At 34.2% G+C, this 119,666-nt stretch overlaps 5 protein-coding genes, 1 long non-coding RNA gene, 1 other non-coding gene and 2 pseudogenes across 12 annotated transcripts; 3 read left to right on the top strand and 6 right to left on the bottom strand.

Moving 5' to 3' along the window:
* Positions 1-20,536: 20,536 nt before the first annotated feature.
* LOC132300649 (NADH dehydrogenase [ubiquinone] iron-sulfur protein 8, mitochondrial-like) lies at positions 20,537-29,227 on the bottom strand. The gene is made up of 8 exons (XM_059797830.1): positions 29,069-29,227; positions 27,876-27,972; positions 22,665-22,718; positions 22,464-22,555; positions 22,279-22,392; positions 21,137-21,204; positions 20,960-21,071; positions 20,537-20,879 (listed from the first exon to the last, which is right to left on the bottom strand). Exons 1-8 carry the CDS (start codon positions 29,120-29,122, stop codon positions 20,784-20,786), a joined length of 687 nt encoding a protein of 228 aa, XP_059653813.1. The 5' UTR covers positions 29,123-29,227; the 3' UTR covers positions 20,537-20,783.
* Positions 29,228-46,237: 17,010 nt separating this feature from the next.
* LOC132301667 (DNA topoisomerase 2-like) lies at positions 46,238-47,302 on the bottom strand (annotated as a pseudogene).
* On the bottom strand, positions 47,303-57,135 carry LOC132301665 (DNA topoisomerase 2-like; annotated as a pseudogene).
* A 668-nt stretch (positions 57,136-57,803) lies between these two features.
* LOC132298811 (uncharacterized) lies at positions 57,804-59,177 on the top strand. Its single transcript, XR_009479964.1, has 3 exons — positions 57,804-58,102; positions 58,254-58,367; positions 59,081-59,177. It is a non-coding gene; the product is annotated as an uncharacterized LOC132298811 (long non-coding RNA).
* A 13,802-nt stretch (positions 59,178-72,979) lies between these two features.
* LOC132300648 (uncharacterized protein At1g01500-like) lies at positions 72,980-79,210 on the top strand. Of its 5 annotated transcripts, XM_059797828.1 has the most exons (4): positions 73,499-73,726; positions 74,243-75,065; positions 76,731-76,835; positions 77,650-77,770. In XM_059797828.1, exons 2-3 carry the CDS (start codon positions 74,361-74,363, stop codon positions 76,800-76,802), a joined length of 777 nt encoding a protein of 258 aa, XP_059653811.1. In that variant the 5' UTR covers positions 73,499-73,726; positions 74,243-74,360; the 3' UTR covers positions 76,803-76,835; positions 77,650-77,770. The 5 variants fall into 5 exon arrangements, with proteins under 5 accessions (XP_059653808.1, XP_059653811.1, XP_059653812.1 ...); XM_059797825.1 differs by lacking the exons at positions 73,499-73,726; positions 76,731-76,835 and adding an exon at positions 72,980-73,399 and having other exon boundaries at positions 77,650-78,258; XM_059797829.1 differs by lacking the exons at positions 76,731-76,835; positions 77,650-77,770 and adding an exon at positions 78,977-79,210.
* A 594-nt stretch (positions 79,211-79,804) lies between these two features.
* LOC132300646 (protein NLP6-like) lies at positions 79,805-81,779 on the bottom strand. Of its 2 annotated transcripts, none has more exons than XM_059797822.1 (4): positions 81,527-81,779; positions 80,764-81,314; positions 80,581-80,622; positions 79,805-80,477 (listed from the first exon to the last, which is right to left on the bottom strand). In XM_059797822.1, the coding sequence occupies exons 1-4, from the start codon at positions 81,675-81,677 to the stop codon at positions 80,046-80,048; spliced, it is 1,176 nt and encodes a 391-aa protein (XP_059653805.1). In that variant the 5' UTR covers positions 81,678-81,779; the 3' UTR covers positions 79,805-80,045. The 2 variants fall into 2 exon arrangements, with proteins under 2 accessions (XP_059653805.1, XP_059653806.1); XM_059797823.1 differs by having other exon boundaries at positions 80,581-80,616.
* Positions 81,780-89,078: 7,299 nt separating this feature from the next.
* LOC132301967 (small nucleolar RNA R71) lies at positions 89,079-89,185 on the bottom strand. Its single transcript, XR_009480696.1, has one exon. It is a non-coding gene; the product is annotated as a small nucleolar RNA R71 (small nucleolar RNA).
* Positions 89,186-103,822: 14,637 nt separating this feature from the next.
* On the bottom strand, positions 103,823-104,863 carry LOC132301664 (uncharacterized). Its single transcript, XM_059798904.1, has one exon. The coding sequence runs from the start codon at positions 104,861-104,863 to the stop codon at positions 103,823-103,825; it is 1,041 nt and encodes a 346-aa protein (XP_059654887.1).
* A 693-nt stretch (positions 104,864-105,556) lies between these two features.
* Positions 105,557-110,804, top strand: LOC132300645 (probable receptor-like serine/threonine-protein kinase At4g34500). The gene is made up of 7 exons (XM_059797821.1): positions 105,557-106,394; positions 107,929-108,033; positions 108,146-108,268; positions 109,003-109,173; positions 109,302-109,431; positions 109,525-109,734; positions 110,455-110,804. The coding sequence occupies exons 1-7, from the start codon at positions 105,778-105,780 to the stop codon at positions 110,572-110,574; spliced, it is 1,476 nt and encodes a 491-aa protein (XP_059653804.1). The 5' UTR covers positions 105,557-105,777; the 3' UTR covers positions 110,575-110,804.
* The last annotated feature ends 8,862 nt before the right edge of the window (positions 110,805-119,666 follow it).

The following is a 119,666-nucleotide window of genomic DNA, read 5'->3' as shown; positions in this document are numbered from 1 at the left end:
TAAAAAAAATTAAAACAAAACCCACAAGTTTGCAGTTGGAAAGAGAGACAATATCAATCCGTTTTCTTCCATTCATTCCAAGGCAAAGATTCAACAATCCCTTAACCAAAATCGAGGAACTATCCATACGTTGTTGAATAGAAATAAAGAATGCCAATCTTTGATAATTTTGTCATCATCCAATTGTTCTCAAATGGGTCCATTTAAAGAAAGATCGAGAATAGAGATGGAGGCTTTTGGGGGGCTGAAATGATTTGCCCTAAAAAAACAATTAAAACAAAACCCACAAGTTTGCAGTTGCAGAGATTGAGAATAGAGATGGAGGCGTTTGGGAGGCTGAAATGATTTGCCCTAAAAAAACAATTAAAACAAAACCCATAAGTTTGCAATTGCAGAGACAGAGATCGAGAATAGAGATGGAGGCGTTTGGAAGGCTGAAATGATTTGCCCTAAAAAAACAATTAAAACAAAACCCACAAGTTTGCAGTTACAGGGACAGAGATCGAGAATAGAGCTGGAGGCGTTTGGGAGGTTGAAATGATTTGCCCTAAAAAAAATTAAAACAAAACCCATACAGCTTTGCAGTTGCAGAGAGAGAGAGAGGGGGAGAAAGAGAGAGACTAGGGCAAGTTCAGAGTTGAGAACGAGAATAGAAATGGAGGTGGGACTTCTGATCCTTGTAGATTTTGTACTCTGCAGTTGTAGAGAGAGAAAGAGAGAATAGGGCAAGTTCAGAGTTGAGAACGAGAATAAAGATGAAGGCGATTGGGAGGCTGAAATGATTTGTGGAACACTTGGAACAAGTTTTTTTTGTTCCAACATTTGGCCCAAATAGTGCAAAGTGTTCTGATACTGTTCAGACCAGCACAGCCTATTCCAAACATGTTTTGGGCCTCAATAGTGCTACTGTAGCACTATTGGGAGCAAAACAGCACAGCACGGAACATCCACCAAACAGGGCCATATTGTATGCTCAACCCAAATATTACCTAAATCTGATTGGACTTTTAACCGAAGCTCTCCAGCCTAAGCCCAACCTTTTTTTCTCCAAAAAAATTTGAGCACTCCGTAATATTGAGTTGCATAAAGTAGTAGGCAACAAATCAAATTTGGTATAAGAGGAGTGCTAAGGACAGTGGTTTGACCACAGTCGCCACAGTGATTGGTCATATTGTCGCAAAGATCTACACGGTCTAGAGCCGGGGCGTTTCTTACAAGACAAGAGCGAAGTGAAAAACGACGTGATCTCCGACGATCAAGTTAGTACTTGAATTATTATAAGTCAAATAAGACTTTATATTGAATTATTGGCATAACTTTTAAGTTAAATGACTACCATTTTTTTAGGGTGGGTTGTAATATTTAACAACGAAATTAATTTCCCTTTACTTGTCCAATACGGATAAGAGTATTATTCTCTATCCACATTGCCTCATTAATTGTACTTTATCTGACCCCTTAGTTTCCGTGCCTGTTAGACTCCTTGTTGGATTGCAGAGCCCGTATCAGTTGCCCCCCATTCCCGTGTTTGCATGTCAAACTAACGAAATGTAAGTTGTTTTGTATCCCTGTTTCCTTACGGGGGGTCGTGTAATACCCCTAATTTTAAAAGGACAGTCTCGGTATTTTTATTAATTATTTTAATTGTATTTTTAATTCTTTATTTGATTTCTTGGCTATTTGTTTAATTATTTATATGAATTAATTACTTATGTGTTTAATTGAAATACTTGTTTAGCAGATTATGTGTTTATTTGAAATACTTGTTTAGTTGAATTATGTGTTAGATGTTTTGTTGTAATTAATGGTTATGAATTAAATATTTTAAATGGTTGTTTTATTTTATTTTATTTCATTTTATTTTAATGGTTATGGATAGTAGTCATGGGTCAACCAATTGGGTTCCATGGATTATTTGGATAAGAGATTTAATAGGTACGGATAAATACCCATGAATAGGGTGTATGTATATCTATATAATTAAATATACCTATGTTTATTTAAGGAAAGTCCTTTGGTGATAATCTAATATATTTATTTTATGTAAATAAAAATAATATACATAGATCATACGTAACATATATTTTTAGTTACCTTTTTTTGTATTTTTATTTTTATTATTTTTCTTTATTAATTTGAGGTGGATTGGAAAAAGGAGTAGGGTTATTTATTTAACCTTTAAATATACAACTATAGGGTTGAAAAAATGATTAGAAACATATCACATATAATATTTTGGAGAGAGAGAGAGAAAGAAGAAGAAGGAGGCTAGGGTTTTTATCAAATCCCTAAAGGCAAGTTCTTTGTTCTACACTTCTCCTTTGATCTGTGAAATTTATATCTAGAGTATAATCTTAGCGTTATGTATAAAACAATTAAAATTGAAATTTATAATTTAATTGATCTAGAACATAGGTTTTATCAATTATATTCCATGGTTGTTCTTGTTGTATTAATTAATAAATTCGAAGATTTGATTTGATTACTTTATGAATTGTTACGTGTTTTACATGATGTATTTTCATATCTGTATATTGATGGAACCTGAAAACATGCCTTAGAATCCTTAAACAATAAATATTTGGGTTTACAGTAAAATTCTGGGTTGAATTGCGTAAACATGGTTTGAGTCGTTGATACAATGCTCGAGCCTTGAGGACCAAGCTCGAGCCATGGATGAAAAGTTCGAGTCTGAAAGGAAAAGCTTGAGCAATTGGATGTAAAGCTCGAGCCTGAAAGGAAAAACTCAAGTAATTGGGTGAAAAGCTCGAGCATAAAGTAGGATGCTCGAGCCTGAAACAGGTTGCTCGAGCAATTGGGACAAAAGCTCGAGCCTTACCTAGGGAAGTTTCGGAAATAGCGTTGTATTACTTTTTATTGAATTTGAGGAGTCCTAAACATTAAATAAGAACTAGGAATGAGATTAAATGAATTTCAAACAAACTTAAATATATTAACACATGTTATTTGATTCTTTAAGGAATGAATAGATATAGTCTTTAATTTGTTCTAACAATTAAGATAAAATGTATAGCATGAATGGTATATGGAGAATAATTGCATGATTGTATAATAAAATATCAATCTGTTTAAGATTCAGTATGTGTAGGATATGTGATGTAGGAAACTTAAATAATTTTATAAGTCATTCCTACTATGTGATAACATGATATCATATTATTATGTTTATTCTGGATTATTTGATGAACTTCTTTAATTGTTACATCAACTATTGGACTGTGTGGATGTAGTGCACCAGTATGGGATGGTGGCACTTTAGGGATGAATTAACTTATTAGTTAAGTCCTACCTATTTTATAAGGGAACGGATTAACTAAAATGTTAAGTCCTACTTATATTTGTGTCAGGCCAACTGAACAAGTTGGATGATACATAATGGAGGATATATATATAGAGGCATATGCCATGATATGAGCTTGAGTCTCAGGATTGGTGGATATGGTGCGTATATTGCCAGTAATGTGTAGCTAGATATAGTGTGGTTGTGTGCCCTGGTAGGTCTAGGTATTCATGCCCACTATATGTGCGTTTTGCATGTTGCCTACTACTCAGGTTGAGGCAACCCTATAGTCTAGTGAGGTTCCTTTAGTGTGTATATGTAGTATGGACTATATAGTTATTGCATGGGTTAGCTATGGATATATAGTTTATACGGTCTCTATTTGGGTTGTCGCAGAAAGAACTTGTTCGTAGGCCTGACCCACTATTATTATTTTTCAGGTGTTCGTCAGTTTCAGACATGGGGCTTGTTCGTGCTGAGCAAAGATAGTCCACATCACTCTTCTGGTTCTACGTAGGGTTCTCTTTATGTTTTAGTTTCGGATTATGTTTAATTTCAGTTGTTTCAGTTTGGTTATCATTAAGGGTCCACTAGATGGATTCCCGAGTTGTAATGATATTAAAGGTTTTGGATATTTCATTTGGAGAATTAATTATTTACTAATTTAAGGATTTACTATATAGTTTCTTTTCTGCTATTTATTATTCTTAGTTATTTCTTTTGTAATCAAATGCTTGTTTAAATATTAACTGTTTGATATCCCTTATATTCTGTGCTCGGACTTGATCACCCGTGGCTCTAAAATCAAGGGGTATCACAGGTCACTACCCTTTGGCGTGTATTGATCACACACCCACTCCCCTTGTAGGGGCCTGACCCCATTTGACACATGTCTTGGTCCACCAGACCTTCTTGGTCGCAATGCAAGATATAATAAGTAACTGCGGCTATAACAAGGAACTGCAGACTTTTACAAGGAGTTGCAAGCTACTTCAGGCCACAACAAGGAAGCTACAGTCATTTACAAGGAACCCAAGGAGATGTAAGACACTCCCTTTGTAGGGATATGTCGCCATGCAAGCTATATAATAAGGAACACAAGGAGCTACAACACACTCCCTTTGTAGGGGCCATACAAGTTATATAACAAAGAACCCAAGGAGTTGCAGGACACTCCTTATAGGGGCTTGTCACCATGCAAGCTATATAACAAAGAACCCAAGGAGCTACAGAACACTCCTCTTGTAAAGGCTTGTCACCATGCAAGCTATATAACAAAGAACCGAAGGAGCCGCGGGACATTCCCTTTATTGTTATATGGTTGAATGTGGATTTTTCAGTAAAAGATCAAACTTTTATTATAGGTGGTCAGAGCCTTGCCTTTATGTTTTTATAGGCACTAGCTCTACCTGTTTAAATATGGGGCATTCTATTATCATCCCTTATAATACGGGAATGTTGATTACGGGCATCATTCAGCCCAACCCTTATAGTACGAGGCACTTGTGATCATCCCTTATAGCACGGGGATGTTGATTACATGATTCATTCAACTTAAGCCCTTATAGTACGGGGCACTTGTTATTATCCTTTATAGTACATGGACGTTGATTACAGGATTCATATGGCCCCATCACTTATAATACGGGGCACTTGTTATTATCCTTTATAGTATAGGGACATTGATTACGGGATTCATTTATCCCTAGCCCTTATAGTATGGAGCACTTTGATTTCGATCTCTTTTGATACAGGGAGCTAAAACTTACGTGCTTCACTTAGCTCGGGCCCTTATAGTACGAGGTACTTTGTTATCATCCCTTATAGTACGGGGACGTTGATTACATGATTTATTCAGCGCGGGCCCTTATAGTATGGGACACTCTAATTTCGATCCCTTCTAATACAGGGAACAAAACTTACGAGCTTCACTTAGCTCGACCCCTTATAGTACGAGGCAATTTGATTAGGGAGACCTTTTAAGTAAGGGGTAATAATTACCTTGAGCTTGGTACCCTGCAGATGAGGGCATGGTGCTCGATGACTGGATGGTGAGAACTAGGTGCTAACTGATGAGAGCTTACATCTGACGGATAGGGGTGTAGTGGTCAGCGTTCGTGAAACTGATGAAGCTTGGTGCCTGGAGTCCGACGGATAAGGGTTTTACTTAACGAATGGATGCGAGGTGCTCAAAGACCGGTGGATAATGGCTTGGCGCCCTTCGTTGAGTGACTAGTGACCATATCTAGTGGCTGGTGGGTGAGCGCTTTGTACCCATGAGATGAAAGCTTATTGCCCCAGTATTTAGCAGACAAAAGTTGATGCTCGGATGAAGGCTTGGTGCATGTATTTGACGGACAAGGGCCTCATGCTTATGTCCGAATGACGAAGGCCTCATACTTGTAGTGTGAGTTGTACGCAACAGAATATGTATAAAGTTTTGTATTTTTATAAACAGATCTGTATCTTTCTAACTTTACTTATTTTAGCAATTAATCAATTAACCACGTGCAAGATAAAATAAAGAAAAGTAATAGAGTTAGAGATGACACCAGGATTTTTAGCGAAAAAACTACAATTGGTAAAATAGACCAATTGTTTGCGTGGGAAAAACCTCGTGGACTGTGCAGTCCAAAGTAAACCGATCCACTATGTTTGAAATAAAGTATACTAAACTTTGACTCAAGCTCACACCTTATCGTTCTACCAAACAACAATAGCTGACAATCATTTAGCTTTACTACGTCCCATCCAACAGCACTTAACCTTAGGCTTATTCTTGATCTTTGTAGAAGGATTGTAGGTAGATCAAACAATACTCCTCGAATGCTTTGACCCTTTCAAAGTGTGATCGTTTTTACTTTTGTTCTTCAATATCTGAATTCGATGTAGAAGTAGATCTGCTTTTTTCTGATCGTTGTAGATGCAAGACTTTGATCACGATCAAGATTTGAACAATATTCTGAAATCACTCTTGTGTTTATGTGTGTGTTTTAGAAAGAATGACAGAGAAATCAAATAGATTTTCTGCAAAAATAATCTCTCTATTGCTTTTATGAAATATGAAGTTGTAGTGCAAAAGTCATACAAACCTAGATGTAAACCAAGGTTTATATAGAATATTCAAAGACCTAATCCTTCAGAAAATAAAGGAAATTTTGTGTATAGAACTTTTGGTAATATCTAAACCAACTAGGAAATTTGAAATAGAATAGGACAAAGTTACCTTAAACTGTAGCAGCAGTGGTACCGGTAGCCATATGTGGAACCGGTTCCCAAATGACATACTGAATTCTTCGAAGGATAGGTTCTTGAACCAGTTCCCAAATGTTGGTAGCGGTTCCCACTTGACAGATTTCTAATACAACTTAAAAAATCCTATTTTTGGTAACTTTGAAAAATATTCCATATAGGCATAATGTCCTAAGTGCGAAACAACTTCTTAAAAGTGTTATTCTTTCCTGTTTTGATGATCTCAGTTTACCATCTTCGAACAACCTTCCAATTCCGCAGTCGATGTCAATCTTGATATGGTAACTTGAAATTATAACTCGATCAGGATTTATTTTGACATCAAAATTTGCCAATTACAAAATATATATCTCACATATAGATAGAGGCTTGGTGCTGGTGTCCGGCGGACAAGGGCTTAGTGCTTGCGGATGGAGGCTTGGTACTGGTGTCTGACAGACAATGGCTTAGTGCCTGTGGATAAAGGCTAGGTGCCGCGGATGAAGGCTTGGTGCCAGGTCCAGCAAACGAGGGCATCATGCTTGTAAATAGAGGCTTGGTCACTAAGCGCGATGTTGTTCTTCATCTTTAGAAGTTTCAGAGTGTTTGTTGAGTTAAAAATTCAATAAAGCTTTGGTGCTCTGTTCGCCTCTCCATGTCTGTGTCCCAAAAATATGTAGGGTAACCTTGTATTTATAGGCCAAAGAATGGGGCATCTAATTTAGAAACTCCTTATAATTGTGCTATTTTTCATAAACAATGGATTTGTCTCCTTTTATATGGAAATCAATTCAAATTTGAATTTGAATTAATCACACTTCTTTAAAGGTATGAACCCTTAGGATTTTGACACGTTTCCATTGATGGGACCTGCATTAATGGAATTTAATTGTCCAAGAATGTTGACTTCTTAGCTAATTAGACGGTGATTAAACCATCACAAAATATGAGTGTTTACAAATTACCCCTATTTCAGAGCTTAGCGACATGTATGTTTATCATGCATAGGTAGCGAGCTTTGAAGTATTAGCTTGACCAAAGATGTATGGTATATGTTTTTGTTAAGACTTTCAAGAAATGGTGCTTTGGTGAAAGAATTTAAGCCCCCCTACCAGCCGTTTAAAGTAATGGGCTGGACTAAAGCAATGAATTTTTCCCCTAGTAAACACATACCCAACAAACAACCCAATCCCACCAATATTACATAAGATCTTTTTTAGTACAATGAAAGACCTTAAAAGGGATATGAGTGATAATTAAATCATTTTCGAGTTTGCTTCTAGAGAGCTTAACAACCATATTAGCGACATCATTGCCATTTCTACAGACACGACTGAGCTGAAACAAGGGAACTCTCTGAAGTATCAAGCAAATATCATGGATAATAACATCAAACTCCACAGGACATTCAGTCTGGTTTAAAATAGCCTTACAAACTATCAACGAATCAGATTCAAACCAGCAAGACAAGAACTCTAAATTATGCGCCCATTGGAAAGCTTTATAGAGCCAAGTTGCCTCTGCCATAGAAGCACTCCGAGATTTGAAATCACCAAAGACTACTGCATAAATAACGACTCCATGAGAATCACGAAAGATGACTCCACCACCTGTTAGCGAATCATAAGGATAGAATGATGAGTCAACATTACATTTTATCTCTCCCTCCTTAGTAGGAATCCATAAATTTAAGGATGGTGGAATGTTGAGCTTGTCCCTGACATAGGAAATGGAGGAAGATCAGGCCAGGGAAGAAGCATCAAAAAATTCCCAAAAGAGAGAGCAAGATGAAGACACAATACAATTGACAAACCAATGTTCATTATTGAATATATCAGTGTTGCCACCTTTCCAAAGCAGCAAACATAGATTTGCCACAAGTCCTAAACCTTCAAGACCATCCTCCTTAAAACCCCATAAAGTAATCAAATCCCTACACTAATTACGAAATGACCTCGGACGCAAAGAAGTGAAATCAAAACTAAATGGGGAAAGTTTCGATACACAAATGGAAATGAGACACAAAAATAAAAGATTTTCAATGGATTCCTCTTCCTGCCCATATCAGACAAATGGGATCAACATTACATCATCTGTGAGCCAGGTTAATCTACACAGATAATCACTTCCGGCAACATTTCCATATATATTTTTTTTTAAATCTTTTTAACGGTTTTGCATCCCCACACTCTAGACCAAACATTGTTCGGAGGGCTAGATAGATGATTAATGATCAACGAAGAAGAAGATAAATTGACCTTGATAAAGAGATTTAAAAGCAAGATGATAAACTGATTTAACCGTAAACTTACCTCTCGAGTCTGGAATCCAAATTCTTCTATCTTCCATATCAGAGAAACTTAGTGGGTAACCTAAAATGGAATCGGCCACCAAGGAAGGCATCCATTTCCTAACCTCCAATATGTTCTAGTACTTTGATTGCGAGTTAATAAGATTCGAGACCTTTTGAGGGCAGTTATGCAACTCTGGTCTTGTGATCGGGGTGGAAAATTGAGGAATCCAAGTCCAACCAAATATTAATAGACTGACCATTACCAACATTCCATTTAGTTCCTTCTTCAATAAGGTGTTGCGTTGATCGAATACTCATCCATGCCCAAGATGGATTTACACCTAGGGGGCTTGAGTGAAGAAGCAATTTCTGATATACTTAGCCTTAAAAAGCTGATAAGTCAATCCCTGTTTAAGAACATAAAAATCCTGCCCTTGTTTATCTAGCATTGTTTCATTATATGCTTTAAAATTTTGAAATCCTAATCCACCCTCTTTCTTACTAGTGTAGAGCTCATCCCATTTGACCCAACAAATTTTCTTAGAGTTATTCTTAGCTCCCCACCAAAATTGTCTTACAGCAAAGGTTAATGATTGACACAACTTACGGGGAAGTTTAAAACATGACATAACATATGTTAGAAGAGCGCTAAGAATAGCTTTGATTAAAACAGCCCGGCCTGCAGCAGATAAAAGTCAAGACTTCCACCTGACCAATCTACCAACAACACTTTGATGGACAAAGTTGAAAACATCCTATTTAGATCTTCCAATCTGTCGCGCCCGAATTTTTCCCGCCCTCTCTAAGGGTCATGCTAAACACTTATGGGTCAGAAAAGGGATTTAATGCGACAGAGTAGCTACGGCCTATATTTTATTTTATTTGGAGTCGCTACCTAACAAAGGGTTAAGGTGTGTTAGGTCACCCTAGGATGTCTAAGGAATTTAGAAAATAATCAAATATTTTTTATTTATTTGACATCCATTTTAGTTTGCGAAAATCTAGATTAAAGGTTCGGGGGTTTGATTGTGCATATGAAGGTGTTGCGCACCCCACGACACCCGTAAAAACACAGTTACCTTACTTTTTATATTGCATTCCAAAAATAAATAAATAAATAAATATATATATATAAGTATAAAAGTAGTGTTCAATTGTTTCCTGGTGAGCAGGGAGCAATATACTCACTTTTACTCATAGCCTTATGATCTAATCCTACAACCTTAGGATCTAATCCTACAGCTAATTGAAACAATAGTTATTTTAGGTAATTGTCTTTCTTTCAATTAACCATTAATTATGAAATGACTATATTGGATACTTTTTTAAAAATAATAATAAATTTTTTTAAAATCTGATTAAACTTTAACTGTGACCATTTCCACCACTGTCGGTCTGCCACCTCCATCACCACCCACCTCCTTCCCCACTACCACGACCACCTCCCCTAACCACACCACAACACTGCCACCTCCATCACCACCATACTGCCACCCACCACTACCACATACACTAATAATTATAAAGGCGCCAATTAATTTGTAGATTTGGTAATTCTGTGTCAAAAGTAGTCATCAAATCTGTCTGGGTAGAGGTGGTGTGGTGGGGGAGGTGGTGGCAGGGCAGAGGTGACAGTGGCGGTGGGGTGATGGCAGTTCAGGGTTAAATATATTTTTTCTTTAAGAATGTATCCAATATAGTCATTTTATAATCAATGGCTAATTAAAATAACGTTAATTTCCTAAAATAATTATTCTCCCCAGTAACCGTCGGATTAGATCCTAATGCTATGAGTAAAAGTGAGTATATTGCTCTCTGCTCACCAGGGAGCAATGGAACACTACTGATATATAGCATCTAAAGATGCTTAAATATGGCTTTGGAAGCTTCACCTTATCTACAAGAGAAAAGATCAATGCTTTCGTAAGCACGTGTTATTAAAAAAAAAAAAAAACCTTTGATATATATATATATATAGGGTTTGCCTTTGAAAGAGTAAGCTTTAAAGAGATTTTTATTTTTAGCGAATAGGAGTGATTTGCTGAAAAGTTGACTTATAAAAGAAAATGATATTTAGATTTAATTTTAAAAAGATGATTAATAATCAGTGAGAGTTATTTTAAGAAAAACTAAGTTAAATCTCTAATTACATAGTGTATATATTTAGTGGGTCCTTTAATAAGCCAGTCATATTATAGGCATTGTGTTTTGGGTATTACAACTTTAGGAGTTGCACCCTAGTTAATATGAAGATTCAATGTTGACTTAAAAATAATGATATTAATAATTACTAATAATTATAGTAAATAAATAAAAAGAATAAAATACCTAAAATTTAGGAATTTTAGGGTTTCAAAGACTTAGAGAATGAGACCCATTACTAATAAATCCACACTTTAATTTAAATCCCCTGTGCAAACATAATACACCCTACTGCCATTAAACATTGACAACATCTTTATTGCATTCTTTAAAGAAAGATAATAATAATGAAGAATGAGATGAAATAAGGCAACAATATTGTTAAAGGAGATGGAGAAAGAAAACAACAATAATAATGAAATGAATAAAGAAAAATCATGCCTTTCAAAATATCTCAAACAACCCACGCATTATTAAGCCGTCCATGTTAAGGCACAACAGGTTCTTTCCAAGGGAGAATAGCGAGATTCATAATCTGTGAATTTCTTACTGAGGTAGTATATTGCTTGTTCTTTATGCCCAACCTTTTCATGTTGTCCTAAGACACAACCTATTAAAGCATCAAACACTGAGAGATAGAGTAATAGTGGTCTACCTGGTTCTGGAGGTACCAAAACTGGAGGATTGATTAGATAAGCCTAAGCCTTTATCTTATCAAAGGCCTCTTGACAAACATTATCCCAAGATATGGGTTGGTTCTTTCTGAGAAGGCGGAATATTGGCTGACAAATAGTCTTGAGTTGAGCTATAAAACAACTTATGAAGTTCAGTTTTCCTAGAAAAGATCAAACCTCCTTTTGAGTCTTAGGGGGTGGCATATCGAGAATTGTTTTAATTTTGGAAAGTTGAATTTTAATGCCTTTACGGCTAACTATGAAACCCAAAAGTTAGCCTAAGGATACCCCAAAGATGCACTTTGTTGGGTTGAGCTTCAATTGATACTTACGAAGTCGTCTGAACAATTTTCCCAAATTAATGAGGTGGTCTTCTTCGTAAACATATTTGACAATCATTTCATCCACGTATACCTCAATTTCCTTATGCATCACATCATGGAAAAAGGGTTGTCATAGCCCTTTGATACATTGCCCCAACATTCTTGAGGCCAAATGGCACGACCCGATAACAAAAAAAGCCCCATAGTGTGATGAATGAGGTTTTCTCATGATTTTCTTCAACGAGCTAATTTGATTGTATCCCGAAAACCCATCCATAAAGGAGAACATGCAATTCTTTGCTGTGTTATCTACCAGTATATGAATGTGGGGAAGTGGAAAATCATTTTTCGGACTGGCTTTATTCAAATCGCGATAATCAACGCATATTCGAACTTTTCCATCTTTTTTAAGTACTGGGACTACATTAGCTAACCATTCCGGATAATTAGATACTACTACAAATCTGGCTTCGGTTTAATCAACCAAACAAACATCCTTTCAATCTCATGCTCATTAATATCAAGTTAGATTCCAAGCCAATAATCCATGTGGACGATCTCTTCTCACTATACTAACGTATAAGTGTTAAGTGGCTTTTATAAATGTAAAGAGTTTATACCCATTTAACATATCTATATTAACAACTATTTTTGGGTACATTCCAAAGTCGCATCATACACCTTGATATTCTGTGCCATCACTGCTGGCCTTATGTTGTAATGGAGACGGAAAAAAAGCCTACGAGTTTTGTTCAACTCATCTCTCACTGAGTTAGGAGCAAAACAAGAAAGAGAGGTAAACTTTCTCTCATACTCTGTCACAGTCATGCTGCCCTGAATGAGGTGATTAAACTCCCTCTAAGTATCCCAATCCATTGTTTCAATGTCATACTGGTTAACAACCGATTTCCACACATCTTGGCATACTTAGAGAAATTATATGTAGCCAAAATAATCTTCAAGTGATCATTCGGAACACCTATTGTCAATAGGGTCTGGACCACCTTTAAACAATGCAAGCATAAGCTTGAAAAACCTTGAAATGAGCTTGAGACTTTACTTCATTTCTGTCTTTTCCGTTTGAACTACCGGTTGTGGCACTGGTTGGGGTGCTGGTTGCAGAACAGTGGTAACCGTAGTCCGTAACACATCTTGCAATAGTGTGGTTAGGATTTTCCCCACTGAACCTTCACCCGTCTCAACATTGCCCCTTTTAGCAAGGACACTTCTTAGTGGAACCAAGTCCCTAAGAAGTGTCTCCTCATCGACTTGCTCCGCGGGATTGGAGTTAAAACTTTCTCCAACATCACTCCTCAGTGGCCTGTCACCCCTTGGCCTAAGACAATCTTGTCATATGGGCATGACGCTATAAAACGGGAAAACAAATCAACAACAACCACCCTAATAATCTGTCCGAGAATGATGTCATCATGCAACTCACTCAACAATCATAAAAGTATAAAATACTTTAAATACATGTTTAAACCACATAAACATCTCATCTACATAGCCATATAACAAATATCTCAATATTTAAACATGTAAACATATAATAAGAAAGCATGCTTGCAAAAAATTTAAACACCTTTGCACGGATCACATAAACAATGCAAATCAATCCTCTACCCTAACTAGGTAGGCCTTTTTCCCGTCATCCTAATTGTATTCGAACCATCGCTCTGATACCAAATCTGTAATGACCCAAACCCGGGGATCTGGATCGCTAGCCGAGTCTTTACCTAAACACATGGGTATTATGGTCATTTCACATCATTATAATAGTTCTAGAGTCTATAAGGGTATAATAGTCATTTAGCTTGGTCAAATAATGGTTTAGAACCCAAAAGGGGTAGAATAGTCATTTAGTACAATAATTGTGGCTTCAAAGCTGTTAAGGGGTAAAACTGTCATTTTCTATGGCTATTCTATGCTTTGGCTGAAGTCTAGGGGTAATTAGGTAATTATACTGAAATATGGGGTCAAGGTGCAAGTACTAGCTCATCTAACCGGTTAAATGGCTTGGTCCAGAAAGTATGTAAAACTAAGGACCCATCTAACCGAGTAGATGATGTATCTAACCAGTTAGATGGCCATTTAACCGGTTAGATGGGAAAATCCCAACCAACTAACCACGTAGATGGGAGTATCTAACCGGTTAGATGGACATTCGAATCAGATCTAACCGGTTAGATGGTCAGATGATGCCTACTTCTCAAACCTATTCAAATACAACCCAAAGCAACTAAACATGAAAATATAGTTCCATAGACATCATCAACCTTAAAACATTGCATTGAATCATCAAAATAACATTATTCATACATCTTAAAATGAGGAAATTGTATCCAAAAGAATAAGATTACAAGTAAGGCCTATGTAGCCACAAATATAACGATTTCACTTGAAACCGGCAAAAGAATATGGTCATTACATATAGTCAATTGCTCAAAAGAATGCATTTACAAAATATAACAAAATAATGATAGTCATTCTACTTCTGAGCTTGTGAGGGTGCATCATCCACAATATCCTTACCATGTCCTGAAAATGTTAGAATATAGAGTGAATACAACGGCTTAATAGAGATAGCCTAAAATACACCTCTTGTAATCCTGTGAATCACACCAAAAACATAAATAACTAGATAAAGAGATGATCTTATGGGGAAAAAATATCACACATCATACATTGAATTCCATGTCTTTCAATTAATGAAATAAATGTTATGAAATGCACTCTCCCTATTTCCAAAACCATTTCCGTCACAACATAACCCACACGAAAATTATACACGTCCCTAGCGCCATTTGGGGCTAGCTAGCTCAATTATACATGTCCAAATTCCATCACGTGCCCCCTTCTAAATTGGTTAACCCCGGACCACATGGCAACTCTAAGGTGTATGTTTTTACAAAACCTTTCTAAAAAACTTTTCAATTTCAAATCAACCTTTTAAAACCTTTTTAAAACCATTTCATCAAATACTTTCAACCCATGAACCCAACCAATGTTCATGATATGCATGCTATACATAAATCAAATTATTCGTATTTCTCAAGGAAATCAATTCATATCAAATTAGCATGTTTTAACTTAAATAAATCAAATCATCACATTTATAGCATGAACCATGTAAGGCAACAACCATCTCAAGAACATCAAATTTACAAATAACAACACAGTCACATATATCATACTTTTCAACAAATACACATAATAGAAAACTCACAAAAATCAAAGAAATTGCAATTTAGACTTCCCTACCTGAAAAGATGAAATCCAAGCTTAAGATCTAAACCCGAAATAAGTTATTATTAGAATTGATAACCAAGCAGTTAAGATTTCCTTATCAACAAAAAAGATTGTTTAGAAGGAAGACGCCTCAAATGGTATAATGTTATTACTCAATATTCTTTTACAATATAATATATAAAAGGCACTAACAATTTCCTTGCAGATTATTTAAGTAGGAACCATGCAAAAATATCTAAAAATATTTCTCTTCATGCAGATGAATGACGACAGAGGTAAACAACCTTAAGAAGGGATAACTATAGCTAAAAAGGCTAAGCAACTAGCCACACCTAAGATACAACCATTAAACAAATGGTTTGCAGTCTTTGCCGGATTCCAACCAGAAATCTACACAACATGGGACGAATGTAATTTCCAGATAAACAAATATCAGGGATCATGCTTCAAGCCTTACGACCCCCTTGAAGAAGCCAAAAAAGCTTTCTACAAAGTGGGTCAGGCCTCTTAAAAAATATTTTCAAAAACCCATTAGGATGTAAAAAACTTTTACAATCTTGGTGTTCCAAACGATATTTATGATGAACTCAATGGAGCATGGAAATCCCATCTCATTGATAACAAAAAGAAGTTTAGGCAACACCTAAGTTCTCTTTCTTCTCTTATTGTTGAACAAACATCAATGACAGAAGCTAAAAAAGCTTTACATACAAATCTATTTGACAATTGATTGGGAAAAAGATTATTCTTTATCTCAAAAATGACTTATTTCTAAAAGTTGTTAAAATTAGAGAGTGAGTTAGTTAGGGGAAAAAAAATTAAAGAGTTCGTTACTCTTGTCACAGGGGACTCTCTTAATGGGATTACTTTTCATAATTTTTGGGCAAAACCAAAGGGCAAAACTATTCTTCAATTTGATATCTCTTAGAGATTGGGCGGGCCTCGTTCAGTCATTGCATCAGTGTTAAGGAGTATAGATTAAAAAATAAAAAGAAAAAACAATTAGTGATGGGAGGAGTTGCTTCCGAAGAAAAGTGGGAGAAAAAGGGGAGAGAGAGAATGAATATTTGTTAGACAAAATTAAAATATTATATCACCTTCATTTTATGTAATAATTTAAATATTTAAGGATGTGGTGCCCGATTTTCGATCCTCATTGTTTTGAGAGCTATGTTAAAAATTAATTTCTGAAATGAATCAATGAGAATTGAAATATTGACTTAATACAACACAAATGATTTACCATAACCTTATGTAAAGATTCATGGGAATTGACACCTAACATTGGATTTAGCTGAGCCTTTAGAAATAAACTCTTTGAGGATGATTTTGAAAAAAAAAATAATAATAATGCTCCTTTTATAGTGGCTCCATGGAAGTCTACATTAATGAAATTCATGAGATCGAGAATTAGATTAAATCAATGAAAGCTACGAGGCCAAAGTGTAATTGAAGTGTCACGATTCCAACATCCTAAAATAATATTCTCGTGTCTTCATTATTTTAAATTTCTTAAAAGTAGCATTATTTTTTAGAGAAAAAATTATTTATTTTAATTTATTTTATTTTTGAAAACATATGTAATGTTCTTTGACATTTTAATGTCCATTAGTAGTTTTAGATTTTTGGAAGTTATGAAAATTAGGGTTTTTCACCTTCTCATTGTGTTGAATGCATAAAATTTGAAAATATGCAATTTTTTTTTTTTTAAAGTCCAATTAGATGGGAAAATATGGTAATTTGAGAGAAGCAACAATTAATTTTTTGTTCCCTTTCTTGCTGAATTTCATCATTTTAAGCTTTTTTTTTTGGAAATTGAATCACAGGTTTAACAAATAAACTGGTTAATTTAATTGGGATAGTTTTATTTATTTATTTATTTATTTTTTAGGATAAAAATATTAAATTAAAAGTTAAAAGTGCCAATGCTTAAAACTGGACCCTCCAGAAAAAAAAAAAAAAAAAAAAAAAAAACAACCCAATCACTAAGTTACAGAGACGATGACATTCCTAGTATTGGTAGTAAGAATTTCTTATAGTTCATTATTTTTTTCCAGAATGACATCCGAATTATTATTATACCCTGTCTGTTATTATATATCGGTCACTTTGATTAGATGTTCGGTCAACTACTGCACCTCTAGGCAACCATCATAATTCTCAGCTTCATGTTACTCCCCCTGCAAATTTTTTTTTTTTTTTTTAGATTTCTATGTCAAAGAAGACATTTTGAATTATTTGATTAGAGACCTCAGCCGATTCCCTTAACCAAGCCAGCCCTTATGAGTCAAACCCCTGAGACCTGCACCACTCAGAGATGAAATTAAAGTTCTAAGAAAAAGTAGGAAATTTTATTGGTAGAGATAGGCATAAAGGGTGGATGCTTGCCTGCCGCTGATCCAAAAGGTTTAAGTTAGTTATTGGGTAGTATTGTATATAAATTCATCAAATTTCAATGTCTTTTTTGCGATCGGACCACCCTACCTACTTGGGGTGACAACTCGGACCATTCTGAGTCGAGCACTTGGTATGACATCGTATTAAGACCTAGGTTTGACTCTAATATTAACTGTAACAGGTAGACGTTTGCACGCTGACGCAAAAACTTAAGTTATTGCTATTACATACCCATCCATTTATACTCATTTCATCTCATATTCGAATCTCATATGGGACACCTCTAACAATAGGAGAGACCACCTTGTATTTCTCTCCATCCCACTTTCTATCTAGGTTAATGGATACTTGGTAATTATCTTTTATCCTGATTTCTTCATAAAAGCTAATAATTTTCCAATATCACATACCTATAATCTTTCAATAGCACGAGGGAGAGAGTGGGTTAGAGAGAACATCTAGAGAGAGAAACCCGAACTCTGCTCAGATCCTCGAACCTTTCTTCAAAATTTGATCAAGTTATCTAATCCTTTGTTCATCAGAGTTGTTTATTCCTTTCCACGTAGAGGTTCTCATCAGAGTTTGGAATTCTTTCCAAAAGTGTGTTGCAGGGAATGGCTATCATCCACAATCCTAGAAGAAGCTCATATTATTTGTCTGGATGGATGGATTCTTGTGTGCTTCTGTTTGTCTCATAGGCAATTTGGAACAGTGGCACACTTGATGTCCTTTGTTTAACAATATTTCCGTTTGATTCAGGTATTTCTACTATTTTTCTTGATTCTTTTTTGGATATAATGTTCTATGTCTGATGTTGTGTTGTTTGTTTTCCTCTTTTGCTATCCATACGAAAGTCTACCCTATCTTGGTCTCCTTGTATCTTGGACAAGCGGACCGAGTACGGTCACCAGTCGCTTTGCTATCTTTTTCATCACCCTCGTCGGATTCGGTTCACTGTGATCACAAATGCTTTGGGATATTGTACAGGCAAGTAGCAACGATGTCATCACTGGTGCTGTTTATGTTGCATGACTAGCATATAGTATACGCTTACTTTTTGGACCACATACTACTAGAAGGTTCTAGTATGGGTTTGCTGGGGCCCTGGACATTGGGCCTTATGGTTTACCCTATTGGCTTATTCTTTATTTTTATCTCCATTCCAATAGTGGGCTTAGGCTAAGTTGCAAATATTAACCCACTGACTGATTGGGTTGACTCTATTGAGCCCACTTCTCGAGTGGGTTATGTCCTTTATTCAACCCTTATGTGTGATCCCTATGGTGATTCTCTTATCTTCGTAAGGGACCATTCGGTGGAGTTGAATTTATGTAATGGGTATTGAACTACTCTTGAAGCTAAATTCCAATGTGTTTTACTTGCTGGTGGATTTTCGCAACTTGCAATGACCCAAGTTTGGCAACCGCCTTGGCTGGGTATGGTTAGGGATGGCAACGGGGGCGAGTTTGGGCGGGTGTACCCTTCTTAGCCCCCACAACAGTTTAAAAACCCTGCCCCTGCTCCCGTCCCCGCCCACAACAGCAAAAACGGGAAAACTTTTCACCCCATTCTCGTAACCGTTTAACATTTTTACCCCCGCAGGTACCCGCCCCGCCCCGCCCTGTTAAGACCATAATTTATTTATTGTTGAAATAGATTTGCTTTTTTTTTTTTCCCCTCGTCTTCAATTCTTCACCATTGCAACTTTTATTTTAATCAAATTCATTTGTTACTTTAATATTGTTATATATGGTACTTAATATATAGTGGTAAATATATATACTATTGAAATAAAGGTACTTAAGCAATTTGCCTATCTAAACAGGGCGGGGCGGTACGGGGCGACCCCCCCCCCCCCCCCCCCCCCCCCCCCCCGCCTCTGCACCAAATTTGGGCGGGTTTTTATTACATAAACCATCCCCTCCCACATAAGCAAAACGATCCCCCAAAATCGCCAAAAACAGGGCAGGGCGGGTCAAATTGCCATCCCTAGGCATGGTGAAAGGTCAAGTAGATATTGGTGGTCTAGTGCAAAACTTGGCTTGAGGAAAAGAGGATGTATTTAGAGCTCCTGAGAGCATCACTCTTGCTGTAATATCTTGGCTCCATCTCGCTCTGTTTTCACTTATATGTTGTCGAGCAAGTTCTGTTGGCCAGGCTAATATTAAAGCCTCAGGGATTGACCTCATGTATGCTATGTTTGTCGAATATTTGTATGTTGATAACCTTACATTAGCCAAGAAAGGCTTATGTAATCTTGTTATGTAGTGGTGATTTGATTGGCAAAAAAAAAAAAATAATAATAATAATAATAATAATAATAAAAAATAAATAATAAATAAATAAATAAAACAAAAAAACCCGCAATATTACCCCATTAAAACAACACAATGCAAAATTTCTTTGTATAACACAGCTTTAAACTTAAATTCCAACATCGTAACATGGCGAATTAAGCATCTACTCGTCATTCATGAGAAAGCATCATGTATGCCTCAGTTTCGATGCTCAAGACGGAGTGTTCAAATCTGCATCTCACACCCTTTCAAGTTCTTATACAAAGTCCATAATCCACACAAAAGTCAAATATAGGGACTCAAACAGGAGCGCACTCGCACGGGAAGCTATGCGCTCTACTAACAAGACCGGGTAATGCCCTCAAATTCTTTGAATCCAAACCGGGCTAAATTACAAAACCAACTTGTGAATGAAAAATAACCTGTAATTTGCCAGGGTATCACCACAATTTCAGCAACTATAGAGTAAAAGATTGCCACAATCAGTTAATCACTCACCCATGCACACTATTATTCGAAAACGTCTTTTTTTTTTTTCTTTTTCAAAACAACAAAAGTAAATTGGTAATTTGTAAATTAAAAAGTTGTTGAAAGTGCCACCAGTCAGTCTCGGTACTCAGGAAGAATGAATTGCAATTGGTATCAATTTTACAAAACAAAAACTTACCTTGCATTACCAAGGTTGATTAATCCTTCAGAATGTAGGGTACACTAATTTAACAAGAAAAGTTAAATAGTCAATCAACTGCATTATATCCCAAAAATAATCAAGACCCACCAACAGATCTGCTTATTTATCAGTTTTAGAACTCGGGAAAATTCAACTACAAGGTAGGCAGGGAACAGAGAAGTAATCATCACTTCATCAGAGCATCAACGATAGAGACTTTCCGATCTGAGATTCTCCGCTATCTCGGTTTCCCATCGGTCTCCATTCTCAAGTAGCTTCTCTTTATCGTACAAAAGCTCCTACAATGAGGAATACACGAGTCACTTCCTTCTTAAACCGGTGTCACAGCTGGCTATCAAGGAAGAATTTGCTAACTGACCTCATGAGTCTCTGTCGCAAATTCGAAGTTGGGCCCCTCAACGATGGCATCAACAGGGCACGCCTCTTGGCAGAATCCACAGTAGATGCACTTTGTCATGTCAATATCGTACCTGCAAAATCCAACTTATGAGAGAGAGAGCAAGAGAGAGGAGAGTAACAAGCAAAAATCTTTTACCTAGTGGTTCTACGGCTTCCATCTTCTCGTTCCTCGGCCTCAATTGTGATTGCTTGAGCTGGACAAATCTGTTATACAACCAACATTCATGGGATACGCTAACTAGCAAAGGCATATTAAACTAGATAGATGTGAGCCTCACTGAGGCTTAAAACTTATACTGGAAATTAATTGAACTCCGATATATTAAATTTGGTTTCCGAAAAAATATATAAAGAATAATATAGGCAAGAAAATGAAAGAAGAAAAATCCCCAAGACTAAGGACTACATGAACACATGACAGATGTAGTTGAGATCGGGACTCTGGAGTCAGCATTGCAGAAATTAATGGCTTTTTGATTACGAAAAAAATGCCAACCCTAAAATCCAGAGTATAGCCAATTGCAAGCTTCTGAGAAAGAACACTTGTGCAATATATACACGAGCTGACTATTATTATCATCAGCCCATAATGTCGTCATTATTTGTCCAACGCCAAGATGTCGAAGTTTAGTGCATAACAGTTCAATTAAACCTAACAAATTTAAGCCGCACAAAAAAATAATAATAAAAAAATATATATATATAGAAAAGGCCCCAATGAGGATTCTAATACCAAGACGATCAACACCTGTCATTTATAGAAGTCAAATTGATTGATGATTCTAATACCAGGGCAATCTTGCTAAGACTCACTAAACTATCTCAACTTAATTGAGTGCCCTTGTAGGGAATGATTTTTTGAGTTTACATTGTAACGATAAAATTTTCAAGTCTCAACACAACTCAACTAGCCTTGATCATAGCTAGTTGGGATTATGTACATGCATCACTTGTCTCTAGTCTGCTTTATGTAAAGCAATCTAACTAGTTTAATATAGTATCATCATCATCCTTGCCTCAATATCATATGAATGGGGTTGGACACATGAATTCTCCGTCTCCATCTTAGAATTTTCCTAGTTTAATGTAGTATGAGAAGAATATTTCACATCATTTATTCTAAAAATTAGTTTCTCAAGATCGCAATGCCCATTCCTTGAGAAGACCTGCCACTAAGCATAATAGAAATCACTACAACAATCTCCGGTTCATTTTCCTTTTTAGCAAGCTTTTCTTTATTTATTATTCAACTTAAAATCATAAAAGTTAAACTCTTACAGCTTCACACAATTTACAGGCAATGCACCGTTCCTCTCCAGTTGGATAGCGTCGGAGGGCATGTTCTCCACGAAAACGAGGGCTCAAAGGACCTTTCTCAAATGGATAATTTATCTGAATCACAAAAGATAGTTTCAGACTTCAGCCGTCCATAATTTATGACGGAGAATGAGAATAGAACTTACAGTAACTTTCTTGTCGAAGAAGTACTTGAGTGTCAACATCAGACCACGAACCATTTCAGTGAGAAATAATGTATTTATGCTTTGCTCAAACACTGCAATTAATCAGTAAGCATTGCTAACTATAAACTACATACAGAGGAAACAGTAGTAGAATCGAAATGCAAAGACAAAAATGCAGGACCACTTCTCAAAAGGTTTTACCAGAATTCCAATCCTTGGAGATCTCCTTGGCGAGTTTCTCCCTTTCTAAATCATCTGCAGTTTTAGACCCAAAAAAAATAAATATATTTAATCCGTAAATAGTGAATAACCCTCGTGCACGTACCAATGAAATGTATAAATTTTCCTGATCTATAATTATAATACTTTTAAATCACTGATAGTAGTTATGGATATACAAAACTATGCTTGAAACAAAGGATCTGAAGATATCATAGACAATGAAAATGGTAATGGTAATAATATATTGAAATAACAGATCCCTCTACCGAGCTAAAAGGACTTGTATGCAATGCTAATTGCGCTTAAAATTTAATTACTTGGTAATTGAAGGGTGCTACATATTACTGCTTCAGGAACAGAATGGTTCATTGAGCCTAAGCAAGTTCTGCAACTGACCTCAATTCAGCAGGGGTTAACAACATGAAATAAAAGGCCAATGCTATTGGAAGTCATAGTGGAATGAGGGGACATCGGCTTCAATGTTAATAAGGAAACTGAAAATCAGAAATTGACTATTTCTTTCGGTAGGGAAAATCAGCAAGCCACTTGTTCACCATAAACAAAAAAGAATAAGGACTAGGATACTCTCCTGAGAGATCTCTCTCCTATTTTCCCTAAAACTAGATCCAAGGGTTAAAAGAATGCCATGTCATTTAAGTAACTTAATCTATAACAATACACTTATTTTATGCCAAATGTCTTCTTAACGTTTAATGGAAGACCTTTCATATCATACCGAAATTTCCAACTTTTTAATGCTTCGATCTTTTTTCTGAAATTTTCCTTGCTTTATCATCACTTCTCTCAACCATAGTTCACACTTTGGTTTGATTCCGTATTTGAGATCAGGTTATAGATTTGGGTGTTTCAAATACCTAAGGTCAGGTTTGCCGTTTGGGTATTTTCAAGAACATCTCTCTTGTCTCCATCAAAATCCAAGATCCAAGATCTGTTGCCAAGAACAACTATGATCAAAGTGGCCATTAATAACACTATATCTCTGATAGGAATAGCAAACCATTCATTACATATCACCGTTCTTTTATTCCCAATACAGCTCTAATTCATCTTTGTTCAATTCTTATAATGTCTGAGAATTGCTCTAACACCAGAATCTCTATAAACCCTAGAGCCTGCACCTTTTCCTTTGTTGCTATCTCGTCGGCAAATTCTTCTGATGGATGGCAAGATGGCATAGCAGAGAGAGAGATCAATAGATATCGAAGCATATTTTGAGTGAAAGAAATCTGTACAGAGAAGTCTTCCATTAACATTAGGAATCTGTTTGGTGCCCAAAACAGGTGGTGTTGTAAGTAAATTACACAATTACGTGGCTTCCTTTCAAACCCTAAGACCTAGTTTTACGGAAAACAGGAGAGAGATGCCACTGGAGAGGATCCAAATCCCACACAATATCACATATATATAATGTATTTGGATCCTCTCCAGCGGCATCTCTCTCCTGTTTTCCATAAAACTAGATCTAAGGATTTGAAAGGAAGCCATGTCATTGTGTAACTTACATAACAACACTACACCATTTTGGGCACCAAACAGATTCCTAATGTTAAAGGAAGAATTCTTTATTCAGATTTTTTTCACTCAAAAAATGCTTCAATATCTATCGATCTCTCTCTGCTATGCCATCTCGCCATCCATCAGAAGAATTCCCCGACAAGATAGCAACAGATGAAAAGGTGGGCTCTAGGGTTTGTAGAGACTCTGGCCTTATAGCAATTGTCAGACATTATAAGAATTGAACAAAGATGAATTACAGGTGTATTGGGAATAAAAGAATGGTGATATGTAATGAATGGTTTGCTATTCCTATCATAGATATAGCATTATTAATGGCCACCGTGATCATAGTTGTTCTGGGCAACAGAACTTGGATTTTGATGGAGACAAGAGAGATGTTCTTCAAATACTGACCTAGGTATTTGAAACACCCAAATCTATAATCTGATCTCAAATACAGAGTCAAACCAAAGTGTGAACTGTTAAGAGAAGATTGAGAAGAGATGATAAATCGAGGAAATTTCAGAAAAAGATTGAAGCATTAAAAAGGTTGGAAATTTTGGTCTGATATGAAAGGTCTTCCATTAAACGTTAAGAATACATTTGGCATAAAATAAGTGTAGTGTTATAGTGTAAGTTACTCAAATGACATGGCATTCTTTTAACCCTCGGATCTAGTTTTAGGGAAAACAGGGGAGAGACGAGGATCCTAGTCCAAAGAATAATTATAAGACTAACAATAATAATTAGCAACAGTTGCTTCTTAGCTCACAAAAGGAATTAGAAAAGTAAACAAATCATCGCTAAACTAGATAATATGCAACCTATGAAGCTGCCTCTCACATGAATGTAATATTTTATTGATTTAGTTGTTTCTACTAATTTTCACATAGAATTGTATCTATGGAAAGGCTAGTAAATAAGTTTAGAAGTATAGTAAAATAGAGAGTAACTGAACTAAAAACAGAGGCACGTAAATGAGGGAAAGACATGCCTGGTAACAATACAAGCGCATGCATTCCAACATACAGGTTCCATAGCAGGAGCAAATCCAAAAAAAAATCCTTCTTAGCAGATACTGAAGCTTATTTTACAGTTAAAAAGAAAACAGAAAGCTTCATTCCAAGTGTATGAAAATATATGAAAGCTAAATGCAAACCATTGAGTTGACCAATCTTTATGGACTTTGTAGAATACACTAAAAGAAAAGAAAACACTTGGTTGGGTCAATTGTGAAAAGGGTACAAGTTGTCTCTGCGTGTGTTTCTTTGGGTTTGGGATTTTAGGTAGGGAGGAGGGGAGGTGGGGTGGAGAAGGGGGGGGGGGGGGGGGGGGGGGGGGGGGCGGTGGGGTGTTGTTTAAGGCGAGAGGCGTTAGGTAGACCTAAATTTGGTTAACAACCTACCCATTTTCCTTTCACAAACGGAACCTACTTGACAATTTTCCCCCACAAGTATGGAAATTTCTTTAAAAAGATGCTTGTAGCCCTTATTTTAAAGATCACACCAAGCTTTCCCCTGCTGCTTCATACATCTCCGTCAACCACAATTTAAATATTCATATATTTTGGCCTCCTTGTTTAAATCCTCTCACACCGAGTTCTGATAGCAAGTTAATAACAATAAGAATCTGATTTTTTGAGGATTTTCTGATCATGAATGGACAAGTTCCTGGAAATAAAACAATAAAATCTTGCTTTGGCATCACTATATTTAGGATGACATTGATGCAGAACAATTCCATTTTAGCATGAGTTTACATGTGCAATGGCTTTACATCAAAAATCCAATTATCAAGGAGGCAAAATACCCTATCATTAGTGTTGGAGAATATCCTAGGAGTGATTTAAGCCTATGATAGAATATTGATTGGAGTGATTTATGGGATTGATTTCAGAAATCTTCCATCAATGTAGTTTCCATATTTATCACTTGTATTCTTTCACCTATAAATAAAGGTCCTGATTGTAAACATTATTAAGAGAGAATATAATAACAGTGATGTAGCCCTTTGGGCTTTGTGTGTCTATCCTTGTGTTCTTCATGTTTAATTTCTCTCTTCAATTTTTATGTCTTTCAAACATTAGTAATAAACACCAAAAACTAGGAAGCACGGATACTTCTTATGAGGAATCATGTGACTGTGTCTGACATCTTGTTGGTGACACTTTCCAACTTCTACAAATGTGTTAGACTCATTCTAAATGTGTCTTTAAGTTTTTTCCCCTCCAACAGAATTTTAATATTGTAGATGCAGTGAAAACAAATCAAGCATTAAAAGCACACTTTTAATTTTATTTTATTTTATTTTTCAGAAAAAAAAGGAGCATAACTCTAAGAAGGAGACATAATAGTATAATACAGATATACTATAATTTGTATACAGCAAAGAATTATATACATGATATTTGTTTAACTCATCCTCCCACATGCAAACTTTAGCATAGAATTTTTCATAAAGCAACCAAAAGTATACCATTATGACATAAATGAATATAGTCAATATACATGTACAAATATTTATTTATATTATTATGTCAATGCTTCTCCAAGAATTGGCCATGTTATTTGTGTTCCATATCCAAACTACAATTGCAAACTTCTAAATTGTTTTGCTATTCTTCTCTTCCTCTTCAATCTACTTCGAAAGGAATGATATCCACCTGAAATACATCTCTCTGGAAAAGTGTACCCTAAAGTCTCTGAATTATTAAGCTTCTCCATTTCAAACAATTGATTCACCAGTGTAACACATTATAAAACAGTAAAAACTAACTAGAAAAAAATAATAATAATAAATAAATAAATAAAATTGAAATGTTATTCACATGCTACTAATGCATTTCTCAAATTAATCATTTCCCAAATTCATATTCAGTGTACAATTGTGAGACAAAACCACATCATGAACCTCGTTGATAGTTGAAACATACAATAAAATGATGTCGCCATTACCCTTTATATATGAATAAATCCACACATATCAAAATATATATATATACATGAATAAATGCACACTTCAGAATGATTATGGGCCATAAAATACATGCAAGATGGAAAAGTCTTAGCAAATTCTTTTCCTAACATGCAAAACTACAAATATTTGGTTCTTGTTGTAAAACGCTGAAACTATTTTTTTTTCACAGGCAAGAAACTCACACACCCAAAAAACCAAATATAACTACTAAGAGTGAACGGTCTAGTTTGAGTGTGAAATAGTAAAACATTGGGCTACATAACTATTAAAATTTCTATCTTAATTTAAATAAAAAAAAATTGCTTTAGTGAATCTGGCACTAATTTATCATAAGTATTCTGGAATGATTCAGCAACAGGTCATAGGACTGAGGAATGTCACTAAGGCCAAAGTTAGCCATTAAACTTCTTTAGTACATAGTTTTTAATCATAAGACCAAAAGTTAATTGGGCAACAGGTCATAGGATGGATGCTACAAACTTTAATATGACACATTTTGCGTTTCCTATCTTTCAACCTATAAGGAATGTACATAATATGGCTGTTTGTAAATATTTCGTCTCAATGTTGACAATACGCTTAGTATTAAACTCCCATGTATATGTATGTATGTGTACATATGTCTAGCTAATATAGTATGTATATTGTTTATGCATGAGATCAAAAAATGGACAAACTTGAGAGCATAGAGCATACCTTTATCGGTGGAAAATGACTGTTTAGTGGCAAATGAGCGTGTACCAAACACAATCCCATAATTGTTATGATGCTGCAATACTTGTCCTGCCAAAGCCTATAAATTTTACCCAAAAAGGTAAAGAGAAAAAAAGAAAAGAAAAGATAATCAGTTTAGCCAACCGAACATGTACAAGAAGAGGGAGGAGAGGAGGCATCAAAGAATATCCTTCCAAGTCATAGTGACAGTGGATATACGACATACTACTAGAAATCTTTCACATAATTAGACTGACAATATGAAGACGGTGACTATAGATATAATAATGACCAACAAATGATGATCATAAAGATTACAATAACAGCATTAATCACAATAATGATACTGCGAGAATGAAACCCACTCCATATAGATTGTGAATCAGCTTAGCAGTGACTCCAAACCTCTACGAAGGATGCGCATTTTTCCCTTTTTTCAGCTTCAGAAGTTATAGGATATGAATCTTCTTACATAATCCGAATGTTTGAATCCTTTATTTATTTATTTATTTTTTGGCAAGTAATTTCACTGATGTTTCATTTGGGAGCACCGAATGGATGCCTTCAAATCGGAATTGAAGTAAAATTAGTTCAATGTATTCTCCCATTCCAATGTCTTGATTCCATAAAGATGATCATAAAGATTAAAATAACAGCATTAATCAAGATAATGATACTGTGGGGATAAAACCCACTCCATATAGATTGTAAATCAGCCTGGCAGTGGCTTCCAAACCTCTATCAATCCTCCTTTTTTCAGCTTCAGAATATTTAATTCTTTTTGTTACAAACTGAGAATTATAATATCCATGCCTGAGATGAATCATTTTCTCAGGGGAGGAATTGGAATTGAAGAAAAACTAGTACATAAGGTTTCACCAATTCCAATGTCATGATTCCGTGCTCCCAAACATTGCATGATTGAAATTGTTAAAAACATTGAAACCCTAAAAATCAAATTTGAACTCGGAGTGACGAATTACTCCGATTTCATAAGGTCTCAATCAGGTAAAAGAAAATGAGAAAATTATCCCAAGTTAGGGTTTGATTTGGTAATAGTGGATAAGCAATTACATGTTTAAAATTTGTTCGCATATATGATATAGATATAGATATAGATATAGATATAGATATAGTAGATATAGATATTTGTAGAGTTGAAAAGAAGAGCTTACGAGCTGCCGAGAGCGAAGAGCAGAGAGAGACTTGCGAGCCAAAATGGCAGCCATTGGTGATTGATGTTAGGATCTTCCAGTTCGCGAGCAGTGAAAGCCACCTGAAAGAATGGGGTTTGCTGCTAGTTAATCATAAAACCGGTGCGTTTTGCGGAGTCGACTTAAACGGTGCGTTTTAAGATAAGGCAAATAGTAGAAACCTTTTGTACTTTGGTAAATTCATTTTATTTTATTGTCACAAAAAATGGAAAGGGGACTCAAACACCGATAAACCCGCTCAAGCCGGGTAGTTTACTAATTAAGCCATAGAATAACACTTGGTACTTTTGTAAACGTCACTTAACCACTTTTAGGGAATTAGAGAGATTAGGGAGGATAGTTTATTAAGAAATGATAGGTCTTTCGATTTCAATCGTCGATTATCTTTCGAATATAACGTGATTGAATTACGTTAAAACTCTTAAAACAAAATTTCGTAAATATCTCTTTCTTTTCGACTCATTTCCAACCACGTCGTATTCGGAGAATGAGTCGGCAATTGAGGTCGGAAGACCTATCACTTCTCTAGTTTATTTTATGTTTTCTAAGAAAATATGAAAAATTAGGAAGAAAAAAATATAAAAAAATTAGATAATTTCAAATAATAATGGGGGATGGTCCAACCGATCAAATAGTGATTGTGTTCATAGTTAGCAAAATACATGTGGAAAAAAATCAAATACAAAAACTTATGAGTATAATTTGATTTATTATTTTTTTAAAAATATGTTACAAAAATTCAATTAAAAAAAATAAAAACGTAAAAATACGAATATAAATATGTACATGTATAATACGTTCTATGAACTAAAAAATGGGAACCAAAAAGTTGGTTACATACATCTTATTATTTTCTTATATTCTTATATATCATATCTTTATAATAAAAAATATATATAAATATCCATAATTCTCCAAAAGTTGCGAACTTACAATGTTCCACAAAGTATATATGTGTGTGTGTGTGTGTTTCATTCCTTTGATTAAACAACATATATTGGAGTAACAAAGATAAAATAAAATAAAAATAGAGAGATAATCTGTTTTCTGCCTTCAACGGCTATAATTCCTGTGATTTCACAACGATAATTTTGATGGGATAATAACTATTCCAAACAAAAGACATAGTTTATATGTTATAAAAGGTGTTTGAGAAAATAAACGTGGGGAAAAGAAAAATAATTAGGTTATCAGATTAGAGAGGATTGGTTTTCTTTTTCCATTTTCCCTATTATTTTTTTGTTCATTTTGAGTTTTCGGGCGGTATGGGCCCGAGTCGGGTCATGTACTCGGGAATTTTTTGACACTTTTCATTTATTCCATTAGTGTCACATTTATCATTCACGACATTTGCGAGGAATTCCATATACTTGTGTGCATTTATTTTTGTCATTGAGGAATTCATTGCATTTTACGTAAGTTGGTAGAACCTACTTTTTACTTGTTGACTAGGAATGGATGGTTGACGATGAGGGTGTGTGTAATGTCCCGGATTTTCCTGAATTTTTTTTGAGTTTTTATATTATTTATTTTTTGTACCTTGTTTTGCATGCCACACCGACCCAAAGGCCCATTTAGGTTATTTTCTTGAGCCGAGGGTTTTAAAAATGTATTTTTATTTATTTTAAGCCAATTTCAAATGACAGGATCATTTTTAGAATTTTTCAGAAGTCGGGACGATTTTCAAGCTCGGGAACTTCTCCCGGTTTTGCCACTTTCAATAAGGGGCATTATTGGCATTTTACATGCATACACATATATATAGAAGTATACATTGAGGTAGATATTTTGGGGACTTGATGGGCACTGCAATGGAAGAGTGAGGGCACAATGGTCACTTAAGCAAAAGTTAGTAACCAACCTAAGGTTGACACTTCACACTTGGAGGACCACAAAACCATTTGCAAGACAAGCTCAACCTCTTCATTTCCTCCCATTTTCCGCATTTCTCTTTCTCTATCTCTTTTCTTTCTCCCTCTATATCTATACATTTTATGTTTCCATGTTTTCAAGCTTCCATTTGAGAGAGTTAGGGTAGGATTTTGATGATGACCAAGAAGAGAGTTTTGTTCCACTTGTCAAAAGCTTTCATTTGACTCCACTGATGCTAGGGTTTTGAGGATTTCGAAATTGGGGTTGTCCCAAGAGCTTGTTTGGCTTGCTCCATTGAGGTTGTCCTAAGAGCTTGTTTGGCTTGCTCCATTGAGGTAGAGATTTCTAATGCGCTAAGCTTTATCTTTTATTGAGCAATTATGCCATAAATTCTTCTATTTTTATTCTTTAGTGTAAAGTATGAGCAAGATAATGTTGGTATGTTAATGTATGTGAAATCATGCTCACATGTATTGAAAAAGTTGTTATTCTACGCTAAGTGCTAACTTGATTGGGTTGATATGATCTTTATGAGGAGCATGTTTATTGCTAAAGTTTAGAAAATGACATGCTTGTAGTTGATATTTATATAAAAAATGCCAATGTTGTAGCTAAATTGTAGAAAATGCCATACTTATTTCCTTGGTGTAGAGAATGCCATGTTGGTGCCATTATTATCATATAATTGAGATTGAAATCAAATTGATGAAATTGAATTGCATGCGTGGCATGGTGGAAAGGTTGAAAGAGAAAGGGCATGAAATTGATTTTTATAAAATAAACCAGATTTTCGTGAGTCCGGTGCTAATTCGACTTAGAAGGAGTGCGTGCCAGTTTAGGACGTGAAAAGTTTATTACTAGGCCCCAAATGGTTGCCGGATTTGGAATCAAGGATATTACTTAATCTCACCTTAGTAAAGTCAGTTATCGATTTTTAAGTATGAGTTAGGGTCGGTAGAGACCAAGTTTGGGGACGATTATGTATTGCATTATATTTCCATGCAATATTGTGATAAGTTAAATACTATTAATGAGATTGATTTGTGATTCAAATGTTATGAAAACCCCTAAGCATGATCTCGATTTCTCTAAATCCTAATGTATGTTATGTGGCTCAAGGGAGTCCAAAGTTGGCGTCTTAGGCATCTCCTATTGAGCCTTATTGCTTACCCCTTCCTTTGTTATTTTTCAGGTCACAGGAAGGAGGTAATCGATGACATTTCTCTATATGTGTAGTTGAAGTTGAAAAATCGTTTCTTTTGTATCTTTTCTTATTAATGTATTAGTTTTGTAAAACATGATTCAAACTTGTATCATTTTGTAATCGTTTAAAAGGCGACGTACGCTTATTCTTTTTGGACATGTAATTATGTATCATAAATATATCTTTTGTATCTAATGGATGAAATGGGATAGTTAGGAATGAATTGCAATTCTAGGAGCATTTATGTCCCTTTGTCTTGTTTTATGCTTGTAATTCATTTTGGTTATGTATTTATGTCTTATGGGTGCTTAGGGACAGATTTTGAGATGTAGTGATGTATCATTTATTAAAATGGAGGCATAGTAACTAGACCGTAGCATTTTGGTGAAAAAAAAAGAAGAAAAATTCAGGGGATATATGATCTATCGCACCCACATTTACAATCGATCGACAAAAAGCCAATTTTGAAGCTTTTGAAATTTTTTCTAGGTTTGGGATTTATGATCGATCGTAAATATTCACGATCGGTCGATAAAGAGCTATATTCAAGGTTGTTAGAAATTTTTCTAAGTCTATAATTTACGATCGATCTTAAGTAGTTATAATCAATCGCACCCATTCACGATCGGTCATCAAAATACCCATTTTACCCTAGTTAATGACTAAACTTTGACTGACCATATCTTCTTTGTTTCTAACCCGAATTGTGCCGTTCTTGAATTCAGGTTGAAAGATTTCGAATCCTCTTTCCATTGGTACTAGTATCATTTCATAATTATGACTCAAAATGACCATTTTACCCTTGTGAACCCTAGAGGTTCGGTGTGAACCCGAAGTTAGGGTTTTCACCTTTTTCATGAACCGATGTGGTTAGAAACAACTATTGTGACCTTATTATGACTCCTCACACTTAGTAAGGAGCATAATGACCATTTTAACCTAGGGAGTCCTCAGGTCGGGTTAGGACCCGGGTAGCGATTCGTATCCATGGGTTCGGGTCATTACAGATTTGGTATCAGAGCATGATTTGAATACCATTCGGACGACGAGTAGTAGGGCTGCAACTCGAGCAGGTTGGGCGGGCTTGGCACTCATCTCGGGCTAGGCCCATATAAAAAATCTTCAGCCCAAACCCAGCCTGAGCCGAGCTGCCCAAGCCCAGCTAATATATAATTTGTCCAACCCGAGCCCGCACTAAGCCCACCTTAGAAGAATTTGTGTGTAAAAAGTAAATCAATTAAAGAAGCACCCATGACTTGAACTTAAAACCTTAAACATAAATTCCAAGCAACTACCAACTTGACTACTACACTCTTGTGCTTAAGTATAATTATAAATATATATAATATTTTCGGGCTTGAGTTGGGCTTCGAGTTTCATCCATATCAACCCAAGCCCAGCCCGAATTGAATTCAGGCTCAAAATATAAAGCCAAGGCCCAAACTGAAATTAGAAAAACATTGCCCAAGCCCACAAAATTTTGGCCTGGGCTCAGATTATTTCGAGTTAGGCCAGCCCGAGTTGCAGCCCTAACGGGCAGTGGCTTACCTAGACTAGGTAGGAGGTTGAGTTGCCTTGACTAAGTGTTTCGTGCTCAAGTGTTTACTATTTTTGAAAAGCATGCTTGCTTGTTACATGCTTATGTGTTTAAATGCCGATATATGTTAAATGTATGACCATGTAAATGAAAGGTGTATGAAATTTAGAAGCATATATATAGAATGCTTATGTGTAAATTGTTTATATGATTAAATTGTAGCATTTTCTAAAATATGGTCATGGGACTATGTGTTTATTTGTTAAGTTACTTGTTAATGATAGAAGCATGTTATTCGTGATAAGATGACAAGTATGATGTACATGGCAATGAAAAGTAGTTAGCACGATTTGTGCGATCATGTTTTTAATGGTAATGTGATGGGTATAAGTTTTGCAAGTATGTGTTATATGAAAGGATGACTAAAAAGAAAGAACATGGTTATGTCATGATGTGTGTTACGGATTACTAGATATATGTATATACATATACGGGTATGAGGTTGAGCATATGATGGTTACTAGTACGTTAGTGTAACGACCCAAACTTGGGGGTCCGAATTACTAACCGGGTCCTTACCCGAACTCGAGATTATGTAAGGGTACTATGGTCATTTCTCGTTAAATTAATACTTTAAGACCCAATAAGGGCAAAATGGTCATTTGAACATAATTATGATGGTTTAAGACCCAAAAAGGTAAAATGGTCATTTACTATGGTCATCTAATGATTATGATGAAGTTCAAGGGTTATAGGGTTATTTTCGTGGTTAAAATAAAATTAATGTATTTTATTGGGCCATATAGTAATTATTAGCAACTTTAAATGGGTGATAAAGAATAATTAGGAAAACTAAATCACAAATGTGTAAAACAGGAACCGGTCAACGTGTGTTCATTACACGTCGACTGGTTTGGGACATCCACGGTGAAATTGCTCACAGTAAAAAAAAAAAGAGCTACCAGTCAACGTGTGCTGGTTCTAGCTAGTCATGTATTTATCCGTTTCTTTTTAGCCAAAAATTCCACTCACCGCCAAATTTACAATCATTAGAACTACCACCAATACACTATAAATTGCCACTGAAAAACTACGTATATGTGTTTTTTATACCCCATGCAATCCGCACAAACAAAACAACGTTAACATACTTATATACCCAAATAGGATTATTGCGAATATTATTACAACGTTAGAACAATGTTTTGTAAAAATTACATTATAGGGATGCAATCCTACAGCTACTAATTACATACCCCAAAATAATAAAAATTACATCTTTGCCATTAGAAGAAATATAATTACAACATAATTAAGCTCAAAGCACTACAAATATTGAGGATTATAATGACATCAAATGTCACTTCCTAAATGGTCTACAATGGTGAAGATAAATCATCCACTCCGCCTCTTCTCAGTCTTGAAAAATTGATAATAATGGGGTGAGAACAACGGCTCAATAGCTAGTGCCTAAAATGCATTCCTTAATGATCCCGTGAATTCAAACAAATAATGGCATATAGAGAAAGGAGTCATATTTATTTTGGAAAAAATATACCATCACATACAACCTACACATCACAAATGTAATATTATGCAATTCCATGCAATGAGATGTCACTCTCCGTTTCCAAAACATTTACTCAAAATAATTTCCTTTATTTCCAAATCAAATCCCTCTTTTCTTACCCCATGCTAATGCATGAATGCCACATGCAACCCAATACTATGAAATTCCATGCTTTTGAACCTCAATCATATAGCAAGATTAAAAAAAAAAACTACAACACCACAATTATCATGTTATCACTTAACAAAAACAACATTTTACATAAGTAGATCATAGTACAACATACATTAAACACTTGTCTTTACAACAACTCACATAGCCATGGCATTCAACACATTTCACTTCATAAAACATAGAGATCATGCTTTAAAAATTATAACTTAAGCATGTGAGATCACAAACTAGGAGGCTAATTTACAAAAATCCAAGGACTTACGGCTTATAAACCCCTACCTCAACAAATCTAGCTAAAACTCCCAAAATCCCCAAATTTCGAAATGCTCAAAATCACCCAATTGAGAATCTGCTTTGATCACTATGAAGCCCTCGTCGAGCTCTAAAACTTTGCCTTTAATGGCAAAAATCAATTCCAACAAAAAAAAAAAATGGAGAAATCTAAGCTTGAAACTTAAGATTTTTTTTTTTTTAGAGAGAAAAAGTCTTGTATGGGAAGAGAAGGAGTAGCATGAAATGAAGGAAGAAAATAAGCCACAAATCAGCATATGTGGTCCTTTAAGGAGTAAAATCATAGCTTACTAAAAAAAATTTCCTTTGTATCCCTTGTGTTTATACACACACACACACACACACATATTGAAACACACATCTAACCATAAACCCACATAAGTATACATCAAATAAATAAATATGAAATGTAATGGCACCGAAAAATACCCCAGTGCACGAAAAATCCTATAATGGGTCCCGCCTGGGACCTTCTGGCCCGAAAAATAAAAAAATGCCAATATGGCAAACGATGCATTTCTAAGAGTGCCAAACTCAAAGAAATGCTTCAATCAACTCTCAGAACTCATCCGGCATACCCCATGATGTTTGAGACACAAAACGAGGTGAAAAAATTAAATAATCTGAAAAATAAAAAATTCCCGAAAATAAAAAATAGGAAAGATCGATGACATTACAATCCCCCCAACTTTAAAAGATTTCCTCCCCGAAATCAACCCACCTCACAAGAGATGGACAAAAGGATACAAAAACGGAGTACGTCTCCGAATACCCCACGCAACATGCTATACTAAAAATCTCAACACGAAGAATCCTACGTCCCATGTCACTCGCAACCTTGTGCTTGTGACTTAACGCAACATCAACCGAATAGTTACCACAGTCACATGCAATCTCATCCCCCATAATAACTAACTGAATGAAAAAGCATGCCCTGTGCCGAAAAAAACTCTCCACCGCCACATACTAAGCACACGAGGCACAAGCCCTCAACCAAACTCTGTGACTCCACCGAGCCACTGAGAACCATTAGATCATTATCCTTCTAACCAGAACATGCCACTAGTTGATATAAAATCCACAAACGACAACTTTAGTCAACCCACACGAATACACGCATCACGAAAAGAATCCTTGAATCCAAATCACCACAATACTTAACCATCTACTTCCGCACATGAGATCAAGGGAAAAACACTCAACCTAGGTCAAAACTGATCCGAAACATAAAATCACATCAACGCAATCCACACGAGACATTCCATTAGGAAACTGTTGGATCCCATACTAAGTAAGCTCAGCTAGCAGTGCCTTACCCCATCGCGCCAAACACCTTAAGGCTCACAAAAATAATGGTTACAAAACCGTCCAATGAACCAACATGCGAGCTTAACTCGTGATCCCAAGGACACTCTTAAATCCATCTCTGACAACTACTGCCTTCAATAGCTATATTATAGGTGAACACCCACAACGGTAACCGAAAAGGTCATCCAACCTATCAAATGTACCAATAGGAACTCGAGAAACAACCCATCAGCATAGCTCAAGGATCAACTGATCTAATAATTGAAGCTCCTAAGACACCTAGTCCCATACCACGTACACCACCATCCACGACAAGTCACCTGAACATGTACAAAGAATACCATCAATCCTAAATGTGGCTCACTCTAAAATGGGATCTTACAATCACACGTACACAACGTACCACACCATAATTTGACTATCACTAATCACACTAAAAGCAATGATTGTTGACCTTTGACCAGATATTACGTTAAAGAAAGACTGACTCAGAGAAATGGTTAGCTAGGCCATTCCCATCATTGATCCTACCTCAACACCAACATCGTTCTTGTCCTCATGTCTAATCCCCAAGTATACGTACATACCAATTTCTACGTCTAACTCTAGACACACGATTCACGACACATGATCTAACCATCCTCAGTATATAAGTTGCATCACGACTACTAGATACCACTACTAGCATGAAGACCCCAAGTAGACGTACACACTGATAAATAAGTCACATCTCATGCCGTATCGATCATAACCCCACTGAACAAATCCCACAAGACCAAGGGCTTCACCTCTTTCCATGGAGGTAAGTCGAATAATCCAAATCAGATCCTTACTCGGGGTCCCTAATAAAAAAAGAACTTTATAAAAGTCCATCTATCCGCTGACGCACGTAACTCCTATATAGAGATACGAAACTCACAGGTAATAATGTCCTTGCCAAGATCGAATCAATAAGAAGAAAGAACAAATCCTGCTCCCGAGACAGAACTAAACACACGTCTGTGGATACCTTGTATACGAAATGCCAAGAAATAAGAACTATACAGAGGCAAAATAGCTTGATCTGCAACTCATATGCCTAGTATCCATACATAATATAGAACAGTGCCCTTTCCCGAAATGCTAGGGGCTAGACAATGAATCCTAAGACGTCGCGTCCCATCCTGCTCAAAGAAAAACCTTATAAGCGGTAGTTTAGACCTTCCTTTCATAGAAACAATTACGTAACGCTAAACAACCACATCATTAACCTTTAATGAAACATAGCTAAAAACCCTTCTGTTATCAATCTATTAACAAAATCAACACATAGGAGCTCAACTGCTCATAAAATACACATTGTTATCTAATAAAACTGTCTGTGAATACACACAGTCATACAAATACGTTATTGCCTTAATACTTAATGGTTACAACCGGTACAACATTACAACATGAAACCCATACAAAATATCTCGAATTATATCCTGCCCTAAGGCTCATACACCAACCATCATCAGTATCACCCCAATCTAGAACCATACTATTGGACTTGTCCACCATCCTGGTACAGGTAAACCAGATATTGCACAAAGCTCATGGGTAGCCTCCGTTATAACTAGAACAATAGTGCACATGCATCTCCTGTCACACCTAATCTTATAGGTATCCTCCGTTACACAACACAATCACAGGTAACCCCTCATTATAAAACTTATAGGTATCCCCCATTACAACACCAGACTCACAGGTATCCCCTGTTACTACACAACACACACACGACTCATTGGTAACAACATGGCAAGACTCACATATAACAATACGACACGACTCACAGATAACAATATGACACAACTCACAGATAACAGTACTGTTAACCTTAAGGATTTCATCCAAGGATAATCTAATTGTTTTGATGATAACAAACCATTAATGGTATTTAAGGACTAATGTTTACATTGAGTATTATATAGATTATTTATATTTAAAGAATGATCTCAATGGAGCTATAAAGATCATTCCAAGTATTTCATTATTCAAGATCACATCAATGAAAGAAATGTATACAAAGAAGAGTTGAAATTATAAGGAACCAAATGTAAAGTCCATCCAAAGATAGTTTGGACTACAATGAACAAGAAAGCAACTCAAAGGAAGAAAGAAAGCAACACTACCTCAAAACCTACACGATCATAGATAAAACATGAAGAAAAGGGTAGATAGTATGGTGAGTATTTAGGATTCAATATCAAAGTATTTATGAATCCATTTGAAGCACATTTTTATAGGACCATGCAAATCATATCATTATCCACATGCGCCTATATACATTAGCAATAGACTATGCACTTCATTCATATATAATTGGCATATGGAGTATTTGCTAAAGAATGGTTAGTTCAAGCTTGTATAAGCTTTGAAAGAACTCAACACTTGACCTAAAATTCTAGGACCATGCACATCAATTACATCATTCATTTTGGTATATAGATAGTAGAGTCTAAGGCTTAGAACTTATTACTCATTTATAAAGCCTCCATTAAAATGCCTTGGTAAAGGACATTAGGACCTCATCATGCACCTGATGAAAAACTGTGTTTTTGGCTGAGTATGAAAAATGGCTAAGTGTGAAAAATGGATTTTTGAAATAATGTTTACTTCAAAATAATTTTCCCCGGTAATTACTCCTTATATTTCAAATAGTCAAATCTGATTTTATAAGATTTTTTCATCAATTCTACATTGGTCTACATAAGGATTCATTTTTACCAAAACTGTCAGAAATCCAAATTTGTACTAAAATTAAATTTCTACATTTTTATATAGTTGGATTTTAATTTTCTTATATTTTTTATTGAATCCAAATGGGGAGTACTTCCTTCTTTACATTGTAAATTTAACGTAAATGGAGACATTTACTTAAATGTTTAGAATGAAAATAAGGTGTGTGCAAATGTCCTGTACTGAAATGTCCTGTGCATAAGTTGTGTAATACCCCTAATTTCAAAAGGATAGTAATGGGATTTACTTTATTGTTTAAACTGCGTTTTTAATTGTTGAAGTGCTTATGTGTTAATTTAATTGATTTATTTGTTATTTTAATTTACTGTTGTTTTGTTTAATTGAATATTTGATTAATTGGTTTATTCGTTGTAATTAATTTATTTGAATATTTTTGTTTTAATTAGTTGTTTTAAATATTGATTAATGGTATGCTTTTATTTAATTAAATTTAGTTAGTTTCCACGTGACTGTTTTATAGTTCCATTAGGTATGCACAGTTCGTAAGTAGCCGACATTGATTAACCTAGATTTCTCTATGGGCCGTGTAAATCCAATTAGGGTTGAGAGAGCCTAGGATTAGTGTGGCTTATAAATACTCATCTACGGTGTCTGCCTAGAGTTTTAGAAGTATATTACGCCATAGTAAGACACAGAAAGTTTGGAGACGTATAGGGAAACAACCAAGTGAAGAAATAGAGCTTTCACCGGAGATTATAGACGGATGTCGGTGTAAGGCATGTTCTATCCTTACTCTCTCCCTTAGGCTTCGTGTTTCTTTTGCATTCTTAAATAGTTCTAGGATTAATTGAATCAATTATAAATTTTCTCTGTTCATGCTTAAAACTGAAACATATTAGTATGTGTTGTATGCTTGAAAAACCTGTTAAAATATGTTATCTGCTTGCTTAATTCTCTGCTTAAACCTATGTATGGAATGTGTTAATGACTTAAAACATGGACTGGGAACCTACTAGGATTGAGTTGCAACCTCTGGAAACCATAGCATAGGGCAGAGGAGTTGCAGAAGATGTCTAAAGAAGAGGGAAGGCAAAAAGACAAGGCAAAAAGGGAGAGAGCCGGCTCTCCCTTGGAGAGAGCCGGCTCCCTTTGATGTGGAGGTGGCTCCCTTTGATATGGAGCTGGCTCCAAGTCCTAAAGGAGGCGGCTCCACTTTTGGGAGACATCTCCTTGATGCATTTTTTATTTTTTTTTTGGTTTTCAGTCAGTTTTAGTTGCAGTGGTTGGTTCTCTGTGTTTTCAGTTGGGTTTAGGACTATGTGTGAGGTGTATGGATGATACTTAAAGACAATTCTAAGACCTTAGGAGGCATGTTAACAATCTAATTATGATTGTCACTTGAACAGTATACGTTGTAAACAAAATAATACACTGTGGTTAGAATCGGAAGAATTAAATTGGTTTAATTCTCTGTAATGTGTAATCTTCTGAGACAGATAATATAATTATAACATGTTTTATCATATATCATGTTCACGTGTTTGAATTATATTTGTGTTGGATGAATTGGTGTTAAGTGACTTAAAGATTCAAACAAACTTGGCACTATACTGGATTTTGTGAAAATACTACAGATCAAGCATGTCTATGTGTATACTGTAAGTCTGTGTTGATGTTTTCATTATCACTGCTAGTATCAATTATTGGAGGCATGGATTTTGTTGATGTTTACCTTAACTGTCTATAATATCAACTGCTGGATGTTGAATGCTATTAAGATTTAAACTTGGCATGTTACCAGATTTTATGAAACAATCTAAACTGAGTAGGTTTGTATATATATGGTGATTATGTTTCTTGATGCTTACATTATGATTGTTAGTATCAGTGTTGGGTATAAAACTGAACATGTTTATGTATATAGCTAATTCTGTTTATTGATGCTTTCACTATGCCAGTTAGTATCAGTGATGGAGATATGGATTTAGTTGATGTTTACTTTAATTGTTGATATTATCAACTGCTGGATGATTAGATAGTATACACCGGTATGGGACGGTGGTATACTAGGGACGGTTTGGATTCAAAATACCAAAACCTACCTACTCTGGATTAAGAATTGGATTAACTAAAAGTTAAGTCCTATTGATTGCAGTGTCATGGCAATGATTAGTTGAACGGCACTACTAGGATTTAGGATGGATTTTAAATATATTGTTATGGTACCTCGATATGAGCTTGAGTCTCAGGATCGACGGTTAGGGAGCATATATGCATTGGGATGCATAGTTGGATACGATGATTAGAGGTATACCCTGTTTAGGTTTAGGTACACATGCCCACCTTGTGTGCGTTTTAGCATGTTATCTTTATTCAGGTTGAGACCGGCCTGTAGTCCAGTGAGAGTCCTTTAGTGTGACTATATATATAATTACGGACTATTAGCTATTGTGGAATTGTTTAGGATGTACATGCGTATCGGGCCTCTGTTTGGATTGTAGTAGTATAGAACTTGCGCGTGGGTCTGACCCACTTCTATTTTTCAGGTACACGACAGTTCCAGACTTAGACGTGTTTATGCTGAGCAGAGGTTTCTACTCACTCTACCGACGACGTAGGATTTCTCTCCATAGCTTTTATCAGGATGTTCTTTCAGTTGTTTTAATTCAGTTTGGATTTTTAATAGGGGTCCACTAGAGATGGATTCCCGAGTTGTTAAACTTATGGAGGTTCTGAATTATTAGGACTTAAGTATTTTAATTTTCAAGGATTATGTTTTAGTATTCTTTTCAGCTTTTGATATTTATTCTTATTCCATTTTTGTATTCCGTGTTCATTAAAGTATTAATTGTTTGATATCCCTCGGGTTTGGGCCTGGCCTGATCAACCCGTGTCTCGGATCTGAGGGGTATCACAAGTTGTCTGAATAAAAATGTCAAGGTAACAGGATTTCACGTCGACGCCTACACATTTCACGTTGACCGGTATCTAGGCAATACTGCATTTTAGGAATACAGCTTTCACGTTGACCAGTTTGTGCACACGTTGAATGGTTTGTGCAAATGAAATAAAAAGATAATATCTCTTTTGTATTACTGGCCTGTCACAAAAGAAAATTAAATTCACTTTGATTAAGATTGAGATATTTGGTAATTCATAAGCAATTGCATACCTTCACGGTCGACATAATCAATTATGTTAAGAAATATGGAATTTGATGGAGTGATGGCCAAAATGTATTAATAAAACTAATAATTAGGCCTTTGATGTGAGAACCATCATGATCCTGCTAGAAAACACATGTCAATCCCCCATTGGCAATTAATATATTACATAAAACATAATTGTAGTGAAGAGAAAACAAATAAGTTGTCTGATCTGCCATAATCATCAAGTGACTGTATCTCATATTTTTAAGAGTACTGTAATGCACCTTTCCAAACTATAGACCAAGAATTTTAATGATTTCCTTAATTTGATCATTATTCTCAACTCCGTGCATCTGTTGCTTTTTACATTTTACCCGTCAATGGAAATACTATTGGGAAAAAATAACTCCCTCCAACCAACTTAATGATAGGTTGTTGTTGAGAGTTAAATCCTTTATTCATCACATACAGCGGAAATATCATCACATCATATCAACGCAAACAACAATCATACACATCCACAGACTATTTTTACATGGTTCACCCAACTCTAGGGATACGTCTGTGGAGAGAGAGATTTTCATTATTATGAATCAAAGAAGAGAATATACAACCACATGTCAAAACCCCACTCACTCACTGATCATCTCTTTTAAGGTTACATGTATACACTTGAGAATTACATATACTCTACCCACTCCTCACAGCAATCACCCTTAAACCCCTTACATCTTTTATCTCTTCTCTCTCTATCTCTAAACCTCTCATACTCATCTTATTTATAGAGTCTTCAAAACCCAATTCTTTATTGGAAAAATATTCCCCAACTTGCCTAGAATGAGTTACCATACCCGTCTTCAACTCTAAAATAGCAGGTACAACTTCTTACCCAAGTCTTCAGCCTTTTCCCCAAATCTTCTGACTTTCAAAACTGATTAAGTAATTATTTCTCACAGCTTCCAATAACTTATTGCCAAGTTGAACCGGTTCTGCCCCATTGGAATCGATTCAACTTTGGCAGTAGCCAAAGCCAAAAAGCTACACGTCCAGGTGGAACCGATTCCACCCCATTGGAATCAGTTCTATTTTTGCAGTAGCCAAATGTAAACCAAAATAAGCAATTTTAAGCATCCCAATTCTTCACGTGATCAGACTATGTCTTAACGTACGTGCTACACCATAGCTTAAACTCGAATATGGATCTCTTCATAACTCCAACTCAACTGAAGATTTCTCCATCTCAAATAAAGCACTATGATGAAATTGAGAAACACTCTGACAAATACACTATAATAGTCACTTCCAACTACGGAAATTATAGTCATTTGTAAAGTAGGTGTAACTGAGTAAAAATTGGACATTGTGGATGTGGTGGTGGTTAAGAGAATAAAGATTGAAAAATTGGTTTCATTGTTGGTGTTGAAAAGTATGGGGATTTTTAGCAACACATCATTCTAAGAAGTGAAAAGAAAATGGGGTTAAAAGGCATATGGGAATGGGGGTTATTTCTTATTTTTTATTTGGATATATCACCGATAAAAAAATAAATAAAAATCATTGTTTGGTGGAGTCTGAAGATTATTCCATACATATTGTGGAATCTGTATAGATAATTAAAAAATAGTGAAATATGTAGCTTTAGCCAGCAATTGATAATGATACTAAAATTATTCACCTTCCAATATTATCCAAGTCTTTTGAATTTAATTCTACATAAGTTGATGAGTCTTTGCATATGAAATATGGAATGCACATCACAGGGCAATGCACTATATTTGCATTTGAAATATGATATAATTTGTTGTCCCAAATTTCGTTGCAAATAAACAGACATAAGAATTGGACCATAGAGTCTATGGCACGGTCATTCGTAACAATTTTGAGATAGCAGATCGTGTTCATTACATTTATATCTACTCTTCTGAATGAAATACTCATATATAGAATCCATAAATCTAGACAAAAACAAGTTATCTGTAAAACATAGCTCTACCTGAAAGTATCCAATATTTTCTATGGGTGACCAAAATACCCATAAAGGACTTATCTTGGTCAGAGGAATAAAAGGAAGTTAAAGAACATGAGCCAGTCAGTAATTGAATGCATAACTACTTATTACATACCATTCTTAATACCATACTATTACATAGATCTTTGCAAGTTACAAGTCCCTTCAGTGATATAGAGACTCTGGACTTGAAGATCTAATATGATGGAAGATTACCATGGTATGTCCCTTAAAGGCCTAACTTATAATTTTTGCATACATAAGTTTCCGAGCACAATAAGAATAATATGATAAACAACAATGATACTACAGTCATCTAAAGAAAAGCACAAACTATGATGCCATATGAAATGATAATGTTAAAGCAATCTTATATTGAGTAGAAATTGAGGTAGGAATGTACTACCTCTGACCAAGACATGTCCTTTTCAGGTATTTTGGTCAGTAGATGCCACAGAAAATTTTGAACACTTTTTAGGTAGAGTTATGTCTTTAACATAACTTGGTTTTGTCTAAATTTGTAAGATATTAGATTGTGTTCATTACATTTATTAGATAAGTCATACAAGTTGAATGTACATAAAGTGAGAACTTACTGCAAGATCCATAACTGAGCCTCCTTCAGTCAAAATCAATGTACATTTGTGATAGTCTTCTCCTCCAACATAGTAGGCATCACTTAACTTAGGAATATCAAATATTCTATTTCCCTTTCTTGTATAAGTGATTTTAAGATTCTTTATTTGTAACAAATTTTCAAACAACAGAGTTGTTTCAGCCGCTTCATTAAACTCAGCGACTACGATAATGTTCATCAACAAAAATGTAGTTAAGTAACGCTGATAATACCATGAGTGCATATTACTCAACTAAGCAGGCTCACATCAAAATAATGTCGAGCAAGCATAGTTGTTAAAAAGCATATAAAAAGAAATGCAAATAACAATTCAGTATAAACCCACTTTATGTAAAATTGAATATTAATAACAATTGGTTAAAAAATTACAGGATAATAAAAAAGATGTTTCTCAACTGGTATTCAGTAAAATCCTTAGTTTCAATATATATATATATATATATATATATATTAAAACTTAATTATAAGAGGAGTCTATCTTATAATAATCAAGCATAAAAAGAATCCAAATTTACTTGAGAAGGAGTATGTTCCATTGTCATTGTTGTATGGCTTTTATTAAATTTAATTTTTAGTTTTAACAATTTATCTTGTTACTTTGGTTTTTTATCACTGAGCCTTTAAGGTATCTCCTCCCACATAGGAGGTTATTCAAGTTCTTATTGGGAAACTAATATTTCTGTACCTGTATGTGTGTTGGAATGTTGGTATAATAAGGGGGAAAAAAATACCTCTATGAATGGTTTTTTGCTTTCAGAATTCCCTGTCATGATTGATTCCAGAAATTCTTTATACTTTTCAGTCCATCTTCGGATTGGTAACTCTTTAATCTAAATTGTAGTTTCATTCACTTCTTTTATCTTTCCTCTTACACTGTAGATGAGTTTCCCTTCTTTTGTTGTCTTTATATCTATATTTCCTTTGAACCCTTTATACCAGGGTTTTATTGGATACATTAGCTCACCTTGCAATAAATGCCTCAGATTGGAAACAATCTTTCTCAAATTGTAATTGGGGATATACGAACTCTATCCACTTCCAATTCTTACACTTCCATTTACCAAAACCATAGGTATAATTGGTATGTACCTGAATGATAAAACAAATTAGTTTCTCATTTGCAATACCTTCATTACCTACACAATGATCCACTTATCACTAGGAAAAAACTCACCAATTAGGTTCTACTAACATCCCATCTTCCTTTAAGTAGGTGAGCACATTATCATCATGTTTCGGGAATAGGCTACGTGTGATAGTAGACAGCCCGGTGTATAGATAACGAGGAACAACATCATCATCTGTGCCTCCCTGTTAATGAACGAATTAATCTTGTAAATCAAAGTTAAAGCAAACATAATGACTATTCATATCAATTTGGAGAACTGAGAGTTTTTTGTTAGCCTTCCGTTCATTTGAGTTCCAAATTGACCTATTGGTTGGAGAAGACTAATGTTATTGCTACCTACATAATCTCTTGCTATGCGAATAATGGTACTAACAAAACTACTCTGACCATGATGATAAGCTGATTTCGTACTTACGTAACCTGCGAACACTTTAGCTTTTACATTGGGGTCAAAGTTATACTTGAAAGAAGAGAAAAATATTTTTCTCTGACTATATTTTAGGCTGTCAACCATTGAAGGAATCGACCTGTGAAAAACTGCTCTCAAAAAATGTATAAGTTCCAAGTTAATAAAGTCACCATATTTTATCAACATCTACTCTGGATTAAGGTATTCACCAGACTGCACAACAAATAATGAATTTAGAAAAAAAATTTGTAAATGTTGTGTTGTTTTCATCCAAACACATGAAGTTCAACCTTAGAAAGTCTTATCCACTCCTTCCTTTCCTCAATTTTTTTTTTTTTTTCATAGAAAAAAAGTTCAATACCTTTCTTACCATCTACACCTTCCCAAACAAATTCTTTCTTTAGTTTATCAATATCTACAAAGTAGTTCATTCCTTCCACCGATGTATGTGATCCCAATCCCTACTAGGAAATTAGATGCGCTATTATAATAATATTGATACTAACAATCAAACAGTTAATTAAATTTGAAAAAAACAAACCTTATAATACTTAATGGACCAGTTACTTAAATTTCTCCCAAACTTTTAATCCATAATTCATATTCAATTAATATCTTTTTTGTATTAGTGGCCTGTATCATAAAATAAAATTAAGTTCACTTTCATTAAGATTGAAATGTAGATTAAGTAGTTCATAAGCAATTGCATACTTCACGATCGGTACAATCAACTCTACTAAGAAATATAGAATTTGAAGGAGTGATGGCCAATATTTTTTAAAAAAAATTAATAATTAGGCCTTTGAGATGAGAACCGTCGAGACCCTGTCAGGAAACACAAGCCAATCCCCCATTAGTAATGAATGTATTACATAAAATATAATTGTATGAAAGAGAAAACAAATAAGTTACCAAATCCACCATAATCATTAAGTGACCGAATCTCATATTTTCAAGAGTGTTGTCATATACCTTTTTAAATCGTAGATCAAAAACTATAATTATTTGCTTAATCAGATCATTGTTTTTGAACCATTCACCTTTTGCTCGTTGCACATTTAATAATTTACCCTTCAATGAAAGTACCCCATAATAATCACCTACAACTACGGAAATTCCAGCCATCTGTAAAGTAGGTATAAATGAGTAAAAATTGGGCATTGTGGATGTGGTGGTGGTGTAGAGAATAAAGACTAAAAATTTGGTTTCACTGTTGGTGTTGAAAAATGTGGAGATTTTTAATAACAACACATCATTCTAAGAAGTGAAAAGAAAATGGGATTAAAAGGCATGTAAGATGGGGTTATTTCTTGTTTTTGTATTTAGATGGATCACTAACAAAAAATAAATAAATAAATAAAAATCATTATTTGGTGCAGTCTAAAGATTAGAATTTGTATAGGTAATTACAAAATTGTGGAATATGCAGCTTTAGCCTACAATTGATAATGATTCTAAAATTATTCACTTTTTCAATATTATCCAAGTCTTGTTACTTTACTTGTAGTTTCGGGAGGGGAAATGCTGATGAGTCTTTGCATATGAAATATGACATGCATATCACAAGGCAATGCACTATATTTGCATATGAAATATTACATGATTTGTTGTTCAAAATTTCATTGGAAATAGACAGAAATTGGAATTAGACCTGTAGAGTCTATGGCATGGTCAAACGGAACAATTTTGGGATAGCAGATCATGTTCATTACATTTTTCTCTACTCTTCGTAATGAAATTCTCATATATAAAACCCATAAATCTAGAAAAAACTAAGTTATCGATCTGAAAGATATAGCTCTATCTGAAAGTGTCTAACATTTTCAGTGGCATCTAGTGACCAAAATACCTAGAAAGGACCTGTCTTGGTCGAAGGAATAAAAGGAAGTTGAAGAACATGAGTCAGTCAGTAATTGAATACATAACTACTTGTTACATACCAGTTTTAATACCATACTATTAAATAGATCTCTGCAAGCTATAAGTCCCTTCAGTGATATAGAGGCTGTGGACTTAAATGCCTAATATGATGGAAGATTACTGTTACATGTCCCTTAAAGGCCTAACCTATGATTTTTGCATACATAAGTTTCCATACACAATAAGAATATTATGATGAACAATAATGATACATCCAAAGAAAACCACAAACTATGATGCCACAAAAAAATTATAATGTTAGGAAAATTCTAATAATTACTTATATTGAGTTGCAATTGAGGTGGCAATGTACTACCTCCGACCAAGGCAAGTCATTTTTAGGTATTTTGGTCACTAGATGCCATAAAAAATGTTGGACACTTTCAGGTAGAGTTATGTCTTTCAAATAACTTGGTTTTGTCTAGATTTATGGGACAACAGATTATATTCATTACATTTATTAGATAAGTCATATAAGTTGAATATACAATAAAGTGGGAACTTAACACAAAAGCCATTATTGAGTTTCCCTTAGTCAAAATCAGTGTACATTTATGATAGTTTTCCTCTCCTACATAGTAGGCGTCACATAGTTTGGGAATACCAAAGATTCTATTTCCCCTTCTTGTGTCACTTATTTTAAGATTCTTCAAATTTTTCAGCAACTGAGCAGCTGCAGCCTCTTTATTAATCTTAGCAATTGCGATAATGTTCACTAATAAAAATATAGTACCCATGAAGTAGTAAATTGATATATATGTATATATATATATATTGATAGACATCTCTAATAAATAATGATACAAACTTTTTTTAAAAAAACTTTTGTAAAAGTTCACATTTGGAACAAAAACAACTTTGAAAACAGTTATTGTTTCTTTTACAATGGATCCAAATATTGAGTTGTCAATAACAACATTGAGGAACACCCATAAATTCCCCAAATCATAAAATTCGACGTTGGCATTCTTATTCTCCTCATTTACTCTCATAATGTAATTTGAAATTTGTTTGGTAATATAATCCACATGAGTCCCACCCTTGATCATGGCACACCTATTTACAAAGCTAACCTGTAAAAATCAGTACATCCACATGTAAAATTCAAGTTCCAGAACTAAATAATAGTTGAGGATGCTTAATTAATATACTTAAATTTATCATTAACTGTCCGTCACAAACTCACGCAAACCTCCCACCTCTCATTGACTTTTTCTGTAATCCTAATGAAAAATAGAAAGGTCATGAAGAAAACCTTGGAAGGGGATTGGGTCCGTCTTTAGTGGCATATTATAATTACAGATTGAAATAATTAGAAAAATGATTTTATAGGACCTGTTGTCTATTTAATTCAACATTCACAGTCTTTTCAAGGCATTTTGCTAAGAACATCTCCAATCCACTCGCTAGAGACCCATTCTAGCGAGAATGGACAAATTTTGAGCTACAACCTGCTTGCTTAATGCAAGCGGGCCTAACCCACAATAGCTTCTTTTTTTTTTAGCTACATCGCACAGTAATTGCACGGCCATTTTTTTAAAAATAAAGGGGTTAAAGGCTTGTTTGGCTGGACCCTAAACCCCCTAAAACTTGTTTTTCACATTTTCTTGTCTCTTTTATTTATTTGTTTATTTTTAGAGATGCCATATAAAATGATAATGTTAGAGCAATCTTATATTGAGTAGAAATTGAGGTAGGAATGTACTACCTCTGACCAAGACATGTCTTTTTCAGGTATTTTGGTTAATAGATGCCACAGAAAATTTTGAACACTTTTAGGTAGAGTTATGTCTTTAACATAACTTGGTTTTGTCTAGATTTATGAGATATTAGATTGTGTTTATTATATTTATTCGATAAGTCATACAAGTTGAAAGAACATAAAGTGAGAACTTACTGCAAGATCCATAACTGAGCCTTCTTCAGTCAAAATCAATGTACATTTGTGATAGTCTTCTCTTCCAACATAATATGCATCACTTAACTTAGGAATATTAAATATTCTATTTCCCTTTCTTATATAAGTGATTTTAAGATTCTTTATTTGTAACAAATTTTCTAACAACAGAGTTGTTTCAGCCGCTTCATTAAACTCAGCAACTACGATAATGTTCATCAACAAAAATGTAGTTAAGTGACGCTGATAATACCATGAGTGAATATTACTCAACTAAGTAGGCTCACATCAAAATAATGTCAGCAGGCATAGTTGTTAAAAAGCATATAAAAAGAAATGCAAATAACAATTCAGTATAAACCCACTTTATGTAAAATTGAATATTAATAACAATTGGTTAAAAAATTACAGGATAATAAAAAAGATGTTTCTCAACTGGTATTCAGTAAAATCCTTAGTTTCAATATATATATATATATATATATATATATATATATATTAAAACTTAATTATAAGAGGAGTCTATCTTATAATAATCAAGCATAAAAAGAATCCAAATTTACTTGAGAAGGAGTATGTTCCATTGTCATGGTTGTATGGCTTTTATTAAATTTAATTTTTAGTTTTAACAATTTATCTTGTTACTTTGGTTTTTTATCACTGAGCCTTTAAGGTATCTCCTCCCACATGGGAGGTTATTCAAGTTCTTATTGGGAAACTAATATTTCTATACCGATATGTTTGTTGGAATGTTGGTACAATAAGGGGGAAAAAAATACCTCTATAAATGGTTTTTTGCTTGTAGAATTCCCTGTCATGATTGATTCCAGAAATTCTTTATATTTTTCAGTCCATCTTCGGATTGGTAACTCTTTAATCTAAATTGTAGTTTCATTCACTTCTTTTATCTTTCCTTTTACACTGTAGATGAGTTTCCCTTCTTTTGTTGTCTTTATATCTATATTTCCTTTGAACCCTTTATATCAGGGTTTCATTTGATACATTGGCTCACCTTGCAATAAATGCCTCAGATTGAAATCTCAAATTGTAATTGGGGATATACGAACTCCATCCACTTCCAATTCTTACACTTCCATTTACCAGAACCATAGGTATAATTGGTATGTACCTGAATGATAAAACAAATTAGTTTCTCATTTGCAATACCTTCATTACCTACACAATGATCCACTTATCACTGGTAAAAAAAACTCACCAATTAGGTTCTACTAACATCCCATCTTCCTTTAAGTAGGTGAGCACACTATCATCATGTTTCGGGAATAGGCTACGTGTGATAGAAGATAGCCCGGTGTATAGATAGCGAGGAACAACATCATCATCTGTGCCTCCCTGTTAAGGAACGAATTAATCTTATAAATCAAAGTTAAAGCAAACATAATGACTATTCATATCAATTTGGAGAACTGAGAGTTTTTTGTTAGCCTTCCGTTCATTTGAGTTCCAAATTGACCTATTGGTTGGAGAAGACTAATGTTATTGCTACCTACATAATCTCTTGCTATGCGAATAATGGTACTAACAAAACTACTCTGACCATGATGATAAGCCGATTTCGTACTTACGTAACCTGTGAACGCTTCAACTTTTACACTGGGGTCAAAGTTATACTTGAAAGAATAGAAAAATATTTTTTTCTAACTATATTTTAGGTTGTCAACCATTGAAGGAATCGACCTGTGAAAAACTGCTCTCAAAAAATGTATAAGTTCCAAGTTAATAAAGTCACCATATTTTATCAATATCTGCTCTGGATTAAGGTATTCACCAGACTGCACAACAAATAATGAATTTAGAAAAGAAATTTGTAAATGTTGTGTCGTTTTCATCTAAACACTTGAAGTCCAACCTTAGAAAGTCTTATCCACTCCTTCCTTTCCTCAGTTTTTTTTTTTTTTTTTATAAAAAAAAAGTTCAATACCTTTCTTACCATCTACACCTTCCCAAACAAATTCTTTCTTTAATTTATCAATATCTACAAAGTAGTTTATTCCTTCCACCGATGTATGTGATTCCAATCCCTGCAAGGAAATTAGATGCGCTATTATAATAATATTGATACTAACAATCAAACAGTTAATAAAATTTGAAAAAAACAAACCTTATAATACTTAATGGACCAGTTACTTAAATTTCCCCCAAACTCTTAATCCATGATTCATATTCAGATATGGAATAAAAGGATAATATCTTTTTTGTATTAGTGGCCTGTATCACAAAAGAAAGTTAAGTTCACTTTCATTAAGATTGAAATGTAGATTAAGCAGTTCATAAGCAATTGCATACTTTCATGATTGGTACAATCAACTCTACTAAGAAATATAGGATTTGAAGGAGTGATGGCCAATATTTAAAAAAATAATAATAATAATTAGGCCTTTGAGATGAGAACCGTTGTGACCTTGTCAGGAAACACAAGCCAATCCCCTATTAGTAATGAACATATTACATAAATTATAATTGTATTAAAGAGAAAACAAATAAGTTACCGAATCCACCATAATCATCAAGTGACCGAATCTCATCTTTTCGAGAGTGTTGTCATATATCTTTTTACACCGTAGATCAAGAACTTTAATTATTTGCTTAATCTGATGATTGTTCTTGAACCATTCACCTTTTGCTCATTGCACATTTAATAATTTACCCTTCAATGAAAGTACCCCATAATAATCACCTACTACTAAGGAAATTCCAGCCATCAGTAAAGTAGGTATAAATGAGTAAAAATTGAGCATTGTGGATGTGGTGGTGGTGTAGAGAATAAAGACTAAAAATTTGGTTTCACTTTTGGTGTTGAAAAATGTGGAGATTTTTAATATCAACACATCATTCTAAAAAGTGAAAAGAAAATGGGATTAAAAGGCATGTAAGATGGGGTTACTTTTTGTTTTTGTATTTAGATGGATCACCAACAAAAAATAAATAAATAAATAAAAATCATTATTTGGTGCAGTCTAAAGATTAGAATTTGTATAGGTAATTACAACTTGTGGAATATGCAGCTTTAGCATACAATTGATAATGATTCTAAAATTATTCACTTTTTCAATATTATCAAATCTTGTGACTTTACTTATAGTTTCGGGAGGGGACATGATGATGAGTCTTTGCAAACGAAATATGACATGCATATCACAGGGCAATGCATTATATTTGCATATAAAATATTGTTAGGAATTATGTCTCGAATTCCGATTATTATTAGTTTTTATTTTAAAGTGTATTTTTATGATAATTTCTTATAGAGATGTGAATTGGGTTCTGAGAAATTGTAATCCTTGTCCACAAAGGAATTGGGTATATGACTCTATAAATAAACACTTAGGCTATTGTTAAGAGTTATGAGTTGAGAGAGATGTAACCTCATGAGGGAGTATGATGGTAGGGGTGAGTTACGGGTTTGGTAGAGTGAACACTGATGGCGAGAGGGAGTCTCGTAGAGTACACGGAGAACTCGGTCAAGAGTTTGTGTACATGGTCCGGTGTTGAAATTCTCTACTATTGTAATATCTCTACATATATAGTGAATCTCTTCTCATCCGTGGATGTAACCCTGATTTTGGGTGAACCACGTATATATCTTGTGTTGTGGTTTGAATTATTATTTTCTTTCTTTCTTTTGCTTCCGCTATGCCTCAACAACTGGTATCAGAGCCAAAGGTGAAGGAGATCCAAAAAACACAAGAAGTCTCAACATGTGCTACAACGGGTTTCAGTTGTAGGTGAAGTCAATCGACTTGGTTACATGGCATGGAGCTTGAGTAGTCAAGGTGGAGCCTTAGGGTTTTGACTAATTAAGCAACGTATAGTGGGGATAATCGAGTTCTGCAATAAGATCGAGAAGATTGAAGTTGCAGATAATTATCCAGATTCAATTGCCATGAGAAGCAATGATTGACGTAATGGAATTTAAGTCAAGGTGGAGATTGTTAGGAATTATGTCTCGAATTCTGATTATTATTAGTTTCTATTTTAAAGTGTATATTTATGGTAATTTCTTATAGAGACGTGAATTGGGCTCTAAGAAATTATAATCCTTGTCCACAAAGGAATTGGGTATGTGACTCTATAAATAGACACTTAGGCTATTGTTGAGAGTTATGAGTTGAGAGAGATGTAACCTCATGAGGGAGTACGTTGATGGTAGGGGTGAGTTACGGGTTTGGTAGAGTGAACACTGATGGCGAGAGGGAGTCTCGTGGAGTACACAGAGAACTCGATCAAGAGTTTGTGTACATAGTCCGGTGTTGAAATTCTCTACTATTGTAATATCTCTACATATATAGTGAATCTCTTCTCATCCGTGGATGTAACCCTGATTTTGGGTGAACCACGTATATATCTTGTGTTGTGGTTTGAATTATTGTTTTCTTTCTTTCTTTTGCTTCCGCTGTGCCCCAACAAATATGACATGATTTGTTGTTCAAAATTTCATTGCAAATAGACAGAAATGGGAATTAGACCTATAGAGTTTATGGCATGGTCAAACGGAACAATTTTGGGATAGCAGATCATGTTCATTACATTTATTTCTACTCTTCGTAATGAAATTCTCGTATATAAAACCCATAAATCTAGACAAAACTAAGTTATCGATCTGAAAGATATAGCTCTACCTGAAAGTGTCCAACATTTTCTATGGCATCTAGTGACCAAAATACCTAGAAAGGACCTGTCTTGGTCGAAGGAATAAAAGGAAGTTGAAGAACATAAGTCAGTCAGTAATTGAATACATAACTACTTGTTACATACCAGTTTTCAAACCATACTGTTACATAGATCTCTGCAAGCTATAAGTCCCTTCAGTGATATAGAGGCTGTGGTCTTAAAGGCCTAATATGATGGAAGATTACTATTACATGTCCCTTAAAGGCCTAACCTATGATTTTTGCATACATAAGTTTCCATACACAATAAGAATATTATGATGAACAATAATGATAAATCCAAAGAAAACCACAAACTATGATGCCACAAAAAAATTATAATGTCAGGAAAATTCTAATAATTACTTATATTGAGTTGCAATTGAGGTGGGAATGTACTACCTCCGACCAAGACAAGTCATTTTTAGGTATTTTGGTCACTAGATGCCACAAAAAATGTTGGACACTTTCAGGGAGTTATGTCTTTCAGATAACTTGGTTTTGTCTAGATTTATGGGACAACAGATTATGTTCATTACATTTATTAGATAAGTCATATAAGTTGAATATACAATAAAGTGGGAACTTAACACAAAAGCCATTGTTGAGTCTCCCTCAGTCAAAATCAGTGTACATTTATGATAGTTTTCTTCTCCTACATAGTAGGCGTCACGTAGCTTGGGAATACCAAAGATTCTATTTCCCCTTCTTGTGTCACTTATTTTAAGATTCTTCAATTTTTTCAGCAACTGAGCAACTGCAGCCTCTTTATTAATCTTAGCAATTGCAATAATGTTCACCAATAAAAATATAGTACCCATGAAGTAGTAAATTGATATATATATATATATATATATATATATATATATATATATATATATATATATATATATTGACAGACATCTCTAATAAATAATGATACAAACTTTTTTTGTAAAAACTTTTGTAAAAGTTCACATTTGGAACAAAAACAACTTTGAAAATGGTTATTGTTTCTTTTACAATGGATCCAAATGTAGGGTTGTCAATAACAACATTGAGGAACACCCATAAATTCCCCAAATCATAAGCTTCGACGTTGGCATTCTTACTATCCTCATTTACTCCCATAATGTAATCTAAAATTTGTTTGATCATGGCACACCCATTTACAAAGCTAACCTGTAAAAATCAGTACATCCACATGTAAAATTCAAGTTTCAGAACTAAATAATAATTGATGATGCTTAATTAATATACTTGAATTTATCATTAAGTGTCCGTCACAAGCTCACGCAAACCTCCCACCTCTCATTGACTTTTTCTGTAATCCTAATGAAATTACAAAAACTGATTAGGAGGCCTAATTAAATGTAAAAGGAATAAAAATGATAAATACAAAGGTCATAGAGAAAACCTTGGAAGAGGATTGGGTCTGTCCTTAGTGGCATATTGTAATTACAGATTGAAATAATTAACAAATGATTTTACAGGACCTGTTGCCCATTTAATTCAACATTCACAGTCTTTCCAAGGCATTTTGCTAAGAACATCTCCAATCCACTCGCTAGAGGCCCATTCTAGCAAGAATGGCCAAATTTTGAGCTACAACCTGCTCGCTTAATGCGAGCAGGCCTAGCCCACAATAGCTATTTTTTTTTTAGCTATATCGCATTGTAATTGCACGGCCATTTTTTCAAAAATTAAGGGGTTAATGGCTTGTTTGGCTGGACCCTAAACCCCCTAAAACTTGTTTTTCACTTTTTTTTTGTCTCTTTTATTTTAAATTAATAAATAAAACATGCATGTAGTCCTTAGGCACCGTTTGGGTGGCCCAAATAGTGCCCAATGACTATATTGGCTTACAAAAATAAAAAAATAAAAACTTTTTTTTTTCTTCGTTTTTTTATCTACAAAATAACTTTTTTAACTTATTTTTTTCACTTTTTTTTCCCCCTTAATGAAACATGCCAAAGTAAACATTTTTTTTACTTAATCCAAGTTTGGGTATTGTATTTTTTCAGTTATTTACAATTGTTTTTAATCCATGATAATGGATATTACATTATTTTTTTCTTTTCTTTTTTCTTTTTGTTAATTTATTCCATAATATAATGTATTTGTTTTTAGATAAATGTAGTGATGATGTATTGTTTTTATATAAGATGAAAATTATACTCCTTATAAATATAATTTTTGTTAAAAATTATAAACTAATAATAATAAAATAAAATAGGAGAGGCTGTTGCAGCGCCAAAAGGAGCCGCTGCGAATGGCTGAAGTTGATCGCCATGTTTCTCATCATACCATCAACATCATCTTCAAGATGAGTGATATTGCATTCTAATATTGCTGAGAGAGAAGAAAGAGATGGCATCGGTGGGTGGATCAATCGTAATGGCAACGGTCAGGTCCTTCAAAACTGGCTCCAAAACCCTAATTCCCAAAACCTAGCTCCAAAATCCGTGTCTTCCTCTCCATTCTCTTTTTCCACAAGACCATACCTTGTGCTGCTTCAAGGTAAGCCCCTCATTTCTTAATCCTCCCAAGACTCTTGCTAGCTTCCCTTCCTCTTCAATGTAATACATGTTTGTTCGATTTATACACACACACACACACACACATATATATATTTGTATGTATTTGCCATTGTGTATTTATGGGTTTTCAGGATTATTTCGGTCTTGGGAAGCGTTGAGTCGATGATGCCACTTCACAGCGCCATCTAGTCGTCTGAAATCAAGTATGGCCTTTGATTCCTCCTGCTGGAGTTGGCTTTCTCAAGGTATATCAATATTATCATCATCATCTCTCTCTTAAAATATTCTCATTTCAATTTCGTTGATACTATTACTATGAAATCTTATATTAATATTTGATACATGTGATTAATGCCGGTATTGTCATCCTTAAACAATCTTTACTAATTTTGGCTTTCAATTAATGTTTGTTGTGTGGAGTAGCACGGATTAGAATATTGTTCCATCTTATATCATCAAATTTGATGGCAATTTTGTAACTTTTTCTTTATGTCTCTTGCATTTTAAATTGAATAGAACATAATGTGATATCAGGAATTATGAATTTTGAATGACACAAATACCCACCTTCTCAATTGGGACTTGAAAGTTGAAACCCACACCCCTTATTTATGGGTACTTACATGTGGTACCCCGGGCCAATGGACCGTCATGGAAACTCTCAATTTGCATTGATACACATAAATGTAGATTTTTCAAGAAAAACCATGATTGTCCATTGGTCGGGGTACCACATAGTAAATACTCCCGTGTATTGTATACTTTCTCGTTTTAGGAGATACCAGTCAGGCTAACAGCTAATATTTTGAGATCAGCAACTAATATTTGGTCTTTTAATTGCATACATGGCTTTATAATTCAAATATTTAGTATATCTATCTTTGTTGTATTGTGTTGGTGGATGACTCTTGTTTTGTATCTGATGCATATTCTGACTAGATTCTACTTGCCGGTGTAGGACTTGCAGTACCATTGTGACAAGGTTCGCTGGATATTAGAGATTTAGAGGGTGATTAATGAACTTTGATTTTTCTTTTTCAATTTTTTTTTTTTTTGAAAGTTAAAGCAATTACTCACACACCCTACCTCCACCGAGGTTCGAACCCCCAACCTTCCTTTTGGGAAGGAAGGGGTGATACCGCTGGACCAATTGGCCCCTTGGTATTTTTCTTTTTCATTTTGGGAAGGAAAAAGTCCTTCAAGTTTTGAAATTTCGACTTTGAAAACTCCTGGATGTGTAAGCTTGTTTTAGCTGAATTATTTAGAGATGGTATTTATATATTGAATTTCTTCTTGATATTTTAGTGTCATGATCTTTTATTCTTTAGTGACTCCTTGTATTCCCTGTTGGCCATTGTGGTGGTTCCCTTTGTTGTGATTTGCATGATGTGTCAAGTAGTTAAGAATGATAAATCTCATTTCTGTTTGCCCTTGGATTTGCCTTGGATACTTGGGAAATGAAGGTGGTCCCTGCTGCGCTGAGTTGGACTACATATGGCATGTGCCACAGATTCGCTGACCTCAATTCTAATAGTTCATTATGTGGCACTAATGCTTCCTGTTTCAATTCATCACCAAGAACACCGAACACCTTGCCACTTGCATGTTAGATTTTAGGGTTTAGGAAAGAAAGAGGAAGCCGGCAGCGATGGCAAAGGAGTGGGTGGGGAAAATAGAACAAGTTGAAGGGAGAAATAGATTATTATTAATTTATTTAAATATAATAAATTTGTATGTCGATTATATATATATCTATATATATATTAAATTAATTCAATTTAATTAGCAAAAAAAACTATTATAATTTTTTTGGGTAAGGTACATACAATTACTCCAGTATATGAGCATATATATATATATATATATATATATATATATATATACATTGAAGTAGATTACATAGAATTGTAAGGTAATTAATGTATTCTTGCATAATGTAAGGGTAGTTTAGGTACTATATAAATATTTTCTGTCTGTTCACCATTCCATGCAGTTTCAGGGATCTGACATTTATCAGTGATTTTTTAGGGTATTTCTTTGAAGGCTTTATGTTACACAAAAATTCTTAAGGTTTCACTTTGATGATAGTATTTGTTCAATTAGGTTCTGTCATTTCAATTTGGGTCATTTATTAATACAAGAATTAAAAGTTAAAACACAACTTTGAGTTGCTGTAATATAAAAAATTAGCCTACTGATAGGTATAATTACAATTTAGGATATTTTATGGGCAATGAAGTTACTAGGATAGAAGGTTGAGAAATAGAACGAAGATAGCGCTGGAAATTGGTCAATATGAGTTGATCCCTTTATGCTGGCTCAGGGGCAGCTTCCCCCCTTGAATTTTTTTATATATATATATATTTATTTTTAAATTTTATATATATATATATATATATAAAATTTTGTGAAATTTTACAAAATGCACCCCAAGAATTCCCTCTTTCTAAAACTCCCAATTAGCAAGTCTAAATTTCGCGCAACTAAACACACCTTAAAATATTTTATTTGCCAATTATCACACACACACACACACACAAAAGGCTAATCTCTCCACCTCCACAGGGAGAATTAGTTTCTCCCCTTTTTTACTCTACTATCCTCTTTTTAGGTTACAATGATGACATATCAAGGGTACCTAGTAATTATGTATTTTTCAACTTTCACCCTTCCAAATTCCTGCCAACATAGACTGTTTTTGTGATCTTCTGCTTTCGTTCTCCTTTCTTTTTTCCTATTTTTCTTCTTTACATTTTTGGCAAAACTTTCTTGCTGCACTTTTGTCTTCAATACCTTTATCCCCTATACTATCCTCATTTCTTGTAACCTTGATAGATTCCAATATTATTGTGAATAGGGCCTAAATTCCACTCCAGAGAAAGAGAACGAGAGAAAAAAATGTAGAATAGAATGTGAAGAGATTGGATCATTGAATCGGTTGTCGCATCATAAGCCCGAACTAATCTCTAACGCCATCTTTATAGGCAGACTGAACCCAAACTAATTTCTAACACCATCTTTATAGGCAGATTGATTGTTATTGACACAATATATCTTAGAGTTGCGTAATGTGGAAGTGGTTTTGAAAATTTCTCAAATAGAATGACCTAGAGAGAGGGGGAATATGTTCAGAGTTGCGTAATGTGGAAGTGGTTTTGATGTTTTCTCAAATAGAATGATCTAGAGAGAGGGTGGGGAGTTGAATTGGTTTGGTTTTCTCTTTTTGTCTGTTTTTATTTTTATACTACCTTTAGTTAAATGTAGATCAATATATAAAACCATCAAAATAATGACCGCTACCTTTTGATTTTAATTTTTAATTTTTACATGGAAAATCTCAAGTGAGGAAAAATCAAGGAGATTGTCATCTCAGGTGAAAAAAAAAAAATACACCATGTCTGAGAAAGAGTACGAGTTTTAGTGCCTTTAAAATCACTCTCCATGAGTTTTTAATTTTAGCACCTTTGGAATCACTTGCCGTTGATTTATCCTCGATGTTCAATTCCTCCATTCCCAATTCCTTAAGAGTAGTGATTAAATGACTTTTGCCTTCCACTAATGCATTCAAAGAATATGGTAATTATGCTGCTTTAAAAGCTTAGATGATCTTAGTGATAATGCTCCGAATCGACGATCAACAATGAACACACACAACTAAACATTCATATGTACAAGTGTGTGTTTGAAATCTGCAGAATTCTCTCTCAAAATACTAACTTTTCCTCTTTCTGCAAATTCTAATGTATATCTCACTAAAATCAGTGGTTGAGTTATATTATATATATATTTGTCTTTTTTTTTTAGTTGAAAAAGTACTAAAAATATTAGAAGACATCTACAAAGAATCCAGACTGATTTTTGACAGGAAGAACGGTCCAGATTGAATTGGGAAATGTCGGACGGATGCATGTATTATCTTGAACACGTTGGGTTGGTGCATGCAACATTATGGATCGGTGCATGTAGTCTCTATTTTTTTCTTGAAATAATTTAAGGCATAACCTAGATGGTGTTGCCGTCGCACCAACGTCTAAAAGATGTGCAAAAGAGTGTGAGTGTGCAATGTGGCCAAGTTTTAAATTTATAAAAGTCACTACTACCTCTAACTAAAAATATAGCTAGGGTGAGTAGGGATCGTCCCAAGGGATTGTGGGTGCTCTAGCAATGGAAACAATGTATAGGGTTAGTAGGTCGAGTGATCAAAAGTAGAGTGTTTGGTTGATTAGACTACAAACTAAACTAAACAGGTTCAATGTAAAATAAACAATTTAAATGAAATTTAGAGAAAATAAGAGAGTGAGGTCTTGGGGTCTAGAGGTCACCACTAAACATCATCATTCTAGACATTCAATGTATAATTAATGAGGGGACACATGTGTTGCAATTTGAGAGTGTGTGATTGATTGTTTCAACAAGCATGAATGACTAATTAAGCATATATTGTCTAAACAACTTAGTAAATAGCACAATACATCAAACTAAGCAATTAATCTTTCCTTTAAGCTCAATCCAAACACATCACATGGTTAAAGAATAATACTACTTGCATTCATAAGTATGGAACATCAAACAACAAGCATGGATTGTCCTCCCATCTAACAACTAAGGCAACCACACTACAACTAAGCTAAGGGCATGAAAATTAAACTAAAGAAACTAAGGGAGAGGCACAATCCATTAAGACATGAGTATGAACCATCAAATAAACCACAATAGTATTCTATTAAGCACTATGCCTTAACAATCTCTAGATCCATAGCATCAACATACATAGACATGCATCAATAACACAAAAATTAGAAATAAACACATGAACATCTATTCTAGCATGCATAGACATATGGATAGAATGAAATGATCAATTGGAAGTATTAAACCACATAAATCATTGAATAAACAAGATTTATATATAAAATAAGTGTTAAGACAAGATTACAACACAAATCCCCTCAAAATACAAAGCATTAAAGTCTAGAAGGCATGCTTAGGGCTAACTCTAGCCCCAAGAAGATGTTTAGCCACTCATTGAAGTAGTCATCCAACCCTCAAGGGCTATCTCCATGGTAGGAATGACCTCCTTCTTGATGGAAACTCTAGAAGAATGGAGGAACTCCCAAAAATGTATCTCTAGCCTTTCCTCCTCTCTAAGAATGTTTCTAAGTATATGAGATGATATTATGAGATCCAAGCTATGTGTAAAAATGGCTCAAAATCTTTATATAGGAGGCTCAAGTGTCACACCCAATGGTCTGGATTCGTGCACTAGGGTCCTTGCAATGATTGCACATAAGCCAACTTTTAATGAGCTGAAACTTATTTTTTTTTCGAACTTGAGGAGGTTCGATCGATCGAACTGTGTAGAGATCGATCGAACATTGGTGAGATTCATCGAATGCTGCAGAGATCGATCATCCTTGGTGGCGCCTTTTTGAATAATGACAAATCTCTGAGATATTTTGGGAAAGAGACAAAAATAGTAGGTGGGGTGGTAGGTGTGGATAAGATCGAATATTTTCGATCAATCGAAGTGAAGTTGGATCGATCGAACATGGTGGATTCTTTTGGATAAGAACAAAGACTTGGATCCATCTTGATGTGTCCAGATCGATGTTGCTTCGATCGATCAAAGGATTTCTGAGATCGATCGAACATGTTGATTTCCACACTTTGTTTCATTCTGCTTCCACTTTGCTCATTTCTTCCATCCAGCTTGAGTTAGCTTCTTTAATACTCTTATTTGGCTGAATTAACTTATTTTTGGGATAAGTGCCTGAAAAGGGCAATAACATGAAATTAGTCTAAAACGGGAAAGTAAGATAGATAAAGGTCCTAGAATACCTAAGCTTAAATGGTTTAATTGCGCACTTTTTAGCGCTTATCACTAGATAGACTGGTGAATCTGCAGTTATGCATTGGTGCATGAGTTCATTGTGTTGATCCATAAGAGACCAGTGTTACAGTGTAGTCAAGGACACTGAAGGTCTAGCGTTAAAGTGGTGCAACTTGTCACTGTCCAATAATCAACTATTTGAGATTTCCAAATTTTTCTCAAAAATACTTGAACACCAAAATATAACTATTAAAGACAAGGTTTCCTTAACAATACTCACTCTACTTGTTAGTAAAGTGTGGGTTCTCTTTTGTTGATGCTTCAACCTACAAATCTATGGCTTTGTTCTTGAAGCACTATAAAAGACCCAAACAGAAATTAGAACTCAATATACTGGTTTAATTTGTTTCCGAAATATGCCAACTCACATAGATTACTTAACGTATGCCTCTCCCCTAACTATTGCAACCTTACCCCTTGACTACCGCCATCAACACCCATCTCTATCTTCGTCGTCAGACATCACCACCGGTCCACCGTCATTGTCTAGACTGCCGCTGGAATGAAAACCTATTGCTAGAGGGAAGATGGATTTAATTTACATGGTATATCTATTAGGGTTTGAAACTATATATCCTAGAGCCAAATTCATATTTCTACGGCTATTAAACTGATCTCATTCTCTTTCTCGCAAAATCTACCATTTTCTTCTTTAAATCATCTACTGTAACGGTCCTTCTCTCTCTAGAATCCTGGTCTCATCAACGAAGTCCTTGTTATCTTTATGCTGTTTAACAATAGGGTTGAGAAAGATGGAGAAGAATATACTACAGTACCTTGATTTTCTCTTAACTTGACTCAAAATGAAGGGTATCTAAGGTAAAGTAGAAAGGAATATAAATATTTGATAGGATTCGATTCATTTTAGTAATGAACAAAACAAATAGGATTGATTATGTATCACAATTACATCGAAGTCGTTTTTGTAAATATATTGATGAGATACCTTGGTATCCAAACTGTATCAATGGTTGTGATCCTCATTGTGTGCATTGGATAAATAGACTTTCAACTATTCCAACATAAAAGGGCTAGAATTGATCCGCTACAGGATTTACATTATACGCAACAGAAGAACACGTATAATTTAGAGAGAATATCAGTGCCTTGGGTAAATGCCTACTTTAGGCAGAATCTTACGTACCGAACGAGTTTCAAACTTAATATTTGCTTCAACGAGCTGATGACCTGTTCCTAAGGTCGGTGGCCTTAATCTAAGTAAAAAGTAGATATTAGTAAGGTTTTACTGCAAACAGACTTCCAATTCAATATATAGACCGTCACTCGTACTAATTCACATTTAATTATTCAACAATATTCACTAAAAATCATTGAAAACCCAAATTTATTGTTTGTGGAGTTAAATTTTGTGTTGGTGTTTTCTGGGCCAATGTTGCATGAGGTTGAAAAATTTCACGACGATAATGGTCATGTCTGTCACTTACTCCCATTACACTTGGCGTCCATTACATTACTCTACAACTCAAAATGATGATTGTGATCGCGAAACATTTATTTGTTTTTTCTCTTTGTGAAGTTTCCACTGGCATACACATTTTTTTCCTCATCTTTGTCTGCTTCTATTGTTTGGGGTTCAGTCCCAGTCCTTTTCCATGCTAGTTCTGCTTCTTTGCATGGCAGATTTCGGTGAGTCGCCTGGGTGTGAGGTCTGGCACACAGTTAAGCTTCCTGCACTGCTTAAGCATCAGTGATCCCATCATACATTCATCGACTACACAAAACATAATCTGTCTTGGTTCCGTTCGCTGTCTTCACTACGAGTGATTTAGCTGCTTTCTTTGATTCATAGCAAACTTGTTTGGTGCCGGTTAAATTCTAGTCAATAACATGATATAGGTGACAAAAGATTGTTGCCATTATATCCTTTAGTTCTAGAAGACAGAAATATTGTATATATATATTCTTAATTTACCGGTGTTCTTACCCTAATTATGGTGTTCAGTATATGCCTTTCTCATTGGGGTTGGTTCTAAGAATAATAAGTTTTTCCTTAGTATTTGATATGTTTTATAGTGCTGGTGTGCGTTGTGCTGCTATGTTATTAGACAGACATACCCCGCTTACTGCATTTAAGGTCTCTTCACTAAAAGATTTGCCAATGTAGAAAATTGTAGGTTGTTTGTGAGACTTTTAGGCTGTTACTTTTAATTGATAAAATCTACATATTTATGATAGAATTTTGAACTGTGTTATAGGTTATTTTAGCCTTTTTGGTGTCCTGGAGTTGCAAATTGGTTGTTTCATGACTTATTTTTAGATATTGTTGGAAAAAAAATTCTCTTCTGATGGTTGTTCTTCCAATGTTTACTTCGTTTTTTTTTTTTTTTTAGGTTTATGTTTGTTACCAGTGGAGTTGATTATGTTTTGTCAGTAAAATTGACTAGATTGGGTATATTACCTCTTGTAAATTGTTGGGTTATTTCAGCTTTTGCATAGAATTAAGGGGATAAAAATCTGGATCTTTTATTTCTCCTACTTGTGTTTACAGAGAACTGCAGAATAAGATCTGGGTTGCATGTTGCTGGGGTAAAATTAAGACTGAATCATTATCAAATTCACGACCTTATACCTATCTACAGTTCACAAGATTAATTCTTTCTCCATAAGTCCACTTATTTTAAAGTTGAAGAGTCTATGAGAAAGACCAGTTCGCTGTCTGCTTTCACCTGAAATTGCTTGCTTGCTGCCGGGCAGCTGAACAACCAGGTTTGAGGATAATTAACCTATAGATTTTAGCTACAAAGCACGGACACTTCACTTAGGGGTGCCGTGGTGGTGTTGGACACGAGGACACAACTCTGACAAGTGTCTGACAAGGCTAGAAGTGTCCTGAAATTTAGATATATATATATATATATATATATATATATATATATATATATATATATTCTTGTACCGGGATTTTTATTTTTTTAGAAGCATATGATTTGCTGCAATTTAAAATATATTATGGATTAATTAAAATAATAATATAAAATTTAAGAAAATAAAAAACATCTAACTCTAAGCTCCAAATTAGTGATTTTATTCATGATTGTATGAATAAAATGAAAAAAAATTACTATTTTATATATATAAATAATATATTGTATTATAATTTTTGATGACGTATCTAGGGGTGACAATTTGTGTTCACGGGTCGTAACTTTCAATCCAATCAAATTACTAAATAGTCTCTGATCTACAAAAAAATAAATTATAAGATACAAGTTTAGATATTTATTTTGAAACATTAATATAAATTTACTTATGACATGTACAGTTAAACGGGTATAAACGGGTTACACTGGCTGAACCTCTCAATCTAAACACAACATGGTTAACTAAACGGGTTAATCGTATCTACCCGTTTATAACCCGAGACCGTTTAAGGTCAACCCAAATCCATTTAACTCGTGTCATGTTGGCGGGTAGTGTCAAATTTTGCCACCACTAGACGTATTCATGCCTTGTCGGGGTACTAATTTTTTGAAATTTATCGTATAGCAGTGTCCGTATCGTGTTGTACCTGTGTCCGTGCTTTCTAGGATTTTAGTAGTTAACATGCAAGAGAGTATGTGCATCACATTGGTCCTATGTATACTATCATAAGGAGAGTCCATTTGTCAGCTTTAAACCTTTAACATCATACATTGTTAAATAGTTGTCCTGTTTGTAGGGTTAATTTCCAAGTATCCAATTATCTAGCTTAGTTTTGGCTCATTTAGTTGGGGATAGAATTTGTAGTGTGTCATCTAAAGGACTCAGGTTGTCAATTTTGGCGCAGTATTATGCTTGGTTTGGTTGGAGGAACGGAAAGGTAGATGAAACGGACAGGAGGGAATAGATGAAGGGAGAGTGACCATCCTTCCCTTCGCTTGCTTATGGATGGAAAAAGAAGGAAATGAGTAATATTATAATTTTACCTTTAGACCCTTATGTACATGAAAAACTACATCTAAATGAGGTTAGTTATGCCATTTTAGTTTTAAATAACCAATACAATTCTCCTCCTTTCCACCCACTGTTTGGATGGAAGGTTGCATCGAATGGTCGGTCTGTTTCCTTCAATGTTACTGCAGCAGCACATGAGAACAGGTGAGGGACAGGATTTGGATTCCTTCTCTCATCATTCTGAAGTTGGTCGTGATCGGGGAAATTATTTTGGGGGAAAAAATGAAAATTTGACAAAGTTTTGGAGCTAATATTCAAACGATGATTAAACTTGTTCTCTTTTTACTTATCAAAAAAAAAAAATCAAATCCAAATTAACAGGGCTAGTATTTCTTCTCTTTTTTTTTTTTTAAAAAAAAATAAAAATAAAAACTAACAATTAGGCTAGCAAGAGCATAATCTTGAACATAAAATAGAACATTAAAAGATTTCGTGAAATCAATGGAAAGAATCAAACAATCGACATTGACTGATCATTCACATACAAAGAAAAATAAACTCCACACTATACAAACCCATCATCACCTTCGATTCTCCAAAATAAAGCTTTTTTTGCACAAATCTTCAAACCCAACAACAGTATTAGCCATGTCGCTGGTGATGATCGTGAGCTGGTCGGCAAAATCAGCTACCGGAGATTACGATTGATCGGCTGCCACAGAACGAAAGTGTACGGAGAGAGCAAAGAGAGAGAAAGAGCGTTAAGGACGTGTTTGGCGCTAAAATAGGATAGGTGGGCACTTGTCTATTTACTCGAAAGCTCAAGCTGTTCGGTAATGCTGCATACCCTATTATTTATGCACATTTCAATTTTCGTCCTGATCCGATAGACAAGTCATTACTTGAAACAATAGGTTAGAGCATCTCTAGCAGTATGTTAAAATTTTTTTGTGTAAATCTGATGTGTCAGAGTAGATTTACACAAAAATTTTATACTAACTATTTTTAGATCCAACAGTTATTTTATACCTTTTGTGTAAAAAAAGTATCTCCCAATAACAACCAACCACGTGTCATATCAATACCCTACATAATTTTTACAAACCTACTTTTTTTTCACAGTGGTTTTGCTACAGTGCGAAAGTAACTAAAAGTATCATTTTTATGTTACCGATTTTAGTCTCTTTTTTTGAAGCATTATAATACTATTCAAATAATAACAAACATTATCAAACATGTTTTGTGGTTTTACTTCACTATAATATATTAATTAAGATTTTTTTTCCAAAAAAAAAAAAAAACGGAAGCAAAAGCATTAGCCTATGAACCTAACGAATAATATATCCGATGACAGTGGATGCTATGATATTGGCTGAAAAGACTGAAAGCACCCTTAACTGACACGCTGTTTAATTGGTGCCCAAATTGTATGCTCAGTTGCTGTTTTAGGGGTTCCTAAATGAAGACCCAACCCTGTGGTCGGCACTTCCTACGTGCATGCTAGTTTAAGTTAGAAATTAAAGCACGTGGTATATGTATCATGTGCAAAAGATGACCTGGTAATACTGATTTCCAGTGTTCCGTCACCAAAGGTGGAATTTAGTGGTACTTTGGGTGTGAGTAAGATTTTTATTAATGAGGAGAAATAAAAATAAAAATAAAAACAAAAAATAAAAATATGTTCGATTTCTCGTCGAGTTTCCCAATAAGAACGAAGTTGAAATCGGTCATGCATAATAAATTAGAAAGCACGGACACCACAAAGATTATTAGATGGGCAAAGTACAGAAAACCTCCCTCGTTTTGAAACATTTTTCAATAAATCCCTCTTGTTTAATTTTTTTAGCAAAGAATCTCCCTTGACTTGTAACATTTTTTTAATAAATTCTCTTATCTAATTTTTTACCATAGAACCCCCCTCAGCTATCTGAAGGGGGTAAAAGAGCTGATATTTGGACCAAAATACCCTTTTATTTAGATCTTAATTCTCTCGAATTTCAAAAATTCATATCTCATAAATCGTACATTTAAAAATTGTAATAATATATGCACGGAAAACTTATGAAATAAGGATTCCAAATATATAAGATTTGTATAACAAACCTTCATAATCAGAGAGAAATAGGAAATTTAAAAATCTACTTTAACAATCTTATTTTATTTTTAAAAACTCGAGATATTTGCAAAAAAAAAAAAAAAAAAATCCAAAATTATTCATTTACATATGGAGCCGAATATATAAATTTTTTTAGCCCCAACAGTAATCGATTTCATATTTTGTATCAAAGTATTTTCATTTTTTTATAGACTCGCCATTTAAAAAATAAAAAAATAATAAAATTCGGTCTCTATTGAGGCTAAGTTTTTTATATGTTATGCTCTATATGAAAATGAATAATTCTGAAATTTTTCTTGCAAATAATTCAAGTATTTTATAAAAAATAAAATAAAATAAGATTGTTATAATAGATTTTTAGATTGTCTATTTCTTATGAAGTTTTATTAAACAAATATTATATTTCTAGAATCCTTATTTTATAAACTATCCGTGTATATATTATTTGCAACATTTGGATGTACAATTTGTGAGATATGAATTTTTGAAATTCGAAAAAATTAAGATTTACATAAAAGGGCATTTTGGTCCAAATATAAACTCTTTTACCCCCTTAGATAGTTGAGGGGGACTCTTTGGTAAAAAAATTAGACAATGGAGATTTATTGGAAATGATTACAAGTTGAGGGGGGTTCTTTAGTAAAAAAATAGACTAGGGGGGTTTACTGGAAAAGGTTATAAGTCGAGGGGTTTTTTTTTATACTTTGCCCTTATTAGATTTATCATAATATAATATTACTATATATAATTTTTATTTATTATATCTATACTATTATAAATCATAATTAAAATCATTAATTTGGAGTTTAGAGATAGTTGTTAAATTTTTTTTATAAAAAAAGTTTTATATTATTATTTTAATTAATTCATAATTTATTTTAAAATTACATTCGAAATTCATTGTCAGACCGCGAAACGCTTGGCCTGTTATAGTTGATATCAGAGCTAGACCCAATCTTTGATAATTTGGTGTCACGCCAAGTGTTTGGCCCGGGGGAGTCTGGGTGTGCTGTTTCGATAGGTAAGGTCTGGTGGGGGATAATGTTACAAGAAGGAAGAGTTCGGGTGTGCCGTTTCGGGCACGCAAGGTTAGGTGGGGGATAATATTACAAGGAGAAACTGTCCCATGTGAGAAAGTAAATGGATAGATATGGGTTAAATGATAGCCCCACCTAATAATTTAAATTTTTGGATCGAATCGCAAAGCACCCACCTACTTACACTAGACCTTCTTGTTTGCGGCTATCAAATGTACCAAATCTTTATATATTAATAAATTTATTCCTTTTTATATTTTACAAACGTAATTTTATCACTTCTTTTATAAAATTTTACTATAAACAAATAAAGGAACTCTATACCAAAGTCTTGTGACCTAACGTATCTTTTTTTGGGAAAAAAAAAAAAGTATCTCTTTTACTTTTTTAAATAAACGCGAGAGAGTTCTCGAAAGAACAAAAGTGAGTATGTGAATGGTGTATTTTTTGCCAATGAAAAATAATAATAATACTCTATAATAGCCCGTTTGAGATTGCTATTGGAATAAAAAAATTAAAAAAAAAACGCTATAAGTAGACCTATAATTGAACTTAGATGGTCCGAATATGATAAACATTTTCATCGATTTGACCCGATCCGATAATCCGGCGGATATTTAGTAAATTAATCCTAATCCAATTTGGTAATAAACGGAATTCGATCTGATAAACCAATCCGATCCGATCCGATAAAAATATAATTTTTAATATATATATATATATATATATATATATATAAATTAATGTCAAAAGAGAATAAAAAATAATAATTATAAGAAAAAGATATAAAACAAAAGATAAGTAAAATATGAAAGGAAAAGAAAAGAAAAATATATTTACTCATTGTTAATGAATAGAGAGTATGATATTATTAGTATGTCTATTAAGAAATTTATTAGTATGTGGATAAGAACGGATTTAGATCCTTTAAGTTAAATATTTTCTAAGTTATCCTATACATGACATTTAAAATCTACCTCAACTAATTTAAAGAAAGTTTGAAAACTGCACCGTTTTGAAAATAAGAAAAATTTACTAAAGTTTAAAAATAGTAACTTTTTTTTTTTTTTTAATTAATCCGGGGTGTCCGGAATGGCACGAACTCTTAGGCCCTCAACAACTCGACTAATCTCTAGGATCCGGAAGGGCGCCTCCCCACCCGGGTTGGATAAGTTGCAGGGGTAGCGGAGGCTAACCATAAAAAACACCTAGCTTGACTCGAACCCCAAACCTTAGGCTTGGTAAGTCCCAAAGTCAGTAAATCGTTGGGCCATATTAAGGAAAATTCACCATACTCTAACGACGTTTAACGTCATTATCTTTCCCCCATGCAACTTTTATTGGCAATAGTAATGGTTGGAATATATATATATATATATATATATATATATGCATGGATATTTATGAAATTAGGAACATATAACCAAAAACATTATAAATAGAAAAGATGAGAGAGAAAGTCGGTCGTGTTAAAAGAGTTCCAGAAACCATCGGGACTTGTTTAAGATAGGAATAAAGAGGAGAGTGGAGGATTTTTTATTGAATTTTTCTTAATTTAAAAAGATGCACTTTTCAAATTTTAACAAATTTTTCCTATCAAAATGATGTAATTTTCAAACTTACCTTGCCACTAAATAAATTTTAAATGCCATACTGAATTTTTATTTTTATTTTATTTTTTGTCGGAAATGAGAGAGTGGCACATATTCATAGCGCATATTCGAATATTTTGTTACTCAACAGCAATATTACGAAAAGCTATTCTTACATTCTTTTCCATCAATCCATACATTGGCTTGTGAACCTCTGCCTCCCCTTCTCTTGGATAAGATCTCAGGAATAACAGATCCACGGTGGACCCCACTTCCCATTACTATAATTTCAAAACTACATAAACAATTTGTTTTATATATTGTACTATTCAATACTATATTTAGTCTAATCCACAGAATTCAATAAACAAATCACTAATCAGCGTATACACATAGAATTTGATTCCTTCGAGAAAACAGAAAATGACCCAAATTTGGTCCTGATATTTGAAGCCTTGGGTTGGTTGTCTTTTTTAAGTTTATTTGATCCATCATAAACCCAATATTTGAAGATTTGGGTTGGTCTTATTTCTTTGATTTGATCAGTCGAAAGTGAAATTTGAAAGACTTGGGTTGGTTTATTTATTTATTTATTTGATTTGATCAGTCATATATTGAGTGGCTAAGATTTTTCGGCAAAACAAGTCAAAATCTCTGTGTTTGTTTTGTTTTGTTTGTTGAAAGCGATCCGAGAAATCTATCAGAGGATTGAATTCTTTTGTTTCCCATTGGAGGCTACAAATTCGTGGTGAGTTTTTTCAATTTTTTTTTTATTTTTTTTATTTTTATTTTTTTTTTTTTTTTTGTGTAATTTGTATATTTATTAAATGGTTGTGGTTTTGTTTGATTTGATGATGTCTGGAGAGAGAGAGAGTTTTGTTTTCTTGTATGACGTGCGTGATTAATGGCATCTGTGTGAGTTTATTTTCTTGTCTTCTTCCTTGTGAGCACTGATCACAGTTTAATGGCAGTTGTTGGGTTTTAATCTTCATCATACATTGAACATAAACATCAAACATACATATATATATATAATTGACTTTCCTTTGGCGCTGTTATGCTGCTGCAGCTGCTGGTAATTTTCTCAATTTTGTAGTTTATTCATTCATTTGGGTCTTTTTTTTGTTCCTTCTTTCAATTGTTGTTATCTTGAATTAATAAGTTTTGATTTATAGTGTTTTCGCTTTAAATTGGGTGTAAATCAGTTTGGGCTGTGACTATGTTGTTCAACTTTTAGCTGTCAAGCTTAGTTGGATTTTGCTCTCTGATTTTGGATTTATGTCTGTACAATATTTGTGCATCCTCTTATCCTCATCTCTAAGATGATTCCTCTGCAAAAGTCCTTTGTCTTGATGGGTTTTATTTTTTATTGACTTGGGCTTCATCTTTTTCTGTTTCACCTTTTGCTGTTAAGGTTTTTCTTCCTCTCAACTGAGTTTTTTTTGGTTATTTTTTATTTTTATTTATTTAAACATAGTATTATCTCTTTCTCTGCAAAAGGAATTTATGATTTCTTCTGTAAAGGTCTTCCAATGTCGGAACTACTTTTGGTAAACTGCCCTGATGTTCGTTTTTGTTGACATTTTTACAGGTTCTCTTTACTCATTCGAGTGATACTTTTTCTGAATTTCCCTTGTCATCGGCATTCATCCCAAATAGTGTTGATGAATTTCAGTGAGAAGGAAGATTAGTCTCTTTGATTGAGGGTCATGGAGAGTAATCACGAGACGGTGAGTGGAAATGGAATGGTGGAGAATGGCCACGGCATTATGAGGCACTCCTATCAGCCTTGCATTAGGGTCTCATTACCTTGGTTGGATTTAAGAGTTTTTTATGTGAGAATCACCAAATGTGAGATTGATGATTCGACTCCTGAGTACCTCACATTGAACCATATTCCGCTGAATCACGACACCCTTCTTGAAGTAAATGGTGCAAGAACTAGCATCTATTCCGACAATGCCTCCACCCTCCTTAGAAGGGATAGGTTAGATAAAAAATCCGAAGAAGTTACATTCGTCAGTACTGATAGTATAAGGATGACTGGCAGTGTGAAGTTTGAGGTTCTTGATAAGGATGTTCTAGTGCTACATGGGGTATTAGAATTGTGTGATAGTAATGGATTTATTCGGGAATCGCAAAATCATAGCGAGAAATGGAGCATGAGTTGTGAATCGGATGGAATTGCCGGCACTGGATTTCTGAAGGGTAAACAATACACGGGTCCTGAGTCAACTTCACCAACAATTGAGGTTTATGTGGCTGGTTGTTTCTTAGATACTCCAATTATCTTGACTAAGACTCTGCAGTTTAGTTCTCGAAAGAAGCAGATAAGAAAGGGAATGTTGGATTCCATACCGGAATATGAGGCAAGTGAAAGCCATAAGGATGTTCCATCTGGGCTTGCATTGCAGGTATACACCTAATTATTTCTTAAAATTTTATTATTATTATGAACTTTAAATCTTGGCGTTTTGTTTATCTGCAACTTTGGTGCTGCATCAATCTTATCAATGTTTATCCTCCCATGCTGCCCAAATGCTTCATTCTCTTTTGACAAATCTTCTTGCTGCAAGAAGTGGTTGATGTTGTGACAGGCATATAAAATGTTATCCTCAATGGATAAGGAGAGCATGGGGCTGGCACATATGTCTATCTAGGAAATATTACAATATTACCATTTTTGTTTTGTGTGACATTATTTTATTTTCCATCAGGATCGTGCACGGCAGTTCTCTATATCGCGTCGTTAATTCCCTTCCGCTAAACTAGCTGTGATTTTGTTTACTTGTACGCATACCTAAGCAGTGTGCCATTATATACTTAATTTACTTACCACTCTATTTAATAATGAGAGAACTAGCATTTGCAACTTGCATCTGGCCATTATTTTCTAAGGAGTGTTGAAAAGACAATTACTCTTTACAACCTATGTGTACCTTCTTTAAAGGACTTTCGGGTGCTACTTTTGTACATATGTATTATGGTAAGCATGATTTTCTGAAACTAAAAGAATCCTTCCAAACTCCATGTTTATTCATGACAGTAATTAGAAAAATAGCGCTATTAATTATAATTCTAAAATATTTACTTGATATGTGGATTATTTGCCTTGCTTCTTGTGGTGGCAAAATTTCGAAATTGAGTTAGACACAGTCGAGGTGATTGCACCATCTGCCTCTGCCTGAATGGATAAGCAAATTTCTTTGTTTATCTTTGTGGCAAAAAAGTGCAATGTTTTAGCATATTCCGTGAGCAAAAGTTATGTCTATATGTGGTGTTCATGGGATTAGGAAAGGATATCGGGAGAGTAAGGTAAATGACACGTTCCCTCCCAGAGAGAGGAAAGGCAAGAAAACTCAACCTCCTAAGAAAAAGATTGTTGTCTATTGGATTTGAAAATCATTTCTATTCGAATTGATCCGCTTACAGAAATCTTCAATCTTATCCGCTGTTTTATGTTTATATCCACTCTCTCTTTCTTTCTAGTTGTGATGTAGATTGAAGTCTGGAGTACGGATCACAATGACATCTTGCTTTAACCTTCATAAATCATACATTATAAACAAGGTAAGTGACATAAGAGACCAAAGTATTCGGAGTGAATAAATTAGGAAACTTGAATTAATTTGGAGTTAACTGTATAACTAATTAATAATTAGCTTTACAACAACGACAGCAGCCAAGCCTTTTCCCAATTACTTGGGGTTGGCTACATGAATCCCATGTTTCCATTTCACTCTATTCAAGGCCATAGCCTCAGTTAATCCACAAGCCATATGCTATCATATATTTCTTTACTAACTCTAACCGCATGCTAATAATTAGCTTTAACATAATTATAAATTTAAAGATGAATGTTTTTTCATTAGGAATGAATTTGAAAACCTTAATGTTGGTCAGAAAAATTTAGATTTTGAGTTTAAGTTGAAAACATTTTTAAGAGTTGATATTGGTAAGGATTTCAAGTTGTAGAAATTGACCTCGTTGCTTGGAATTTCGTGATGGTCTTTATTTTGACCTTGCTAAGCTTTACAATGACATTAAATGCGTAATTTCTCCTTTTGACCCCTCAACAGACTTGTTACCAATTCACTGTAGCATATAGGATACTGACGGTGCTGCAATTTCTCTGCTCAATCATGGTGTAAATGGCAGTTTATGCATATTGGCTCATCTCTCAAGTAGGCATCTCTGCTTCTATGAGCTTCTATACTGTTTTTGCTCCTAATTCTTTCTTGGGATTTTTTCCTTGTACTTCACAGCACTTTAGTGGCCATTAAGTGCATTGGTGCTTCAATTCTTTTAGTTTTTTATTTCTATCTTGGCCTTAGAGATCAAACGGTAGATACAGTGACAATTCTATGAATGTTCGTTGGCCTTATGCTCCATCCCCTGTAAAGGGGGGAGGGAGATGCATCTTTGTTGGGGTATAACCAAGAGAAGATCTTATCCAAAGTGCCACCGGATTTAAAATAACGTCATTGCAGCTTGAAGTTGGATGACTTGTTTTCAAGTTTTGTTCACTACCAATATTGGTAATCTTTGTAGTATAGTTGCCAGGAAACTTGTTTTGTGGATGGATACTTTTTTTTTTTTTGCGTAAACAGGTTTTGGAGTCGGGACTAAACTTACATTAAATTTTAAGAGAAACTGCTTTGGAATGGTTTCGAATCATTTTAGAAATCCTGGGATACTGTTCGGACAATCTTGTGAAATGTTAGGAAACTTGCTAAGAAATGTGCAGCTTACAAACTTTTCTTCCCAATGGTATTTCTGAACCATGTTTCATGCTTCTGATTGTCACTTAATTTTTCTTCTGATTTGTCCAAACCAACAAGGGTATCATCAAAGATCAGTAATTAACTCTCGCATGTATTAAAATGTTTACATGACTTATCAAAAAAAAAAAAAAGTATTAAAATGTTTACATGACAATCAATCTTCTTTACTTTTTGCACCATACAATGTACTCCCCATTTGCTTTTATCTTTCCAGGAATTGGATTACCCGAATTATAAACCAGAAAATGAAGACTATAGAAACTTCTATTCGGGGACAGAATATTTAGAAGGTGAAGATGGAGAGCTATCTTGGTTCAATGCTGGGGTGAGAGTGGGAGTTGGAATTGGCCTCAGCATTTGTGTTGGAATTGGGATAGGAGTCGGATTGCTGGTTCGAACCTACCAAGGAACGACCAGGAACTTCAGAAGGCGGCTACTGTAATCCATCATGCCCCGGCTTGTCTTTCTAACCCAACATCTCTTGTGCTCCCTCACAATCCAAAAAGCTGCTGACTTGATAGTCTTGCTGACAAATACCCTCATTTCGGATTTTCTGAGGGTATATGTTCCGCGATTAAGAGCAGGTCTGCATGAATTCCGGCTTTCTTGGTTTTAGTTTGAAGGAATTAGCCTTTAATATGAAATAAAATGATGATTTTGTTATAAAGGTACTACCATGAATGCAGGAATTTTCCCGGGCATTTCCTGCACTTAAATCTTGTTGGAAACAAATTTGTTGGTCAAGATCCTCTTCGTGTACAATTATTGTAATTTCTTCTTTTCTTTTTGTTATAAAGGTGTGGATAGCAATAAGTTTTGATAATGGGAATTTACTTGTGTGTTTATACATATATTGGCAGCTTTGCTCATGAATATTATGTGAAAATTGTTTAGAGGCCTAATGTAACAGGTCGGGTATTTCGCGATCCAATCCAAAAGCTTAATCTAATCCATTAGGTGGGGGCCAACCCATATATACCCTAGGACAAGTCTCCCCTTGTAAAATTCTCCCTCACCTGAACTAGCAATGCCCAATACCTGTTGCGATCGGGCTACCCTGCCTACCCAAGGTGCCGATCTAAACTCCTCCAAGCTGGTGCTTGGTATGGCACCGGATAAGGAATGGGGCTCATATTGTTGTTTTAGTATTTTATGTTGTATGGATAGTATCTCTGTTAAAATGTTATAATTAGAAGTTGTTGATGGTAATAGTGTAATCTAAACAATTTTTAAATTTCAGCTTTTATATTTATCCGGCAATCCTTCTGATATATATTTCTTGATGAAAAGAACATAGCAACAAAGTGGGAAGTTAGGACACAGAAACTACTGATATATATTTCTTGGTGAAAAGAAAAAATTACATAAATACATACTGAAGAATAATTTGATTACTTGGTATCAACACAATTAGGAGCACACATGCACAAGTAGTTACTGAGATATTCTGTTAATTGGCTCAATAAACATTTTGATTGTGTTCATGCCCGAAGCACTCATACAATCCTGCACTCATACAATCCTGCAAGTTCTTGTCGCAGGCTATTAAAATCCGATCGTCATCATCATCTTTGTATTTGATCTTATAAGTTCCAACATGGTACTTCAACCTCTTGGAGACTTCCTCTTCCAACTCCACCATTCTTGACGAAAAAGGTAATTGAAACTTTATCATATCATCTCCACAGGTTGCCTTTATAGTCATCGTCCTTGCTTCTAGTGGTGGTCTTACAAGTGGAGTCGTGTGATGAGCCACGAGTTTCTTAGCAGGCAAATCAGAACATGGAGGATCTCGTCTAGAGGTAGAGCCTTCAACCTTTTTTCTCTTGCTCCGCGGCCAGCGATCAATTTTATTGTTTCGGCATATACGCTTAAATGTAGATCGGCTCACTGCAAAAATAATAATTCAATAACAAAAACTCATATAATTTGCAAGTGCAAAAGAAAAAACTATTATTTCTATTAGAAGAAACTCAAAAGTAGAAAATAGAGCAGATTACAAACAACAATTTCAATTAGTGTATAAGCTTACCACCAAAAATCTCTGCAACATCTTCAAGTTTCTCCCCGAAATGTTTTTCGAGCTCCTCATAAGCGATTGAATTTGCATTAACATTCCTTGCACCATTGATATCATCAACTTCAACTTCATCTGTTAGTTGCTGATTTGGTGGATGTGGCTGTGGCGTCTCTTGCCCATTATGTGAGACTTCAAGCCTAGGCGGAGATATAGAACTTTGGCATTGAGAAAAATCAGGTTCGTGATTCATGCATGCCGCATCCGGACGAGTAATGGGAACGTTATTTTGCTCCTGTCCATAATTTTGCTCTGCATGAACAACATCCCTGTCAACTTCAACTATTAGCTGTTGATTTGACAAATGTGGCTGCATCATCTCTTGTCCAATTTGTAAGACTCCAGGCCTAGATGGAGATGAAGTACTTTGGCATTGAAAAGTAGCAGACTCTTGATTCAGGGGAGGTTTAATAAATTCAATCGATAACTCCTTCCCGAGCTCTTCTCCAGAAGCAAGCTTAAAGCTTGGGAGATGTTGCTTCATTGTCTCTAATATTGGGCACACCATATGTGTTTTTAGGATTCAGAAAAAACTATAGTACGTAATGATAATTTTCGGCACAAGTACTTTGCAAGCAAATCGCGAAACAACCTGTTAACCCATAAGAGCGTGCAACGGGCAGGTCGGGGTATTGAGTTATGCTGAATTGAGTTATATCTCTGCAGAAACATAGTTTATGTGACAAATATGCTCTCCTAACAACTTCAACTCCCTGCCCCTTTTGAAAGGCATACTTGCTACTAGGACAGAAAGACCTCAGTTTATCATCCAGAAGAGAACAACTCCATACTGTCATATGGTAGCTATTATCCATACTGCCATCAATGGCCAAGCCATTGCAACGTCTGCACGGAACCCACGCGTAGGCGAAAGGTAAGTTGTGAGTTTTGCACACCACTCCCAATCCTTGGCGGATTTCAGCCACTAAATTTAGATCACGATCACAATTTTGTTTACATAGAAGCTGAAACAGGATTACAAGTGTTGTTTGGAATAGACATTTGTGGATGAGAGAACAGAGTAGTGAAAACATATAAATACATTTGGATATTACAGCTGTAACTTACCTCAAGAATAGAAAAAGAAGTTTTCAGACCCGCACGCTGACGCTGCAAGAGAAGAGAGTTGATAAATTTTTGTAAGGTTTAAATTAATGAAAAGAAAAAATCAATATGGATCATCTCCAAATATGATGGCATTCATATCCGATCACCTCAGTCCTCATCAAATTAATTAGAAGAATAACAAACCTGGAGCTTATATTTCATATACCATTCAATCGTCCGGTCTAAATTGGTATTGGTAGTTGCAGTAAACTCAAGTACTCCAACGCATTCCTGGAAAGAGGTTTGAAACACCGGCAAAGAAGTAGTCTCTAAAATATCGCAAGCTAGAGCGAAATCACGCTGTGGGTACTCTTTGGTAGAGAAAAGTCGCACATCTGGCATACACTGGTGCCATTTTCGGCGGAAAACACGACCAGGGATTCCTAGGTGTTCTACTTCATCCAGGATTCCTAGGTGTTCTACTTCATCCACATTAAATTTATATTGCAAGCAGTGCTTCCTATATTTAAGAAGTCGTTCATCAAGATGATAAGAAATAGCAAAAGGTTGGTCTGAAGTAACAAGCTGGACACCCCCTGTTTCTGTTGTGATGGGTGCCCAAAACTGAATTAGAAGGTCACCCATACAATAACTTTGATCCAAGCGTAGAAGGAAAGATTTGATGATGTCTGTAATGATGGGTTGATTTGTGGCCGGGGTGTGAGTTGCCGAATCGGTAATACCACCACCACCACCTACAAGTTCAATCCAACAACATTATTATTATATATAATATACATATGGTGGTTCTCCACTAAGATACAGATTGAATTTCTTAAGCTAAGCTGCTATTGAATTAAATTTCCATGCCAACTATATACATATTTCATTTTTATGTTAATAATAGAAAAAAATGTGAGAAATTAAGGGTGACCAAAAAACAGAGAGATGGAGAAAAACAGATTACCGCAAGGAGAGAGAGTCGGCTCACTCCAAAATGCCCACAGCTCTTCTTCCGACGACGGGCGCCGGAAAGACACTTCACTCGGCAAATCTTTCATGAAATTCTTCATCTTGCGTTCTTCATCATCAATCGGATGTTTCATCTTCTTCATCATTATTCTGTTGATTTGTACTGGTTGATGAACTAGAGATTATTCTCAACTTAGACGAAGGAAGGGGTTCACAAAAGAGATATAAAAACGCGTAAACAATGTCAATAAAGGTTGAAACCGTGTTTTTTATTTGAAACCGTGGTTTTTTATTTGGCCCACCATCATGGAAAGAGACAAGCGACAATTACCTCCACCTACTCTTTTTTTTTTTTTTTTTTTTTCAAAGACAATTGAGTCCTAAAAAAAAATAAAGTCCTACTTTTAAAATTTATTTACAATAAAGTTGTATAAAAATTAAAATACATTTTCTACTCTTTTCATTCATTACTAAAAGTTTTACATTTTTTATATAGATTTTTCAGTGTTTTAATTGTATACACAGGTGGAAAGCTGCTTCACCAGAGTTTTCAAAAAAAAAAAAAAAAGAAAGTTTCTTCATCAAATTTGGATGTTTATGGAATTGTTGAGCTGAAAACCTCCTACCAGTGGTGAACTACATGATTTTAAATTTATCCTACTTTTAGCAAGACTTTTGTTGCTTTTGCTCTGTCCTTACATTTTTTTGACTGACCATAATCTTGATGGTATTGAGAATATAACCAACTGTCCATTTAATATTATGCTTATTTATTACAATTTTCATTTCTAAACTTTCTTGATAGTTCTTGCAGCCACGTACCTAGAGTTCGTGACGCATTTTTATGGTGATGGTGCCCGCCAACTAGTAAACACTAAATGGTAAGATGATGGACATTAGAGATGTTCATTTGATCCGATCCAATCCAATTCGTACAGTTCGGATTAGTTTTTCAGTATATCAGATTAGCGGCAGATTCATAAAGAAGTAATTCATAAGAGGCACCATAAGGGTTATCAAGGAGAAGAACAGAGAGGACCAAGGAAGTGTATGGTGGATTAAACCAGAACCATAAGAGGCTTGAAGGGATTCAGTGGTTGCCGAAAATTTAGAAGCAACGCCAAGAGACCGGTGTTTTGTCTTTTTCTTTCGTATTTCGGATCCGTTATCAGGTCATCTTTCGGTTCATCACTGACGCACCGGTTATTTTAAGGTTTTTGGGTTGCTTTGTGTTAAACGATAAAGATAACTTAGGAAAATTTGAACCTAAATCGGATGAAGGGATTTTCTTGGGGCCTCTTGACCTTTTCTAATCTAAGGACATTTTAGGGATTTCATAGTGAGTTTTTTTTATCATTTTTTACTGCCCAATTGGGTAGATAACTCGATTTTAGGACATTACCAAGCTAGGAGCTGTTGATACATGGAAGCATGGAGATTTCCTATGCAAGAACTACATCCTTAATGGATTGGACAACACTTTGTATAATGTGTACAGTCCAATGAATACTGTTAAAGAGCTCTGGGAGTCATTAGACAAGCATAAATAAGACACCAAGCCGTTAAAGAAGGTACGAGAAAAAACCCCTAAACAGAAATTACATAATTATTATGTGATACGATTACAAATATTAACTTGATCGTCGGAGCGTCCTCGGCTGGTACCCCACCGGTGCCTATCTGCAGAAAGAGGTGTGATTACGGATAAGTGTGATTAGCACATATTATAATCAGCTCTTATGTTAAATTAATCCAATAACAAAGTACAATGCATCAGTTTAGGAATAAATCAATATCCTGATATTCTGCATTCTAATAACAAAAGAAAATCAAAAACCAAAACTTGAAAATAAAAATATGGCAGAAAGACACATTGTATTTCTATGTCAAACAAAACATCTGTGTGAACTAACTTAAGTTTCTCCTTTCTGAGATCTCTGCCACTCTTCTTGAAACTGACCCTCTTCTGCTTGCCCATCACGCAACTCTCATAGTCACATATTCCATTTACAACAATTTACTTATTTAAAAGAAAATCAACATAATTATGCATGCTTGACAACAAAATAAGAAAATCAAATTTGGATGTTTATGGCATTTTTTTTTTTTATTTTTTTTTCTTTCTTGAAATTATGCTATTATTAGGTTTACAATACAACCTTCAAATATATATATATATATATATTCTTTTTTCTGTGTTGGGCTGATTCTATGGATGTTCGAAAATTTCCAATTAGAAAGATTGCCGGATTATAATATGAAACAGGATTATAGGTTGTTGCTTCTGATTTTCTAAATAAAAAAGAAAAGAATCTTAATTAATTTAATAATTAAATTTTAGCTCTTAAAATTTTGAATACTTAATATTTAATTTTATCAAAAATTGGCTTATTTATCGCTCTGGACCAAATGTATAAGCTCTCTGTCTTCAAAGGGGAGGAGATTGAGTGTTTGATTGAGTCTTGGTGGAGGAAATATAAATTGGATGTGTTTGCTTTACCATCTAAGAGGGCAAAATAAAAAAAAAGCTTGTATAATTCCTTAAGATAATCGGTAACCTAGGGGAGGATGGGAATCGAACATAGACTACCAACTAGGTCACTCGGTAACGCCCTTACGATAACTAACTATCAAAGATTGTAAGCTAGTTTATATAACGAAAGACTGAGACAAACCAGGCCCACTTTGCAGCCCATCTAGCTCACGTTTTGGGCTTGGATTCGATAAAATATAGGCCTGATTCGAACTGTTGAGCAAAGTCCTATGGGCTCAGGTTGGGTAGACCTGGACTCCCAACACTCGGATCAGTCCCGTCCAAGCGTGGCCTATTTTGAATACTTGCAATGGATCCAAAGCTTAAAGCACAGACCCATGGCCTAGGTGTGCTTCGATGACCCAATATTGTGATTGGAGCACATCAAAACCCGAAGGGATCCAGTTGGTCCATGCTAGTGAACGCCTAAAAAATTAAGGAAAATGATTTTAAGGGTTCGTTTACTTAGTGAAGTAGATAGAAAGAAAAAGAAAAAGAAAAAGAAAAAGAAAAAGAAATGGGAAATATTTAAATTTGTTGAGTTTGGTTAGAGTAAAAGAGAAAATTTTTGGGAAAGTAAAAGTCTTGCAACTGTTTAATTTTCTTTCCCATATAAGTGGCATCTTCATATCTTAATTTTCTATTATACCCATGTCGCCTTACTTCACTTTCTTTGTATATTTCAAGAATATATGAGTTTCCATCTTTTGCAAATTGCTTATATGACCAAGTAATACTATTTTTATTTTATTTTTTATATTTTTTCCCTTCCAAAATTAATAAATTGTTGAGAGTGATATATACAAACATGGTTGTGTATATATATATATATATATATATATATATATATATCTGAGTATTTAGGAGTAGAGTGTTAGGTTAAAAACTAGGATTAGTTTTCGATAATTTCTTCTCTTTGTATACAAGTTTTGAAATTACAATTTAATTCATATATGTACTTTAGACTTCTCTGGACAATGGGGCTCTAGCCTCTATGTAACTAATTTAGTTTTGACTCATAAATTAGACATACCAAAATAATTTAGTTCTAAGTATTTTATTTCATTTATACTTTTAACCTTTTTTTTTTTTTTTTCTTTTTTCTATGACTAAAAATATATATTAATTTCAACCTTTTATGCTCAAGATTTTTCTGAGCAAATTTTTTTTATTAATTAAACTTGCATCTATAATCACATATATCCAATTATTAATCATTAGAAGATATAAAATATAATGTTCACTTTTTCATCCTAAACTTGAAATTTAATTTTGTTCAAAAATAAGGAAATATGATAGTGTTTCAAAAAAAGTACAAAGTAATCTTATAATAAAAAGGGTTGGTGATTAGAATCACTATATTTTTTTTTTTTTTTTTTTTTTTTTTTTTTTTTTTTTTTTCATGCTTTCAAAACTCACAAAATAATATGTTGGTCGCAACTTCTACCTAGGGTTTGCCCTTTAAATGTCAAAAGATCAATCACAAGTCCAATACTATGATATATTATGAACTTTGGTGTGGTCAGGCCAACACAGTGATGATCAGAGGCAATTTAGCTCATTTTAAATTGATTACAGAAAGTACATTGTTGATTAAGTTCAATTCACATGCAACGACATTGTCATTTCTGGTGTAGCATATGTATTCTTGGTCACAGGCTTATTCAGGGGCAATTCAGTCTTTCACACATGTATATGATCGCTTTATATTTGCCTTGAATGTTACAATACATTTTAGAGCACATAAATTCAATTTGATTATATATAAGCAAGCTACAACACAATTTTTCTGGTGTACAATTGACAAGTGTCCTCTGAAAGGTATTTTGGTCTTTGTGTATGAAGAACATTTGCTTGACGCGTGTTGTGATACCCCTGATTCCAAAGCCATGGGTTGATGAAGCCGAAGCCCAAAACCGAGGGAATATCAAAACAATTAGGTAATTATCGAATACAGAACACAAAAGATAAATAATAATAGAGTTAAAAGAAACTAAATAATAAAATCCTCCAATAAAAAAATTCAATAGAATAAATCCTCCATTAATAAATTCCAAATCTTCTCATACCAGTAACCATCATATTACAACTTGGGATTCTATAATGTAGACCCCTAATATAATCCCAAAAGAAAATAACTGAAGTAAAGAAATCCAAAGACTGAATATAAAAAAGAATTCTCTACGTAGAAGAGTGATGAAGATTGTCTCTGCTCAGCACGAATAATTTTTAAGTCTGAAACTGACGAACACCTGAAAAATAATAGTGGGTCAGGCTCACGAACAAGTTCTACTCTATCACATTCCAAACAGAGACCCGATATACGTATACATCCTAGTCAACTCAACAATAACAACATAATCCATATATATATAAATACACACTAAGAGCTAGTTTGGTGTAGTGGAATAGATTAGAATGGAATGAGAATAGAAGTGGGAATGGAATGAGAAGAGAATGGAATGGCCATTCCTTTTATTAGAATGTGGAATGATTTTGATAGAATGGCCATTCTCCAAGAATAGTGGGAATGATGATTCCAACTTTAAAATTGGCACCAAACACGATAATGGAAAAAAAAACCATTCCATTTCACTTTCTTTTATTTCATTCCACCACACCAAACTAGCCCTAAAGGACTATCACCGGATTATAGGATAGCCTCAACCTGAATAGTAGGTAACATGCAAAACGCACATATAACGAACACGAGTACCATGATTTATCATGGCACACAACTATCAGCTATGCATCCCAAATAATATACGCTCCCTAACCACTGATCTTGAGACTCAAATCATGGCTAAATCACATTTTCTATTCCACCGCCCTCTATGTTTTTCTTATTTATTACTCGTATTTTTCTCTTACTTTATTTGTTAAAAAAATTATCATACATACATTATGTTGTGGTTAAGTTTATTATTATTTTTTTGACAACAAATGTTAGGCGCTAAATGTTATACATTTTAGCCCTTAACTTGCATATTTTATTCACTTAATAATAGTTTATTTGTGATTTTACATTATTTTATTATTTTTATTTATTTCAGAACTTTAATTATAAAATCAATCAAGACCAGTGATTCTGAGTTTTAAAAGATGACATTCCGTAGGACCGAGCAATGTTGAAGATCCAAGTCTAATTATACTTAGAAAATAGTCCAAAAGAAACCACAAGTTGATGAGAATGGAAAGAAGAATAAAAGGAAAAATCCTTCTCCAAAAAGGAAACTTTCGCCAAAATTGGTAATTTGAACCCATTTTGGTAATCTGACCGTATCTCTCTCCTGAAGTGTCAAAATAGCTAACTTCACGTAAAGGTTGAAAGGAAATTCGAAGAGCTACAATTTTGTATTTCATAGGATTCCCTAAAACAGCTGTTTACCTTGTCAAAATTAAGCTGAAAGTCTGTATGAATTTTGGAGTCCTTATTTGACAGAATTTCTATGTATGTATTCTATATGAAAAAGGGAACTTTAAGGCTGATCTTTTATTATTTAAAAGGAGTCATCTACAGCATTGAGGCATCATCATATAGAGGAGCTTGAGGCTGAGATCAGAGGAGAAGCATTCAGAAGAAAGAAGAAATATATCCATAGCGGTGAAGATATCTTCCTCAACCATGAAGAATTTCACTCTAGTCATGCTTGGCTAAACGCTTTGCCCGCCCTACCTTAGCACACTGGTTTGATTATATTTAATTATTGGAGAACAATTTTTATCATGCATGATTGTGTAATCTATAGGATTTTTAATTGACTTTTTAATAAGAATCGTTTTTAGAGTTTTAATTCAATTACAAATATTTTTCTATCTTGTCTTAGATATTTTAATCTTGTGATTGAACACAACTCATTCACTTCTTGTAATTGTGAATGAGATAATTACACAATGGTATTTCTCTTAATATAATGTTAGAGATTTGATGGATTATACCTAGAGAAGATAGACCATGTTATACCCTAGAATAAATTATATTATTTTCTAACTAAATAAATTTGTGTTTGTAGCCATGATTTATTCTCTATGCATGTTATATCATATATCTCCAATAAATTGATGCAATTAACTAGTGGTGCAACGTTAGTGGTGAAATCATACCCCTAGTTTTTTCTCTCTATTTTCTATATCCTATTTAATCATTGTTCTTTAATTTATTTTATTTTTCTACTTAGTTAATTTAGAATTAATCAACACAATTCGATTATCCTACTTTTAAGTTAATTTGGAATTTAAGAAATCTGTTGACAAACTTAATTTACACAAGTCCCTTGGGTACAACACCGTTACAAGTAAGTCATATTTGCAAAGATCCGTGCACTTGCGAGTGGTACATATAAATCTCACAACAAGTTTTTGGCGCCGTTGCCGGGGACTTGTTTTAGTTCTTGACAGATAATATTAAATTCTACAATTAATTTCAATTAGGATCTTAGTTTAGGATTTTATTTTGTTTATTTTATTTTATTTTATTTTGATACTGTTTTCTTTCAATTGTTGCAGGTGACATTATATGCTTTGAAGACGTTCTTTGTCACTCCCTCAGCTTCCGTTAAACCCAGAAATCGAAAGGACTCTCAGAAACTTGAAGAAATATTTTAGAGGCCTTAAAAAGGAAAATATGGCGGATGATCCACCAATTGCAGAAGCAATTCACTATTTAAAGGATCACTACGAACCAGGTGCATACAACTCTTCATCTGCAGTTCGGTATCCTCAAGTGAGGGCCCCTCACTATGAAATTAAGGCCAGTACTCTTTAGTTACTTCCTTCTTTTTACGTCCTATCAAAAGAGGATCCATATCGGCACTTGGATGACTTTGCAGAGGTGTGCAGAACAATAAAGATCTAGAGCTTTGACGATGATGTGCTCAAGCTACACCTTTTCTCCTTTTCATTGGAGGACAAGGCGAAGGACTGGTTTAATTCATTACCAGCGGACTCCATCACTATATGGGCTGAATTGCAACAAAAGTTTTTGAACAAGTACTTCCCCATGGTGAGAACTAATAAATATCGAGATGTTATTACTCGTTTTGCTCAAGGGCCTGACGAGCCTTTTCATAAGGCTTGGGAAAGATTCAGAGACCTCATTCGGAAGTGTCCTCATCATGACATGCCAAAATGGCAGCTTGTTAATTTCTTTCATAAGGGGCTCAATGAGGCGCAAAGGTATATGGTGGTTGCCTCTTGTGATGGAAATTTTATGTTGAAAAGTGTAGAGGAGGCATGACAACTCTTCAAAAATATATCTGATAATTCTACACAACATGTCGTACCTCCAGTAGCAGGACCTCATATCATATTGAGGAGAGCAAAAGGTGTGAATGAAGCAGGAATAAATCAAGGGCTAGTGAGCCAAATGGAGGCATTAACTAAGAGGATAGATCAATTGATGACTTCACAGTCAAATTTTACTCCTCCTTTGACTAATGCTCAAGGCTTTGAAGTGTGCTCTTTCTGTTCGAGTCCAACTCACCATGTGTCCATTTGTCCAAGTACAGCTCAGTATTCAGAAATTCCACAAGAGCAAGTTAATGCTACCTATGGAAGGCCCAGAGGGAATAATATGTATTCAAACACACAATCCGGCTTGGAGAAACCATCCAAACTTCTCATAGAGAAATCCAGCCACAGGGGCATCAGCTCCTCCACCTCAAGTACCTCAGGTGCAAGGCAATTTTCAATCTCCAGTTCAGACTTCAAATCCTCAAGGGTTCACTCCTATGAATGCCTTCAATCAACCTCAACAATTCTTATCAATGTTTAAGGCAATGAGAGCAAAGCAGTTAGAGCCAACTAATCAACTTGTGCAGTCTCATTCTCAATCCCTTGCCAAGTTAAAGACTCAAGTTAGCCAATTAGCTCAAGCCTTGAATAGAAGAGAGGATGGCAAACTTCGTAGTCAACTAGTAGCTAATCCAAGAGGTGTGCGTATAATTGATGACATTACTGGCCAAGAAGTTCACCATGAACAAGTGCAAGCAATTACTACTCTGAGAAGTGGTAAAAGAGTTGAAAACAAGGTGGAAGAAGAGGAAGCAAAGAAGGATGAAAATTGGAAGAAAAGACTTGAAGAGAAGAATAAGCGTAATGAAAACGCACAAGAATTACCTCAAACTACTAAGTCATCTCTTAAACAAAGGCATGTTGTTGTGCCATTCCCTCAAAGACTACAAGAAACATTAAAGGCAGCGAAGCAAGCAAGCCAACTTCAGGACATAATGGTGATGTTCAAACAGGTGAAGATTAATCTCCCATTGCTTGATGCAATTTAACAAATTCCAGCTTACGCCAAATTTCTGAAAGATATGTGTACTCAGAAGAGGCGTTCAAATAGCCATGTTCCTAAGAAGGTGTTATTAACTGAGCAAGTCAGTTCCATAATCCAACACTGCACTGCTCCAAAATTCAAAGATCCAGGCACTCCAATAATTTCATGCACAATAAGGAATCATCAAGTAGAGCGAGCTCTCCTAGATTTGAGTGCAAGTGTAAACCTTTTTTCCTTATTCGGTTTACTTGCAACTCAGATTAGGAGAATTGAAGTCTACTTCCATTATTCTCTAATTAGTAGATAGGTCAACCAAGCAACCCCGTGGTGTCATCGAAGATGTAATCATCAAAGTAGATAAATTTTACTTCCCTAGACTTTATTGTGCTAGATACCGAGCCAGTTTCGTAGCTAAGAAGGCACATTCCAGTGATCCTTGGTCATCATTTCCTTGCAACAGCAAATGCAAGTATAAATTGTAGGATAGGCGTCATAGACGTATCTTTTGGCAATATGAAGGTGCGCTTAAATATTTTCAATGCCAGTCAATTCCCTTCAGATAATAATGATTATTTTCTGGTTGATGCCATCGATGAATGTGTTGAAGAGATGACCCCATTTGCCTTGACAAAAGATCCACTAGAAACATGTCTATCTTACTTTGATTCCGAGTCATTTGATATTGAGAAAAGTATTGACGAGGTGAATGCCCTACTTGATGTGGCGAGTATGCATAACATTCCACCATGAAAAATTCCTATTGAGCCACTTCTACCATTATTAAGTGAACCACCAATGCCATCTTTGAAGTTTCCACCAGAGCTAGAGCTGAAGTCGTTACCCTCTCATTTGAAGTATGCATATCTTGAGCTAGAAAACACTCTTCCATTACATAATTCATTCCTGGATAAGCAGCTACTTCAACTTCAGAAGGAGACTCCACCATTGTATGCTGATATTATGAATTGGAAGGCGTCAAGAAAGAAGTCCATTCGGCCGGATTGGAAGGAGTGGTGTATTGAAAATTATGTGCTTACAAAAGGAGTTAAATCCGTCACTTTGACGGATCCCATCTACTCCCCCTAAACATCCAGGTACCACGTCACCTACCGACGTTAAATGTAGGAATTGTAGATAGGATTTTTCATTTATGTAATTCTGTTTTGTTTTTTTTTTTTTTTCTCTCTCTTTAATTTTATCTTTTGTTTTAGTATATTAGGAAAATTTAATGTGTTTCGTAGGATTTGTTTCGAAGAAAATGAAAAATTCCATGGCATACAAAGAAAAAAAGCTTGATTTGAGCAGAACAAAGCATTTTTTTGGGTCCAAACATCGACCAAACCGCCTACGGCAGTCTGCACCGCGTAGATCTCGAAAAAATACCCAAAATGGAAAAAAAAAATTCGTCCAAAACGGACCACTGATGATAAAGTTATGGCCGTTTGAAGTGTGCTTTCTTTTTTTTTTTTTAAAAATAATAATAATAATAATAAAAATCGGATTAGCAGTAGCCAGGGTGAATGATCGCCCGGTAATTTTTCCAACCTGAAGTAGCAGTGCAGGGCGAATGATTGCTCGGCTTGGAGGTGACAGTCGCCAATGGTGACTCAGTGGGTATGAGGACAACAGCCGGTGGCGACGAATAGGCAGCAGCTTCAGCGCTGGGCGAATGATCACCCGGCCAAAGAAATTTTCGATGGACAGCAGCGCTGAGCGATGATCGCCTGGCTCAACGGCAACAATCGCCCAAGGCGAAGTAGCAACAACTTCAGCGAATTTTTTTCGGCAAGTTAATTTCTTCAGCTCCGGGCGATCATTCGTCCGGTAAGGCAGTGACCATCTCCCGGCCATATATATATATATATATATATATATATATATATATATATATATTTTTCAGCGACGCACAGGGAACAAAAGAAAGAAGACGGTTCTTCAATCTGTAATGAAAAAAAAAAAAAAAAGAAGAAGATAAGGAAAGAAATGAAGTTGGGCATCGTGGCAATCTGTTTTTATCTCTCACCTATTCCCACACTAACACAACTCCCACACTACCCATCATACCACCAATTAATTTTCTTCTGTAACCCACTAGCCATCATCAACTCATAACCATATTCAATTCCTCTATTCCTCACCACATCCTAACCAAAATTGCCTAACACACCTTTCATCTTTCTATCTATATATATATCTATATATATATATATATATATATATATATCCACCCAATTCAACCCATTCCATTCCATTAATAATCGTCTACCCATTACCATCTTACTATCCCCATACCCACTTCCATTACCATTCCTTGATTGCCAATATTGTTTGCACAAATTTGGACAAAAAATCAGAGATTCAAGGCACATTATCAAGAAATTGGGTGAGATGTCCAAACTCAGAGCTGAAATTCAAGAAATCCATCAGAATCAAAAATTATGATGGACATGCTGCGTGCACTTATGATTCCTAACAGTCTTACTCTCGATGCTTTGTCGCCTCCATTTTAGCTATCCTGTCATGTGCTTTCGTTCTATGTTGTTATTATTATTATTATTATTTTAGTTCTTATTTTTCTTACTTTTGATTTTTGCCCAGTGAGGACACTATCCAATTAAAGTTTGGGGGCATAGAGTCTGCTCTAGTTGTTAAAAATAAAAAAATAAAAATCAATTCTTTTTATTTGGCATATTGACTTTAATTCAAGTACTTGAGAATTGTTGGGGGATTAAGACACTTAAGTACTTTTAAAAATTCTTTTCTGAGATCGTCTTGAATCCTTAATTTTCGTGCTTTATTTTATGTGGGTTCCACTATCTAGTATGATATGAATTTTAGTAATTGTCGATCCCTAATGGATTTCATATGCACACTAGAATTTTATCTATGGGTATTTGTATTTTTGGTTGAATTCTGATGACTATGGATGAATATGAATTGGTGAACTTTGAAGGTTATTATTATGGCATAGATATTAAAAAAAAAAAAAAAAAAAAAAAAAAAGAATTCGTAACCCTTTCATGGAGTAATCGGGGTTCATGTCTCATATACATAAAGTGTTCGCATGAAGAGATATGGATAAGGATAAGAAAAATAAATAATAATAAAAAAATAAATATATATATAACATTTTGCCATAGAAAATAACTTGAGAAGGAATTTAAGGAATTGAAGTTCTAGAAGTTGGGTTCAATTGAAAAGACATTACTATATAGGTAACTTGCTAGTTCAAAAATTTCGCAACATTGGGAATTGAATTCTGATGACTATGGATGAATATGAATTGGTAAACTTTGAAGATTATTACTATGGCATAGATATTAAAATATATATATTTCGTAACCCTTTCGTAGAGTAATCGGGACTTATGTCTCAAATGCATAGAATGTTCGCATGAAGAAGTGGGGGTAAGGATAAGGAAAAAAAAATAAAAATAAATAATATTTTGCCATAGAAAATAACTTGAGAATGGATTTGAGGAATTGAAGTTCTAGAAGTTGGGTTCAATTTAAAAGACATTACTATATAGGCAACTTGCTAGTTCACAAATTTTACAACATTAGGGATTGATTTTTGCTGTAATTCTTGTTACACAATTGTGTGAGAAACATTAAGGTGAAGTATGAAAATAAGGACTAAGGAGTATAGTCAGATTATAATTTTTAAAGTACTTTTGTATAGTTTTCCCCTTGATTAAAATTGTGATGATATGAGAATATGTTGATTGCCAAATGATTGAATTGTGTTGTATGTTTGTGGACATCATCTCTGGAAATCCTCACGAAATTTCACTCACTCACTCACTAGGAGTAACCTAGGGGTTTAAAAGGCTTGTTGCATATGTTAAATGCAATGATTCCCACGAAAGTGGCATTTATGTTTTCTTTAGTTTTATTACTATGGGACTAGCAATATGTAAGTTTGAGGGTGTGTTAGGCGCTAAATGTTATACATGTTAGACCCCTTAACTTGCATATTTTATTTACTTAATAATAGTTTATTTGTGATTTTATATTATTTTATTATTTTTATTTATTTCAGGACTTTAATTATAAAATCAATCAAGACCAGTGATTCTGAGCTTTAAAAGATGACATTCCGTATGACCGAGCAATGTTGAAGATCAAAGTCTTATTATATTTAGAAAATAGTCCAAAAGAAATCATAAGTTGATGAGAATGGAAAGAAGAAGAAAAGGAAAAATCCTTCTCCAAAAAGGAAACTTTTGCCAAAGTTGGTAACTTGAACCTGTTTTGGTAATCTGGCCGTATCTCTCCTCGAGTGTCAAAATAGTTAAATTCTCATAAAAGTTGAAAGGAAATTCGAAGAGTTACAATTTTGTATTTCACGAGAATTTCCTAAAACAGCTGTTTACCTTGTCAAAATTGGGTTGGAAGTCTGTACGAATTTTGGAGTCCTTACTTGACAGAATTTCTATGTATGTATTTTATATGAAAAAGGGAACTTTAGGGCTGATCTTTTATTATTTAAAGGGAGTCATCTACAACACTGAGGCATCATCATACAGAGGAGCTTGAGGTTGAGATCAGAGGAGAAGCATTCAGAAGAAAGAAGAGATCGATACATGACGGTGAAGATGTCTTCCTTAACATGAAGAATTCCACTCCAGTCATGCTTGGCTAAACGCTTTGTTAGGGTTGTGATGTAGCCCTAACTTAGCACACTGGTTTGATTGTATTTAATTATTATAGAACAATTTTTATTATGCATGATTGTGTAATCTATAGGATTTTTGATTGACTTTTCAATAAAAATCGTTTTTAGAGTTTTAATTCAATTACAAATATTTTTCTATCTTGTATTAGATATTTTAATCTTGTGATTAAACACAACTCATTCACTTCTTGTAGTTGTGAATGAGATGATTACACAATGGTATTTATCTGAATATAATGTTAGAGATTTGATGGATTATGCCTACAGAAGATAGACCATGCTACACTCTAGAATAAAGTAGTTAGGTAGATGGTTTATACCAATCGAAGATAGTCCATGCTTAGCTTTAAATTATATTATTTTCTAGCTGAATAAATATGTGTTTGTAGCCATAATTTATTCTCTGTGCATGTTATATCATATACCTCTAATAAATTGATGCAATTAACTGATGGCGCGACGTTAGTGGTGAAGTCATACCCCTAGTTTTTTCTCTCTATTTTTTACATCTTATTAAATCATTACTCTTTAGTTTATTTTATTTTTTTACTTAGTTAATTTAGAATTAATCATTACAATTCGATTATCTTACTTTTAAGTTAATTTGAAATTTAAGAAATTTATTGACAAACTTAATTTACACAAGTCTTTTAGGTACGACACCCTTACAAATAAGTCATATTTGCAAAAATTCGTACATTTACGATTGGAATATATAAATCTCACACCAACAAATTTACACGCACATTTATCCATGCGAAAGCTTAAAAATCTTCTATCCTCGCAACATTCATGGGCAAAATGATGACATGAGCATATATGCCAATTGCCAACCGATTTGATACAATTATTTTTTATTTTTTATTTTTTATTTTCTTTTTCGAGAAAGTATACACTTAATTTTTTCCCTCCTGATCTCTATGATTCAATTTAGGGAACGTGATAGTGTGTGTATGTGACCCCACTCTTGTCCACTTTATGGCATTTGCATTATGTGGTATTAAAATGGCGCTCCATTTCATAAATAACATCTCAAAGCAAATTACGTTTCAGCATTTCCAGGAGCTAAAAAATGCTCACAATAATTTTCAAATAAATCATTAATGTGTCACTGCCCTTCAGTCTTTGACACCGAAACCAAATATATCACCTCCATTTCTCGACTATTTACAAAAAGCCCGGTCTAATGAATTGATTAAATTGTCCAAATTTGCTCCCATAAATTGCTCTTATCACATTTGCAGTTATAAATGAATCAGTTTCAGTCTGTTCGAACTTAACTCATCTATTTGTGTGCTTGATTCTATCTCAATTCTTTTAACAAACGAAATTCATTTGAGTTGGATTTGAATTCGTGTTCAAATGACTATATTTATGAAAGTCTTTACATTAAAGAGAGGCCATACAATAAGTGAAAGCGGTAAGTTGATTCTCTTGCACACACATCACATATATATATATATATATATATAGAAATTGATTCTCATAGTTACAAACTTACAGTGAATTGTATAATATATATGTCTAAAATTATATATTTAGAATCATTTTCCTCAAAAGAAACCTAAAAAGAATTACATAGTGAAATTTCACATTGCTAATGGTTCCATTTAACTGACGGATTTATTTATGAAAATACAATTTAAATTTTGAATGGTGTTCACTTTCCAACATTCAAACAATGCTTAATTTCCGAAAATAATGATAATAATAATAATATTATTATTATAATTATAGTAATTAGTTACTCTTTTGCTACTTAATTAGTTTTACACTGCATGACAATTAGGTTCTTAACTATGATTTTTTTTTTTTTTTTTTTGGTATTTTTTATTCTTGTTAGATCACCGGGTCGTATGGCCTTTCACCTGTTTCATTTTCTTTTCCCTCTTTTAATCAAATGATATAAACGGACTCCTATGCATGTGTTATATATTATCTCCAATGGCAGTGTAGCCTAATGATATTTTTTTTGCCTTTCAAAATAGAAAGTTATGAGCAAATATGAGTGTAATTTTTGCTTCAAAAAGAATATATATATATATATATATATATATATATGTCCTATGCTTGAACAAATTGTGATACTATTCCAAAATCGAAAAGTTGAATGTGTCTGTATCTTGGACCTTTGAATTTTAGAGTTTAATTTTTTCATATGAAGTTGTGATTCAAATTTTATTTCGATTAGGGTTTAATTTTTTAAATATAAATTTAGTATTTGCTGTAACTTGGGCTACCTTTGGTAATCGAAAACGTTTTCTTTTTTCTATTGATATATAAGAGTGAAGATTTATAGTGTGGAATAGAAGACAAAACATTAATAAATGTAGAGCGAGGGAGATTGGGACAATGCGACGAATGATTGAGGGATAGCTTAACTTGTAATTTTCATTTTTTCTTCACTTTATGGCCCAGTCGTATGTGTTTTGTTATAGTTTTAAATTATAATCGAAAACAAGTTTGATAATATCTATTTGTTGCAAGATTTTTTAAAATAAAAACATAACAACATATTTGGTATTTTTGAAAGTAAAAACATAACAACATATTTGGTAAAAAAAATTGCAAGTTTGAAAAATATAATTATTAGTTTTAAAATGTCATTTAAAGGTTTTTTTTTTTAAAAAAAAAAAAATGACTATTCGTACAGAAAAATAGTTTTTACCAAATGCGTTTTTTTTTTCACTGTTTACTGTTACAATACGAGACAAAAACAAAAGCCCTAAAAATAGAATGTATACCAAACTTGCCTATAGTGAAAATTCTTCTTGAATCGTTAACAGTGGACTAATGTTTGTCATAAAATATACTCTCCTCGTTTCAAAATAATTATTTTTAGCTGTTCTAAAATAAATGTCCATATTTTCATTTTTAGCTGTTCTAAAATAAATGTACTAGAAGCTTGAGAGGAAGAAGATGTGGAGAGAGAGGGTTGAAGGCAATGCCGGAAAGATAGAGAATCAGAGAATGACGTTGAACCCTTTGAAAAAAAAAAAAAAAAAAAAGAGGCAATGCTGGAAAGATAGAGAATAGGGAAAGATAGAGAATAGAGAATGACGTTGAACCCTTTGAAAAAAAAAAAAAAAAAAACCGCTCAACTCACTTTACTCATCTCATTAGGATAAGATGTGATTTATTTTGTTTTTCTGACTTATTTAATAAAAGAGGATGTGTTTTCTTTTTATTGAATTACATAATTAGTGAGTATAGTGAGATTTTAAGTATTATCTATTATTAAAACTCTTCCTCTTAAAAAAAATTTAGATTCTAAAAAATAATAATAACATGAGCTGGAGATGTTAATACTACTATATATATATTATATATTCTAGAGGCTATGAAAAAATCAGATGTTTAAGCAAGTGTTTTACAGTGGATTAGGTGACGAGTTACATTATCAACCACATAGAAGGCGGTTAAGACAAAGGACATTTTGGAATTTATTCAATATTTCAAGTTTTAAGACCAAATTTGGATGTGGATCGTATTGTACGTCAGGCCCTTCATTGGTCAGTTCAAGCCGCGGTCATCGTAACGTGTTACACAATTTCAATGGTCTCATTACTTTTATCAACCTATATATTGCCACTTCTTTTACGTTTGCTGCATTGCAAATCAATGTGCTTTCATGGTTGATGGTTAACACTTTGCAATATCCATTAGCGGCGATGGTGCAACGGATTCAGAACAATATTAATATAAATTAGTTGTAATAATATTAAACTCATTAAAAATATTATAAATTAATTATATGGGAGAACCAACCTACAAATTATATATATATTCTGAAAATAAATTCATACCCACATTGTCCTCGCAGCAAATTGAATTATAACTAGGCACGGACCAATAGTTAGTTTAGTGGGACAATAGTTTTTAGTATTAAGAAAAATAATATTTTCATACAAAAAATTAAGTCATACAATTTTTTTCAATGAGTGCGCTCTTGTTCTCACTTAGCATAATTTAATTGTTTTTACACTCTCACTCAGACTGACTTTTGTTGTGCTCGATAAAAAAGAAAGAAGAGGCGTAGAGAGAAAATAAGAAGAAAGGAATAAATTAACTTCCTTTATTAGGTAGAAATAATACAAATAAGGAAAGGAGTAGAGGAATGATCCGCGAAAGAAAGGAGAAGAGGAATGATCTGCAAATTTTTATCCACCAAAAAATAAGCAAAAGAAATAAAAGAAGACAAATGGATTATTATAAAAGTTTTAAATTAAATATTTTAATAAATTATACAAATTTTAAATTACAATACCATCCTCTATAAATTATAATATTATTAATATTATTGCATACAATAGTAAAAACATTTAAAATTTTCTCTTTCCTTCTCTGAACTATAAGAGCCCATTTGGCATCCGTTTTGTTTTTGTTGTTTTTGTTTTTGGAAGACTACAGTTTCGATTTTAGCAACAAAAGAATGTTTGGTGCGGTCTTGTGTTTATTTTATACAGTGTTAAGACACTTCATGAACAATGATCCAAAACCAAAATACCAAAAAAATATTTTTTCTTATTTTGACATATGTTCATGGTCCAAAACCATAACAATAGCGCAATACGGACCATAACATTTCACAGCAAAATTTCGTTCATAAACATACTTCTGATTTTTTTTTTTTTTTCAAAGCACTCCTATAGAAAAAATACTGTTTCTATTTTAACCAAATACAAAATGCCTAAAACAAAGTGCATGCCAAACGGGCCCTAAGCTTATTCTTTTCTTTTCTATTAAACCGGACAAAAACAAAAAAAATACACTTCTTATTCTCTTGAAATATTTCATCCATTTATTCTTCTCTCCCTTCCCTCCAACTTTTATCTTTCCCACCTAACATAGCATTGGAGAAAAAGCAAAACGATTTCCCCCCGCCAAAGGGCACTATAGCCACAATCATGAAACCAAAAGCTGCAGTAGCTTTGGTTCGGCTCGGGGTTCCACCAGGTCGGTGTGAACAGCAATCCCAATTTGAGCACTTAGTTAGGTGAGTCCTTTTGAATATGTGTAATATAAATAATTCACGGTAATATTTTATAGAAATATATAAGTAAAACCAAAACATTTACAATTATATGCATGTTCTTAACTTAGAAATCTTTTTAAAAAAATGAAAAACTCTAAAAATAGAATATCCATTTACATATATATTCGATATAATAATTGATTTAAATAGATTCACGATGTGATGGAATTTTAGTCTAACCAAACTCATTTTTATCCTTTGATTATATTGTATTTTATATCCGTCTTCACAAGGACACCAACAAACACATAAAATTGTGTGCTCCAATATGAAAGGAGGGAGAATGTTGACTTTAAAGTAAAGGGAACGTAAATCGTATGCAATTTCCCTCTGCATTCTTGCCAACCAAACACGAAATATAGATTTAAAAATGGGTTCCGAGCAGCGGGTCATACTAATTGGATGGACAATTTATTTTTTATAACTAGGAATCCAAATCTTGGTGGGCCTTATTATTTAATTCAAGATCTACACGCCACCTGAAATAGGTGAAATTAATAGGACAGTGAAAATCTCTGGTAGGCTTTATTTTTAGGATGATTATAAAAAACCAATTATATTATTAGGAATAAGGATGGGGTTGTTTTGAAAAATTCTGACAAGTTTTGAAACTATGTTGAAGAAAGGTTGTCCCGTCCCATCCTGAATATATTATAAATTTATTAAATTATTTTTACATATTATGATATTTTATTAAAATAATTTAACTATATATATATATATATATATACATAATCCTAATCTACATTTTATTTTATATTTTAAGTTTTGTGAAAAAAAAACAAAAAAGAGCTACGATGATAAAAAATCTCCACCCTAATCTCGTTTGTGGCAGTTTTAAAGAACCGATTAAGTGAATGGGTGCAGTTTTTAAAAAGTTCGACAAGTTTTGAAACAATTATGTGATGAAAAAATTAAAGCAGAGATAGAAAATTAGATACGGCCCATTGCCATTCCTAACCTGAAATTTGTAATGCCACGTGTGCAAAAGCACCGACAATTACATGACCCAGCCAAATTTTATCAACTCCGATCCAGGTCAGTTTGGTCAGTCCGGTCGTCTGAACCACCACTTTGTATGCACGGATACTCATAAAAATTGCATGTGTGACACGATAAGTCAAAAAAGGTCCAAAATAAAAAATAAAAAAAAAATAATGAATAGAACTACATGTGAAAAATAATAATAGTATATATATAAAAGAGTAAATTTTACTCATTTTATTTACAGCATAATGAACCAAATCAGTAATTTAAATTTTTAGAGTTAGATGTTTCTTATTTTTATTTTCTAAAATTAATTTTAAATTTATCTAATATATTTTGAAATTGCATTGAAATTACACTATTTTAGATAAAATAATCACAAAATTATCACGTAGTATCTTTAAAATATTCCAATTGTTTCTCTATCGTGTTACAACTACAGTGAAAAAAATATTCAAAATTCACAATTCCTTTAACCATGTGGAACACATGTTTGGGGGCATAACTCAAGATTGTTTATATATTCTAGTCTAACAAGTATGTATACGACTACAGGGTGCAAATATGATATGATAAAACAAATCGAAAAAAAAAAAAGTATTGAGTACGGTGGGATACCGCAAATATTAATATTAATAATAATAATAAATACATTTATATATATTATTTTTTTTATATTAATTTCTTGTAATATTATGAACCTAAATACAATCATTATTACAATGCAGAATATAAGAGTTCACTTCAAAAAACAAAAAACAAGCATTCTTCTTGTTCATCACTTAATAAAATTTGAATTTTTCTCAACACTTATACTATTTACTATCGTGGAAAAAGTTATATTTTAATGTTCAAAACTTGTTAAAAATGTATTTTGAAAGATTTGAGAAGTTTTTGAAAAGTATCGGATACGTGTGAGAAATTAAAATATATAATTTAAGATTTTGGATACGTTAAAGAAATATCGGACATGTATTCACAATTATTCAAAAAGTATCGATATCCGACACATATAGAATATGAGTCGTCACCCGCGTAGAAATGTTTGTCCTTTCTAATTCCTAGTGTTAAAAGAATTTTTCATTATTCTTAGAAGTTGACCACAATATGCATTGCTCACTTGTCAATCTCTTATAGGAATATTGGCTATTAGTGAATGAACTTTGAGTTTGAGATTTAGAGGGGGAGTTAATGTGACATAAAGATATAAAGAAAGAGATGTATTTTGGCAAATTATTAGAGAGAGAGGTCAACTCATCTTTGACTGGCAGGTTGATAAGGGTATTTTAAACTTTTTCATGCATATTTATTAAGAGTAAGAATGGATAGTTAAAACATTTTGGTAAATTGGTAAACATGGAGCACGGTTCACTGTATGGGTGAATACGCGACGTATTATTTGATTCATAACTCTTTTTTAAGGGTCTGATACTATTACACATCTCCATTAATCGGCTGATTCGACCGATTTACACCGATATTCACCCGAATCCATTACACCACAACTACGAACCATGACATTGAGTAATTAGGTAATTCGATGAAAAAATGTATTTTAGAATAAGAAAAAAAATTGAACAGTGATTATTGTTAATATGTTATTATTAATGTTGAATAATTATTAGTCAAACTAGATAGTGATTGTTGTTGATTTTTTTTTATTTTTCCTATGAAAAAAAAAAAAAAAAAAATTGTTGATACTTTTTAAAGATTTGGTAGATTGATACCCTTTTTAGGCCATTCGCAGTGGGCTCGCGGAAGGCCCTTTTCGCGAGCCAAACCAACTTTGGCAACTCCAGCAGGCTTGTGAAAATGGTAGGGCCCAGATTAGGCTCGCGGGCCGGCTCGCGGTATTCCACGAGCCGGCCCGCGATCGTGATAATTTTTTTTTTTGTTTTTTCTAGTTTGAAACGGCGCCGTTTAGGCTGCCTTTTTTTTGTCCAAATGCAAGGCAGTTTCCAAACAGTTAAGGCACTGTTTGGCAGATATTTTTTTTTATTTAAAAAAAACCTAAAAATAGGTTCAAATGAGCTCTCTTTTTTGGAAAAAAAATAAAATAAAATTCATTAAATAAAAAATATATTGTTTAGGCACTATTTATCGAAAAAAAAAATTTATTTGGGCCAAAAAAAATTTCAAAAAGCTTTTGTTTTATTGGTTTTTTTTTCCTTAAAATTTGTTTTTTTATTATTATTATTTTTTGCTTTAAATTGTAATCCTTATTTTCTTATTCCAATTCATTATTTTTAATCCTTATTTTGTAATCCTTATTTATTTGGGACAAAAATAAATAAATAAAAAACTTTTTTTAACACTTTTTGTTATAAAAAAAAAAAAATTAAAATTACAAATTCATCTACTTATTCCCATAGAATTTTCTAATACTTATTTTCTTATTCCAATTCATTATTTTTAATCTTAAAAAACCATTACATAATAAAAATTCTAGTACACGAAATGTCATAACATCTTAAAAGCAAATAAAATGTAACATAAATTAAACATCTTCATCAGCATAGCGGTTTCACAAATTTTCTATCAAATCATTACTCAACCACGTATTTGTCTCTCTGTTGCGAATCTGAAGTTGGCAAGAGGATATGTGTGCCGCTAAAATTAATGGGTATCGACTTAAAGTGGGAATCGGGATTGCATCCTCCGGTGGCGGAGTCCATCTTTCAACATTTGCGTGACGCTCATCTTCAATGATCATATTGTGAAGGATGATGCATGTTTTCATTATGAGGCGAAAGTCATCTTTCTCCTAGTAACGCACTGGTCCTTACATTATTACCCACTTGATTTGCAATACCAAAGCCCGTTCCACATCTTTTCTTGCTACCTCTTGTCGCTGAGCAAATAATTTTTCTTTTGTAGTAGTTGGGTGCGGGATGGTCTGCATCAAAGTTGCCCACTTAGGGTATATACCATCAGACATGTAATACCCCATTCTATAGTGATGTCCATTCACTACATAATTAACCGGAGGTAATTGGCCATTGATGATGCCGTTAAATACCGAGGAATGATCCAACACATTTATATCATTGTGTGAACCCGGCATTCTGAAGAATGCATGCCAGATCCACAAATCTTGTGAGGCAACTGTTTCCAATACGAGAGTATTCTTACCAGATCGTCCCCTATGTGTGCCTTGCCACTCCACTGGGCAATTCTTCCACTCCCAGTGCATACAATAGATATAACCAAGCATACCCGAAAAACCTCTCTGCTCCCCTTCTTCAACCAACTGTGCTATGTCGGCTTCGTTGGGTGGGCGCATATACTCCTCTGTATACATAGCAACAATAGCATTACAAAATGCCTTCAAGCATTTAATGGCAGTGTTCTCGTTGATTTTAATATACTCATCATAGTGATCGGCTGCACAATCATATGCGATTATACGAACAGCAGTTGCCATCTTCTGTATAGAAGACAACCCCAGACGACCAGTTGCATCCTTTTTTTGGACAAAGTAGTCATCATAAGCTTTGACAGCATTAAGGATATGAAGAAAAAGTTCTCGTTGCATCCTGAATCGCCTGTGAAAGTACTCCGGTGGATATGTGCAATTCTCATTGAAGTAGTCTTTCATTAGCTGATAGTGACTTCCCTCTCGGTCACGATGAATGTACTGCTTCTTTTTACGGACTTGAAATACTTGCTCGACTATTTCTGGCCTCACTGAATTCATAATCTCATAGAATTCATCTTGATCCTGTTGAATCAACGCCCCAAAAGGATCACCTTCCGAAGAGGACGACGAGGAAGATGAAGAATTAGAGTCTGCCAAAGGAAAAGCTTGTGATGACGAAGCCATTCGAATTTTGAAATTGAAAAAGATGGGGTGATGATATTTTGCTACAATGGAGATAGATGATTATAGTGATGATTTTCAAATGAGCAAATGAGTTTCATTATATAAGATGAAAATATAGCCGTTTAAAATTCAAATTTTAAAAATATAGCCGTTAAAAATTCAAAATTTAAAAATATAGCCATTTAGGAAAAGTTAAAAAAAAAAAAAAATTTAATTTTTTATTATTATTTTTTTCGGAGAGCGAAAATTCGGAGAGCCTGATGGAGTGTATGTTTTTGGAGAGCGAAAACTGCTGACGTGGCTTTTGAAATTGCTGATGTGACTCTTGAAAAAGCTGATATGACGTTTTTAGAGAGTTAAAATTCGGAGAGACCGGTGCGAATGCTCTTAAAATTTCCTAATTTTTTTATTTTATAATATGGAATGTAAGTTCTTGTGGGCCTTGTCTTTGGAGTGCAGATCCAAACGTCACCTGAATCGAGTAATGCCACGTAGGCAGATGCACCGACAGTTACATGACACAGCCCCAAATTTTATCAACTCCGATCGAGGCCATTTTGGTCATTTTGTTAGCTGGAACGACCGCACTGTCCGTATCTCACTGTTTAGTGGCATTTCTGTAATAATTGTAAAATCTCGACCCGTTTTATTACAACTCATCTCTTCCTTTCTTTTTCTCACTCTACTCTTTTTCAACTTTTGTATCCGTTGAATGCGCACTCTCAACCCCAAAACCTCACCAATGCTTCTGCTTTCTCTGATTGCAGACATGAAATTCTAGGGTTTTTTTTTTTTTTTCTTTCTCATCAAACAAACAAAATCTCAATCTCAATTTTCTTTCAAATGCCGAGTCTGTAGTGTTCGAGTCAACTCACACACATTATTTTTCTCTCTCTAGATTCCCGCCGGTAACAATGGCGGTCACTGGCGACAAATCCGGAGAAACCCAAAACTCGGACGACTCTCTCTCGCACAAAATCACCTCCAAAACTCTATTTCTCGGACTGAAACTCTACGTTGTGATCGGAATATTGGTTGTAGTTCTGATCGCAGTTTCCGTCTTGATCGTTCTCCGTCTCCGTCGGAATCGAAGCTTGAAGAAGAAGAAGAGTCGAATGCTCGTAAAACAGGGTTCAGGATTAGCACCGTTAGTCTCCAAAGAGATCATCGAAGTCAAAGATTCGGATCGTTTGGAAAGTTGCAAAATCGGTGAATTTGAAAAGAAGGAGAAGAAGGCAATTGGGAAGTTGGGGTCGGAGAAGGAGGTTAGGATTGAGGTTGTTGAGGGGAAGAAAGGGAGGTCGGAGAGCACCGAGTCCGGCGGAAGCCGGAGCGAGACGTCGTCGTCCGCGGTGTCGGTGGACGGCCTGAATATTGGTTGGGGCCGGTGGTATAGCTTGAAGGAGCTGGAGATGGCGACTGGTTGGTTTGCGGAGGAGAATGTGATCGGAGAAGGTGGTTATGGTGTTGTCTACAAAGGGGTTTTGCAGGATGGGTCTGTGGTGGCTGTGAAGAGTCTTCTGAACAACAAGTCAGTCACATTGTTCCAATTCAATCTCTGTTTTTTTTTTCAAGAATATTTTGAAACTAATATTGTTTCTTTTCAATTTTTATTTTAAATTCAAGTTTTAATTATTTTGTTTTTATTTGATACTTATTTGATTTTGGGGTTGAATTGTTTTAACAAACACTGTTGGTGGTATGTTATGATCTTTGATGGAAGACTATGGGAAGCTTCTTAGAAATTCAGTCACATTGTTCCAAGAACATTTTGAAACTAATTTTTTTTTTTCATAAGAAAAAAACCTTCAAGTTTCAATTACGGAGTATATTTTGTTGTTATTTGATATTTATTTCATAATGTTGTTGAATTGTTTATTAACTGGTACAGTACTGTTTGTATGTTATGATCTTTGATAAGAGACTATGGGAGCTTCGTAGATGCTTCTCTGGATCTGGACTATTTTGTCTGGGTTCATAACTGGATTTTTCTTTCCTTTTTGTACTAGTTGCTTCTTATTATTAGCAAAAGTAAACGACTGCATTCTTCTTTATTCCTTTTTGTTCTTTCCCATTATTTTTTTATTCTTTAACTTTTTTTTTTTTAATTTTTATTTATTTATTTTTTTCCTTTAAAAATTTATCTTTTTACTTGTTTTCATTTTAGTCTTTATTTTGGGAGGGAAGAGTTTATTGTAATTTTTTTTGGGGTGCAAGAAAAATATATTATTTTTAATTCCGGTACCAGCTCGGCACAGTTGATCACTTATAAAATTTATGAATCTGAGGGAATGATCTTCATTTGATTTGGAAAATTGTTAATATTTAGGTAAAATGACCTTTTTATGAACAGGAATTAGGTGTGACAGGCAATTTACTATTTGATTTTGATCAAGAGAAACATTTATCATCCCTAAAATACGAGATGAGAGTGGGCTGCATAATTTGCACTGTGTGGAGTATTGGAAGGGAAAAGTGGTGCATAGTGCTGCTCCACAATGTGCAATAATTGCATTTTCATATGATGCTGCACTGAACTGATATAATTATTAACTTTGAAGATTTTAATAAAGAATTGAAATAAAAATCTCAATTTCTTATTATTTTTGTGTGTTATTCTCTTTAAATTTGTCACTTGGTAAGTTTCAGGATCAATATCGACTACAATCGTTTGCAATAGAATTCTTTTGAGGATATTGAAAGGGTTTGAAGAGGTTGTTTTAGCCTTTTAGGTCATAAATGCTCAATTTGGTGTTTTTGAAGAATTGTTTCTTCATTCCATGATAGCAGGCTCTTGCAGATTCATGATGATGGGCAAGAATAACTAATTTTATTTCCAAGTCTTATAAATGTTTGAGATATGCTTCATGAAGTTTCAAGAATTGTGATTTCTTTACATTCATAAGTGTTGTTGGACATGCATTTGAGTTTTAGATAGGTTTATTTTCCAGGACATAGTTCTTTTAACTCCAGTTTCCGTAATGGAATCTGTATTGTATTTTGATAAATTTTCTTTCTTTTAAAATATTCCCATTAGTAGTTGACCCTGTGATTTCTTGTTTTAGGGGTCAGGCAGAAAAGGAGTTCAAGGTGGAAGTTGAAGCCATTGGAAAAGTGAGGCACAAGAACCTTGTGGGTCTAATTGGGTACTGTGCAGAAGGTTCTCAGAGGTATTTTTCACAGGCCTATTAGCTTCATTTTATTTTGGTCTAACTAAAAATGCATAAAAGATCTTCTATTGTTCTCCTAAACCAGCCGTGGCAACTTCTACTGCTGATGCAGGTTGGTTGTGTACGAGTACATTGATAATGGCAATTTGGAGCAATGGTTACATGGTGACGTAGGGCCTGTTAGTCCTCTAACCTGGGACATTCGAATGAGAATTGCCATTGGGACTGCAAAAGGGTATGAAATCATAATATTGTTTTCTAATAGCCCAAGGATCTTTTTGACCTTGTTCATGATTCATTAGTCAAAACAAACCGAAAATCTTCCGTTACCATCATATATTGCTTATTCTGACGGTAATGTATCAACTTGTTTTTAAGTAGAACTGAATGTACTTACAGACTGGAATTGAATGTAATATATGTTCATGATGAAATCAATTTTATGACATCCTCTGGTCAAGAATGCTGCAGGGATAATTCTATGATTTGACATATTTCGTTAATAGCAGTTGAAACCATTAAAGTTACAATACCGTAATTAAAGCATAAGTTGAAGTAGGGTTTAACTAATTTTCTCTGGTTTCTGATGGGTTTAATAATATACATGGCACAATTAACTTCTACTAGTGTATTTGGGCATTCGATATGGGATTATATTTTGGAATGACACCATCTGCAATTCTAAGTGTATCCAGTTGTATCTTTTAAGATGGCATATTTGTCCTCATTTTTCTACAGCAGAATGCTGGGGTAAGCCTAACTCACAATAAATCAATTCAATTTCCACTAGACAACAAAATTCACTCGTAGGTTTTTACTTTTCCAATATTAGGGTGCTCTATTTTGTAGGTTTTTACTTTTCCAATATTAGGGGCTCTATTTTGTAATTCTTCATTTCATGTAGTTTTTAGCTTATTCACTGTACTATATTTTCACATAGATAACTGTTATATTTTTCATTCGTCACAGACTAGCCTATTTGCATGAAGGATTAGAACCCAAAGTTGTGCACCGTGATGTAAAATCCAGCAACATTCTTCTAGATAGAAGATGGAACGCAAAAGTATCAGACTTTGGACTTGCAAAGCTCTTAGGATCTGAGAAAAGCTATGTGACTACAAGAGTGATGGGAACATTTGGGTATGTTCTTTATTGAATTCTTACATAAGCTTTCATGGATCTGTTAATCAGACTCAAATGTGGATGATACATATCTCAATGCTCTCCGTTACTATTTTTGTTTTCTTTTGTATTGTTTGTTATTGCAGGTATGTTTCACCGGACTATGCAAGTACAGGTATGCTTAATGAAGGGAGTGATGTGTATAGTTTTGGAGTTCTACTCATGGAAATTATTACAGGAAGGAGCCCAGTTGATTATTCCAGAGCACCTGGAGAGGTTAAAAAAAAATAGTTCTTTTTCTTGTCCCCTTTTTCTTGCATTGGTTGCAACATCTATACAAGTAAATTGTTTCTATTGGCCAAATTTCAGATGAACTTGATTGATTGGTTTAAAGGAATGGTATCAAGTCGTCGGGGGGAAGAGGTGGTTGACCCCCTGATTGAAGTACATCCTTCTTCTAGAGCTTTGAAGCGGGCATTGCTGGTCTGCCTTCGCTGTATAGATCTGGATGCCAAGAAGCGTCCGAAGATGGGGCAAATTGTACATATGCTCGAGGCAGATGAATTCCCTTTTCGTGCTGTGAGCCCCCTATTCTCATACCTTTCATAAAATATAATTGAGTAATAAATAGTGTTCTGAATATCTGTAGTAATTGACTCGACAATGTTGCTTAGCTGATCATCACACAATGCTTCTCATAATGTTTATACTGCTTTTTAGTACGCATGCTTGGGAGGACAATCGAGTGCAAGCATTTTGTTAGGAGGGCTATGAAGTATTTGTTTTTGATGAATGTTACATGACTAAAATCATTATTCTTTACCAGAAGCTCAGAACTCCACAATGATTTGCTGTGTGAGTTGGTGCTAATCTGAGCAACATTTCAGAGTCCAGCTTTGACAATGGGAATAGGGTTGATAATGGAACATAAGCATGCTAGTTACGATGCCCTAATGCTAATTACTTTTGAAAAACCCCTATATAAATTCTGACCCATCAGTACAAAAAACAGGATATAGCATGTACTTCAATTACTCCGGTTACAGTACAACGAATTTTTGGATTAAATTTAGACATTGTAGCAAAAAGAAAAGTATGCCTGGTGAAAGAGCAATTCTACGCATTGATGACTGTTCTTTTATTAAATATTCTGGTGAACTGGTTAGAATATGTGCTCTAATTTCCGATCTATATAATTTATACATAGTTTCAGCAAGTCGCATTAATGAGATCATTTTCCTGATTTTCCTTTAGGTTCCCTAACTTGCCTCATCTAATTACTTGTTTCTTGTCCTGCAGGAACCCCGGTCAGTTAGAGAGACAGATCCTCTCCATTCCCACAAGGCTGTTCCGAATAAAGTTCCATTGGCATTGAAGGATGTTGTGGGTGGTGATGTGCAGAGACCGAAACGGAGATGATCCGTCTGTTGAAGGCACAATGCATAAGAAGGTAATATATAGCGTTGTATTGTGTATACTTTTACAATCATTCTACAAAGAAGAGTCACACCCTCCTGCTTATTTTCTGTATTCTTGTATTGAACACACTTTTATATCTTATATTTAGTTGATATGTCATAGAACCTCTCATTTAAACGAGCCTTGTAAATAAATGCTTTTTTCCCATTATATGTGAAGTTTTATAGTCTCTTCTGAGAATTATCTAAAAAAATAATAATTGTATTAGCATGTTAGGAAACCCTAATATTCTTTGTTTGAGAATTAGAGGATGGCCAAAGAATATGCAAAGCACCTCACTATGTGGAAAAAGTTTCGTTGCCATTTATCCAGGCAGACTAGTTTGACCTATTTATCAGACTGAAGCAATTTAGGCCAATCTAGTCGGTCTTAAAATCATTTTCCATTGCATTATTAAACATACTTAATTGGATAATCACTTAATCCGTCCCGTAAAAGAGTGGAGTTATTTATTTATCTGCTGGTCTACTAGCCAACCAAATCCTCAAGTGGCTTGTTAAAGATGTTCCTGTTATTGTCTTCCTTTTAGTGGCTTGTTAAAGATGTTCCTGTTATTGTCTTACTTTTTATTGCTTGACTTAATTGGATGAAGCAGCAGTAATGAAGAAGCCACCAATATATATATATACACACATTTATATATGTATATATATTTTCCGGAAGAAGCCACCAATATTGCTCTGCTACATACAGTATTCATTATGCCTGTGTTTAATGGAGCTTTGAAACCTCTTTGAGCGTTGTCTGCTTTAATGAGTGCACCACATGTCCTATGATCTCAAGTAGGCCCACTGGATTTTGATGCTCACAGTACTTTAAATTTATGAGGAGATATCATAAAAGAACACTTCTTGTGAGCTTTTTCCGACAATCCCATCCACCAAACAAAACATTTTAATTATTTATGTCCTTAAAAAGAAAAACAAATAAATCTATGAAAGATGCCTTGAAAGAAGGAAAATTTTCATCATACAATGTTTTTTCTGATAGAACATCACAAAATTTCTTATGTTGCGTTTGAAGCATTTCAATCTAGGCTTTGACAAGAAACATGGATACTTTGAGGAGAGCAGCGTATTCGGATATGTGTCGGTACTGACACTCTACGAATCTGTGTTTTATATTTCTTAAACGTATTTATAATTTTAAAATATATTTTTTCAAGTTCGAACACGATATTTTTTTATATATTTCTTAGATATTTTGACTGCGTATGACATTTCGTAACATATTTTAACAAATTTTGAATATTAAAATGTAACTTTTTCAACAATAATAAAATAGTATAATTGTTAATAAACGTTCAAATTTTATTACATAATGATTAGGGATGCTTATTTTATATGTTGTGAAACGAACTTCGATGTTATATTAATGATTGCATTTAGATTCGTAATATTTTTAAAAAATTTGACCAAAAACCACATTAAAAATTTGACCAAAAACCATGTTGGAAGGAGATTATGACTAATATCGTACTAATTTTGATATGGGTTTAAAGTAGTGAATTGTTTGAGCATTTATGTAAATGTCAATGGTAAAACTGAATGAGTTGAATGAATATAACTGATTTATGGAATCAAATGAAAATTAGTTGAATTTAGTCTATGGAGTCTAGATTTCCTATGAAAAATGCATGTAGTTTGATATCCAAATTTTTATTTTTTATTTTTTGTCAAACATTATGGGCCTATTTATACGCGTTTTGTTTTAGGCCTTTTGTTTTAACTTAAAACAAAACATGTTTGGTAATATTTATTTGTTGCAAGATCTTTGAGAGCAAAAACATGAAAACATGTTTGGTAAAAAATGTTACAAGTTTGAAAAATATAATGATTAGTTTAAAAATCTTATTTAAGAGTTTTTTTTATTTTTTAAATAATTAAGAAATTTACTAAATTATTGTTTCAATTTTTAACATTTTATCAATTGCTCTTTTATTCCATTTTTATTTTTTTATTATTTTATTTTATTTTATTTTTTTTTTGGCGCTGTTACCAAACAGACCCTGAGCATACATAATCATGTAAAATGCATGTAGTTTGGTATCCAAAAAGATTTTCTTGATGTCAAACATTATGCACACATAATCAATAAGAAAGATGAAAAAAAAAAATCAATAAGAAAGAAACATACTCTGTGACTTTAAGGTATGACCAGTATTTCAAATTGGATTGTAGTGTAAAACTTGATCATGATTTTCAAGTGGACTTAGATCGCTTCCTTGAGTTCAAATTGTCTATTTACTATTTTGCCCAAATGTTGGAACCACTCTTAAATCATTTGATTATCAATACCATGTCTAAAGTCGTCATCAAGAACATACCTACGGTTTCCTTTAATTGTCCGCATTTTAATTCATAATTTTTTAATTTATCATATAATTTATTGAAATCGGTTTCTCCATTCCAAAAATCTTATGACAATGTCTGTCATTTCCACCAAGAATCAACATGATTTTTTCACTGAAAAATGATACAATGCTACACTTGACGCTACAAAGAATGATTTGATTGAATTTCACATCATCTCCTTTAAATAGAAAATAAGGGTAATGTAAATTAAATGACAGAAAAGGGAATAGCCATTGAACCGTACCATATATCTCCTTCTCTATGGCTCAACGAGTTTATTTGCGAATTTTAAAATTTAATAAGTTTAAGGCGCAGGGTTCGAGTCTCGCTGAGTGTTTTTTGTGGCTAATTTTCATTGTCCCGCAGTGACTTACCTGGCTTAGGTGGGGAGGCACTTTTCTAAATTCTCGAAAATTAATCAGGATGTTGAGGGACTTAAAGAATTTGTGCATTCTGGACACCTGAATTAATTAAAAATAATAATAATAAAAATTTAAAAAAACTTTGACCATAAATCTGTCTCAATTTCAAATTCTTTATTATTCTCTTGTTCACGTCATTGAACCTTACCAATAATTAGTCAACTTTTTTAGTTGATAAACTTCAACAACTATCTTACGAGTATTAAATTGGTACTCAAATATTATTTCACCACAGCCGCCCACCATCCTTCTCCATGCCTTAAATATTATTTCATAATGGCACACCATCCTTCTTCTTGCCTTATTATTTACTCTCCACATCATAACTTATACGGCAGGCCATTGTGGTGCCATGTCACTGCTCATTTGTTGTCACCTACATCGTTCAAGCCATTGATGATGACACTTGACTGCCAATTTAAGGTGGCAGTACAAAAATATACCACCAAATATTTAAGTTGCAAAATACACCACTAACAAATTGATCGAAATAACAAAACATATTACCTATAAAGCCATTAAAATAGCACAATATGTCATTATTCAACTACTAAGAAGCACGAACACGGACATGGAACACAAAATACGGGTACGATATGATACAGATACGGCGATACGTCAAATTTTTAAAAAATAAGATACGGACACGACAAGAATACGACAATAAAATAAAATAATTAATTATTATAGATATATATAAAAATAATACTAGTAATTGTGTTTTTTCAATTTCTCCTCTATTCTTAACCCTTTTAAATTAGGCCCACTAAATATTTTGAGCCTAAAGCCCAAATTTTATTTATATATAAACAAAGAAATAAATATCTATATATTCAATAGGGCTAAGTTTTATCCGTAACCAAACAAGGGATAAAAGTAGATAAGGTTTAACTTTTTGTTTGCACCATAAAATAAATTTTTATATGACACATGGTGTTGTTTGATTGGAAGAGAAGATTTATACCGTGTTATTAAAAAAGGGACTCTTATTTTATGAAAAATGGAGTCTAAAGTCACGTGGGTTTGTTTCAGAATAAAGTTTGGATAAGGATAAGATGGATAAAATCTTCAGACAAAGTGTTTGAATTCAAATAGGATATTTGAATTTAAACAACATGAAAGTAACAACTACTTTCAACCGCCACAAGATTTTTCTATAAATAGTACTCGAAGACATCTGTGCAAAAGGTCCCTGACCAACACAATGCATTTTCTTTATCAATGTTTTTCATTCTATGCAATTTCATTCAACCAAATAATTTGGCATGCCTGGTGGGACACCAAAAGTGTCTAAATCTATGCCATTTACTCGGTCTCAGTTGCAAAATTTGCCTGAGAAACAGCCTCAACATTAGGAATAAGAGGCTAAAATTGAAGTAAATCAACAGCCAAGTAATTAGATGTTGGCTAAGAATATTAATAATTTAGTGCAACGGATGGAAATTTCTAACCGTACCTTTCATGGAGCACTAAAGCCAATCCATAACACATTGGCTAATTTGAGTAACTCTTTGGCCGTCCTATCAACAAGGTTTGATCAACACCTTATGGCACGATCAAATGCTACAGATACTTTATTGCATGCACAACAACAAGTTCTAGTGCCTATTGGGGTTCAACAGAATTACTACTAACAACAGCGGCAAGGGTTTCAACCCTTTCTGCAGCCGTTGCATGGACAGTATCCACCCCAGGCTAATCAATCGCAGGCTAATTAGCCGTAACATCAGACACCAGCAGAGTAATCGGAGGGGTCAATCAGAATGTGAATTGGCCACCACTTAATCCAATTTATCAATACCAACCACAGGTATGTCAGCCCCAAGAGGGGTAAGATAATTTTAATGCTGGTTTTAATTTTCCAGCGCCTCAGCCTCAGGTGTCGTATATGCCTTAGCCTCAGGCGCCGAATGTGCCTCAGCCTCAGGCGCCGAATGTGCCTCAAACTCAGGTGTCTTATGTGCCTCATCCTCTGGCACCTTATATGCATCAGCCTCAAGCACAACAGCCAAACCATCAACCCTTTATGGTTGATAGAGATCAATTGGCTAATTTAATTGAAGAAACTTATGGACCATCCCCAAGAAGAGTTGGTTGCCTTACATATAGGAAGCCATATCTGGGTTATATAGACCCATATGAGTTTCTAAAAGGCTATAAAGTTCCCGATTTCGTTACCTTTTCGGGAGAAGACTCCACTTCAACCATAGAACACATTAGTCGATTTTTCATTCAATGTAGTGAGGCTGGAGCGAATGAATTCTTAAAATTAAGGTTATTTGCTAATTCCCTTAAAGGGACCGCATTTTATTGGTATATAAATTTACCGGCAAATTCGGTCTATACTTGGCAACAATTGGAAGAAAACTTTCATACCTAATTTTATAAGACCATACCAAAGGTGTCGATGGCTGACTTATCTAGGCTATCCCAAATGCCTGGAGAAACGGCTGAAGCCTTTATTAGAAGGTTAAAAAGTGCGAGAAATAAATGCCAAGTAGCCCTTTCAGAAACTGAATATATGAGTCTAACTTTGAATGGTTTAGACTTTGAATTACGAAGGAAATTTAAGGGAATGCAATTTTAGGATTTGTTCCAACTAGCCTCTAGTGCTATAAGATATGAAAAGGTCCCGAAAGAAGAACAAGATAAAATGAATGCCTCTAGGGGTACCTATTATAGGGACCCAAACTATGAAATTCATGTGACAGAGGCATTGAATAATAATTATGTCAAAGATCTTACTTATGAGAATCATTTGACAAAGGCTGAAAGTGACATTAAAGTTGACGCTGCAGAATTGATAAAAATTAAGCATTACATATGTCGAGCGTTGAAAAAGCCTCTGGAAAGGGATAATTGTAACGACCCGGGTTTTTCAACCCTGGAGCGTCAGTGATGACCCGAAAGTTGATCCGATAATGGATCTAGATGCGGAAACAAAAGGAACAAGACAATGGTCTCTCGATGCATAACACACCTCTAAGACCCTAAGATGACCTTCCATGAGGTCATGGAACTCGAAGGAATAACCGAAAGTGAAAGATAAAATAAAAAGGTCACTTAGTACCCTATGGCACCAGTGACAACCAAAGGAGCAAGATCTAATTCAAACTAGACCATGTACGCCATTAAATGGCTCAAGTAAGCTCAACAATGTCAAGTGGAAGTAAATCAATTGGTACAAGCTTGAAGGAGCAACAACCAAACAAAATCAACAAAGCAGTTGAAAGTGGGTTATTTCGATCGACCGAAACTCACAGAAACATTTCTGAAGTCTAAATTTTGAGGTAAGGCTGGTTCGGTAGACCGACTTGAGCCATCGGTCGACCGAAATGGAGTTTCGATCGACCAAAAACTCCTCGAAGGGCTGCTGGAATTGGACTTTGCACTGTGCAATTGAAATGCACAAAGAACCGATCGACCAAAATTAGCCATCGGTCAACCGAAAAAGGTCGAAAATGTGAAAATCAGGCCTGCTATGCACCAAGGCTGAAAAAAAATTCCTAAGTCTCATTTGCACTCCCCATGGCATAATCAATTTACATTATATGCTAATGTGTGATGATGTGAACATACGTGCAAGTGTAAAATGACATTTTAGACATGCTATAATGGCCCATGGCCTTATTACAATTCATTTACAAAATTTGACATGCTAAACTTCCAAACTTGGGAAAATTACATTTTTAGACAAAACCTGGCACCAAATGAGTACAAGTGTAGATATAAATATGTTTGGCCTTTGGCCTCATGTCATACATATCAAATACAATGCAAAAGGTGCACTTATGCACACATTACATATTCAGAACAAAATTACAACTTTTGTTATATAAAGCTACAAATAGGATTTCATGCTAACATTTTCATGAAAATGATTCTTCAAGTCTACGAACTTCCATGGCATAGTGTGCATCCCAAATCAAGGTCGCTGTACCTGAAGAATGTCCCCACTACGTGGGTGAGTAACATAAAGCTACTCGTAGGAGATGAACATGCATCGATCTAGTAATTTTACAATTATACCACCTTAAGGTGAAACATGTTAAAGGGCTCATGCCACCTAACGTCTATGTCAAAGTGAGACTCAGGGATCATCCTAAGCTACTCATGCAATTGAAATGAATAACGTCATATAAGTATATATGCTCAAGTATACTAAGCAATATTAAAACATGTTATACAACATACAAGCATACATTTCCAAGTATACTAAACTATATTAAAACATGATACATGATATTCAAGTACACATGCTCACAAGTATACTAAATCATTTTAAACGGGATAAACAATATCTAGCATACATACACAAGTATAAGATATATGTATAGAGTACTCATAAATTAAGTATACAAACACAAGTATACTAAGCTAAACACGTATGCACAAGATAAGTATACATCGCACAAGTATACTAAAATGAAATCCGCATTCACAAGACAAGTATACTAAGTGTAAGTACACTAGATAGAGTTCAGATACACCAACAAGGATACAAGTTCAAGTATACAGTTTTAAGTATATTAAATGAGATCAAAATACATAAGCAAACACCAATTCTCAAGCTACAAGTAATCCATGATTAACAACTTGAAATTGAATGCGAAAATAAAGTAGAAGACTATGACATGTGGCCACTAGACCAAGCAAGTGTTTTCGGAAAATTACGACCCACAAGGCACTACCTAGTGCGCACATGCATAAGTTATTCCGGGCAATTACGACCCACAAGGTACTACCTAGTGCGCACTTATGACTTAGAAAACTCTTGTCTCCGTACTAGAGCCAAACCCTAGCCATTACGTGAAATATGTCCTTACAAGCTTTCCAAAAACAATAAGTTCAAAACTTATGCAAAATCAATAAGTTAAACAAACTTATACATCTCAAATAATATCTAGGAATCAATTTATATGCACAAGTAAGGTTAAATCCACACAAACCATGTCCTAGAGTTCAAGTCTAGATAGCATATGACATGTCAAGCCTCCAATATGCAATTTATACACCAAAACAAGAATATTTTATAACAATTGAGCCACATTACCACACTAAGCCACAAGTACTAAATAAGTCCCAATTTAGTAACTAGCTTCTAAGGCAAACAATTGTAATATTCTAACAAGTTATATACCTACACAAGATATATCTAAACAAGCTAGGTAAGACAATGATATCACATATCATGCTAAATCAAATCACCATCTTTAGAGCCCACAAGTACTAATTCTACAACAGGTTAGTAGCATGCTCACAAGATAATTAAACAGATTACATTTCAAGGAATTATCAACCTATCACATCCAATATCAATTTAGGTGACTAGCACACTTAAAATAAAATTAATTAAGCTAATTAATTAATTTTTCTCTACATTTTCAAACATATCCAAATAACCTCAATTTAACATATGTTAAAGAACTCACCAAGGCCTACTTTAATGTCACAATACAAGTTGATTTCATGCTTGTTTCAACTATGTAATTTAATCTTTCACAAAAGATAAATATTAAATAAGTTTTGCAATTCTCATTCAAATGCTCCAAATTTAATATATGTTACACAACTAACCAAGGTCTAATTTACTAGCATGCCACAATTTAATTCCAAGTTATACATAACCATATGAATTAAATCTTAAATATAGAAATTAATTAAATTAAATTCTAAAACTTGAACAAAGGCATGCTTACAAGTTGTATATGCTCATATAACAATCAATACAACATTAATATAAACCTAAGACATCCCCTACCTCAATTTGAGATGAAAATCTTAAAAGCCCACCGAAATGAAACCGCTCCGAATCCGACGAAACTCTTAGGTTTTGTCAGGGACAACACGATCTACATGAACCCCCAAGAAGCCCCATCAAAAGCACAACTTGACTTCAAACCTGAACTCAAGAAATTGTCAGAAATGAATTCTAATAAGGGGGAAAGGTAGAGCACGTCAAAGGAAACGATAAATGTTAAGGTCGAAGAGTTTCCACTAAGGAAATCAAGTGGAGGAGAAGAAAGAATGAAGGCAGCCCCTTGGGCTCCCATGGCTGCCGGCCAAGAGGGTGAAGAAGATGATGAAAATCTGACTTTTTGACTTAAGACCCCCTATTTATAGAAAATATCAAAAAGTGCCCCGAAAGGGTCCCGCAGGGTTCGGAAAAGTGGATTTTAAGCAAACACGCTCAAATGACAAAACTCTGTGAACAAAAAAGATTCAAAATGAGAAAATATGAATAACGGAAGAAACA

Source organism: Cornus florida, unplaced genomic scaffold (genome assembly GCF_030987335.1).
Source record: "Cornus florida cultivar Cherokee Brave unplaced genomic scaffold, ASM3098733v1 CherokeeBrave_3.0.0_Hap2_Chr03, whole genome shotgun sequence".
In the NCBI taxonomy this organism is placed as follows: domain Eukaryota; kingdom Viridiplantae; phylum Streptophyta; class Magnoliopsida; order Cornales; family Cornaceae; genus Cornus; species Cornus florida.
This window is presented reverse-complemented; position numbering and strand designations above follow the sequence as displayed.

Bases quoted from the DNA above. Each gene is read 5' to 3' on its own strand.
- LOC132300649 (XM_059797830.1), bottom strand. From the start codon at position 29,122: ATGGCTGCCATTTTGGCTCGCAAGTCTCTCTCTGCTCTTCGCTCTCGG. The intron at 22,719-27,875 runs GTATGCTCTATG...CTAAAACTGCAG, and splicing joins GTCATTTTCCACCGATAAAG to ATGATTTAGAAAGGGAGAAA. The intron at 22,393-22,463 runs GTAAGTTCTATT...TTTGTGATTCAG, and splicing joins TCTTCGACAAGAAAGTTACT to ATAAATTATCCATTTGAGAA.
- LOC132300648 (XM_059797825.1), top strand. From the start codon at position 74,361: ATGGAGAGTAATCACGAGACGGTGAGTGGAAATGGAATGGTGGAGAAT. The intron at 75,066-77,649 runs GTATACACCTAA...TTATCTTTCCAG, and splicing joins CATCTGGGCTTGCATTGCAG to GAATTGGATTACCCGAATTA.
- LOC132300646 (XM_059797822.1), bottom strand. From the start codon at position 81,677: ATGATGAAGAAGATGAAACATCCGATTGATGATGAAGAACGCAAGATG. The intron at 81,315-81,526 runs GTAATCTGTTTT...TTGAACTTGTAG, and splicing joins GCCGACTCTCTCTCCTTGCG to GTGGTGGTGGTGGTATTACC. The intron at 80,478-80,580 runs GTAAGTTACAGC...ATCCTGTTTCAG, and splicing joins CTTCTTTTTCTATTCTTGAG to CTTCTATGTAAACAAAATTG.
- LOC132301664 (XM_059798904.1), bottom strand. From the start codon at position 104,863: ATGGCTTCGTCATCACAAGCTTTTCCTTTGGCAGACTCTAATTCTTCA.
- LOC132300645 (XM_059797821.1), top strand. From the start codon at position 105,778: ATGGCGGTCACTGGCGACAAATCCGGAGAAACCCAAAACTCGGACGAC. The intron at 108,269-109,002 runs GTATGAAATCAT...CATTCGTCACAG, and splicing joins GCCATTGGGACTGCAAAAGG to ACTAGCCTATTTGCATGAAG. The intron at 109,174-109,301 runs GTATGTTCTTTA...TTGTTATTGCAG, and splicing joins AGAGTGATGGGAACATTTGG to GTATGTTTCACCGGACTATG.